At 52.3% G+C, this 136746-nt stretch overlaps 9 protein-coding genes across 14 annotated transcripts; 4 read left to right on the top strand and 5 right to left on the bottom strand.

Annotated features, from left to right (window-relative positions):
* Positions 1–3687: 3687 nt before the first annotated feature.
* Positions 3688–4528, bottom strand: MIF (macrophage migration inhibitory factor). The gene is made up of 3 exons (XM_039242901.1): positions 4311–4528; positions 3973–4145; positions 3688–3869 (listed from the first exon to the last, which is right to left on the bottom strand). The coding sequence occupies exons 1-3, from the start codon at positions 4416–4418 to the stop codon at positions 3803–3805; spliced, it is 348 nt and encodes a 115-aa protein (XP_039098832.1). The 5' UTR covers positions 4419–4528; the 3' UTR covers positions 3688–3802.
* Positions 4529–20967: 16439 nt separating this feature from the next.
* SLC2A11 (solute carrier family 2 member 11) lies at positions 20968–44390 on the bottom strand. The gene is made up of 14 exons (XM_039242857.1): positions 44336–44390; positions 43878–44066; positions 43596–43699; positions 35188–35286; positions 32591–32751; positions 27952–28076; positions 27020–27149; positions 26332–26480; positions 23134–23321; positions 22922–23032; positions 22278–22379; positions 22115–22190; positions 21772–21899; positions 20968–21556 (listed from the first exon to the last, which is right to left on the bottom strand). The coding sequence occupies exons 1-14, from the start codon at positions 44388–44390 to the stop codon at positions 21356–21358; spliced, it is 1818 nt and encodes a 605-aa protein (XP_039098788.1). The 3' UTR covers positions 20968–21355.
* Positions 44391–52462: 8072 nt separating this feature from the next.
* Positions 52463–58953, top strand: DERL3 (derlin 3). 4 transcript variants are annotated; one of them, XM_039242839.1, is made up of 7 exons: positions 52463–52597; positions 52712–52777; positions 52861–52934; positions 53084–53177; positions 53632–53827; positions 54391–54481; positions 58765–58953. In XM_039242839.1, exons 1-7 carry the CDS (start codon positions 52505–52507, stop codon positions 58916–58918), a joined length of 768 nt encoding a protein of 255 aa, XP_039098770.1. In that variant the 5' UTR covers positions 52463–52504; the 3' UTR covers positions 58919–58953. The 4 variants fall into 4 exon arrangements, with proteins under 4 accessions (XP_039098770.1, XP_039098767.1, XP_039098766.1 ...); XM_039242836.1 differs by lacking the exon at positions 58765–58953 and adding an exon at positions 54581–54815; XM_039242835.1 differs by lacking the exon at positions 58765–58953 and adding an exon at positions 54557–54815.
* On the bottom strand, positions 57038–92910 carry SMARCB1 (SWI/SNF related, matrix associated, actin dependent regulator of chromatin, subfamily b, member 1). Of its 2 annotated transcripts, none has more exons than XM_039242833.1 (9): positions 92432–92910; positions 88982–89120; positions 87128–87257; positions 83114–83251; positions 80943–81070; positions 73570–73736; positions 65358–65548; positions 57767–57898; positions 57038–57375 (listed from the first exon to the last, which is right to left on the bottom strand). In XM_039242833.1, the coding sequence occupies exons 1-9, from the start codon at positions 92522–92524 to the stop codon at positions 57336–57338; spliced, it is 1158 nt and encodes a 385-aa protein (XP_039098764.1). In that variant the 5' UTR covers positions 92525–92910; the 3' UTR covers positions 57038–57335. The 2 variants fall into 2 exon arrangements, with proteins under 2 accessions (XP_039098764.1, XP_039098765.1); XM_039242834.1 differs by having other exon boundaries at positions 89009–89120; positions 92432–92909.
* Positions 92911–93903: 993 nt separating this feature from the next.
* On the bottom strand, positions 93904–104362 carry MMP11 (matrix metallopeptidase 11). The gene is made up of 8 exons (XM_039242926.1): positions 104252–104362; positions 98687–98916; positions 97629–97772; positions 97417–97550; positions 97040–97281; positions 96737–96953; positions 95714–95971; positions 93904–94738 (listed from the first exon to the last, which is right to left on the bottom strand). The coding sequence occupies exons 1-8, from the start codon at positions 104360–104362 to the stop codon at positions 94605–94607; spliced, it is 1470 nt and encodes a 489-aa protein (XP_039098857.1). The 3' UTR covers positions 93904–94604.
* A 2134-nt stretch (positions 104363–106496) lies between these two features.
* On the top strand, positions 106497–108450 carry CHCHD10 (coiled-coil-helix-coiled-coil-helix domain containing 10). The gene is made up of 4 exons (XM_039242927.1): positions 106497–106637; positions 106905–107124; positions 107990–108137; positions 108242–108450. Exons 1-4 carry the CDS (start codon positions 106597–106599, stop codon positions 108259–108261), a joined length of 429 nt encoding a protein of 142 aa, XP_039098858.1. The 5' UTR covers positions 106497–106596; the 3' UTR covers positions 108262–108450.
* Positions 108451–108860: 410 nt separating this feature from the next.
* On the bottom strand, positions 108861–111016 carry CUNH22orf15 (chromosome unknown C22orf15 homolog). Of its 2 annotated transcripts, none has more exons than XM_039242928.1 (5): positions 110779–111016; positions 110055–110141; positions 109827–109961; positions 109527–109607; positions 108861–108874 (listed from the first exon to the last, which is right to left on the bottom strand). In XM_039242928.1, the coding sequence occupies exons 1-5, from the start codon at positions 110801–110803 to the stop codon at positions 108861–108863; spliced, it is 342 nt and encodes a 113-aa protein (XP_039098859.1). In that variant the 5' UTR covers positions 110804–111016. The 2 variants fall into 2 exon arrangements, with proteins under 2 accessions (XP_039098859.1, XP_039098860.1); XM_039242929.1 differs by lacking the exon at positions 108861–108874 and adding an exon at positions 109307–109446 and having other exon boundaries at positions 109527–109601; positions 109836–109961.
* A 3618-nt stretch (positions 111017–114634) lies between these two features.
* VPREB3 (V-set pre-B cell surrogate light chain 3) lies at positions 114635–115766 on the top strand. Its single transcript, XM_039242815.1, has 2 exons — positions 114635–114683; positions 115462–115766. Exons 1-2 carry the CDS (start codon positions 114635–114637, stop codon positions 115764–115766), a joined length of 354 nt encoding a protein of 117 aa, XP_039098746.1.
* A 1856-nt stretch (positions 115767–117622) lies between these two features.
* ZNF70 (zinc finger protein 70) lies at positions 117623–123308 on the top strand. Its single transcript, XM_039242786.1, has 2 exons — positions 117623–117675; positions 120289–123308. The coding sequence occupies exon 2, from the start codon at positions 120368–120370 to the stop codon at positions 121712–121714; it is 1347 nt and encodes a 448-aa protein (XP_039098717.1). The 5' UTR covers positions 117623–117675; positions 120289–120367; the 3' UTR covers positions 121715–123308.
* The last annotated feature ends 13438 nt before the right edge of the window (positions 123309–136746 follow it).

The raw sequence follows: 136746 nt of genomic DNA, 5'->3' as shown, positions 1-136746 counted from the left end.
GAAAGAGCTCCATAATTTTTATCAAGACCAAAGTACAGGCATAGGCTACCTGCTCAGCTCTTCCCCTCCGTTGACAATGTGATCCACATTAATCATGCCCGAGGCTGTGCACAGAGACGCTCCAAGGCTTGAGGAAAAACCTGCACCACTGGGCTCTCCAGAATAGACCAGCTGAGAGGCTCCTGAAGCCATGGGCCTAAAGGTCACAGAGCTGGGTGCAGCCATCTCTCGATGCCCACAGGTTGCTGGGGGATACAGGAAGAGAAACCCTAGCTCACAAGGCCCGGGCCAAAGCAGAGAAGCCTTGGCATAGTCTTGCACTGAGCGGTTTTGCGGAGGGTTTCCCAGAAGGGCATAGCATGGGGCCGGCAGATGGGAGATAAGCATTCCATGCAGAAGGAACAGCACCCGCAAGCTGTGAGGACACTCGGGTCTTTATTCGCAGATGACCTGGTAGCACTGGAGTGACTATGGAGAGCAGGTGCCAGTCTGTGTCCCCTCCCCCATCTGTTCCATACCCCACCTGGAGGCATTATTTGGAAATGAGTTTCTGCAGGTTTTTCCAAGGCTGCCCTGGGGCAAGCCACCAGGGTTTGAGGAAGGGACAGGCTGCTCCATGGGCAGTGGAGCCTATGCTTTGAGCTAAAGGAGGCTGGCCACGGCACCACTGGGGTGGGGGACAGGATGTGGCTTGAGTGAAATCCAGCAGCAGTCCTCCTTGGCGTACGGGGCCAAGGGGACTTGGAAGTGGATCTCTGACTCACAGACACTCCCCCTTTTCCGAGGAGTCACCACCTTGATGCCCTGGCTTGCCTCAGAGCCTGACACTCCCAGGCTTCTTGTGGGGAGCAGGCCATGCTGACTGTGGGGCTCTCCAGCCTCCCCAAACACAGCAGGAGCCCAGCCTGTCTTGTCTGCCTCTTTGGCCTTGGGAGACCCCCCTTGTCCAGTGGGGCCACAAGGTGAGACCTAACTGGGCGTGAATGAGGGGCTGACTCCTGGGAGGTGGCCGGCCCAGCCCTGGCACACCCAAGGAAGCTGGCATCAGTGTCCTCATCTGTGAAATGAAGGAGTTGGGCTAGATGCTCGTGCAAACCTGTGCCCTGCCCTCTCCTGACCATGTATGGCATGGGATCTGAGAGCCAGACTCCTAAGAGCAGATCTGCGCACACCCAGCAGAGAGAGATATTCTGGTGTTGGGAACACAGGGATGGGGGCCACATGGGAGCTGAGGCATTATGACAAAGGCCAGGACTGGGGTGGGAGCAGCAGGTGCTCAGATCCCTGAGGGAGGCCCCAACTCATAAGCGATGTGGATGAGACCTTCTGGCTTTAGCTGGAGCCCTGGCACCATGACACAGATGTGGGGGTCCACGCCCTTCCACCGAGGGAGCTGGAGCAAGACCCTCGAGAGATTTTTGTGGAAGAGGATCATCTCACTCCCCCAAAGATGGCCAACACCCTTTGAGCTTTTTACCTCCACTTTCAAAATGAGACCCCAACTATCACTCCTGTTCTTCTAGAAGTAAATCCTTGCTGCCTAGGCCTGAAGGGGACAGTACCCCCTCTACCCCAGGACCTAGACTGAAATGAAAAGCAGTCCTCAGCTATCTTGATTATCAAGTTGGCAAGCAACGGTGGGCTGCCCCAGAGGACAAACAGCCAAAAATGCTGTGATGGCAGAGGAAGGGAGGGTGCGGATCCAGGTGGAAAGTGTCAGCTGACTGGGCTCCCATAGCTTTGGGGCCTGGGTTGTTCTGGATTTGCCACAATACAAGGATACATGAGACTTATCCTCGGCTTCAAGCCTGGGCTGGGCACCCGGAGCTTCTTGCCCCCGCCTGCCAGATGTTCACAGTGACAGGACAGAGGTGACTCATGCAAGAGCAGTGGGCACTGCATGCACTGGACCACTGGCAGCCATCTCAGGGAAAGAGCTCATGGCCACCGCAGGCCTCCCTTCTGTATACACACAAGGCAGCCTTTGTCACTGCCTGCGGCTCAAAGGCAGGACTGTTCTTCACTCACTCCAAAGGCTTGGTCCAGGCAGCAATGCTTTTCCTTACAGCCCTTCAGCTTTCAAAAGCAAATTCACTTAAATTCCACGTTAAAAAAAAATCTTTTTTTTTTTTTAAGATGATCTTGCCAAGAAAGAGGCTGAGCCAGAGCAAGGACCAGCAGGCATCCAGAGGAGCCCCCTCCCTGTGCAAGCAGGTAAAATGAACTTGACTCCTCCCACAGGTCAGGCACTAAGGGAAGGGCTTTAGTCAACACACAGGTGCTGGCTCTGGCTGACTAGGGCCAGCTCCAAGCACAGGAATTCTGAGTGCTAGTGGCTGGGTCTCACTTAGGTGGGGATGCCGCAGGGGTGCATGGAGCCTCTCTCACACTGTGGGCTAGAAAGGCATTCTAGCCCAAAGGCACCTGTTCTGGGCAAGCAACATGGCAGCTGAGGCCCCTGTGGCCCAAATGTGGGCACATAAATTGCCCAGTCCTATCATCACCCCCACAAGGGAGCCCCTGCACTTGACCAGAGGGGCCTTGGACCAGTCAGACTCCAGCCACACTGGGCCTTAATACTGATTTTGTTGTTGACAGTGCCCTGAGGGCCAGGACCTTCTATGTCCCTGCAGGGTGGACTTAAACACCTGAAGGCTTTCCAGAGCCACTGTCCCATAAAATATGAACGGCTTCAAAACTACAGGGCACCTGGGTGGTTCCATTGGTTAAGTGTCCGACTTCAGCTCAGGTCATGATCTCCCAGCTTGTGAGTTTGAGCCCCGTGTTGGGCTCTGTGCTGACAGCTCAGAGCCTGGAGCCTGCTTCGGATTCTGTGTCTCCCTTGCTCTCTGCCCCTGCCATGCGCATGTTCCCTCTCTCCCTCTCAAAAATAAACATTAAAACAAACAAACAAACAAAAAAAAACCCCTACAGGCCCAGCGTCTCCGGGAACTGTTGTGGTGGAGACCTGGGTGCCTGAGGAGAGCAGAGGCCAGGCACAGATTTGAGGGCCGTCAGGACAGTATAACCAAAAACTATGCCTCTAGTGCACCTCCCCACTCCCACCTGAAAACTGTCCAAAAGTTCCAGAACGGGATTTTCCAGGTCAAGAAACTAGGGCACCAGCCTAGCAGGGTTTGACCCTGGGGTACAGGGAGGGGAAGGCTTCCTTTTCCCAGGGTACCCTTTGCCCATCAGGAAGATGGAGGAAGGTGGGGCTGCGAGAAAAGCTCAGACCCAGCTGACTCTCCAACCTCTAAGGCAAGTAAGATTTTGATTCCAACCTCCCCTTCCTTCTCCCGCTGGCCCTGGCCCAGCCCCAGCCCAGCCCCAGCCTGAGCTGAGCCCAGCCAGCCCCAGCCCACGTGGTGGCCCTGCCCCTGCGAATGGAATGGATTCAACTCTGGGTTCTCGCCAAGGGCACAATCATGAACCTGCCCTGGGAGGGCCAAGCCGCAAATGCAGAGTGGGAGGCTCCGACTGGAGTCTCATTCCTGGATCTGTGGCCCCGGGCAGGATGCCAATCAAGGCTGAGGCTTCTGCTAGGGGCACAGGAAGGAAGAGCTAGGCAAAAGGACCTCAACAGTAGGTTCCGGGAGGGCACCCCTCCCGCCACCGGTTTCCCAGTCACTGTCCCGGCCCTGCACCCACTCCTCCGCAAGCCAAGGAAGCCCGAAACAGCAGCAATAGCCTCCAAACCGTTTATTTCTCCCGACCTGGAAGTGGGGGTCGCTGGGGGCGAAGCGGGCACAATACTGCGGGCGGCAGGGCCTGGTGCAGGCAGGATGGGCCAGCGCGGCCCTCAAGCGAAGGTGGAGCTGTTCCAGCCCACGTTGGCCGCGTTCATGTCGTAGTAGTTGATGTAGACCCTGCGGGGCGTGGAAGCCAGGCTCAGAGGGCTGCGCCGTCGCGGGCCTTGGCGGGCACCCCCCACCCCCACTGCCCCTCGGCGCCCCCCACCGCCCCACGCACCTATCTGGGCTGATGCGCAGGCGCTCAGACAGCAGGCCACACAGCAGCTTGCTGTAAGAGCGGTTCTGCGCGCCGCCGATCTTGCCGATGCTGTGCAGGCTGCAGAGCGCGCACGGCTCGCTGGAGCCGCCGAAGGCCATGAGCTGGTCAGGGACCACGTGCACCGCGATGTACTGTGGGGAGACGGGGTGCGGTCAGCTGGCCCGAAAGACCTCGCCGGGGCCCGGGCGGCCACCCATTCCATCCCTTCCCCGCCCCAGGCTTCGGGGAGTCGCCTCCCCCGTCCCGCAGCCCGGGGCCACTTCGGCACCCCCTCTCCCCGTTCCCTCCCGGCGAACCTGGGCCGGCTTGCCGGTGGCCTGCGCCAACTGCTGAGTGAGCTCGGAAAGGAGCCCGTCCGGCACGGAAGCGCGGGGGACGTTGGTGTTCACCACGAACATCGGCATGCTGGCGGAAGAACGGCGGGCACCTGTGCACAGGAACCGACAGACACGCGCACCGCTGCAGCCCGGGAACCTGAGCTACGTGACCGCCGCCCGGTGCCGCCCCATAGGGCGGCTGCGGCCCCGCCTCCTGTGACGCCACCGCCGGCGGACGCCCCGCCTCCGTGCGGCCGTGGGGCCCTCCCAACTGGTGACGTCATCGGAGGCAGAGGCCCCGCCCCTGTGCGGCCACTGCTTCCTCCTGACTGGTGAAGTCCTGGGTGGCTGAGATCCGGCCTTCTTGCCTGAACTTTGAACGTTGGCTTCCTGGCCCCACGCACACTCGCAAAGCAGTTCTTCACGTGGCGGCCAAAAATCTGCCAATCCTTCGTTTCTTCGTTAGTCCTTTAACTTAGTCACTGATGTTTATTTAGCGACGTGTGTGTGCCAGAAGTTGGGGATGCAGAGGTTAACTGAGCACATGGCCCCTTGCCACCCCCCAGGAGCTCCTAGCCCGCAAAGTAGATGAAGTCACACCTCATCCACAACATGCACCGAACCTTTGTGTGCCCTGAGTCCCCAGAGCCACATATTCCCCAAGGCTATGATCCTGGGGGTGTGTGTGTGTGATGGGGAGAGGCAGGCATTGCTGCAGGTAGAAAGGGGTAGCCAGAGTAGAGTTAGTCACCATCCAGGTGCCTTCCCTGCACTCTTGCTCTTTACCGTGAGTGAGGACGTGGGAGATGCCAAGGGGAGGGGCAGGGAATAAGAGATGAGGCTCAGGCAGGGCTCCATAGGCCAAAGGCAGTCAACAGCTCTCAGAACCCACTCCCAAGCCCCTGCTCCCCTGGGCAACTTCTCTGCAGGTCTGGGAACTTTAGCTCCTCAGGGAAGTCCCCCCATAGTTAGGTCCTCTAGGGATGCCCTCCCTGAGACTCTTGGTGAATTCTTTCCATCCCGTCCACTAACGGTAAGCTCGGGACATCTCGTGGGGAGCAAGCATATAAGAGACACAAACTGAATACTGGCTGAATGCATGAATGGGTGAATGAAGACGGCCATAACACAGCAGGAAGAGGACAAGGCAGTGGCTCGACTGGGGCCCCGGCCAGGCCTGCAGGCCTTGCCATCCCTGGGAAGAAGGGCTTATGGCTAAGTGGCCACCCCACTTCCACTCTGAGGAGCCCGCCTGGTGCTGTCCTGGCAAACGGATCTCTCAGGTGCTCTAAGGGGCACACTGTGTTTGACCAAGTCCTCAGAGCTCTCCAGGAAGGTCTTGTCCTTGGCATCGGGCAGGTGCTAGCCAGTTAAGGTGGCACAGTACGCATTGGCCTTAATGATGTCCATGTGCTACAGCAAGGACACTTGTGGCTGTGGGACCAGCCAGTATCCACTCAAATAGGTCCTATGGCCCAGTTGTGCAAATAGCCTGCAAGTGTTTGTCCTTCCACCTAGGCCCCCGGCTGCTTCCTAAGTCTCACACCCTGTGCCCAGGCCTCCTTACCACTGATGACCTGATGCACTCCACACCAAGTCAAAAGCACCCCCTCCCCCCACCCCCCCCCGCCTTCAGAGCTCAGCAGCCAATTCAGCACTTTCTGCTTCCTGTGTCCGAATCCAAGTGCATGACTATTCCTCCCACACCTGTTGGCCTGCCAGTGAAATGTACTTCCCTCCACTCTCGCCCTTATCCTCCCCTCTCTCCGTCCAACCCATCACCACCACCACCTTAGTTTAAGTTAGCCAGCTTCACCTTTGGCCCACCATGGACCCTGTGATAACGCCATGGTGGATTGCTCTTCTTGGGGGAGGAGTCTATTCCCCTGCCCCCTGGCAGCAGATCTGGCCATATGACTTGCCTTGCCCAGTGAAATGCGAACAGAAGACATAAGTGACTCCAGGCAGAAGATTCAAGAGCCTGCAGCTGCACCTGGTTCTCTGAGATGGTGGAAGCATGTGACAAGATAGACCCACGCCAGCAAACACCGGCAATGCCCCTGTAGGTGAGCCACTGCGATTTTTAGGTTTATTGTAGCATAGGGCACTCCTTCCTCATCAGGACAGCCTACTGGCCAATTACTCTTACCCCTCCAGTAGCAGTCAGTGCCATCTTTCTAGAAGGGCATTTGGGGAGGTGGTATCTTTCACAGGCCCACCCCTTACTAGCTTGGACACTTGACTAACTACCTCTCTAAGATTCAGCTTTTCCCCCACCTGTAATTTGAGGATACTAGTGTCCACCTTACAGAGGAGCATTCTGAGGACCAAGTAGCCTAAATACTGGTGATGGTCCCTACTCCTTACTGATACTAGAGGTAGTACTGTCATAATGCCCTGGTGACCTGGTCCCCACCCCACGTTTTGCACCCCGCTCCCTTGTTCCCTGAGTCTGTGCACTGTGCTTAGGTACCATGCTCCTGGCTCTTGGCTCTGGCATTGGCCCTGAAATGTGGTTTGCATGCACTTTCTCTCAACTACCTCAGTTCCTTGGGAAAGCCCCAGAACCCCAGGCCTTAATGTGGTTCTGTGATGTACCCAGTACCTTTTCTTCCTTTGAGGCCATAACTGTTTCTATTTGTAAGTTAATGTTTCCTTGCTAAGTGGTAAGCTCCATGAAAGAGGGGACTGGACTGTCTCTTCCTGACCATCACTGTATGCCCACCTCCTTGACCCGTTATTACCTAGAGGTAGGCAGAGGGCCTCCAAAGATGTCCATGCTCTAATCCCTGGGATCTGTGAATATATCATGTTACACAGCAAAAGGCACCATGCAGATGTAATTAGAATTGCAGACATGAAAATAGGGGAGTCATCATGAGTTATCTGGGTGAGCCCCATGTAATCACATGAGCCCTTAGAAGCAGAGAACTTTCTCCAGCTAAACGTGGTGAGATGCAGCAGAAGGGGAAGCCAGACTCAAAAGCAGGAGAAGGATTTGATGTGCCATTACTGGCTCTGAAGATGAAGGGGGCCAGGAGCCTGAGGCTTACAACCACAAGGAACTGAATTCTACTAACAACCTGAATGGACTTGGAGAAGTGGGTTCTTCCCTAGTTGACCCAGGGACACATTGATTTTTGTTGTAGAAGACCCTAAGCAGAAGACCCAGTCACTTGGTACTGGACTTCTGAGCCACAGAAACTGTAAGATAATAAATCTATGTCGTTTTAAGCTGCCAAATTTGTTCTAGGAGCAATAGAAAGGTAATACACTTGGCATCAATAGGGGCTTGATAATTATCTGCTGAACAGCCGGGACACATGCACCGGGAGGTGTTGGCAGGCATGGCGCTCACCTGCCTGGGATCATCTCCCCTTTCCTCCTCACTGACAGAATCCCAGTTCTGTTTGATTAGCACGCTCGCTGCCCCAGAGCCCCTGGCCACCAGGTATGGCCACGTGAAGTTCATGCCATGTGTGGGGTTTATGGGGAAGCAGGTGATTTGCTGATGGAGGCGCCCCTGCCCTCTTCCTCCTGCCCACCCCCCAAACTTGGACAAGACCTCTAGATGTGCAGCAACTGTCAGGCAACCCTGAGCTGGAAAGTACAGGCAAAAGATCCAGGAGTGGCAGCCCAGAGGAGCCCGGGGCTCTGAAAACTAAACCCCTCTCTGCTCAAAGCACTGCTTCTCAGAGTTTGTGTCATTGGCGGCCCCATGCAGGTCCTGCCCCTACAGAGAACTTCCCGAGTGCCGTGTCCAATGGCATGTCGGGCATTCTTACCGCAAGTGTTTTTGCTGCAGGCATTTACGTGGCAAGCATTTTTGCCACATCACTGACTGGTCACAAGGCAGTGTTGCCATAAAAGATAAACTCCAGAAAAATAAAACAGGGACATTCAGTAAAAAGGACATAATGAGGGATGCCTGGGTGGCTCAGTCGGTTAAGTGTCTGACTTCAGTTCAGGTCATGATCTCTCGGTTCGTGGGTTTGAGCCCTGAGTCGGGCTCTGTGCTGACAGCTCAGAGCCTGGAGCCCGTCTTCAGATTCTGTGTCTCCCTCTCTCTCTGACCCTCCTCTGCTCACACTGTCTCTCTCAAAAAAAAAAATAAATAAAATAAAATAAAACATTTTAAAAAATGTTAAAAAAGGACATAATGAAACATGAAAAACAATAAAATTACTTGGCTGAGAAATGCAAAATATTTAGATACATTTTTTTTTAATGCTTACTCATTTTTGAGAGAGAAAGAGAGCATGCACTTGCAAGAGGGGCAGAGATGGTGACAGAGGATCTGAAGCGGGCTCTGAGCTGACAGCAGAAAGCCCAATGCGGGGCTTGAACTCACAAACCATGAGATCATGACCTGAGCTGAAATCGGATGCTCAAACCAACTGAGCCACCTAGGTGCTCCTGATATATCTGAATACATTTAAAACATGTGTAGATTCTATGCAAATTATTCTATTTTGTGGATTGTGTCTATGTAGGCTTTCAAAATCTTTCATAGTATTACACATTTTTTGTTTTTTTTATTCATCTCGTTAGGCATCACAATTTTTCTTTTTTTGCTAAATTTTCTTCCTTCATTAGAAGAAGAAAAAAAAAAAAAGGGAGGAGAGCACCTCTCAGGCAGGGATGGGCGTGGCGTGATCCAATGCCTCAGGCGGGAGCTCTGCCTCGGCGGTTGTGGGGAGGAGAGTGACGGTGCTCCAGTCCCTTCTTGAAGCAAGAGCTGCTCCTCGCTGTTTTGGGGGTGTAAACTCCCCGTGCCGGGGGCGCAGCCGAAGTTGGTTGCACTCTTCAACCCAGGCCAGTCCCAATCTCCAAATCCCCGTCCGTGCGCCCCGCTGAAGTTGCCTTAGACACAGCTTCCCAGGCAACCCCCTTGGGCAATTCCAGGCCCCCTGCGGAGCTCTGGGGGTGGAGTCAGAATCGCTGCTTCCTTCTCTGGGTCGGGCTGGCGCGCCTGGGCGGGGGCTTGCCCGCAGGGTGTTCTGAGCCCGAGCCCGCTGGAGTGAGGAAAACCGGGTCCCTCTATGGCTCGTCACCCGAAACACGAATTCACAGGCTAATTTCCCAGTTTTTAGTTCCTTGCCTTCCCTCTCGAGTTCCAGCCAGCCAGGAGCGCGGACGCCCGGTGTCCACGCGGCTCTTTCAGGGGCCCCAGCCGCCCGGGAGCTACAATGGCGGCAGGCGCGCCACCACTCTGAAGTCTAGCCTCCAGGAGGCAGCACAAAGAAGCAGTTTGTGTGCTCAGCCCCCCCCAGGACCAGTTGGCGCAAGGGGACCTGGTGTGCAGGTATTTGGCAAGTACGGTCTTTCCAACGGAGGTTTTTCTCCCCCGTGTGGAGGTTTTTCTGTTTCGGACTCTCTCCTTTTCCCCTCTCACTCCCCGTAGAGGGTAGAGGGGGATCGCCTCCCACCCTGGAGTCTCCGATCCCGGCCCGATTTTCTCTTCCCCAGTTCGCACTCACGTTAGAAGGCTCTCTCAGTGGATTCTGCGTCTTTTTTCTCCCAATCTCTCAGGTTTTGTAAGGTTTCCAATGTCTTCAGATCTTTTCTGTGTGATGTATGGGCGCGAGTGCAAGTACGGAGCTCCTTACTTCTCCGCCATCTTGCCCTCTCCCCCTTCCTTCATTAGAAGAGATATGGTTCCAAACACAAGGATGCATTTTATTGGTTTTTATTTTGTTTTTCTTTAAAAAAATTAATGTTTACTTATTTTTGAGAGAGAAGGAGACAGAGCATGAGTTGGGGAGAAGCAGAAGAAAGAGAGACACAGAATCTGAAGCAGGCTCCACGCTCTAAGCCATTAGCACAGACCTGGATGTGGGGCTCGAACCCACGAAGCGCAAGATCATGACCTGAACCAAAGCCCGACACGCAACTGACTGAGCCACCCAGGTACCCCTGTTTGTTTGTTTTTAAATGTTTGTCTATTTTTAAGAGACCAGGAGAGAGCATGAGCAGGAAGGGGTAGAGAGAGGAAGACAGCATCAGTGGCAGGCTCTGTGCTGACACCAGAGAGCCCTATGCAGGGCTTGAAGAACCGTGAGATTATGACCAGAGCCGAAGTTGGACACTTAACCAACCGAGCTACCCAGGTGCCCCAGGATGCATATTTGCAACTGAGCTTTGTACTGCTGTTGTGAGTTTCTTTTTTAACTTTTATTTCAATTCCAGTATAGTTAACATACAGTGTTATATTAGTTGCAGGTGTACAATATGGTGATTCAGCATTTCCATATATCACCTGGTGCTCATCATAAGTGTGCCCTTAATCCCCATCACCTATTTCCCAGTTCCCCCACCCACCTCCCCTCTGATAACCATCAGAATGCTCCCTATAGTTAGTCTGTTTCTTGGTTTCCCTCTCTCTCTCTCTCTCTCTCTCTCTCTCACTTATTGTTCCCCTTACTTGTTTGTTCTGTTTATTAAATTCCACATATAAGTGAAATCATAGTATTTGTCTCTCTCTAACTTATTTCACTTAGCATTATACTCTCTAGCTCCATTCAAGTCATTGCAAATAACAAATTTCATCTATATCTATATCTATATATCACATCTTTATCCATTATCCATTAATCAATCGGTAGACACTTGGGCTGCTTCCATAATTTGGTATTGTAGATTATGCTCCTATAAACACATGGGTGTATGTGTCCCTTTGAATGAATATTTTTGTATTGGGGGTAAGTATCCAATAGTGCGACTACTGGATAGTTGTATTTTTATTTTAGTTTAAGTCTTTTTTTTTTTCTTTGTGAAAACTACACTGTTATGTTCGTGATATTGTCACATGTCCATTCATAGACCCTCCATAGTCCTATGGGAAATGCAGTCAATCTGCATTTGGGGGCTAAAAGTTGTATAATATACAGATGGGAGCACTGTGTCGATGGAGAAACAAAACCAGTCAACCAGATGATGAAACCGAAGAGCTCAACCAGTTATTTTTTTGTATCTTTTACAGCAAAATTGTTTCATAGCCAGTTAGTTATGTAGTGAATTGCTTGAGGCCAAGATGCTTACAGGAAAACGACCTAGAACTGTCCAGTGGGTAAGGACTGCCAGGCACAGAAGCAGGAGGGAAGGAAACCTCCCGATGTAGGGACATGCCAGCTGGGTAAGAGGGAATACGGCCCACGCAAGCACCCAGCAGGCCCTGAAAGCAGGGAACATCTCTGTGGGCAGGATCTGAGTTACCTGATCTGGAAGGAGGGCATGGGGAGGACAGGCACCTGCTGGCACCCCACTGCAGGGCTACCTGCTCTTCCCCTCTCCTCTGCCAGGAGCCCATGTCCCTGGGCAGTCTACCCCCCCACAGCCTCCCATGAGCCTCACATCTCTTGGCATCTCTCTCCTGGTCACGCAAGGCTCAGCGCCCCTACAGTAAGAGCCCAGCCAGTCCTGAGCCCTCGACGGTCCCTGAACTCATCAGTCCCTGTGTCCTTGTTCGCTGATGTGGTGAACTCGCGGCAAAGAAGGGAAGACGATTCCTCCCCACCTGATTCCTGCTTTCAGTCCCAGTGGGAAGAGTGGGGGGGGTCATCACCCTCCTCCCCGTGGTCAGCTGTGCCTGAAGGTGCAGGATTGCGGGGGGTGGGGTGTCTGCCAAGAGACCACCACATGGCAAAGGAAGGGCCTAGGTGTGGTGGGAGCCAGCAGTCACAACCAGTTCTCCCCCACGGTACCCTGAGACACGGCCCAGAGAAGGTGCTCTGGGTGGAGTTGCTTAAACTCTCCGAACCTCAGTTTCAGAATGGGGGGGGGTGGTGTTTCCTTTCCCATAGGCTTGTGTGAAGATTAAAGGGGCTAAAAGGACAAAATGCAAAGTCCCTGACTTATAGTAGGTGTTCAGTGAATGCTGCCTGAACTTACCATATTGTAACCAAGTGTCCTGGAGCCAGAAATGAGCTAATAGGCCTGAACCCCAATGGTGGGCGTGCAGGACAATAGGGTGACTGTGCTTTCTTTCCCTGGTGTCCAAGTCCTGTCCCCACCCCACCCCCCACAGGATCCCATCAAAGCCAAGGCCAGGCGGCTCAGGGGTCCCCAGGGCACTGGTCCACTCCTGCTGCCACATAGCAGCTCAGTTCAGACTCACATCCATGAGACCTCACAGCAGCGTGTCCCAAAGGTAGTGTCTTGGAGATCCTTATATCCCAGAGCACTCATAAGCATGCGCTTTGGTGGCAGGGCACCTTAGAGAGTATGGGGCCACTGTTCATTGGAGTGTCATGGGAAGAGACCATGGGAGGGTCTGGCTCCTTAAGATTACCAGATAAGTTCCCCACCTGGCCTTCGGGGCCCCCCACCTCACCTTAGAGCTCTTCTCCCCCATAGACGCTGGACTTCCCCTCCAGCACCTCTGCTCTGTCCCAAGGCTTTCCCATCTCCATTTAGTCACACCTTTGGCCCCCATGAAGCCTTCCTGACACCTCCAGCTGGAAACCTACCGATCCCTAAGCCTCATCACCTTGGGATGCTGTGGACACATTTTCACCATCTGCCTCCAAAGAAAACCGAGTATGTGTGTGCTCACGCACACACGCACAAAATGTTGGCATCTACCCCTAGAATGTCGCTGCACTGCTAGAGCCACAGGGATGAGACCTGCCCCCCACCCCCAGCATCCTTGTCCTTCTTTGAGTGTCTGGTTCCCCCTAACCTTTGATTTCCCAGCAGCACAGGGAGTCTGACCTCCTGCAGGGTCTGTGGGAAGGGCCGGCCACACTGGGGGCTCTCTTCCCTCCTGCCTCTGCAGAGCCCGAGCTGTGGCCCTGTGGCCTCTGTGGCCTCCATGCCGTGCCACCAGTCCTGGCTCCACCCTCAGCACTAGGTCAAGCCCCAGCTCCACCACTAACGCATAGTGTCACTGTGGACCCTTCAGGTGGCCTTTGGACCTCCCCCCCAGAATGGGGTCAGATAGCAGAACAGCCAGGGCCTGGAGGCAGTGTGGTGCAGTGGTCACGACCCCCCAGAAGCAGTCTGGCCCGCCACCTGGTGTGACCTTGTACCTTGGATAAGCCACTGTCTTCATGTGCCTCTCCTGCTCCTGTGTAAAACAGGAATAATACAAGTACTTATTTCTCGGGGCCTTTGCTTGGGTTAGAGGTGCAACACTTGTGAAGCACTCAGAATAGTCTCAATAAACAGAAAAGCCTCCAGGGGTGCCTGGGTGGCTCAGTCAGTTAAGTGTCCGACTTTGGCTCAGGTCATGATCTTGCGGTTCATGAGTTCAAGCCCCACGTCGGGCTCTGTGCTGACAGCTCAGAGCCTGGAGCCTGCTTCAGATTCTGTGTCTCCCTCTTTCTCTGCCCCTCCCCTGCTCACACTGTCTCTCTTTCTCTCTCTGTCAACAATAATAAAATCATTTTTAAAAATTAAAAACAAAACAGAAAAGCGTCCACAGATGTTGACTCTGAGTGGGGGTGTTGATGCTGTGGTTGTGAGACTGACTTTCTTCAAGGTGAAGGTCACTGCTTCCTCCCAACCCTGGCGCAGCCCGAGGACAGGGACAGTGTGAGCACCTCGAGATGCAACAGAGAATATGGATAAACTGAAGGAATCAATGAAATCAATGAATGATTCAGCTGAGGTGTGGAGAGGACCACCTATGTCCCAGTAAGAGGGAACCAAAGAGGGTCCAGAGAGGAGTGGATGAGGGCGACAGCAGAGGAATCGACTGTAGCCCTTTGGAAGCCCGTGCTGCCCTGAGCCTTGAGAGCAGGGCATGGGGCCTGGTAGCTGGGTTTGCTGGCCCAGCAGGGAGAGGCTGGGCCCCTGGTTTCCAGCCCTGGGAAGCTGAGACTCAAAGTCCGGGTAACTAGCAAGCCAGGGAGGGAGCCAACCTGGTGGAGGATGGGAGAAGCCACACCGTCTGGGGTCTGGGCAGGTGAGTCAGAGCTGGGGAGGCTTTGGCTCTGGAGGAGAGCATTTTGGGGGGATTTGGGGACTGACAGATATCAGTAGACGGGGATGTGAACGGGCTGGCTGGTGGGACCCCTCCATCAAGAGTGGTCTGAGGGCCCAAGCTCAGGGACTCACCCACCAGGCAAGCCTCCCTGTCTCTGCAGTCTGGGAGGAGGTAGCACGGGCTCTCAGGGAGTGGGGGCAGGGAGACAAGCTGGAGCACCCCAGGCACAGGCAGCTGGCCCCCAGGAGCTCCTTGGGGAGGCAGAGGAGAGTCCGGGCCAGATGCATCCTTGCTGGAACCCTTCCCTTACTCTTTGTTCGCTTGCCCGTAGGCCTAGAGAGGGTCTGCATTGCCCTGGGCTTCTTCCCAACCAGCTCTGGATCCAGACGTCAGCCCCAAAGAGGGCCAGTGGAGCAGGGAGTTTCTCCTGTCTCCTAGTGGCCTTACTGTTTCCCCAGGGGCCAAGGCCCAGCCTCTCCCTGTCTCAAGAAAAACAAGACTCTGAGACTGACACCCTCCCCCAACCCCTCCATCACCGTCACCCCCTACTGTGTGCAGCCTTCGCTCTGCTCCCTGCCCTGTGGAGTCTCACAGGCAGTTCACACTCAAATGGGAAGGCTAATAATAGCCTTAGCCCAAACGGTCAGATTGCAGGCCATGGGACTTGAAAAATCATTTGAGGACAGAAAGATTTACTGGTGTCCCCAACCCCTCCGTGCAGGTGGTATTGGGTGCCCAAGTCTGACCTGTCCCATCAGGATCCCCAGGGCTGGGAAGATGGCTGAGGTCACGGCCACAGGTTCAACCTTTATCTCATACCATAAACAGAAATTAACTCAAAATTGATCCTCAGTGGGGCGCCTGGGTGGCTCAGTTGCTTGAGCGTCCAACTTCGGCTCAGGTCGTGATCTCATGCTTCAGTTTGTGGGTTCCAACCCCGCTTTGGGCTTTGCACTGAGAGCATGGAGCCTGCTTTGGGATTTCCTGTTTCCCCTCTCTCTCTGCACCTCCCCACCCCCTCAAAAATAAACATTAAAAAAGAATTTTAACTGTTAACAAAATTGATCATCGACATAAATATAAAATTAAAAGTTAAAACTACCAAACATTTAGAGGAAAATCTCTGCAATGTTAAGACAGACAAAGACAACTTAGGACACAAAAAGCATTAATCATATGAGATAAAACTGATAAATTGGACTTTATCAAAAGAAAAATTTCTGCTCTTAGGCACTATTAAGAACATAAAAAAGGTGGGGTGCCTGGGTGGCTCAGCTGGTTGGGCGTCTGACTTGTGGTTTCAGCTTGGGTCCTGATCTGGAGGTTTGTGAGTTCAAGCCCCACATCAGGCTCTGTACTGATAGCGCTATCAGTGCAGAGCCTGCTTGGGATTTCTCCCTCTCTCTGCTTCTCCCTGGCTTGCTCTCTCTCTCTCTCTCACTCTCTCAAAAAAAAAATAAAATAAAATAATTTATAAAAAAGATCATAAAAAAGACAAGTTACAGACTGCAAAAAAATATTGGCAATACATATAACTGATAAAGTAATAGCATCTAGAATGTATGAAGAATGTCCTCAACTCAAAAAGAATAAGACAAACAACCCAATAAAAAATGGTGAACACTAGGAGAAAATGTAGATGATGAACCATGGGCTTGGTGATGCCTCTTATGAGAATGAGAAAACAAGCCACAGACTGGGAGGAAATATTTGCAAAAGACATATTTGATGAAGGGCTGTTAACCGAAGTATACACAGAACTCTTAAAACTCAGCAATAAGAAAACGAGTAACTTGATTTTCAAAATGGACCTGGGGCGCCTGGGTGGCTCAGTCGGCTGAGTGTCCAACTTCGGCTCAGGTCACGATCTCACGGTTTGTGGGCTCCAGCCCTGCATCAGGCTCTGTGCTGACAGTTCAGCGCCTGGAGCCTGCTTCAGACTCTGTGTCTCCCTCTCTCTCTCTGGCCCTCCCCCACTCACAGTCGCTCTCTGTCTTTCAAAAATAAACATTAAAAAATAAAACAACAATGAGATATCACTAGCGGTTGTTAAATGGCCAAAATCCAAAAGACTGACAACCCCAAATGCTGGAGAGGATGTGGAGCAATAGAAACTCGCATTCATTGCTACTGGGAATGCAAAATGCTGCAGGTATTTTGGCAGTTTGGGAGGTTCTTACAAAACAAAGTATACTCTTACCCTGTCATTGAGCAATTGTGCTCCTTGGTATTTACCCAAAGGAGTTGAAAATGTATTTTGACACAAAAACCTGCACACGGATGTGTATACCAGCTTTATTCATAATTGCCAAACCTTGGAAGCCACCAAGATGTCCTTCGCGAGGCAAATGGACAAATAGACAGTGGTTCATCCAGACAATGGAATATTATTCAATGCTAAAAAGAAATGGGCTATTAAGCCACGCAAAGACTTGGAGGAAACTTAAGTGCATATTACTAACTGAAAGAAGCCAATCTGAAAAGGCTACGTACTATGTAATTCCGACTATAGGACGTTCTGGAAAAAGTAAAATTATGAAGACAGTAAACACTCATTCAGTGATGCTAAGATCAGCGGAAAGGGAGGGATGACTAGGTACAGCAGAGAGCATTTTTAGGGTGGTGAAGATAATCTGTGTATACTGCAGTGATGGGTACTTGTCACTATACCTTTGTCCAAACCCATAGAATGTAAAACATGACCACTAGGCGCTAATGATATGTCCATGTAGGTTCGTGGATTATAGCATATGCGCCACTCTGGTGGGGAATGTTGATAATAAAGGAGGCTATGCATATGTGGGGGTAGGGAGGTATATGGGAAGTCTCTGTATTTTTCTCTCAATCTCTCTGTGAAATGAAAACTGTGCTAAGAAAAAATCTTTTTAAAGATTTTTTAAAGTTTATTTTTGAGAGAAAGATGCCTCTAGTATTTTTTAATATTTAAAAAAAATCTTTAAATAATTTCCACATCCACCATGGGGCTCGAACTCACAATCCCCAGATCAACAGGTACATGCTCTACTGACTGCGCCAGCCAGACACCCCCTAAAAACAGTAAAATCTTAGGGGCACCTGGGTGACTCAGTCCATTAAGCATCTGACTTGGGCTTGGGTCATGATCTTATGGTTGGTGAGTTCGAGCCCCCCATCAAGCCTCGCATGGGGCCCTGAATGGAGCTCCAGTGCAGGGTTCTCTCTCTCTCTCTGCCCCTCCCCCACTTGCTCTCTCTCTCTCTCTCTCTCTCAAAATAAGTAAAATAAACTTTAAAAAATAATAAAATCTTTGAAAAAAAAATAGTGGACAGACTTTCCCTCTGCTCTGGGAACATGGTGGCAGCCTCGGGGAGAGCTCTGCTGCGAGGGGCAGAGGGGCACCGCCGGGCAGGAGTGTGACTTCAGCCTCTGTCACAGAACACCGTCATCATGGAGTGCTGGTGGAAGGTGCCCAAAGCTGTGCCTGCACCTTGGACACCATGTCTACCAGCTGGTAGAGGACACCCTGGAGTTCATCCTCACGCAGTCGCTGGAAGGACTTGGAGTCCGGTGACCTGGACTCAGTGAAGAAATCTTTGGGCAGGAATTGACTACCGCCCCAAAGTCTGGTGATACATGCATCCCCTGAGACCAAGAAGTTGGTTAAGGAGGAGAAATTGCTGAGCAAGAAGGAAAATTAGAGATCTCAACCAGGGCAGGTGAGATGACATTTCTAAGAAGCTGCCACCTGGAGGCAGGAATGAAGAACAACATCAAGTGGGAACTAAACCCTAAAATAGTTGCCCACTATTCCTTTCTATTTATATATATATATATATATATATATTTTTTTTAATGTTTATTTTTGAGCGAGGGTGTGAGCAGGGGAGCAGTGGAAAGAGGGGGACAGAGGATCTGACACAGCCTCTGTGCTGACAGCAGAGAGGCTGATGTGCAGTCGGAACTCACGAACCACGAGATCATGACTGGAGCCAAAGTCGGATGCTTAACCCACTGAGCCACCCAACTGCCCCTGCCCACCATAACTTAAAGAATCCTGGTGTTGTGGTCAGCCTGCATGCATTAAAGTTACCAGAGGTCCATCATTCAGTGGATACTGGTGTGAGGGATGGTAAATGGGCTTCCTACTGTGCAGCTACCTATGATTGTGGTGAACTCTGAGAGGCCCAAGACCAAAAGGTACAAGTACTGGATGATCCAAACCTACTCTCTCTCAAAAGCAAGAGAGTGAAATCAGAGGAGCAGTGGAGAAAAGATGGGCAGCACCCTGATACCACTCCCAGCTCTAACCAAGTAATGGAATTATATTTATTTTATTTTTATTTTGTTTTGTTTTTAATTTTGAGAGAGAGAAAGAGAGCACAAGCAGCAAAGGGGCAGAGAGGGAAAGAGAGAATCCCAAGCTGGCTCTGCACTATCACTGCACTATCAGTGCAAAGCCAGACATGGGGCTCGAACTCACAAATTGTGAGATCATGACCTGAACCAAAACCAAGAGTTAAATGCTTAACCAACTGAGCCATCAGGTGCCCCCCAAAAATGGAATTTTAAAGAGTGTATGGGGACCCTGGCCTAAACTGCATGTACATGTTGAATCCTCCATATTTCCCACCTCCGTCTTTGTTATGCATCCAGCCTTATGGAGGCCGTACTGCTCAAGGAGGACTAGGCTGTAGATTTGATACGCTGACTACTAACAGATGGAAACAGTCTAGATTCTATTTAGCCTCTTCCTCCCTGGAATTTGGTGGAACAAATAGAAGAGCTAACCACCGTCTCCAGTACTGGGCTCATCTTCATACACACTGGACATTTGTATCTCAAGAAGAGATAAAGAAGTTGTGCTCTTTTTGTTTTTTAGGTTTTTGTTATAGTGATATAGTTAATTTTATGCGGTTATTATTTAGTACTGCACCTTAATGTTTATTTACATATCTGTCTACTGCAAATGACACCATGTATGGTCTTCAAGTGTTTGTGTGCATAGGTTTTGATATTTTAACTTTTTTTAAGAAAGAGCACAAGTGGGTGAGGGGGAGAGAGGGAGAGGGAGAGAGAGAATCCTAAATAGACTCCATGTACAGCAAAGAGCCCGACTCCAGGCTCTATCCCAACACCCTGGGATGACCTGAGCCAAAATCGAGTTGGACGCTCAACCAACTGAGCTATCCAGATGCCCCAAACTTCCTTTTTGTTTGTTTGTTTGTTTGTTAATAGTGGACAAAAGATTTGAACAGATTCTTCACGAGGGAAGATATACAAATGGCTATATTGAGCACGAGAAGGTACTCAGCATTATTATGATGAGCATTATAATCACTGGTCATCAGGGAAATGCCACCATTTAACCCCAAGGAGACACCATGGCACACCCAGCAGCATGACTAAATTAAGAAGACAGACAATATCAAGTGTTGGCGAGGGTCTGGAGCATCCACAACTTTTCTACATCACTAGTGAGGATGTAAACAATAGAATCACTTCGGACAATTTCTTCTATAGTTTTTTGTTTTGATTGTTTTCCTCCTATAGTTAAACATACATTTACTAAAGGATTTTTTGAATCATCTCTACATCCAACGTGGGGCTCAAACTCACAACCCTGAGATCACGCCATACCGACTAAGCCAGCCCGGGGTCCCTAAACATACATTTGCTGCTAAACTCAGCAATTCACTTACCCAAAAGAAATGAAAAACATGTGTCTACACAACAACTTGTTCAGGAATGTTTATAGAAGTGTTATTCATGAATGGCCAAGAATCAGAAACAGCCCAAAAAGTCCATCAATAGGTAAATAGTAAATAAATTATGATACATCCATACAGTGGAATACTGCTCAGCAACCCAAAGGAATGTATATTATAATATATGAGACAACATGTGTGAATCCCCAAAACTTTTTTGGAGCAAAACCAGACACAAATGTATACCTATGGTGTGGAATCATATCAAGCTCTAAAAAAGGCAAATGTGACCTATGGTGGCCTGGGCCTGCAGGTGTGGTGGCTTACTGGTTGTAAAGGGGCCCAAGGGAGCCTTTGGGGTGAGCTTAATGTTCTACTCGGATTGTGGTGGTGGTTTCTTGGGCACATATACCTGCCAAAATTCATCAAGTGTATACTAAATACGGATTCATTTTATTGTATGTAAATTATATCTCAATGTTGATTTTTTTTTAACATGTATTCATTTTTGAGAGATAGACAGAACATGACTGGGGAAGGGGAAGAGAGAGAGGGAGACACAGAATCTGAAGCAGGCTCCAGGCTCTGAGCTGTCAGCACAGAACCCAACAGGGGGCTCAAACCCACAAACCGTGAGATCATGACCTGAGCTGAAGTCGGACGCTTAGCCAACTAAGCCACGCAGATGCCCCATCATGGTTGGTTTTTTGTTTTTTTTTTAAATCAGTTCCTCAGAAAATTCCTTTTTTAAAAAATTTTATTAAAAAATTTTTTTTTAACATTTATTATTGAGAAACAGAGAGAAAGAGAACATGAGCAGGGGAGGGGCAGAGAGAAGGGGAGACACAGGATCTGAAACAGGCTCCAGGCTCTGAACTGTCAGCACAGAGCCCAAGGTGGGGCTCGAACCCACAAACTGCGAGATCATGACCTGAGCCAAAGCTAGACACTTAACTGACTGAGCCACCCAGGCGCCCCTTTTTAATTTTATTTTTAACTAATCTCTATACTCAACATAGGGCTCAAACTTCCAACCTCAAGATCAAGAGTTGCATGCTCTACCAACCAACCCAGCTGGTGCTCCCAGAAAATTCTTTTGTGACCACCCTCCTCAGATACGGCAGGCTCCCTTTTATGCACTCACGTCATAATCTGTATTTTCTCCTACCACGTTTCCCCGAGTTTGCAATACTGTTTTTATTGGTTGCCTGTTAGTTAACTGCCTCTAGACCGAGAGCACCAGTGGGTCCTGATCCCATCTCTCTGGCTCACCAAGCCACATGCAGTAGGTGCTACAGAGGCACTCATTAAACACGTGAAGGCAGGAAGGAGGGAACGCAGAGGGCCAGGACCCTGGGCATGAAGCAAAGAGAGAGCTGCAGCTAGATCTGGGCCCCACCGCACCTAATGAACTATAGCTCTGTGGCCAGGATGACTTCCGGGCCCAGCCACTCGGGGCCCTGGTTCTGCCTAGGGAAGTTGAGTCTGTGCAGTTCCTCAGAGATTTCCAGAAAGGTCTTGCCTTTGGTCTCGGGGAGCAGGAAGCCAGTACAGACGGCCGCACAGACACAGACACAGAGGAAAGGCACATAGAGAAAGTGGGACAAGCCCTCCTGTGGAAGAAAAGAGACTCTGAGGCCTGGTGTCGCCCTGTTCAGGGCCAGACAGAAGGCCTCACGACAGGCCGTGATGAGGGATTTGTCCCTCTTTGTTCAGATGAGACCCATCCCCTCCAGCCTCAGCCTCCCAGGATGGAGACCTCCCGCTGGGGCTCTGCTGCAGACTCGGGGAACACCCAAGGCAAGAGCGGGGTGGGGAGGGTGCCTACCACGATGAAGGGAAACCCCAGCCCGACCAGGAAGAGCATGGCCCACATGAGCACCCCGCAGACCATGTAGGCAGCAGGCCGGGCCTTCTGGTCAAACAGCTCCGTGGCCAGGATCCCTGTTACTCCGGCTAGAAGGAAGGGCAGGGACAGGGGCTGCCAGCCAGGGCCGCCACCTTGTCCCTGACATGGGAGTGGGGGCCACTCCTTCCCAGAAGCCCCAGTACAGGGGGGCTGGGTGGCGGGGCGTGCAGGTGACATCGCATTTATATCCACTCATCATTCACCAAGACATCCGCGTTCCTTTGGCAAAGCCCAGAGCGCAGAGTTCCTTAGGCCCACTCACCAGGGCCAATGCCAAAGCTGAGGATGAAGGCAAAGACGCAGGATGTGGCCAGGTAGGGCATCCAGGGGAAGGAGCTCTGTAGCAAAGGGGCAGAGGGGGTAGAGTGAGGTGGGGATCAGGTCACAGGGGATCAAGCCACAACCCTCATGTCCAGCCCAGCTACCTGCAGGCACAGGGCCACCGTAAAGACACTTCCGCAGCAGGCCATCAGAGAGTACCCCCCTATCAGCAGCTTCCGGCGGCCCACCCTCTCGATCACTGCACACTGTAAAGGAAAGGAGCCCTCAGTAACTGACCTCTGCGCTGGAAGCATGCTTCCCTTGGTTTAAAGATGAGCAGTGGGCAGCTGGAGGTGTTTGTGAGGAGGCAGTTAGGAGCAGTTGACTGCTTCAGAGGATTAAGACATTATTGGGGGGCCTTAGCGGGTTAAACACCCTACTCTTGGTTTTGGCTCAAGTCATGATCTCAAGGTTCGTGGGTTCAAACCCCACATTGAGCTCTGTGATGACAGCTCTGTGCTGCTTGGAATTCTCTCACCCTCTCTGTCTCTACTTCTCTCTCTCTCTCTCTGCCCCTCCCTGTTCGTGCTCTCTCTAAATAAATAAATAAATAAATAAATAAATAAATAAATAAATAAACTTAAAATGCTGGCTGACTCCCCCCATTTGAGCATAGTGACCTAGAGTGAAAAAGGGCCCAAGGTAGAAGACTTAAATTCTCCAGGTGTCAGCGAAGACGCGTTCCCCACCCCCACAGGGCTGGTGGAGGCTCAGCCCCCAGGCCCACTATAAACTCAGACAAACTCACACTGAGGCAAACCGCAAGCAGCTCGCAGCTCCCAGTCCCCACGATGGCGTACTGGACCTTCCCCTCAGGGATCCCGGCCTCCCGGAACACCGAGGAGACGTAGGCGTACATCTGGACAAGGCGGCAGAGGGGAGGGCTGCCAGGCGCCTTCAGTCTGCAGCCCTCCCACCCCCGCCCAGGCGGGGGGAGGGGGGACGCGGAGGGGGCCTCACCGAGTCGGATCCGCAGAGCTCCATGGCGCTGCCCAGCAGCGTGAGGTTCATCACCTGTCTCCGCAGCCCGCGATCCTGGAACAGCTCCCACGGGCGCAGGGCGCGCCGGCCCTGGCAGGCGGTACGCTCCTCCTCCAGATAGGCCAGCTCACCCGCCACGTCCACTGTGCCCCGCAGCCGCTGCAGCGCTGGGGCAGGATACAAGGACGCAGGGTGCTGAGCCTCCCTTCCCCCAGCCTGTCCTTGGTGCCCTGCAATGAGCTCCCATCCCCAAGTCCGTTCACGTTCTCTCCGCCATCCTCCCCACCCCCCCATCAGATGGGGATGATCTTCTTGTCCCTTGTCATTTCAGGGCATCAAGAACCAGAAAAGGCTTTAGGAGCCAGGGGTTCTGTGGATACATCAGAGGGGACACAATTGTGGCAGATGGCCATTATCCAACGTCGCTGGTTCTCCACCCTTCCCTGTATCCAGGCTCTCTGCTAGGTGATCTTTGCAGCTGCCCCCACAAAGGGGCAAGAATGCATCCTGCCCCTAGGCACTAGGCTGTGCCATGTAATTCACTCTGACCAACAGAATGAGGTAGTAAGAGGGTATGCAAATTCCCACCCAAGCCTTAAGAGACCTTGCTGTTTCTACTTGCTTTTCTCCCCTTACCATAAAGACGTTTGGTGGCACTAGCCCACTGGTCCCAGGAGGAGCAGAGATGGCCCAGCTGGGACCATCCTAACTTTGCTAAAGCCCAGCTGACTTGCATGAGCGACCAAGACCAGCAGAGCCACCAGCCAGGTACAGCCTATATCAGTCAACCCCGGAGAATTCAGACACTTGAGCTAAGTAATTGTTTCTTTGGTTTGCCACAGGGATGTGATTATTAGGCAGCAATAGAAAACTGATAAATTAACTGATACCAGGGGTAGGTGCTACCATACTAGACCTGTAATCTATGGTACTGATTCCAAGACCAGGCAGAAGATGGTGAGGAGGCTGGAAAAATGGAAGCCTGGGTGTGCAGGGCAGTAGTGTGGAAACAAACAAACAAACAGACCTAATGAACTTCTGGACTGGAGTGAAGAGATCTCTATATGCTAAAAGCATGGGCTGGTTGCTGTTAGCCGAGTAGTCTAAGCTTACCATATTAAAACATGAGCTCAAAAGACCTTTGGAGGGAAAATTTTTTAAATTTTAAATTAAATTTTAATTAAAATTTAACTTCTTTAATTTTAAATTTAATTAAATTTAACTTGTTTTGTAACTCACTAGGTTAGCTTAATAAAAAACAAACATTGGGGTGCCTGGGTGGTTCAGTCAGTTAAGCAACTGACTTCGGCTCAGGTCATGAGCTCACAATTCGTGAGTTCGAGCCCCGCGTCAGGCTCTGGGCGGACAGCTCAGAGCCTGGAGCCTGCTTCGGATTCTGTGTCTTCCTCTCTCTTTGTCCCTCCCCTGCTCACACTCTGTCTTTCTTAAAAATAAATAAACATTTAAAATATTTTTAATAAAAACAAACAAAATAAACCTGTTTCTCATTTCTAGCCTCTCCGATTGGCAAAAACAGGCCCACATTAAGTTATAGCCGGAAAGCAAAGATAAATCCACACCTCTGCCCAGGAGCCATGGACGCAGGGTAACAATCAAATTAAGGGTGTGGCTTAATGCAGTGACTCACTGCAGCCGGCAAAGGGGCATTTGGAAGGCTTAAGGGTGTTGGTCTCCAGCAGCCCAACTTGCCCCAAATTCCAGTAGTCGGTCTCAAGAGAGAAGCATGCCTCAGAAAGACTAGTGGGTGTGGCTTTTTGGCACGTCGATCAAATACACAGGAAAATCCCATCGTTTTTGAGAAAATTATATTGACAGAAGCTCTGCCAGCCTGGAGAAAAAGGGACCAAGACAATTGGAATGTACCCAACTTTCTCTGGGTACATTTGCAGTGCCCTCTTCAGAAGGTGTCCAGGAAGGAGATCTCAGAGGGAAGAAGCAAGAACCTGGGGAAACCATGGCCTAGGGAGCCCCTACCAGGGGCCAGAGCCAGGACTTGATCAAGGAACATTCCCTACCCCCAAGGCAGGGAGATCTGGCAGTGTTTTCCCAAGAGCGCTTCTTGGGGACTCTGTTCCTGCTTCCTTGACTCTTTGTCTTGGAAATGAGGGTTAGTTCTGGTTGCTCTGTCCTACTTTCACCATTGTGTGCAGAGTTCAGAGGGGCAGACTTGTGTTTTTAGCGCCTAGGTCTCGGGATCAAGAGAAGGCATGTATAGACTTGATGTGATCCTAAGATCCTAGACTTCAAGACTGATGCCATGATTGGATGAGACTGTGGGGTCCTGGATCACACTGAGCACGTTTTGGACAGGGGAGGGATATCAGTAATAGCTGTGGCCACAATGGCAAGCTGAGAGGGTGCATGAGCGGGCCCTGGTCTTCACCCTTCTCCAAATCTAAACCCTTTGCCATGTGAGAGGATATGCCATTGGTTTTTCCGTCTCTTGACTTCGGGTTCAGGGACAGGACTCTCTTGGGCCAATGGAATGGTAATGGGCACGGTGGGGAGGAACATGGGTTTGAAAAGTGTTTCTGCAATTGCATCTGCTTTCTTGTGCCTCTGCCGTCGCTGTAATAAGAACATTCCTGGGCTAGCCCGTTGGTACTAAGAGTGAGAGGAAAGGCATGTGCAGCAGAGATGAACTACTCCAGCCCAGACCAGCATGGACTGGCTAACCTCTGGCTGGTTCCCAGATGCCATGAGCCGACCCAGCTGAAATCAGCAGTCATGCAGCCAGCCCAGCAAGTACGTGAGTGGAGGAGGCAGTAAATGATTATTGTTTCAAGCCAGAGATTTGGTGTTGTTCCTTGGACACCATTATCATGGCCATAGCTAATGAACAAGCCCATTAGCACCCCGTTGGCCTTGGGCCTGCGAGGTCTTACACCGTGTTTCATCTTGCATATATGGTTGGGGTAGGGGGCTCCTTATTGCTACCATCCTGCAGTTCCTGAATGGCAGGGGCCGGGTCTGCTCTATCCCACTGCCTTGGCACTTAGGACAGCCTCCTGGTAAAGAGTTTTGAAGAGATGGATGGATGTCACAAAAAGGAGGGACAGCTTTTTCCTGATAAATGAAACCCAAGAAATGGGGACTCACATACTCTGGATAGATGTGCCCATTGGTCAAGGGTGGTCTGGGGACCCAAGGACTCACCTGCCAGACAGGCCTCCATGTCTCCACGGTCAATGAGGAGGTAGCGTGGGCTCTCAGGGAGCAGAGGGAGGGAGGCAAGCTGGAGCACCCCAGGCACCAGGCAGCTGGCCAGCAGCAGGGGCCAGACCTGTGGGTCCCCCAGGAGCTCCCTGGGGAGGCAAAAGAGAGGCCAGGCCAGGTACTTCCTTGCCAGAGCCCTGCCCACTTGCCCCCTACTCCCTAACCCACCCACCTGGCCTCTGCCTGCCCTGCTGAAGGCAGAGGATCTGCAATCCTCTCTGTTTCCTCAAACCAGTTCTGGATTGGACACCAAGATCCCTCCCTCCAGGGACTGCCCCAACCTTATCCAAAGCAACTCCTCTTCCCAGGGCTCTGGGCTCTGCCCGCTCCTCTCTTTTCTGGGATGACCAGGACATGCTCCCCTTTAAAAGCCCAAATCTTTACCCTCTCCCTTGTTAAGACCTGTTCTTTGCTCCTTGAACTGGAGAGTATGCAAAATGGTGATTCACATTGACTAACACCTGTTTTATGTATTGGTCAGATGGGTGTAGACAGGATTTCAAAACAAAGATTCCTTAATACAAAGAAGCAATGCCTTAATACTTAATGGATGGAGGAGAAATTTAGGCAAAGGGCTTTTACTGGCACCCTTCAAACCACTCAGTGCACATGGAGACAGGTTGCTTACCTGAATCCAACCACCTGGCCTATCACGATCCCCAGTGCAGTGAAGACAGCTGAACTCATGGCCACAGATCCTCGGAGCTCCTTGGGGGCACTTTCCCCTAGGTACATGGGCTGGACATTGATGCTCACACCTAGATGTGTACACAGCCTGTAAGTTTCAGAGTACTTTCTTTTGCAGGCATAGATAACTAATATAGACATAGAGATCTGGCCATATAAACAGTACTGAGTCAAGAGGGGATTTGTTGATGGGTGGCCCTAAACGCCCAGGTGGGCATGCTCAAAACTCTACTTCCTCACATGACAAGCCCCAGAAACTGAGGAGTCTCAAACAGCCTACTCTGCCTCTGTAGTGAAAACCCAAGAATGCATCCTTTGTATCTTGGCCGCCAGGAAGCTCATGGCTTAGAGTGTGGCTCAAATATGGCACCTCCGCTAGCACAGGTTTGGGGATGTTTGTACTCACACTCTGTGTGAATTTTAGAAACGTTTTCTTGTTTCTGTATCCACTTTAAGTGTCTAGTTATAGAAGCCTTTTTTAGATAAACCATATTTAATCATTTTGCAAAAGAAGAGGTGGGCATGAATGAAAAATGTGAATGGGGCGCCTGGGTGGCTCAGTCAGTTAAGCGTCTGACTTCTGCTCAGGTCATAATCTCATAGTTCATGAGTTTGAGCCCCACGTTGGGCTCTGTGCTGACAGCTCAGAGTCGGGAGCCTGCTTTGGATTCTGTGTCACCCTCTCTCTCTACCCCTTCCCTGCTCGTGCTCTTTCTCTCCTCCCTCTCTCAAAAATAAATAAACATTTTTAAAAATGTGAAGAAAGAGAATACATGAATGGATGAAAGAAATAAAGAGAAGAGATGAATGAATAAATGGAATACATGAATGAGCAGGAAGAGAGAGGCAGGATGGGCTGCCCTCCCACCATACCTGCGCTGACTCCCATGAGCAGCCTGCCCAGCATGACCATCTCAAAGGAGCCTGCTCTGCGACTGAAGCCAAACAGGGTCGCCGCGGCCACCACAAAGATATTGTTCACCAGGAGGGACTTCTTCCTGTGGGAGGGAGTAGAATACAGGCAAGAGAGGCTCATGTCCAGTCTGGGGGAACTCCCCCTGGTGGTGCCTCTTTGCAGCTCCAGCCAACCCCAGTCAGACCTGTGTGCGCACATGTGTGAGCTGTGTCAGGAGTCTAAGCTACACGAAGGGACACGACCATTAGCCACTGTACCTAGGGGCATATTGCCACACCCCTCTGCCAAGAGACCCGAAGTGCTTCTCCTTTCTGCCTGCACCACAGTGTGCAAAATTTGAGTCTTATAGCTTTATCTCTTCACACTAAGCGCTGCTTTCTTCCTATTCCTTTGTAAAATGAGGGGCCTATCATCTGATTTCTCAGACACAATAAAACCGTAGAGAAGAAGAGCAGGGACTTTGAGAGTAAAGGAAGGGATGCATGGAAAACCAAGTACTGTTCCCTCACGTTTTCTTCCATGTATAATAGAATCACTTCTCAGAACTTTCAGGATGGCTGGGTGGCCCAGGCCTAGCTCAGTGGGACATACTGCGAACCAGGGAGCAGGCACTGGAAATGCCAGCTGCTCCACCATGATGAGGCATCGGCTCTGGGATTCCTGATACTGAGCACGAAGTGCTGTCACACAGTTACTTGAGAGAGCTCACTGCAGATCACACAGCTCCCTGCACCGACAGAGAAACTGGACCTAGTAGAGGCCAGTATTCTGCCCAAAGTCAACAGCACACCGGTGACAGAATGTGAACTAAAGCATAGATCTCCTGGGCAGAGAGAATGGAGAATGACGAACATTATAACGAACCTGATCCAGCAGTAACTCCAATTGAAAACCATATGTAAAAAAGAAAAGAAAAGAAAAGAAAACGATATGGCTTCCTCCATGGTGTAAATTAATAAAGTACTTCAACTGTGGGGTATTTATTTGGTAAATGCATTTTGCTTCATTTCAATATACATCACTTTCACCTAGTAGGGGCAGTAACACACCTTTACCAACCTGCCTGAGGCTAGGGCCTCAGAGCTCTCCAGCTCTGGGCCACAATGCCTTCCATAGGGAGTTACTCGTCCCACAGGGCATCCTGCTGGCCCACGTCTTTGATGACTTTATACTGAAAGGACATGGAGAACGGCACTAGAGGTCTTGTAAGGTACAAGCATGACAAAGAGTAGAAACTGAAAAATGAAGGGGCCGCTGCCCAATGGAGCTCCTGAGGTTCAACAGGCTAAGATATGTCATTACATTTCCTCCAAAATGCACGAGAACTCTCGGCCTGCCCTCTAATGATGGGCAAATCTCAGAGGATTTCTTCCCATTTTGGAGGGAGCCTGCACCACACAGGCTGATCTGGCACATCCAACAGTTGATTTGAAAACCTGGCAGCTTCAGGCAGAGCTCAGCAAGAAGGGTATTCTCTAGGGAGTCCAAACTAAGTGCAAAGAGCTCTGCCACTCACCCCTTTAGACCTAGGAGACCCTGTAATGTTCCAAGTGACTGTGGCGGTTGTCTAAAAGAAGAATCACAATCCAAGACCTAGAGTTTTGGAGTACAACCACTCTACTTCAGGGAATTACCAGCCTCTTAATTATGAATAACTCTGGCCTTGTCAGTAGGCTTTTGTGGGGGAATAAACACCAAGCTGTAGGACCCCCAGCGGCCATGTACCCATCATGCACTGGGTGCCATATGACACTCCTATGCTAAGGTTGAGTGCACCCAGTAGCATTCAATTGCTATTTAAGTGATGCCCCATGTGGCCCCAAAGGTTCTTATGAGCAGCTTACTCATGTCAGCATGCCTACTTGACCACATAACCACCCTTCTCCCAAAGCACACCAGAGTCTCTTTCTTGTCTTCAGTTTTTTTGTTTTAAAGTTTATTTTTAAGAGAGAGCATGGGGGAGGGGCAGAGAGAGGGAGATAGAGAATCCCAAGCAGGTTCCAAGTTCAGTGTGGAGCCCAACATGGGGCTCAATTCCCCTACCATGAGATCATGACCTGAGTTGATATCAAGAGTCAAACGCTCCACTGACTGAGCCACCCAGGTGCCCCTCTTGTCATCGGTTTGAAACAAAACAAAACAAAGCTTGACCCTGGTTTGCAGATGACTCTGCCCATTACTTCTTGCCAGAAATGTAGGGCTATGACCTTAAAGGACTCTCAGATGTGGCCCTAAAAGATACTGGAAGAGTGAAACCCTTCCGTAGACAGAATCGTGAGCATGGAATTTGGTCCCCTTTTCCAAAGAGTTTGTTCAGATAATCAAAGTCTTGGATGAAGCAGGATTCGAAGACTTGTTTCAAGAAGGTGTAGGGAAAGTTAAACAGATGGATCTCTCAGAATTAGCCCAAAACTTGAACCTATATACATCCCTGTTTCCACTCACCAGAATCCCCCTGCCACTGCAGAAAAGGCTCTTAAAAACCAAGCAGACAGAACGACCCTCTCTGGGATAGCATGCAGCAGCCTTCCTCAGCCCACCCAGTGATCACTCCGTTGCCTCATAAAGCAGACAGAATCACAAGGATAGAAAATGCACATGGTGGACACCTGAGTGGCTGAGTCGGTTAAGTGTCCAATTCTCGATTTCGGTTCAGGTCACGATCGCATGTTTCATGGATTCAAGCCCCATGTCAGGCTCTGCACAGAGAGCGTGGAGCCTGCTTGAGATTATCTCTACCCCTTTCTCTCTCTCTGCCCCTTCCCTTCTTGTGAGCTGTCTCTCTCTCTCTCTCCAAATAAATAAGTAAAGTTTTAAAAAAAGAAAATGCATACGGAATCAATGATAGGGGCCTCCCGTCTCCAGGCTAACCACCTTGCCACCCTACACACCAACCCTGACTCCTAGAAAGGGCAACACAGGTCAGGACTTCAGTCTGCCACTGGGTGGAAGATGAACTCCACTGAGTCCCCGCCGTGGGGATGGGACAGCAAGTTTTTATAACTGAAACAGGCATGTGTGCTGAATTTGAATTTTCAATTCCTTCCCTTCAGCCTTCTCCCAGTGCTATCACGTAAGGACACTGTACCGGGTCTTATTAGGTATTTGGGCAACAATGATCAGATAATGGTTAATTTCATCTATTTTTCAGGAAGAGCCTAAATTTGTTTGGAATGTACCCCTACCCCTTAAGGTTCAGGTGTGAACCCAACAATCTAACCTAGTCTTGGTGATCTTGTTCTCTATGCTAGTGGCCCAGTGCTGGGCAATGAGACATGGCACCTTTTTTGAAAAGTTTTTTTCTGGGGCATCTGGGTGGCTCAGTCAGTTAAGCATCCGACTTTGGCTCAGGTCATGATCTCACAGCTTGTGGATTCAAGCCCCACATCAGGCTCTGTGCTGCCAGCTCAGAACCTGAAGCTTGCTTCGGATTCTGTGTCTCCCTCTCTCTCTGACCCTCCCCTGCTCACGCTGCCTCTCTCTCTCTCAGAAATAAAGAACAAATTAAAAAAATTTTTTAAAAAGACTTCTAAAAATTTTCATTTTTTAAAAAATGTTATTTAAAGTCAAGGTTTCAGGAGTAAAATTTAGTGATTCATCACTTACATATAACACCCAGCGCTCATCCCAAAAGGTGTCTTCCTTAATGCCCATCACCCATTTAGCCCATGCCCCCCTCCCCTCCAGCAATGCTCAGTTTGTTCTTTGCATTTAAGAGTCTCTTATGGTTTGCCTCCCTCTAAAAAATTTTTTTATTTAAGGGGCACCTGGCTGGCCCAGTCGGAAGAGCGTGTGACTCTTGATCTCAGGGTCGTGAGTTCAAGCCCCACACTGGATGTAGAGATTGCTTAAATAAATAAAAACTTAAAAATTATTTATTAATATTTATTTATTTTTGAGGGAGAGGGAAAGAGGGAGAGAGAGGGCACGAGCAGGGCAGGGGCAGAGAGAGGGAGACAGAGGATCCAAAGTGGGTTCTGTGCTGATGGCAGAGAAGCCTGATGTAGGGCTGTAACTCATGAACTGTGAGATCATGACCTGAGCTGAAGTCAGAGTCTTAATTGACTGAGCCACCCAAGGAGACCTAAAAAATTTTTTAAGTAGACTCCACACCCACCGTGGGGCTCAAACTCACGACCCTGAGATCAAGAGTCACGTGCTTTACCAACTGGGCCAGCCAGGTACCCCTTTCATTAACTAATTGATTGATTAACCAGTTAATGAGTTAATCAATCAATTAATTAATGAAATCAATGAGCATGTCTGTCCTGTTTGTACCCCAAGAACTGTATCAGTTGGATACAGAGAAGGGAATGAGGCCTGAAGAGGAAATACTTGCTTATGGTCCAATATCACTTGCTCAAGATGTGGAACTGGAAACCAGGAATCTTCCCTCCCTCAGGACACAGGGCTCTTCCCTCTACCAAATCCACTTGAAAATTTAACTCTCATGGTGAAAGTACAGGTGGAGCAAGAGGCTGGAGAGTGACCTAGGCCTGGGCCTACAGGGCATCTTCCTTCTCCCACATTCCTCAGCCTAGAGACTGGGGCGCCTCTCACCAAAGGGCATTCAGGGTGTCCCCAGAAAGCACTTACCTTCCCAGCATGATGGCCAGGGGCCCGGCAAGCAGCGCTCCAAAGAGGCCCCCCAGGGGGTACAGAGACACAATGAGGGACCACAGAAGCAGAACTAGGTGGTTGGGCAATGGCTGGCCAGTTCGCACCCACCATGTCTCATTGATGAATTCCTGGATGTGCTGTGGACAGAGATATCGGTCAGCTTCCCGGGGACAGGCTGGACACGACAGGCCTTCTCCCCTACAGGGCTCTGCCTCTGCAGAGCAGGCACCAAGTCTCCTGAGCAATACTGCTCCCCAGCCTTGGGGCAGGAACAGTCTCTGTTTGCCCTTCAGAGTCCACTTCACCCGTCCCCCTGCGTTTGGTCCAAGAATCCGCCTGTATCAGTGGGCTCCTTGCTGACTGGCTTTCTATCAGACTTGGACTTGCCCAATGGTGAGCACCAGCAGGGCATCAGAGAGAAGCAGAAGGGATGTCTGTTCCCAGGTCACCTCAGGCTGGTTGTGACACTCAACCAAAGGTCACTGCTCCTCTCAAGGGGCCCTCCTTCACATGGCTCTTTCCTTCCAGTTTCGGTAATGGCTCCTTGCACGAGTCCCTTTGGGGGTAGAGGTAGGAATGACTCTGGCATTACTGGGCTCTCCCCGGTCTTGTGTGTTCTCTCTGCCCCACTCAACCTTTGTAAATCATCCCTTGTGGTGTCTAAATCTGCTCGGTTTATCTGGAGCGTGCCACTTGTTTCCCTGGGATCCCGACTTTGACAGCCCTTAGAAGTATTCGGTTAGAGGGGCACCTGGGTGGCTCAGTCGGTTACGTGTCTGACTTTGGCTCAGGTAATGATCTCACGGTTCGTGGGTTCAGGCCCCACGTCGGGCTCTGTGCTGACAGCTAGCTCAGAGCCTGGAGCCTGTTTCAGATTCTGTGTCTCCCTCTCTCTCTGACCCTTCCCTGCTCACGCTGTGTGTCTCTCTCTCAGAAAAAAAAAAAAAAAAGAAGTATTCTGTTAGATACTCATTACTCTTGTTCACTGTTTAGACTGGGACTAGGCCTGGGGAGGTGAAAGGACTTGCCCACAGCCTCAGCCACAGGTCAGGCCTGGAGCCAGGTAGTTGGGACACCCCAGGGCCCCATTCCCAGAGCTGCAGTTCCGGGGAAGTGAATGGCATCTACATGGTTAGGAATGATTGCACTTGGGGAAGACCTGGGCACACTTCACTTGCAGGCATCCTAACAGGATGTGAGGGAGAATGTGAGGAGGGCAGCGAGTTTAAGGGTTGGACTAGCTCTCCACTACTCAGGCCAGCTCAGGGTAATGGCTGTCAGGCCTGATACCCATCAGCTCCCTCTGGGGGAAAGTCCAGGGGAGCTAGGACCAGGGCCAGCCTCCCTGCCCTTGGCGGGAACTCCTCAAGAATGACCATCCAGGGGATTAGGAGGAGACTCTGAGGCCAAGAAAGTTCTATTTTGGGGGGCTGGAGATGGCCCATGGGAGACAAGGCGCAAGAGAGCCTGCTGCAGGTGGGTCCTTCTCCAGCCTGTATGTTAGCTGGGAAGTGGGCACTGGCATGTGCGTTGAATGAACAAACAAACAAGCAAACACAGCTAGCTCGGACCTCCCTTTGTAAACCCTGCATTCCATCCTTTCTTTAAGGAGTTGGGCTGCTGTCACTGTTTCTGGCCAGAATGTGGTCCCACCCTGGCTTCTGCTAGGCTACCATCCCTTCCTCTGGGGATTTCTGCCCATCCCCAGTTACAGCCTCTCCTGTCCCCATAAAGATGGTCACCTGACTCAGACTGGCCAATGGAAGTGCTCCACCTCTTGATCACATGATTGGCCTGGATGTGATCCAAATCAGCCAATCAGAGTCTTCCCAGACCTTTCAGCTGGAACTACTAGGGAGGACTTTCTTTGGGGGTTTCCAGCTGGCAGAAAGTCAGTCTGGTGACAGCTGGGTGGAGAGGGCAGGGGGAAGAGGACAGGTAGGGAGAAGACAGCGGCACTTCTGTCCTAGGACCTCGTTCCTGCGGCTCTTTCCCCTGCACCCCCAGTGTGCAGCCCCAGGGCCTTCCCAGCTATGTAACGGGACACTCGCCCTTCTGATTTAAGTTACAGGCCAGCTTTTACCAATGGGCTGGAAGAGTCACCCTCTCCATGGTCACCACTGAACATCAACATGGGCCAGGTCAGCGTCAGGCATCAGGGGGCACAGAGATGATTGATTCAGACACTGAGAGCAGACCAGCAGGAGGTTGCAAACAACCAACATGTCACCTGAATGGTGACAGCCAGCATGGAGGGCTGGGGATGGAGGGGTGACTTCCAGCCAGAGACTGTTGAAGGAAGGCAATGGTGTTTGAGTGGTTCTCGAAGGGCTTCTGCAGATGCAGTGCAGAGGGCTTTCCAAACCGAAGAGGCTTAGAGAGAGGGCTCTGTGCATTTGAGGAATTGCATTTAACCTGCTTTGCTAGGGGAGTTCAGGGAATAAAGGTGGAAGATAGGTGGACAGGTTCTGATCTAAGGAGGCCTTGAACTTCAGGTGGATGAGTCTGTCCTTATTCGTGGCCCTCACCCAGCATCCATTGGGATGGTGACAGTGGGCACAGAGAATACATACCAACGTCGGGGCACTGATGATGGAGAGGTTGTAGCCAAATTGAAAAGTCCCACCAATGCCAGCCGCACAGATGGCCAGGAGCAGGACCCTGCCCTGAATCTGAGGAGAGAAGGGAGGACACAGAGTGACCTTTAGCAGCCTCCAGCTCCCTCCCAGGGCTGGAACCTACCACTCACAGCACTGCAATCTATTTGAACCAGGCGGTGATGCTCCCACGTTGCAGATGAGGCAACTGAGGCACAGAGGAGGAGAGGAATTACCTAGGTCACATGGCTGGCAAGGAGCACAGGAAGCCCAGCCTTCTGTTCTGAGTCCAGGTCCCCGCTGGCGCCTCACCCTCCACCCTCTCCCCCATGAGCATTTTCCTGAAATGAACAATAGTGCTCCGGTCCTCCCTGCAAGGCTGTCCCTGGGCAGCCCTGCTGTGGTTCCAGAGCACAGCGCTTGGAGCTGGGGCCCCAGGACCGTGAAACTCTGTCCCATGCAGGACTGAACCCTAGCAAAACATTCTCCAACAGAGTGGCTGCGCCTTCTTCTCTTACCTGCCAGCCAGTTCCGCAATAAGACTAACAGAAGGGGCCACACGGACCTACACATGTGGGGACTTGCGAGGCACAGGAAGCAGCAGAGAGTGGCCACAGCTGGTGGCAGTGCTTTAGTCCCAATGCCAGTTCTGCCCTTACTCCCTTGTCCTGAGTCACTGTCTTACTAGACCTGGAGATGGTAATGCCTACCCCTGGCCTGGGGGACAGCCAGGGTACATGTGCGCCAGACATCCTTGGTACAATAAAGAACAGTTTTCGTCCCTGTGCCACACCCTTAGAGATGAAGGGAGAACTCTCCAAAGTACCCAGCCACAAGAACTCAGAGCCCTTAGGTCCCATCCCATTAGGTTGGTTTATGTTTTAGGGACTCACAATCTTATTAATATTTTCCCTTTTATAATTTTTTAATTACAAAATAACACGCTTGTTAAAATTTTTGAAAATTCAGTATATGCTGAAGGTTCTCCACTGATCCAAAGGCACAGCACTGAACTGCTCAAATACTTTCCTAGGTGTTCGCAAAGTAGTTGACCATAAAGATCAAAGCGCTGAGGGGGCGCCTGGGTGGTTCAGTCGTTTAAGCGTCCGACTTCGGCTCAGGTCATGATCTCACAGTGTGTGGGTTTGAGACTCGCATCGGGCTCTGTGCTGACAGCTCGGAGCCTGGAGCCTGCTTCAGATTCTGTGTCTCCCTCTCTCTCTGCCCCTCCCCTGCTTGCTCTCTGTTTCTCAAAATAAAATAAAGACATAAAAAAAAATTTTTTTTAAATCAAAGCGTTGGTCTTCTCCCGGTAAATATCATACTGCCTTTCTCGTTCTAGCAAATCATCCTGCAAACCTGACATCCTACAAGTCAAATTTATGGTTTTTAAAATACTACATGCAAAAAAAATTAAAAAAAAATAAATAAAATACTTACATGCAAGTTCATAGCAGAAGGATGTTTAGCTAAAGATTAACCTGAAGGCTATTCATTCATTTTGTCAAACACCAAGTGCCTATCCCAGCTAGAAACTATGCTGGGGGGCAGATACATCTGGGGAAAAGACTGATGTGCATTCTCCATTTGGTGAGGTATTGTGCTGGCAGAGGGGAGGCTGAGAAGGAGACTCTTGGGGGACAGGATCCTATCTTGCCACAGTTCTGGAGAAGGTCCATCACAGGACTTGCCCAAAGTTCCTACGATAAGTCCTAAGTAGCTTCCTTCCAAGCTGAAAGCCACAGGAGGAAACCAGGTGAGGACCCAGGACTCTGGTCTCACTGGAATCATGTTAAAGCTCCATGTGGGCTGCATAGAGGTGAGCATTTCACTAACACAGATCTTCAGGAAGCACAAGAGACCCAGAGCCTGGCTGGCTCAGTCAGAAGAGCATGTGGCTCTTGATCTTGGGGTCATGGGTTTGAGCCCCACGTTGAGTACAGAGATTACTAAAAAAAAAAAAAAAAAAAAGAGGTGGGGGGGGCACCTGGCTCAGTCAGTTAAGCATGCAACTCTTGATTTCAGCTCAGTTTGTGATCCCAGGTTGTGATCAAGCCCTGTGCTGGGCGTGGAGTCTGCTTGGGATTCTCTCCCTCTCCCCCTCTGCCCCTCTCCCCAGCTCACGCTCTCTCTCTCAACTTAAATAAATAAATAAGAGAGACACAGAGCCTGATCTCTCTCTAAACTTAAATAAATAAAAAGAGAGACACAGAGCCTGATGACAATTGAGTTCATGCGGCAGGCAGGAGATGCTGGCAGGTCTCCAAGATAGCAGGGAAGCACTTAATTCACTGAAATCATGCACGGAGAGTGCCGAGCCCTGTGCCTGATCATGAACAACATCCGACATTAGCTATGATGGTGATTATCAATTCGGTGAACAAACATTTCTTGTCTCCCTACTGAGGGCAGTACATCAAAGGTCCTAGGTGCTATGGATATAACCAGAACAGTAGACAAAAATCTCCACACAGCCCTTTCCCTCCAGCTGGGGAAGACGGGCAATAACCAAATGAATAAGGAAAATACAAAGTCAGCTGGTGTGATGGAGACATGAAGCAGGGAAGGGTGAGGGGAAGCGTTTGGAGAGGGTGGTCAGGGAATAGAGATGAGACCCGAGAAGGTGACATCTGCACAAAGACTTGAAGGAGGCAGGGGAATGTGCCGTGCAGATGTCTGAAGGAAATCAGCGCAGGTTGGCGGAGGAGTGGGGAGACTGGGGGGAGGGGGAAAGGCACTCAGAGATGGGAGGTGAGTGGTGTGGTCGTTCTCTTCTGGCCGCTCCCATTTCCCTGTGAAGGACACCAAGACAGGGCTTAGAGGGAGCATGTAGGATCTGAAGGTTGGGGAGTGAGGCGAGGGTGGGAAACAGTCCCAGGAGCGGGCAAAGAGGCGGAGACCGTCAGTGCCCAAGGGCTGCTGCTTCTCTGGGCGTGTCTGACCCGCAACACGCCCAAGGACTCCAGAACACCGCAGGCGTAGGGAGGGATGCTAGCGTGGGATCCTGCAGACACGTGACCCCATGCAACCTTGCACTGGCTCCCAGACCATCCCAGCGTGCAACCTCCTGTTCGTCTGAGCCCAGCACCTAACTCCACTGTACAAGCACCAGCTACTTTTGTACAGACACCTCCGTTAAGCCTTCCAGAGTGGCTGCGCCTGTGCATTCACGCCGGTCTGCAATCCCTCGTCTGAAACACCTGGGCCGGGCGTGTCTCGGAATTCAGATCTTTCCCAATCTCAGGCGGGCATCAAGCACGTACACATTTCTCCAGCATTTGCGGCAACAGGGGCCTGAACCGACCAGCGTTTTGGTTTAGGACCGCCGCGGCCGCAGGCGCGCGAGTGGAAGCGCATGCGCGCCGAGAGGAGGGCGGTGCAGTTATTTGAATAGGGTCTCAAGAGAGCGCAACAGCAGGACGGCGCGTGCGCAGTAGGCGTCGAAGAAGTGTGTGTCATCTTAGAGCCAGAAGCGGATGCGCCGGCGCAGTGGGCGTTGAGGGCGCCCTGGTAGGCGGAAGGCTCGCGCACGGCGTACCTCGGTGCGGGGCGCGCGCCCGAGACACATGCGCAGGCGCACAGGGAGGTTAAGAAGTGTGAGGTGCTGCCGCAGGCCACCTGGGTCCTAGGACGTAAAGCTCGCTCCGGTTCATATTCCATCTCTCCCCTTCCGTAGCTTTGAGGCTGAAAAGCCACACACTCCTTGGTCGGCCAAGCCTGGGGCCCATGTCCGCAAACCGGAAGGGAGCTCTGGTCCGAGGTCACCACAGCCAACCCCTTGCAGCCGCCCCCGGAGGTCCCAGGAGCGCTCCAGATTCGCCCGCAATCCTCGTTCCCTCTCCCGCAGCCGCCCCCGGAGTGAATCTCTGCCGGTCCCTCCCTAGTTCCCCTTCGGACCTCCGCCGCTGCCCCGCTTCCCTTTACCCCTTTCAGGCCTCCCTGCCCACCACCCGGGGCCCGGGAGCCCCCGGTCCCGGGGAGGTCCAGGTCCCCAGGCACGACCTTCGATTCTACACCGACGTCCCTACCCTTTCCCTAGAGGAGGGGTAGAAATTAGGAGGGACCGAAGGGCAGACCCACCAGTCTCTGGAGCGTTCTCATCTGTCAATCTTGGCAGAACCAGTGATTTGGGGTGCGGAGAGAACCGGTTTCGGGTTGATCGCCTGAGAGGCTGGCCTTAAAGGTGGAGAACCACAGGGTCCGCTGGGCCTGATTAATCTTTTATTTCCCAGGGCTTCTCAGGCCCTGCATGGAATCCAGGAGTTGGATAAAGACCAAACCGAGACCCGACTTGCCAAAGATGCTATTTGTGGTCATAGAAACATACCTGAAAGTGGCCTTAGGAAGCCATCAGAGCAAAGGCTGTGATAGGACATACATGGGCATGGAGACTGCAGTATCTCTCTTGCTCATGCCTGGTTTTTGTTTGGTTTTGGAGGCTCTGAACTTGTAAAAAAAAAAAAATTCTAAAAACACCATGCGTCTTTTAAGGAATAACACAATAAATAAAATACTAGCAGTTGCGTGCTTTTTCTGTGTCTGTCGAGATGATCATACCCGTTTTCTCTTTGTTAATAAGCTCAGCTACATCAATAAAGTTTCTAACGGTAATTGATCCTTTAATTCTTGGGATAAACACCGCTTGCTCCCAGTGTTGTAACTGTTATTAACACATTGTTGGTTTCAGTTGCTGATATTTTATTTAGATTTTTTTTAAAAACTATTCTTCCCCTCAATCAGTGGGGAAACAATGGGCTAAAGTCCTGGAACAGTTGATTATATGGGGAAAAATGAAATTGGATCTCTAACTAACTCCATACGTACAAACCATTCTGGGTGCTTACAAACTTAATTTGAAAAGCAATCTTTAACCATTTTATTTTTATTTTATTTATTTATTTATTTATTTATTTATTTATTTCTAAGAGAGAGAGCGAGCGAGCATGAGCAGGGGATGGTCAGAGAGAGAGGGAGACACAGAATCTGGAACAGGCTCCAGGCTCTGAGCTGGCTGTCAGCACAGAGCCCGACACGGGGCTGGAACCCATGAACCCTGAGATCATGACCTGAGCTGAAGCCGGACGCTTAACTGACTGAGCCACCCAGGCACCCCAAACTTTAACCATTTTAGAAGAAAGTGAATATTTTTGTAATTGTGGGGTGGCCCAGTCGGGGGGAGGCCAGGGGCCTAGGGGGTGAAAGAAATCACCCAAGGCAGAACAAAGGAGATAGGAATTTACTGAATATGCTGCAAGGGAGCAGCAGGCCTTTGGCAAAGGAGAGACTGTCAGCCCAGAGGTGGAGGGCGCAGGGTGGGGCTGTAGTTAAGGGTGGGGGGAGGTATGGAAACTATGGACTTTTTTATTTTTGGTACCTGTGCCTGGGTTTAAGTAACCCATTGGTCAGCTAGGGCTTATGGATATTTTGATGTGGGTCACCTAATGGGCCTGTTTGTATCCAGCTAGCGGGTAGAGGGGGGTCACTGTAGAATCTTCTACCTTACTCAGGTTTCCATTGCTCAAGTTGGCTGCCTAAAAGGCGGCCTCTACAATAACCTTACGATAAATAAAACATACAGGTTTCTTTTTTTTTTTAATGTTTTATTTATTTCTGAGAGAGAGCGAGAGAGAGAGCGAGAGAGAGAGAGAGAGAGAGAGAGAGCAGGGGAGGGTCAGAGAGAGAGGGAGATACAGAATCTGAAGCAGGCTCCAGGCTCTGAGCTGTCAGCACAGAGCCTGACGCTGGGCACAAACTAACAAACCGTGTGATCATGACCTGAGCCAAAGTAGGATGCTTAACCAACTGAGCCACCCAGGCGCCCCTAAAACATACAGGTTTCTTAGGAGGATTTAACATCATTAAAAATAAAAATCTAGTGGCGCCTGGCTGGCTCAGTGTCAGAACATGAGACTTTTGATCATGCGTTCAAGCCCCCAAGCAGGGCATGGAGCCTACTTTAAAAAAGAAAATAAATAATGAAATTCTAAAATTAAAAATCTATGTTAAAAGATACCATAAAAAGGTGAGGCTAAAAGCTACCAAGTTGGAGAAGGGATCCACAAGTATATGACCAAAAAAGTAATAGTATTCTCAAACTATCTAAAGAAGTCCTACATATCAATAAAAACAAGAAAATGGCAAAGTCTATGAACAGGGAATTTACAGAATAAGAAACAGAAGTGGCCAAAAAACAAACAAACAAAAAAAACAACCATGAAAAGATGCTGGCCTGTATCAGCAATCAGGAAATGCAAGCTGGATCCACAATAGAGTACTGTTTCAGACAGCAGACTAGCAGCTAATTTCTGACAATTCCAAAGTAGCATGAATCTGTTGGACCACTTACTGCTGATGGAAATGTAAATGAGGAGAGCAATTTGGGCATACCCAAATAGGAGTTGCAAATACCCAGCAACACAGCAATCCCTGCAGTTCCACTCCTGAGTTTGGTTTAGAGAAACCCTTAATCCCATGCTCAAGAACTTCTGGGGGTGGCAGGGTGGATCAATCGATTAAACGTCCAACTTCAGCTCAGGTCATGATCACACAGTACATGAGTTCGAGCCCTCCATCAGGCTCTGCTCTGACAGCTCAGAGCCTGGAGCTGCTTTGGTTTCTGTGTCTCCCTCTCTCTCTGCCCCTTCCCACCCCCCCCACCCCCCAGCCCACTCATGCTCTGTCCTTCTCTCAAAAATGCATAAACATTAAAAAAAAAAAAAAAAGAAAAAGAACATCTGTTCACAAATATGGCATTGTTTGTAATGCTGGAAAACTTAATCCCAATGTCAATCATCAGGAAAACAGAGAAATAAATGTGGTTTACACCAAAATGGCTTCATCAGTGGAAAGTGACAAACTAGACGAACAGCAGTAACATAAAATTTGGTGAATCATTAACACTGCCTGAATAAAGTTGCAGAAAACTGCATAGACTATAAAGCCTTCCTTCCTTCCTTTCTTTCTTATATTTTTACTTGAGAGAAAGAGAGAGTCCATCAGCAAGGGAGAAGAGTGTGTATGTGTGGGGAGAGAGAGAGAGAGAGAGAGAGAGAGAGAGAGAGAGAGAGAGAGACTCCCAAGCAGGCTCCACACTCAGCACTGAGCCTGTCATGGGGCTCCATTCCACTACCCTGTGATCATGACCTGAGCCAAACTCAATAGTCAGACACTCAACCAACTGAGCTATAGCCACCCAGACTATAAAGCCTTTATTTTAAACTTGGGAATAAACAAAACCATACCTTATGTCTTAGGTAGGGATATGGTGCTTATGTGGTAAAAGTTCAAGGGTGTGCAGGAGCTAAGTACCAAATTCAGAACTGGGTTTATCATTCTGTGTCCAGGACCACTGCCATGATCATACTCGGTTGCCCCTCCCTTCTCCCTGAAATGTCACCTGGACATCTCACTGCAGTCAGCCCCCAGGTGCCTGAGTTCCCCAGGCATTAATTATTGTCCTTAATCCAAGAAGCTTGAGGTTTCTCCTCAGCAAACATTAACTGGGAGTTTAACCTTGAGTATCAAGGTGAAGTTTTGAGTAGTTAGGGGCCCCGTGCTAATTACTAATCCTCTCAACAACCCATTCGTGAGTGGCTTCAGCCTTCTTTACAGAGGAGGAGTCCCTGAGACTCCACAAGGTCAAGCATGGACCCGCAACAACCGTGCAGGAAGTGGAAGTCAGAGCGGTCTTCCTCAGATCTCTTGCTAGAAACCCCACCCTCCCCCACTCCCCACCCCCCACCTCCGCCCCGCACCTGCCCAAACTCAGTAGCACCGACAAACTACAGATAAGTTGAGGGGAGTGTCCAAAGACCATCCCTCAACTCTTCCAGCCCTTGGCTTTCTGCATTTGTTCTCACCTAGTCGGTTTCCTGAGAAGGTAGAAGTGAGGGGCAGGGAAGGAGGGGTGACCTGCCCACAGCGACCAGCTGCTCAGGAACACAGCACCCGGTGACTAGTAGTGAGCGGCTATCGCCCTCCCCCGTGATGCGAGTCCATACCCCCACGCCCCCTCCTGCAAGCTAGGGCCTTTCACTCTGCAGATAGGGAAACTGAGGCTCAGAGTGGGCGGGGATCTGCCCCTGGTACTCAGCAGGAAGCATGCAGGAGTGCTGCTCACACTAAAAGTAATACAGAAAAGCTAGTTGGCGACAACTCCAATGGGGGTCCGCGCCCCAATCCAAGCCAGCTGGCTCCGCTATTCTTTACCCCTGCAGGAGAGGCAGAGCCGCCACTCCGACCCGTGCTGTCCCAGAAAACGCCTCTGCTTGTTACCCGAGCCTGGGGTCCCAGCACTGGAGCAAGGGGCGTCCCAGGGATTTGGCCTCCACACCCTCCAGAGACCCATTCAGCCTACCCGGTCCCTCTGGGTTTCCGAGATTTACGCGACGCCGCCGAGACCCGCTCCGGCCACTAGGGGGCGACAAAGCCCAGGCTGTGCAGGAGCCTGCACTATGGAGCTGGGCCACCGCTGAGGACTCCATTGTGGCTGGGAAACAAAGAGGCCTGTGTCAGTGCTCTCCCTGGTGCGGTGGCACTTCAGGGGATGGAGCTACCCCCCACCCCGCCAAACCCTGGGCGCCTGAGCCCTGGCCAGTGTCCCGGAGCCCAGGCGCCTCCCTCCTCCACCCACCCTAAGGTGATTTCACCGCCTCTGTCCTGCGTACCCAGCCTGTGGCGTACCAAGTGCGCTAGGCGGAAATTCTTCCCTGGTGGTGAGCCGCCCCTCTCTGCTCCATGAGGGGCGGGGCAGTGGTAGGGGCTAGGGCCTTTCCCCTGGGACCAGGGCTCTGGCTGGACCCCGGACTCCCGGGCCTCTTCTCTAGGGCTCAGGCCGGAAGAAGACCAGTCCATCACTGAGGGGGGGAGCGGGGGAGGTACTTAGCACCTGACTTATGGCTGGCCCTCTCTGGGCCTGCCTCTTGGCCTCTCTGAGCCCCCATTCCCTCCTCTGTCAGGTTTCCAGGAAGTGCTGCAGAGGGGGAACAGCCTGCTGCTCCCTGCCACTCAAGGCCGCTCAAAGGCCCCTCCTCCTTACAGTCTTTCCTCCTGTTCTTCCCACTTGGACTGACATCTCTGCCCCACACCAGGAGCCTCCCAAGCCAGCAGAGGTCAGGAGGCCTACTCACCTTGGACACCAGGCTGCTAGGGTGACAGTGAGCCACCACCAAGCACTCCATGCCTCTAGAGGCCTGGCTGCAGCCAACACAAATGGGGTTCCTGCAGTTCTAACAGGTACCTCCTCCTCTCTCTGAGCCTCTGTTTGCTTACCTGTAAAATGGGGACATCATAACAACTGACCTGCCCACTGCGAAGGCATCGTGTCCTCAGGCCCTTATGTGTATATGTTGACCCTCCCTGCACTGGGCATCCTGAAGGCCCTCTCCTGATCTCTACACTTGTCCCAGACAAGCCCTACACTTGGGTGTGTGAACACAGGGGGCTGAGCCCAGTGGGGCATCCCCAGCAGGGGCAGGGATGCAGAGGGCCAGGTTCTGGGGTAGCTCCTGCAGGCCCTACCCCAAATCCTGCTTCACCTTCCTCCTCAGAGCAGGCATTCACTCCAGTTCTGGGTCTTATTTCTCATTTAATGGTTCAAAACAGGAAGGAAGGAAGGAAGGAAGGAAGGGAGGAAGGGAGGGAAGGAGGGGAGAGAGAAAAAAATAAAGAGAGGAAAGAAGAAGGGAAAAGTAGAAAGAAAGAAAGAGAAGGAGGAGAGAGAGGAAAAAAAGAAAGAATGAAAGAAAGGAAGAAATAAATGGAAGAAGGAAAGAAAGAAAAAAAGAAAGGGAAGAAGGAAAGAGAAAAAGAAAGAGAAAGCAAAGAAAGAATGAAATGAAGGAAGAAAGAAGGAAAGAGAGAGAGAAAGGAAGGAAGGAAGAAAGAAAAAGAAAGGAAGGAAGGAAGGAAGGAAGAAAAGAAAGAAAGAAAGAAAGAAAGAAAGAAAGAAAGAAAGAAAGAAAGAAAGAAAGAAAGAAAGAAAGAAAGAAAGAGAAAGAAAGGAAATAAATTTGGAAGGCAAGGCTACAACCAGCTGTCCGTTATGGTCACCCTTTGATATTTGAGGACTGAACAATGAGACTGATTGCGGCTAGGAAATCTGAAGCCATCTTAATTAGAAGGAAAGAATGTCCTTGTGGCTGGCTGTTATAAAAATACAGCTGTGCCCACATCTGGAGGGGAAGGGCAGAAGTGGGGGGTGGGGGGTGGTCAGGCCAGAGTCTGAAGCACCGATGCCTGAATTTCTTGGTGAGGAGAGGACCTCTCCCAACAGAGCCCATGGAAGAGGGAGAGGGGAGGGCACCAAAGTGGCCAGTCCCCTGTGGCCGGGCCATCTATCACCATGTGGGGATGTGGGAGCTTAACAGGCAGCCCATCCCTTCCCGGGTCCACCTTACCCCTTTGCTTGAGCCCTCCCCACCTCCTCAGGTGTGCAGAGGGGACATTAGGGGCCTGGCTAATGCATGCTGCCTCTTTACCAACCCCTGCCCACCCTGGGCACGGCACACCACCTAGCCACAGTTTTCTGACCCAAGAGGGATTATCTGCCTGGATTTTATGATGTTGGGTGGTATTTATAAGCTTTTATGAATATATTGTTTTGTTTGAGTTCTCTAAGTAAATGTGCCCTTCTGTATATAATCTTGCAACTTTAACTTTGCATTTCTTTTGTTAAAGTGACCCTGGTAGCTCTTGTGAGTGAAGGGCAGGGTGAGGGAGTGGGAGTTCTGATGGTGTGGCCAGCGGGGAGGTGGGGGGCGGGGGGTCAGACATGTGGTTCTTGCCCCACCCCCCAACCCACCCCCAGCCCCAGCTGGTATATGAGTGTTCCCTCCCTGTGGTTTGGCCAACACCTGGCATGGGGAGCACCTGGCCTGGATGTTGTGAGCAGGGATGCTTGGCAGGGATGTCGGTGGGTGCAAGCCGGGTGGGACATTCCCGAACTGCAGCCCTTCGAGCCTCTCCTTCCGCCTGCCCAGAGCTCTGAGTCACTGGTCCTGGGCAGGAGCTCCCACAGTGGCTGTAGAGTCTTTTTTTTTTTTTTTACCATGTCTTGAGGTTGTCCTGTCTCCGTGACCTGGCATCCCTGGCCCTGCATTTGGCTGACTCTGCCAAGCAGATAATCTGCTTCTCCCAAACACCGCCCACAGCGCTGAGCCTGAAAATAGCTGAGGCCAGGAAGGGGGAGGCCCCGCCAGACGCACTCTGGGGACTCTGAATGGCTGGCGGGATGTAGCTTTGACATTCCCGCGGTGGCCACAGAAGGAAGTGGGAATTAAGGGCAATTGCTGAGGATCAGGACAGCTGGGCACAAGCTCAGGCTGGCCCGGCAGCTGAGGCTGGGAAGGGCCCAGCTCATCCAACCATTGAGGGTCAGAGCCAGGCAAAGAGCCAGGGGCCCAAGCTGCTCATCAGGGGGGCATCACTAAGGGAGGAGAGACTCATTATGGAGACACTTCCAGAAGTCCAGAGGCAGCAAAGAGCTTTTGCCTCCAAATTATGGCTGGAGAAGGGTCTGAGGCTGCATGACAGTGGCTGGTTGGTGGCACCTTTCACAGGCACCTGCAGATGATGCCCCTCACTCCTTGTGGTGAACCCCCCTGGGCCCCAACAGTAGAGTGGGGACAGCTCACTGCCTCCCCCAGCAGCCCCTTGCATCACCGCTCCTGGTGGCCAAGCCAGCACTGGTGCCTTGGTGTCTTGTTACCTCTCTAGCTGAGTGTCCTCAGGTAGGTTACTCAATTTCTCTGAGCCGGTTTCCTCACTCTGTAATAGTAACCTAGTTTGCAAGGTGGCAGTGTGATATTGTGATTTTTTAAAAAATCTAATCTCCTTTGAATTTTTAAAAAAGTTTATTTATCTATTTTGAGAGAGAGAGAGAGAGAGAGAGAATAAGCAGGGGAGGAGCAGAGAGAGTGGGGGACAGGAGGTCCAAAGCAGGCTCTTTCCTGACAGCAGAGAGCCCCATGCAGGGCTCCAACTCATGACCTGAGCCAAAGTCAGACACTTAACTGACTGAGCCACCCAAGTGCCCCAATATTGTGATTATTTTTAATGTTTATTTATTTATTGAGAGAGACAGAGACAGAGATAGCATGAGCAGGGGAGAGGTGGAGAGAGATAGAGAGAGGGAGAGTAAGAATCCCAAGCAGGCTTTGTGCAGAGCGTGAGATCATGACCTAAGATGAAATCAAGAGTCAGACGCTTAACCAGCTGAGCCACCCAGGCCCCCATGATACTATGATTTATAAGAAATAGATATATCTGGTCATTCAGATGACCAAAATATATTTCTCATATATGGGAGACCAGCCTACTTCATGGACAGGGATGGGGGCCGGGCAAGGTCAGGTCTCGGTGGCAGGTCCAAGGCTGCGGATCCAGCCCTGGAGAGAAGGTCTCCACCTTCTTGAGGCTCCAAGATCACCAAGGACTTCTGGTGGCTGGTGCCACAGCAGACATCGGGGACAGAGAGCATGGTGCAGCATGTCTGTGGGCATGAGGAGCACTGTAGGTGGCAGGCTGCTGGGAGGACCAAGCTGGGTGGCCAGGGCAGGGCTTCCTGGGGGCGGTCATGGCCCAGAGCTCCCCAAATTCGACCTGTCCCAAACCAATGGGTGATCTCCCTCAGAAACGTGGCCCTCCCCCGCATCTCACCCCTCTGCCAATCACTTGCTAAGGCTGTGGCTTCCCCCTCCTTGACCCATTCACTCCATCACATCCCCGCCACTGCCATCCTCCTCCACACAGATGACTGCTTCTATTCTTGTCTCCTTCTTCCTCCAGGGAGCTGCCACCTGATCATAACTTCAGCACCATGCTGAAAACTCTGAGGGCTCCTCATTCCCCTTGGGATGGAGACCACAGCCTACACAGCCTTGCTCAGCCTCAAACTGCACACAGCTCCTCCTCCTTGCCATGCTTTCTGCTTCTCTCTGGACCCCCACCACGGCACCTCAGGACCTTTGCACAGGCTGTTTCCCCTTTGGGCATGGCTAATGCTACTCATCCTCTGTCCCAGACTAGCTCGTCCTTCCCTATCCCCCACCTCCCATGCCGGAGACCTGCTAATTTCTAGAGAGCCTAGAATCTGCTACCAAGCTCAGAAGACCAGGCCCAAGCCTGACACAGCCCACCTGGACAGTTTGTCATTCTTGCACTCTGGCCTTGAGCAGCTGCTGTGAGTAGGTTCCGGATTCGGTGCTAAAAATACTCCATGACCCAGACAGGAAGGGCCAACGGGGACACAGCTGTTCCTGGGAGGGGCTGGCTGGGGCTGTGGTGAGGGCCTTCCCACTGCAGTTCAGGGTCCATGTGCTGGAAGGGGGTGGGAACGGAGCTCACAGACCCTGAGCAAAAGCCTCCAACAGAGGAGGTTCAGGGTCACGAGGGGGTGGCCTTGTATTGTCAAAGGAAAACACAGCTGCCTCCAACATGTACACAAACACCTTGTTTCTCATTCTTTGGGTTTGTTACCACAGGCAAGTGTTGCCTTTGGAATAAAATACATTTAAAAATTAAGTGTATGGGGCCCTAGGTGAGCCTAGGTGAAGATAGGTGAGCTCTGATCCCTTCAGGGAGGGCTTCCTGGAGTAGGGAGCATTTCCACCAGCCTCTTTTCCTCTCTTAACAGAATATCTAGGCTGGTAGGGAGGAAAATGAATGAATGGATGAACCAGAGATCTGGGGCCAGTCCCTGGAAGAGAGAAGCTGAAGCCCGAATAGGAGGTGACCAGCAGCAGTGGTGGTGAGGTGTGTTGCAGAGATGAAAAGGGACTGGATGGGGACCCTGGGTGGCTCAGTCAGTTGAGCGTCCAACTTTGGCTCAGGTCATGATCTCATGGTTTGTCAGCTCAAGCCCCACATCATGCTTGCTGCTGTCAGCGCGGAGCCTGCTTCAGATCCTCTGTCCCCTTCTCTCTCTGCCCCTCTCCAAAAATAAATATATATATATATAAAAAGAATTCCATGGGAGCATCAAGTTCCAAGTGGGCTGGGGAAGTGTGGCACGGATGACCCCAGGTTTCTGTATTGTCACTGGGGCTGATGAGGGGGCCTCCTAGCATGTGAGGCCTGTGAGGAGGAAGCAGGCTTGGTGGGCATGCAGGGGGTACTGTCCTGTTTGTGGGCACTGAGGCCTGGACAGGAGATTCTGGGGTCCTCTGGGTGCCCCCAGTCCTGGGGATCCTGGAGCTCCTTGCTCTGCAGCAGGCAGAGCTGCACGGCCAGAGAGGCAGCTTGAGGAGCAGGGCTCACTGTCGCCTTGCCCAGGGACCACAGGCCCTCCTTCGGCTACATCTTTGGCCCAGAAGAGAGGGTGGGCCCAGCTGGCCCTGCTCCTTGGCACAGGAAGCTATACAGACATTGGTGTCTAGCACACAGCCTGCCTGCATCTTTAGGCCCCTGGGACCATCTGGCGCCCAGGGCTTCTCTCCATAAATAACTGTCTGCAGGTACCCAAGTCAGAGAAGTGGACCTTCCCTGGATCTGAGACTGGACAGGAAAAGCCTGCACTGGTGATGGAGGTCTGTCCTAGACCCTGCTGTGCCTCCTATGGGGCCTCAGTTTCCCCAGGGTTCCGAGGAGGGAGCATCTGCTGTAAAGTCCAGCCACTGTTTCTGTGGATGTCCCTCCAGGTGGCAACCCCCACCTACCCTAGTCTCCCAGCCTCCCGGGAATGTTCTTCTGGTCCCCAAACCAGGCGCCTGCCTTATCAGCCCCAATCAAAGGGGAGACAGACACTCTCCCACAATTGATAGCCCCTCCTATTGGCCCTGGCCTGACCCTGAGTGGAGGGCCCCAGCTCTGCTAAGTGCCTGGAGGCAGGAACACCTCCCCTTCCCCATGCTGACATGAAACCTGACCTCCCTGGATGGCTCTTTTGTGTCTGGCAGGCGCCAGCCCTGGCGTCTGAGGCCCTGCATTCCCACCCTGCTGCCACGCCCACCCTAACCCTCCACCAGGATGCTGGACCCACCACAAATGTGAACTTGGCCTGTTTTACTGGCAAATGGAGGCTGTCCAAGGGGGGCTGTTCCCACCACCAAACCTCTCAGCACCTTGGTCCAATTCCAATTCCTGCTGTATCAGGCCAGACCTGTTCTCACCCTGGAGCCAGACGCACATCCCTCTTCTGAGCTCCCAGCCTCTGCCTCCCCTCCCAGCAGCTCCAGGAGCCACTCCCTTGGGAACCCCTCTTAGCGTTCTCACGTTCTTGGGATACACCTGAGATCACTTTGTCAGCTGGTCCTCCCCCTTTCCAGTCTCCTCTGGGGACCTCAGGGCCCTGTCCAGGGCATTCCTTATCATCCACACTTATGTCCACACCTAGCTCCCCATATTGGTAAGGGCATGTCTGTCTGGGGCACCATCCTCTCCCTCCTACCTTCCTTTATCCTGGTTATAGGGACCTTGGCATGACTGCAACCCACTGTCTGTTCCCAGGCCGTGTCTCTGTGAGCGTCTCACTGTCTTGCTCCTGAAGCTCTTTCCTGGCTCAACTCATGGAAGTCCCTCCCAGCCTCCCTGGCTAGGCCTGCCTTCTCTGACTGTTGGAAGGCTGAGCTGCACAGGCCTGGCCTCTTCTCTTCTCCATTTAGTCTTGTCCCTTGGATGCTTCGCGCAGGCCCAAGGCTACAAATGCCACAGGTCTACTGTTGACTGACATCCACAGTTGGACTGCCAGCCCAACCTCTCCCCCAACACCATACTTGGATTTCTCCAGGCGGATATCACAGATGCCCTAAACTCAACAAGGCCAGAATGGTACTACAACTGCCCACCTTTCCCCCCAGCGTTCTTCATATCTGTAAAGGCCACCACCATCCATCTGCCCTGTGGCAAAGACCTCTAGGTCACCCTTGATTCCTCTCTCACAGCTCTGTCCAATCCATGGACAAACCCACCTCTCATCCCAGCCCCACACTCCAGGATCCATGCTGCCCAAGCCACCGCTGTCCCTTGCAGCCTCCCCCTGCTTATGGATTCCTCTGACAAGCTACTGTGCTTGCAGCGGCCACAGGGACCTTTCTAAAGTGACAATCAAGTGGGGCGCCTGGGTGGCTTAGTTGGTTAAGCGCCCGACTTCGGCTCAGGTCATGATCTCACGGTTCGTGGGTTCGAGCCTCAGGTCAGGCTCTAGGCTGACAGCTCGGAGCCTGGAGCCTGCTTCAGATTGTGTCTCCCTCCCTCTCTCTCTCTCTCTCTCTGACCCTCCCCTGCTCACGCTGTCTGTCTCTGAGAAATAAATAAAACATTAAAAAAATAAAAAATAATAAAGTGACAATCAAGTGTCACTTCCTCACAGAGGCTTCTCAGATCACCCCATCCAGCATGACGGCTCACTACCCTACCCTCCACTCTTGGCATTATTTGCGCCATTTCCCGGTCCTGGGAACACTAGCTCTCATATTAGTACAGGCCTATGACTGCCTGTCTCCTCGGCTGCACCATAAGGGATAGCATCTCTTATCGGCTTCTGTATCTTCTATAACCAGAAGAGCACCTGGCACATAGTCGGTGTTCAGTAAAAGATTGACTTAATGAGGGAATAAATGGAGTTTCTCTTTTCCATCAAAATATTGAGGCCCTCTCCAGCCCGTCCACTTTGTTCCGGCCCGCGTCGGCACCCAGGCGTCCCTGGGGGAGACCTCCTACAGGAGTTGGCGTTGGGTCCAGTGGGACTGAGGGGAGGGCGGGGGGTTGGCGCGGTGCTGAGCGCCTTCTTTGTTGTGGGTTAGGTGGCACTGTCTCTGGCTCTCAGTGGGGGAAATACACAGGACCGAGTCGCTGCCAGTCCTAGGTGTACTCACAGAGCTCCGGGACCAGACACGCATTAGTTCCGCCTTGCCCACGCTCCAGCGTGACCCCGCCCCTTCCGGTCTCGCCGTTCCTCGGTCCTGTCTTTTTTCCCCCTCGCGGTGTAATTTTAGTCCTGCCCCCAAGGTCTTGTAGGTCCTTGCTATTGGTTCTTCCTATCTTGCCGCCAAGCGGCCAGTTCCTCATTGGCCACACGTTTCTCGCGCGCCTCCACCACAGCCACCACAACAACCGCCACGTGCTCAACCGTGGGGCCTGCTCATTGGTCCCACGTTCCGACCTGCCCACCCTCCTGTCCCGCCCTGGTCCTCCAGTTTCCTCCTCCTATTGGTTACTAGGCCCAGGGCCCCGCCCCCTACCCTGGGCGCGCTGCGCCCCCCGACGTGGATTGGCCGACGTCGGGGAGTGAGGCGGGATTTGGAGGCGAGTTAAAGAGCGCGCAGCAGGTAGGGCCACGCGTGTCAAAGAAGGTTCAATGGCGTGGCAGGGGCTGACGGCCGAGTTCCTGCAGGTCCCTGCGGTGACGCGGGCCTACACCGCGGCCTGCGTCCTTACCACCGCTGCTGTGGTAAGCTGGCCGGGAGGGTGGGGTCGGTTCCTTGGCTGCAGCCCGCGAAGGGTGTCGCCATGGTTACCGCTGGATTTCCCCGGGGTAGCACCTGACGAGCCCCTGGTTCCGCAGCAACTGGAGCTCCTCAGCCCCTTCCAGCTCTATTTCAACCCGCACCTCGTGTTCCGGAAGTTTCAGGTGAGGCCACCCCGCCCCTTGCACCTGACACCTGGGTCCTGCCTGACCCGCGCCTGACCGCCCACCTCCCCCAATCCCCGTAGGTCTGGAGGCTCGTCACCAACTTCCTCTTCTTTGGGCCCCTGGGATTCAGCTTCTTCTTCAACATGCTCTTCGTGTATCCTGCGCCGTGCGGACGTAGGCGTAGGGTGGTGGGCGGCCCGCCAGGCTGGGGAGAGGCCCTCCCGGGCTGTGGGTGGCCCGGAGTGGTCAGGAGCAGGGAAACTGAGGCTCCTCCTGGTGGCATTTCCTTTACGGACGCCGCAGGTTTCGCTACTGCCGCATGCTGGAGGAGGGTTCCTTCCGTGGCCGCACGGCGGACTTCGTCTTCATGTTTCTCTTCGGGGGCGTCCTCATGACCGTATCCTTCCCAGGCTCTGAAACCTCAGGCGCTGCGCCTCTGGGTCCAGCCTTTGTACGCTGTGGGGCCCGACATGAGCGCCTGGGCCCGAGGCAGACAAGTTAGGACGAATCTAGCGCACATCATGTGCTCAGCTCCGGGGTAGTAGCTCTTCCTGTACGCACAGTATCACAGGGTGACATGGAGAGACAGGTAGGGTGCTTGGGGGCTGAGCCAGGAGAAAGTGAGGCAATGAAGGGCAGTACTTGGCCACTGGGCCCAGATGGACCAGCAGGGTATTCACATGGGCCTGAAGGCCACAGTGTGGCTTTGATTGAAAGGCCCATCACTAGAAGTGAGGAGGGAAGGAAAACTGGGGAGGATTCCTGGGGTTTAGGAAGTCAGAGGGGTCCTGGGCAGGGGCTCTGCGGCCTGCACCAGGAGAAGGCCTCCCAGCACCTTGACTCTGGCTCAGCTGCTGGGGCTCCTGGGCAGCCTGTTCTTCTTGGGCCAGGCCCTCACAGTCATGCTGGTCTATGTCTGGAGCCGCCGCAACCCCCGGGTGAGGGTCAACTTCTTTGGCCTCCTCACCTTCCAGGCGCCATTCCTGCCCTGGGCCCTCATGGGTTTCTCGCTGCTGCTGGGCAACTCGATCCTCGTCGACCTGCTGGGTGAGCCTGCCTGTGGATCCCTCCCTCCCCACCCCCAAACAGGCTGTCTGGTACCTGATGGTCTTTGGGAGGGCCACCCAGGCTGGTTCCTGTGCCAGAGCCCTCCCCGCCCACCGGGACAGGACCGCTCACCTATCCTCCCACCCCTACTTCCTGCCCTGCCAGCTTCTGTTTTTCTGGCCCCCTGAACAAGCCAGCCAGATACATGCTTCACGTCTTCAGGCCTGACGTACTGACGCTTGTGGGGGTCCTGACCAGGGTGGGGATGGCTATGTCAGGGCTCCAGCCTTCGTTCCTGTTCCTCCCATGTTCTCAGCCCATCACCTCCCCGAGTCCTGCCCACCTCTGGGCCAGGTAAGCCCGTTCTTCAGGGTCAAGCCCGGCCCCACCCTGGGCTGGCAGTCTGCAAGATGTCTCGTACTCATGCCAGAGCGTGAGTTTACTTACAGGGCCTGAGGTTACTTGGCCTGGCTGGGCCCCCAGAGCCACGCGCGGGGCAGGTGCTGCTGGTCCCAGGCTCTGGACTGCGGAGGTGGCCTCAGCAGTCCTTGGCTCTCCTACAGGGATTGCTGTGGGCCACATCTACTACTTCCTAGAGGATGTCTTCCCCAACCAGCCTGGAGGCAAGAGGCTGCTGCTGACCCCCAGCTTCCTGTGAGTGCTCGAGATGAAAGTTATCCCCCGAACACTCCCTCACCTGACCCCACTGGGGAGCCCTGCTGGCCTCAGCTCAGTGTGGGCCCCTCCCCACAGGAAGCTGCTACTGGATGCTCGAGAGGAGGACCCCAATTACCTGCCCCTCCCAGAGGAGCAGCCAGGAGCCCTGCAGCAATGACCCTACCCAAGGCCAGGACCAGCCCAAGAGGCCTGTTTTCCTGGTCTCTGGCAGGCCTCCATCCCACCCCTCACACCTGCTTTCAGGAGAGCAACCTATCCTGCAGCCTGGGCCTGTGCCCAGCACCCACCCAAATAAACAGAATGACCTGCACCTCTTCATCCACAGCACTGGCTCCCTGCCTCAGCTGGCCACACCCTTCCATGCTGCTGGCCCTGACACTTCAGCAAGCACCAAGCCTGGCCTGCGCTCTCAGACCAACGGTCGGTAGTAGGGAGACCCAGAGTGGGTCAAAAGCCTGCCCATAGTTGTCCAGCAGCAGTGAGCTAGCAGATGGCACATTCAGGGTTTTCACTCTAGCTATGCCAGTGCCTTGCTGGAGCCCTGGGCAAATCCCACCTGCACAGGATCTCTGCTCCCTGCCAGACAGCCAGGGCTGGCCAGATCTCCCTGGCTGGGGCCAGGACTGGGATGTCCCTGTTGTGCCAAGCCCAGTCTGCAGGGGGTCCTGCCCATGGTGCCCTCAGGCTGACGCCTCACTGTCCCTCATCAGCAACCAAGTGGACCTTTGCCCACTTTCCAGCTGAGCAGTTAATGGACTTGGCCAAGGTTCCATGAGGTCAGGTGCAGAGGAGGGCCAGGACCGGGTCCTCTGCCCTTTCTGCAACCCCAAAGCTTTGAGAAATTTTCACCGTAGCAGAGCCCTGCCAAGTTCTCTCCCTGATGTTTTTAGCTGAGGACCAGGGGAACCTTATCTGATCCCACAGCTCACTTTCCTCTTTGGTAAAGCAGGCATCAGACAACATGGCCAACTCTCCTCACTGCCCTAGACCAGCCCTAGACCAGTCCAAATTACACTTTATCCCTGGATGGTCAGCAAGAGAGGGGCTCCTCCAGCCACAGGCTGTCACGTTTGTGCGTGACACAGTATGCACCATGGAGTGTGACCGTACTTTGGTAGTGAAACCTTGTGCAGCAGCAGCTGGCTGGGCAGCAGCATGAGCTGGCAGTGTTTGGAGCAAGGGCTCGGCCCCTGGGCCCGCCGCACCAGCCTGCCCAGAGGGACTGAGGGGCACAGCATGCTTCCATTCCCAGTTGTAGGGCCTCGGGGACTAAGCGAACGCTTCAGCAATGGAGCCCACTTATTTCCAAGGCCAGTGGAGCCTGGGCCTGGAATCTTCCTCTGTTCAAGGCCTTCCAGTGAAGCCCAGCTGTCCCCTTGCTGTGGGGCTCCAGCAGGTTCCACTCCTGATGACGGGCAGGGGGCTTGAGTACAAACTCCCTGGGAGCCAGGAGCCGTCACACCCCAGGACATGATCACAGGACCCCCAGCCCAGAGGGCTGGGCGCATCTACCCCTATATCCTGGCAGTCAAGACCTCAATTCCTCCTCAGAGCTCTGCCTTTGCCCAGTGTGGGGCTCAGGTTGGGAGCCAGGTGCCATCACGCTCTTGCCATGCTCCTGGAGGGCAGAGTAGCCCTGACCTGGCAGGAAAGGCCTGCCACCAGCTGAAGGCACCAGCCCACTGCCTGGATCTGGGCCCATTATCTTCATAAGAACGTAGCTGTGCGCCCAAGCAGCACTCGGCTCAGTGAGCCGACCCACACAGGCCACCCATGTCCCTAGTGTAGAGTGGAACACTTCCACATTAGACAGGATGCAAGAGGGGACACACGGCTCACTGGAGGCGGAACTGAAAAGTGGCCCAGGGCTATGCCTCCTCCTCAACACACATCACCCATGGCCAGCACTGGGCAGGCAGGCTGCTCCATGCGTCTTATTCCTCACAACCGACCTAGGAGAGAGGAGCGGACCCGGGCCGTGTCGCCAGCCGGGGGTAGAGGTGGGCCCCACCCACCAGCTGCACGTGCACCACTGCAAGGTGTGGCAAGAGTGGTGTGCACCTGCTGGCGCCTCAACAGCCAGGCACGGGCCCTCGGGCACTCAGGCTGGTAATGCCCCTGCGGCAGCCACAAAGGACGAGGCTGCCGAAAGGAACTCCAGAGAAGCTATGCTCCTGGCCAGGGGTGGCACAATAGGCCGGGCGCTGCAGAGCCCAAGGACAGCAGGAAAGCCTGTAGCTCCTTCACAAGGCCAAGCAAGGCGGCTGGGGTGGGGCCATCACTGAAAGGTAAGTGGGCCCTCCTCCCCTGAGCCTCATGACCTCACTTGTCATGTCCATCAGCTGGAGGGCCCAAGGGAAGGCAAGACTGTGCTATGGTTGGTCTTGGATAGAAACTTCGCCCCCACCTGCCCACCTGGGACTCTGAGGCAGAGAAGGCTGAGAGGCCTGGCATGGCAGCCGTGGTCCCACACCACCCCAGCTGGGTCCTGCTCCTTGTCCCCTTTCTTGTTTTTATGCTCCCACTTCGAAGAAACAGAATATGACCTGTTGTCTTTTATTTAAAAAGTGTTGCTAGCCCTGCCTGGGGCTCCTATACAAAAACAAAACATAACCCAAAACAACGCCTCTTTCTGACCAGAGACTTGGGTGGGGACTGGGGCTCAACACATGGAATGTGCCCAGGGGAGGGAGACCAGAAGCCCTCCCCACACCCCATGTTCCTCAGGATGGCCCCGGCCTGCCCCTCTGCCACCCTCCTTGCCAGAAGATGAAGGAGAGGCAGTCCAATCTTCTCAGCGCTCCGTGGGAGCCAGGCGCCGACGGGCTGGTTACCAGGCTGGGGCAGTGTTGGCAAGACGCCTCATACGCCTGCAGGAGGAGAGCAGGTGGTGACCCGGAGCCAGCGTCCAGCCCTGGGTGGCTGCCCTTCCCCAGGGCTCTCTAGTGCGGCCAAGGGAGTGGGGACGGAAACAGGATGCGACAGGTGGGATCCCCAGCCCCTCCCTCGGCCAGAGCCTGTCGGCTGCTGGAGGCCCCGACGCTGCCCTCGCTCCTGCCTGCTCAGTCCTGCCTGCGTCCCCAGGGCTCTGGACACACGGGTCTGGGCTGTGGTCAGATCCCACCTGAGGGCTTAACCTTTGTTCCCTGAAGGAAAATGCACGCGGGGTCTAGATTGGGACTCATCACCCAGGGTCTGCCTCTGGCCTGACAGTGGCTGTGTGCAGAGTGAGCTGCAGGGGGCCTGAAGGGGGAGGGGTACCTTGTGTTCCTGTCCTGGTCGCGGATCTTCTTTTCCATCTCAGCGTCTGTCAGAGTCTCCAGCAGTGGGCACCACTGGTCAGCATCGCCTGTGTTCCGGATGGCAATCTCCACCGTGGGTAGGGGGTTCTCACTGTGGGCCGGGGGGTGAGGGACGGGGGTTGTGACTGCTAGTTCACAGAGTAGCAGCCAGAAAGGGCCCCAGAGATCAGTGTCCACCCCCTTGCCAGAACACTGGGGCCAGGGCACGGCAAGGAAGGCCCAGGCCTTCCCTGCTTCCTCTTTTGCCTCCTCCCCGCTGGGCCACTTCCACGCCCAGCTCCTCAGAACAGGAGTGGCGTGGTCATCAGCCACCACCCCAACCTCCAGGCAGAGTCACTGGGGATGCCAGGTCCCCTACAACAATAGCTTCTCTCCAAAGCGCACTCAAACAGGCCTTTTGCTGCTGCCTAGGTGTGTCTGGTCTGTAAGGGAGCGGGGGTTCCCTGCAGAGGTGGTTCCTCATGACGGTGTTGCTGGGAAGGCAGGGGAGGGCAGTCTGCCCCACGCAGTGCCCGGGGCTAGGACCCACCAGCCTTGATGCCTCATCAGTGAAGGCCACTGGGCTAGCCTGCTCCTGAATATCCTACACACCTGCCCCTCAGTGCACTTCGCTGACCCGGCTGAACACCAGATAGCTGGGCTATTGTGGTTACGGCAGACAGCTGGGCCTGGAACCCTTGTCCCCTGGCCACTATGCTCCATGGCCCCTCAGTGACCACCCCAAAGGCCACCTGTGCACCCTCTTGCCAAGCAGACGCAGCAGGAGCACCAGAGGAGGGAGGACACAGCTGAGCTGCTGCTGCCTCTCTGGGCCTTGATTTCCAAGTGTGTGTGACAGGAGGCTGAAGAGGCAAGGATGCTTAGAGCTGACCCTTCAAACTCCTGGCCCAGGAGATAAGCCTCAGACGGTGGCCATAACAGTGCATCTCTCCCACGCCCTTCCCCCTTCCTCACCAGGCCCTTTTGTCTCTCCTCCGGCCGGGTGGCCTGCACCTGTCTCCTGAGGCCCAGGACCCCCAGAAGGCTGGCTCTGCTCCACTGCAGCCCCATCAAGTGTCTGCCCGTCTCAGTCTGGAGCCCTGCATGGCACGGTGCCCTCTGGGAAGAGTGAAGGCAGGCAGGGCCCAGGGGAGGCACTGGAGGAGACTGACAATTAAAGAGGATGGACCCCTGATGTGGTGGCCTTGGTTCTGGTACCTCATCTGGAAAATAAGAACAATCTCATGGCTGTGAGGGCTCTTCAGAGGATTACTATTATTTAAAACAGCCAACATACGTCCACAGAGGGAGCTCCCTAGGGGCCACGAGCCTTGTCATGCAGTCTTCCTGGAACTCGTGCCCAAGGGTATGTGAGTGGCCAGCTGGAGTGAGGCGTCCACGCAGGCCCGACTAGAGGCCGTGCCCCTCACATGGTCAGCTGACACACAGCAGCCGAGGGCCTGTGCCGGCCTCCCTTGTGCTAGTCTCCTCATGCTGAGTCTCAAGGGCAGTGAGCGCATGTGCTGAGGCTGTCGCCACAACCCAGAACTGCCCCAGGCTCCCCTGCAGACAAGGCCTCACCTCTTCCTGACGGGCTAGGCCCCCAGAGCCCAAGCTTGTGCTGGTGACTCAGAGGCTAGTGACAGGGGCAGCATCAGCCCCCACCCGTGCTACCCTGTGGCCAACCCTCCTGAACAGCTCCTGACAGCTCTTCTCCAGCCAGTGCGGTGATTTGGCAATCCTGAACCACCCCACCACAGACCCAAACATCATTCCTCACCTCAAGGGCTCCCAGCCGCCTTCCTCAGGAGGGGAGACATGAAAGGCGCCAAGCCCATGCTGAGGGGAGCAAAACATGTTTTCCTCATAATTTAAACAAGGGCTTGTGAGTAGGTCCTGGAGGCCCCTTTGTTTACCTCCCCTTGGCTATGGAAAGATTCCACTCCAGTGGGTTTGTTCTAAAATAAGAACTGCTTGATCCAACCCTGTTAAGAATGGGCCCAGAGCCAGCAGGGCTGCCTTGGGTTTGAGACAAACACACAGGCAGGGGGCCACCTCACCTCCCCCTCCGAGGCGATTCTGCATCACAGGCTTCAAGGCAACCCGCCATCCCAGATGTTCCCACCACCCTGCAGACTCCAGGTGGGGACACAGGCCAGGCCACCCTGTAGCTGAGGTGTCAGAGGGCTGGGGGCCATAGCTTGTAGGGTACTCAGTATGACCTTTTATGCCCTCACATGATACAAAATGCCAGCCAAGAAGCACTACTCTACTCACTTTACAAATGAGAAGGACAGAGCCTTTGAGAGAAATGACCTGCTCATGGCCACTCCAGTGAGAGGAGGGGGAGACAAAACTCAACATCACCCCCCTCTTTATGGCCAACTGGCTTTTGACAAGGGTGCCGACGTCCACACAATGGGGAAAGACCAGTCTTTCCAACAAATGACACTGGGACAAGATGACCCTGGATGAGGACTTGCAGATATCACATTAAAAAGCACAGATGGGAGGCAAGGGGAGAGCATCTTACTGGCTCAGTCAGAAGAGCGTATGACTTGATCTCAGGGTTGTGAGTTGGAGCCCCACATTGGAGGTAGAGATGACTTAAAAATAATCTTAAGAAAAAAAAAAAGGCACAGGCAACAAAAGAGAAAATAGACTACCTCAAAATTTAAAACTTGTGCTTCAAGAGACACCATCCTGAAAATGAAAAGACAAGCTACAAGGTGGTAGAAAGTTTTTGTAAACCGTACCTCTGATAAGGAACTTGTATGTAGAATATGTAAAGAATGCTTACAACTCAATAATAAAAATACAAATAAGCCAATGAAAAACCAAGGGACCCGAGCAGCGGTTTTTCTAAAGATGATACACAAATGTCCAACGGCACCTGAGACGATGCCCCATCATCATTTGTCAGCAGGGAAATGCAAATCACAACCACAACTCCTTCCCCCTCCCCCACTAGGATGGCTAGAATCAAAAAGTCAGGGAACAGGGGTGCCTGGGTGGTTAAGCGTTCAACTTCAGCTCAGGTCATGATCTCATGCTTCATGGGTTCGAGACCCGCACACCGGGCTCTATGCTGACAGAGCTCAGAGCCTGGAGCCTGCTTCAGATTCTGTCTCTCCCTCTCTCTCTGCCCCTCCCTCTCTCAAAAATAAACATTAAGGGGGCACCCGGGTGGCTCAGTCGGTTGGGCGTCTGACTTCAGCTCAGGGCATGACCTCACGGTTCATGGGTTCGAGCCCCTCATCAGGCTCTGTGCTGACGGCTAGCTCAGAGCCTGGAGTCGGCTTCGGATTCTGTATCTCCCTCTCTCTGTCTGACCCTCCCCTGTTCACACTGCCTCTCTCTCTCAGAAATAAATAAAACATTAAAAAAAAAAAGTAACAAATGTTGGCAAGGATGTGAAGAAACCAGAAAGAAGCCTGGCTCTGCTGGTGCAAAAGTAAAATGGTAAGCTGCTTTGGAAAGCAGTCTGGCAGGAACTCAAAATGCTACACACAGCTAACCACATGACCCAGCAATTCCACTCATACAATCTACCCAAGAGAACTGAAAACAGGTGTTTAAAGAAACTCTGGGACATGAATGCTCACAGCAGCACTACTCTCCACAGCCCAGTACTGACAACCACCCAACTGTCCGTCAACCAATGACTTGGTAAATACGATGTGGCGAATCTGTAAGACGGCGCAGTACACAGGAACGAAGCTCCCATACAGGCCACCACACAGATATAATGATACTAAGAAACCAGCCACAAAAGAGCACGTATTATATGATTCAATTTATATGGAATATCCACAACAGGCAACTTGATAGGTAGATTAGTAGTTGCCCTGGGCTGGGAGACTTGAGGGGGGACAGCAGCAGCTGCTAAAGGGTGTGAGGCTTCCTTTGGGGTGATGGAAATGGTCTAAAATTGTGATGGCGCGAATGGCAAGCTCTAGGTGGATGAACTGTACGGTATTCACATTACAGCTCGATGCAGCTGTTATAAAAACAGACAAGCAGTCGGTTAAGTGGCCGACTTCGGCTCAGGTGATGATCTTGCGGCTTGTGAATTCGAGCCCCGCGTCGGGCTCTGTGCTGACAGTTCAGAGCCTGCAGCCTGCTTCAGATTCTGTGTCTCCCTCTCTCTCTGCCCCTCCCCTGCTCGTGTTCTCTCTCTCTCTCTCTAAATTAAATAAGCGTTAAAAAAAAAAAGTTAAAAAAAGAGAAACAAAAAACAAGACAAGCAAACAAGCGAACCCTGCTGCTGTCAGAAGGGCAGAGTTCCAGGAGTAACCTCTGTGGCTAGGGTCAACCAGTCCAAAATGACCCTGGTGTCTCCCGACTCTCATCTGTGCCAGTGACATTGCCTCTCTGTCCCCCTATCAATCCCAGCCACCAGGTTCTCTGACCCTCTGCCCATCCTCAGCTTCCGCCTGGTCAGCACCCTGTCTGGCCACCTCACCCCAGGTTCTATGCCCCCTACCCGTGGGTCCCCTCCTTGCATCTGCGGCCTCCAGTGCCCTCTACTAGACAAGATACCATTTCTTCTCTGTGTCCCCCGCCTCGGGCACAGGGCTGGCCTGCAGGAGGTGCCAGTAAGTCTGCTGATGCAACTTTCCTGACAGGTAGCAGCTCGCAGGTTTGGGTGAATGTCTGACACTCTCCTGGTTTGCTCAGCCCAGGCCCTTCCCCTGCTGGAGCTCTGTCGCCCTCCTGCCACTCACTGTCTTTGTCCCACTCCGCTGACCCCAGAACATCTCTGTCACTCTGGGTCAGCTCTGTCCTCTAGAAGCTTGGGGCCCCCAACCTGTTTGCCACAGGCATGTCCCCCAGGCTCACCCATGTCAGGCCCACCCGTCCCACTGCTGAAAGGAAGCAGCCTGCCTTCGCTCCCCTGACTTTGTGGGCATTCTGCCCCCTGCTCACACACGACCTGTGACCAGCTGCACGCCCTGCTGCACTGTGGACACAACGCCACCATCACCGAGGAGGGCACTGCAGCCAGACACTGGGTTAGGCCTGGGTGGGGGAGGGAGACAGACAGGACTGGCTTGCGGGGATTCAGAGCATCTATGACATGGGATGATGGAGGCCCAGAATTTAAAGTCCCTCTTAAGGAGTCATGTGACTTGGCAGTTGCCAAGTCTTGTGTGTAGTAGGGATCAGGTGGGGGCTCCTGGTCCGGCTCTCTGTGGACCACGTGACCCCTGGCCCTGGGGACGTGGCAGCCTACTCGGCGTCCCCCAGGCAGTGGCCCAGAGAGAAGAGTGGATATTGGTTGGGGAGAGTTAAGAGAGCTCCCAAGGGACAGTATGGTGCTGCGGCAAGAATGTGGGTCAGGGTCAGGAGATGTGAGTTCCAATCCCCTTCCCTGCTTGCCTCAGAAGGCTGCAGTTCTGTCCCCTAGATGGTGGAGTCCCCAGTAAGCCAGCCTCTGACCCTAAGCTCCCCTTCCGGTCTTGCAAGCTCCATCCATAGCATCCGGCTGCCCAGACCACACACAGCACACACAACGGGCCAGGCCTAGCCTGAGGAGCTCAAGAGGCCTGGTCAGCTGGGAAAGCACAAGCAGCCGTCCCGATGCGAAGGAGGCGCTGGACTGCCTCCCAGATCCCAGGCAGGCTGTGCCCCTCCCGCCTGGCTGGCCTGGGCTGTTGGGGACGGGGGGTGTGCTCACCCTGGTCCCCAGTAAGCCACCCTGCCTTCAATCCCAAGGACGTGCGACCCGCACGCTCAGCACTACAGACTGCAGGGGGACGGAGGTCTGTGATGTTCCCCGTCCACCAAAGGGAATTCATTAACTGGCTCCTGAGACCTGGCAGGGGAACGGGCTGTGGGTCCTGACCTGCAACCACCGGAGTCACGAGGGGGGTCTGCTCTGGAGCTCTCTGGCACACTGCTGACAGCCTGAAGCTTGACAAGGGTTTTAGGAGGACGCTCAGGTCACCCAGGGGTGAGAGCAGGAGGGACGCTGTCACAGGGGCTGACGCCCTCAGGGTCCTACAGCAAGACCAGCCCCCACTCCACGCACACCATCTGCCGGTTAGAACGCGGATTCTGACTCAAACGACACCTGAGGGTTGAGGTACCTGGGGTACTCACTCTCATGACCTGTATAACATCACCATCTCCCACTGCCGGGGGCATTCCGGGGAGCGGGGCCACCCCGGGCAGGTCTTCAGGCCCGTCGGCCTTGGCTCAAGTACGACATGAACAGACGTGCGTGGCCACACCTCTAGCAGGGCTCTCAAGGAGCCAGACACCACATCAGGGCAATGACGCCTCCTCCCAGGGCCTGCGTTCTGTCTGCGAAGCGGGACCACCTGGTCGGTAGGGCCGCTGGGAGGTTCTGGGAGGTGACATATGTGCCGTCTCGGACCAGATGCCTGGAGCACGGGCGGTGCCTGGACCCCCACGGAACCCAGTGGTTTCCCAGGGCCGGGACCTCAAGCCCTGAGGCTGTACGGTCATTCCTGCTCTCTTGCTCAGATTTACAGGAAGCGGCAAGCAAGCAGTCTCCTGGGATTTCTGGGAAAACCAGCTGAGACACAAACATACTCACGAGCTCCATTAACTGTCCTATCTTTGCAAAAAGACCTTGGTCCTCACTCCTCATGTGCCATTTTAAGCTGCGGTCCTTGAGTAATGATCGCCAAATGTAGACAGTGACAGTTGGATGAGCAGAATAAACCCTAACATCCTGTTTTGATGCAGGGATACTCAGCGCCACCCCCAGACTGTACTTTCCCAAGTGGAAAAGGAGTGCAGGGAACAGGGCCATTTATGGTGGAAGAGTCCTGAGGCGGGCAAGCTCTACTATCAGTTCATGCCTGCCGCCCCCCACCTCCTGCCAGGCCCACACTGTGCACTGTGGGGCCACCACCAATAGGAAGGCTACGTCTGCCTCTCCAGGAGACCCCGGCCCCTGGTCCACCCCCAGCACAGAGGACACCAGTCTGGAATGTTCTGTGTATACCCCCACCTTCACAGGCAGCCTGGATGTGGCTCTTTATCTTCCATGGCACCCTGTATGGCGGTCCAGTCAAAATGGGTGCTCACCAATGAGTCTCTGACTGGCAAGGCAGTAAAAAAAGAAACTGCTGGAAGTCCCCTGACTCTTACGAGCTGAGGAGGGCTGTTTGGGGCAGCTCTTGTTTGAGACAGAAGGTAAGTTCATCAGATGACAAACCCTGGAGTGGGGGACCCAACCCTGACAGAGAGAAGAGTCTGGGCAAAAGTACAGAGGTGGCGGCGTGGGGTGGGTGCAGAGGGGCTTCTGGCAGCAGAGATGGCCCCGGGCAGGGGGTACAGGGGCTGGAGGATGGAGGGGGCAGAGAGACCACCCCCTCAGAGTCACCCCCACTGTGATGAGGGTGGGGGGCCCTGCCACCGAGACAGAGGAAGCAGAAGGAGCGAGCCAACAAAGGGCCATGGAGCTGGCTGAGGCCGCCCACGGCCAGACCGCCCTTCAAGGCTCCAGACAGACCCAAGGGCATGACCGCACACAGGGAGAGGTCTTTTCCCCAAAACGGGTTCGCAGAGGAGGGAGGAGCTCATCCAGATCCTACCTGAAGGCGTAGGTCTTCTGATGCCAGCTCAGTTGTCCCCGAATGCTGTATGCGATGGTGGTGACAAACTCCCCGCCCAGCCCCAGCTCTGAGCACAGCTTCAGGGCAAATTTCTCTGGTGAGTTCTCCTTCTCTGACATGTCCCACTCAAACTGGTCCACCAGTGAAATGTTTCCCACGTGGATATTCAGCTGGGGCAAGAATCAAAGGACACAAGTTAAGGGAGTTCAGAACTGTGCCCAACCAGGGGAAGCCTCATGGAGATGAGACAGCCTGCCAGGGAGCCGCCAGGCCAGGATGGACCCCGCCCACAACTTACTGGCTGAGAAATGGGGCTGGCCCTTGTCCTTCTGGGCACAGGTCCTCATCCAGAAAACGAAGATGACACGAGGCACCTGCCGGGGCTGCCGCAAAGGGCTCTGGCTCAGGGCCTGGCAAAGCTACCCGTCCACATTAGACGCACACCCCAGAGGCGCAGGCAAAGCCTGGGTGGGCAGCAGAGGCCCACAGCCAACTCGGCCCACCACGCCCCCAGCAGGCACCCTGCTGACATGTAACCTGCAGCCAGAAGAGGGTCCAGGCCCCCAGACCAAGACAGAACCCAGCCTGTGCCCCAGGGCCGCCCCCCCCCAACCTACACCTGCACTCAGGATCACCATCTCTACTCCTCACCCCACAGAGGAGCAGTCCTGCTCTGAAACTGGCCATCACTGAGACACACAGGAAGGCCTCTTCAGGGTCTGGCTGGGTCCCTGGGTACTGTATCCACGAGACTCCTCCTACTGGGACCACAGAGAAGCATGGGACCCCACCTCCTGTCCCCGATCACGAAGTCCTGCACCTCTGGACCTTGCATACTGGCTTCCCCTCACTACCAACGAGCCCCCGTCCTTTCTGCATTCTGCTCACGCTGGGCGACGAGTGATGGTTTGCAGAATGGAGCTCGAAGAGCTGTCCCTTCCCCTCACGGGAAACAAATGCCCAGTTAGTCCCAAGGGCAGGCAAGGACCAGAAAGACATGAACCATCAGGCAGCCCACGGAAAACCATCAAACAGGACCAACGGGTGTAGCCGTCCACACCCAGCCCCGGCAAGTCCTGCCCTGGGTGGCACACCAGTAGTCCTCCTGGCCACTAGGCGGCACTGTGTGGACTGGATTGCCTGTCCCCTGCCAACTGGTCATTAACGCTTATGTCTATTAAAAAATACAGATTGTGCGCCTATCACGGAGAGGCACAGGGAATGCAAAGGTGGATACGACACACAAAACCATCTTCGTGGGAGGACGTTCCAGCTGGGGAGAGACACCTAAGTAAGTTAAATATGTGAATGTATGGTATACGTCATGTGTCACCAAGTCCTAAAGAGAGAATGAGGGGAGGAACGGAAAGTACAGAGGTGGCTACGTTGGCCAAAAGGCCCAAGAAGGCTGCCTCGGGGGGTGAGGGGGCGGGGCAGCATTTTAGGAAGAACTGAATAGGCAGAGAGAGCAGGCCATGTGGCTCCTTGGAGAGAAGGGTCCTGGGCAGAGTTGGGCCTGACGCTGTCCTAAGGTCTCCAGCTTCCAGAGAGGGATCTAGAAGGCCCATATGGAGCACAGAAGAGACACTGGCTGTCACTGAGACCCCTACTGGAGGGAGCCATCTAGCAGTAGGGATGGTGGGGTGGTGAGGAGAGGAGCGGCTAGGCCCTGAGGGGGTGCGGAGCCGAGACGGGGCCAGGAGCCCCGAGGAGGCATGCAGCACATGGGCCAGGCTCCCCAGACACAGCCCCTGTCACCACACATGCCCTCACTGAAGTCTGCAGCCCTGTAGGGCTTGACAGCTAGACTCATGAGAAGCACTGAGGCCCCCAAACCACTGAAGGTGAGGAGAGCCACCCTGGGCCAGGTGCCCCCGGCAGGGTCTGGGCTGTAGTCCCAAAGACCTCCAAGAACAATAGATATCTATTAAGTGGCCGCTCCACGCTAAGGCACAGCTTTGTGAAGAGAAACCCTCCTCCGGTGCCATCATGGCAAAGATTCCTGTCCTTTGCCGTGTCCCAGGAGCGGGACAAGGAAGAGTATCCTCATAAGAAGTACCTGGCTCTCCCTAAGTCCTCTTAACCAAAACCTTAGGTGTGACCTTCAGGTTCCTCACCTACAAGATGGGTGCTGTCCCCTAGGTCACAATGCTTGTGAGGGCTCCGAGCTGATGAACACAGCACTGTCCCACAGCAGCCAAGCCTCCCTGGGCCAGCCGGGTCGGACCCTGGTGCTGGTGAGACCTCCCGCCAGAACCAGGCAAGAAACCCAATGTGGGGATGGTCTCCCAACAGCCTACCGGCTGACACCATCAGGTTGGGGGGGTTACAGACAGGATGGAGGGCCTAAAGGGACACAACTGAGACCTGTCCAGTCACCAAGAACACCTCTAGTCAGGAGGGATGGTGGCAACCCCAGGCAGATTTTCAACTGCCTGACCACTTTCTGTATGGCTGCCTGCAGGCCCCATCAGAGAAAGAAGGAAGGAAGGAAAGAAGGAAGGGAGAGAGGGAGAGATAGAGAGAGAAAGAAGGAAGGAAGGAAGGAAGGAAGGAAGGAAGGAAGGAAGGAAGGAAGGAAGGAAGGAAGGAAGGAAAATTCTAAGAAAAATGTCAGGGAAGCCATGTCAAGTCAGTCTCAAGAGGGTCCTGCCTATGGCCAGCCTCATCCATTTGGAAGCTTGGTGGTGGGTGTGGCTAACCCGATAAGGCCACATCCCCACCACAGTTACAGGACAAAGATACAGCACAGAGCAGAGTTCTTAGGGTCATCCTTCAGTGAGGAGAGGCTATGCATGAGAAAGTGGGTAAGGCTCCCACTGCCCCCATTTCTCTCCTGTGAAGTTCCCCTTCTTTCTCAATTATGCCTTTTTTCTTTCTTTTTTTTAATGTTTATTTTTGAGAGAGAGCATGGGCATGCGAGCAGGGAAGGGGTCGGGGTGGGGGTGGGCAGAGGATCTGAAATGGGCTCCAAGATGACAGCAAGCAAGCACTATGCAGGGCTCAAACTCACAGTGAGATCGTGACCTGAGCTGAAGTCAGACGTTCAACTGACTGAGCCATCTAGACACCCCATGCCCTTTTTCTGTTAGTTGGCCACAATACAAAACTAAAATGGGTTAAGCAAAACAGATTTGTATTTCTCTCCAAAGAAATTAACTAGTGGGACACATGGCTGGCTTAGTCAGTAAAGCATGAGACTCTTGATCTTCAGGTCACAAGTTCAAGCTCCAGGGAACAAAGGAAGGAAGGAAGGGAGGGATGGGATGGAAGGAAGGAATGGAGGGAAGAATGGAGGGAGGGGAAAGGAAGGAAGGGGAGAGGGAGGGAGGAAGGAAGGGAGGAAAAAAGAGAGAGAGAGAAAGAGAGAAAGAGAGAAAGAGAGAAAGAGAGAAAGAGAGAGAGAGAGAGAAAGAAAGAAAGAAAGAAAGAAAGAAAGAAAGAAAGAAAGAAAGAAAGGAAGAAATTAACTAGTAAGGAGACTGAATGAATAAATAAAACTTTCCCCACAAAGAAAAGCTCTTGACCCGATGGCTTCACTGGTGAATTCTACCAAGCACTGAGAGAACTAACACCAGTCCTTTTCAAACTCTGTCAAAAAACTGAAGAGGGAATACTTCATAACTCACTGCCCTGGTATCAAAGGCAAATACTACAAGAAAAGAAAGCTATGACCAATATTCCTTATGAACACTGATGCAAAAATCTTCAACAAAATACTAGCAAACTGAATTCAGTGGCATATTAAAAGAACTGGGGCGCCTGGGTGGCTTAGTTGGTTAAGCGTCCGACTTTCGCTTAGGTCATGATCTCATGGTTCATGAGTTCGAGCCCCGCGTCGGGCTCTGTGCTGACTGCCAGCTCAGAGCCTGGAGCCTGCTTCGGAGTCTGTGACTCCCTCTCTCTCTGACCCTCCCCTAATCATGCTGTCTCTCTCCTAGAAATAAATAAAACATTTAAAAAAAAATTTTTAAAAAAGAATTATATACCATGACCAAGTGAGATTTATTTTAGCAATGCAATGATGGTTCAATTAAAAAAAAATTAACAGATTGAAAAACAAAATCCCATCATCGTCGCAATGTAGAAAAAGCATTTGGCAAAATTCAATACCTTTTGTGATAAAAGCACTCAGCAAATGACAAAAAAAAAAAAAAAAACTACTTCAACCTAATAAATATATATAAAAAAACCTACAGTGAACATTATACTCAATGATGAGAGCTGAAACCTTTTCCTCTAAAATCAGGAATTAGCCAAGGATGCCTGCACTTGCCACTTCTATTCAACACAGCATTCGAATTTCTAGCTAGAGAAATTAGGTAAGAAAAAGAAATAAAAGGTATCCAAATTGGAAAGGAAGAAGTAAAGTTACCTCTACTCACAGATGATATAATCTAATACATAGAAAACCCTGAAGATTACACAAAAAAACTGTTAGAATGAATAAATTCAGCAAAGCAGCAAGATAGAAGTCGACACACGAGAATCAGCTGCATTTCTATACACTAACAATAAAACATGTGAAAAAAATTAAGAAAACAATTTCATTTGGGGAGCCTGGGCAGTGCAGTCGGTTAAGCGTCCGACTCTTGATCTTGGCTCAGATCATGATCAGGTTCCTGAGTTTAAGCCCTGAATGGGGCTCTGCGCTGACGGTGTGGAGCCTGCTTGGGATTCTGTCTCTCCCCACTTGCGCAGGTGTGCACCCACGCTCTCTCTCTCTCTCTCTCTCTCAAAATAAACATTAAAAAATTTTTTTAATTTAATTTATAATAGCATAAAAAGAACAAAATACTTTTAAATTAACTTACCAAAGAGGTGAGAAACTTGTACAATGAAAACTATGAAACACTGCTCAAAGAAATTAAAGAAAGGATAAATAAATAGAAACACATCCCACGTTCATGGATTGAATGTATTATTATTATATTATTATTATGTATTATTATTTTTTTAAGTGTATTTATTTTGAGAAGAGAGCAAATGAAAGAAAACATGGGGGAAGGGCAGAGAGAGAGGGAGAGAGAAAGAGAATCCCAAGCAAGCTCTGTACTGTTAGCATGGAGTCCAATATGGGGCTCAAACTCACCAACTGTGAGATCATGACTGAGCCAAAATCAAGCGCCAGACACTTAACTGACTGAGCTACCCAGGTACCCTAAGACTGAGTATCATTTCATTTTTCTTTAACATTTATTCATTTTTGAGAGAGAAAGAGAGAGAGTGTGAATGGAGGAGGGCCAGAGAGAGAGGGAGACACATTTTCCAAAGACAGGCAGTGAGATCATGACCTGAGCTGAAATCGGACACTTAACTGACTGAGCCCCCCCCCTTTTTTTTTTAACATTTATTCATTTTTGAGAGAGAAAGAGAGAGAGTGTGAATGGAGGAGGGCCAGAGAGAGAGGGAGACACATTTTCCAAAGACAGGCAGTGAGATCATGACCTGAGCTGAAATCGGACACTTAACTGACTGAGCCCCCCCCCTTTTTTTTTTAACATTTATTCATTTTTGAGAGAGAGAGAGAGAATGTGAGTGGGGGAGGAGCAGAAAGAGAGGGAGAAGAAGGAGTATTATTTAGATGTTAAGACTATGGAGCGCCTGGGTGGCTCAGTCAGTTAAGCATCTGACTTTGGCTCAGGTCATGGTCTCACGGTCCATGGGTTAGAGCCCCAGATGGGGCTCTGTGCTGACAGCTAGCTCAGAGCCCGGAGGCTGCTTCAGATTCTTTGTCTCCCTCTCTCTCTGACCTTCCCCTGCTCACGCGGTCTTTCTCTCTCTCTTAGAAATAAATAAAACATTTAAAAAAAAAAAAAAGACTCTCCAAAGCAACTTACAAATTCATTGTAATCTTTCTCAAAATCTCAACAATGCTTCTTGCAGAAATAGAATAAAAATATATCCTAAACTTAAATAGAATCTAAATAGTCAAAACAATCTTGAAAGGGGTGCTTGGGTGGCTCAGTCAGTTAAGTGTCTAACTTTGACTCAGGTCATGATCTCATGGTTTGCGGGTTGGGGTCCCACATTGGGCTCTCTGCTGTCAGCACAGAGCCCGCTTCAGATCCTCTGTCTCCCTCTCTCTGACTCTCCCCCACTCAGTTGCGTGCTCTCTCTCTCTCAAAAATAAACATTAAAAAAAATCTTGAAGGGGCACCTGGGGGACTCAGTCAGTGAAGCCTCCAACTTTGACTCAGGTCATCTCATGTTCGTGGGCTCGAGCCCCACATCGGGCTCTGTGCTGACAGCTCAGAGCCTGGAGCCTGCTTTGGATTCTGTGTCTCCCTGTCTCTCTGGCCCTGCCCCTCTCATGCTGTCTCTCTCCGTCTCAAAAATAAATAAAAACATTAAAAAAAAATCTTGAAGTCTCTTAAATACAGAAAACAAACTAAGGGTGGATGGGGGGTGGGGGAGAGGGAAAATGGGTGATGGGCATTGCAGGGGAAACTTGTTGGGATGAGCACTGGGTGTTGTATGTAAGCCAATTTGACAATAAATTAATATTCATTAAAAAATAAATAAAAATACTTCCTCCAAAAAAAAATCTTGAAAAAGAAGACCAAAGTTAGAAGACTCACACAACCTCATTTCAGAACTTTTTGCAAAGCTACAGTAATCAACAGTGTGGTACTGACATAAAAAGACATATACACTAATAGAACAGAAAGCCCAGAAATAAACTCTCAAAAATACAGGCAAGTAATTTTCAACGAGGGTGCTAAGACCATTCAATGTGGAAAGGATAGTCATTTCCACAGATGGTGCTGGGAAAACAGGCTAGCCACATAAAAAAAAAAAAAAAAAAAAAAAAAAAGAAGTTGGACCCTTACCTGATACAATACACAAAAAACGTATAATAAGGGAAGAAAGAACCAAATATAAGATCTAACACTGTAAAACTATTAAAACAGGAAAAAAGCTTCATGCCATTGGATTTGGCAACGATTTCTTAATATAAGACGAAAGGCACAAATGAAAAGACAAAGTGGNACTCACACAACCTCATTTCAGAACTTTTTGCAAAGCTACAGTAATCAACAGTGTGGTACTGACATAAAAAGACATATACACTAATAGAACAGAAAGGTCATGGCCATATATCTGGGCTCATGCTAACAGACCCGGCTGCCTGGAATGTAAGACCATTCAATGTGGAAAGGATAGTCATTTCCACAGATGGTGCTGGGAAAACAAAATAGCCACATAAAAAAAAAAAAAAAAAAAAAAAGAATGAAGTTGGACCCTTACCTGATACCGTACACAAAAAGTGACTCAAAAGGGATGAAAGACCCAAATATAAGAGCTAAAACTATAAAACTATTAAAACAGGAAAAAAGCTTCATGCCATTGGATTTGGCAACGATTTCTTAATATAAGACGAAAGGCACAAATGAAAAGACAAAGTGGACTTCATCAAATGAAAATGAAGACTTTTAGGAAGCAAAGGACACTATCAAACGAGTAAAAAGGCAACCTGAAGAAAAGGGGAAAGTATTTGCAAATCACCTATCTGATAAGGGACTGATAACTAGAAAATATAAAGAACTCACTCAACAACAAAAGAACAAAAAATCTGATTGAAAAAAGGCAAAGAACTTAAACACACATTTCTCCAACAGGCACCTGACTCAACATCACTGATCGACAGAGAAATGCAAACCAAACCCACAATGAGCTACCACTTCACACCAAGCAGGCTCTGAAGCAGGCAGGCCTGGGCACAAATCTCAGCACTATCACTTCTCAGCTGGACAGTCTGGGGCAGGTGACCTCACTTCTCCATGTGGCAACCTCCTCACCTGTAACACAACAGGTAAGGGAGCATCTCCCCCCAGACCGGAGGCAGGTTACTAGATGGCGTGAGGTGTGCTTAGCCCAGCGGGTCCACAGGAAGAGTGTGGCACCACTGTTCATCTCACTGTGGGTCCCTGCTCCGCCTGGCAGCTGGCTTCATCTCCCCTGTACCACCTGGGCTCTGCTCAATGCCTGGTGGTGCCCTGAATACATCGAGAAGGCGAGACCTTACTCAGAGAAATAGGCCCATAACGTTCCTGGGGTAAACAGCCACGAGCTACCCGAAGGGCGGTTTTCCAGAAGTCCAATTCCACAGCATGGACCCCAAAAACAGGCTCTGACTAAGGCCTCAGTGTACCCTCAGCACCCTCTGGCCAACCCAGGAGCTGCCCACCTTGATGATGACACGCTGGTCTGATTGGTCCTCCAAGATGCTGTCTGTGGGGTAGGACTCTATCTGCTGTCTGATGGCGGAGGCGATGGCTGGCACAAACGTCAGAGGGTTCAAATCCAGGTCGTCACAGAGGATTTCTGAAAACATCTCAGGAGTCATCAGCTTCTCTGAAATCAGGAGAAAAGACAGGAATTGCTAACTGATTGCAGGCCCCTATCTCCCCATGTTTGGCCCCAAACTCCCCATCCCCTTCCTCCTCTGCTAGACCTCCCTGACAAAGCTGAGGATGAGGAGAATGACAACTGAGGGAGCCCTCCCAGAGATGGGGGAGGAGCAGAGGATAAGCACGACCCCCTCCCGGCCCTCATTCCACACACACATCCTCTGACACCTTGATCTGGGACTTCTAGACTCCAGAGCTGAGAGGAAATGAATTTCTGTTGTTTCAGCCACCCAGTCTAGTACTTTGTTATGGAAGCCCGAGCAAGATGACACAGTTTCCTTCCAGATAAATCACTTTAAGGTCAGTGTCCCACTGGCACACAACCATCTGGCACTTCCTCGCCAATAAAGAAATCCCTCAGAGATACTAGGCTGCTTTGTGGCTTTTTACAGACCCTTCCTTAGTTTCTGAGTCTCTGGGAGGCACACTCACATAACAAGGTAACAGACACGCAGGTGGGTATGGACCCTGGCTCTTGGAAATGTAGCCAGAGTACGTGTGAACTTGCAGGGACCATCTGCAACTGGCCAGATCACAGCAAGGTCCCATGTGGTCGAATGTTTTCTCTCTGTTCTGCCTGTTCTTGCAACCCAACCTCTGATGACCACATGCTGCTTCTGGGATGAGCCAGACAAAGCGGTGGCCAAGGAGGAATCCCCATGATTTTCTCATCAAGAACCAGGGCGATGCAACAACAGACCCCACTATTTCCTCACTGGCACAGAAGGGCTAAGAGACATCCTAACAGTACCATCAAATGCTCAGCCAGCCTGTGATCAAGAACTCCTACAGCAAGCCAAGTATAATTTTGGAGAATGCAGCATGAAACTGAAGTGTCCTATGAAGCACCTTGTGAGTACACTGTACAAAGCATTTTCTTTTATTAAATTTTTTGAGAGAACTGTAGATTAATATGCAGTCTTGATATTAAGACTTGGGATGGGGGAGAGTGATTACTCCTTGGTTCTTCTTTTTCAAAATTACTCTAGTTATTCTAGCTCCCCTGCCTTTCCATATAAATGTTATTTTTAAAAATATTTTTTAAAGTTTATTTATTTTGAAAGAGTGCAAGAGAGCATAAGTGGGGGAGGGGCAGAGAGGGAGAGAGAGAATCTCAAGCAGGCTCCCCACTGTCAGTGCAGAGCTTGATGAGGGGCTCGAACTCACCAACCGTAAGACTATGACCTGAGCCAAAATCAAGAGTCTGAGCCTTGGGGTGCCTGGGTGGCTCAGTCGGTTAAGTGTCCAACTTCGGCTCATGTCATGATCTCACGGTTCGTGGGTTCAAGCCCCGCATCGGGCTCTGTGCTGACAGCTAGCTCAGAGCCTGGAGCCTGTTTCAGATTCTGTATCTCCCTCTCGCTCTGACCCTCCCCTGCTCACACTGCCTCTCTCTTTCTCCAGAAATAAAAAGAAAACATTAAAAAAAAAAAAAAAGACTCTGAGGCTTAACTGACTAAGCCACTCAGGTGCCCCTCCATATAAATTTTAGTTAATTTTGTCTATATGTACGAAAAGCCTTGCGGAAATTCTCACAGGAATTGCATTATCTTGCATAATGCAACTTGAATATCACTGACATCTTGAGTATTCTAATCCATGAACATGGTATTGAGATCTTTTTAAATTTCTTTTACTGAGGGTGCGTGGGTGGCTCAGTCAGTTAAGCCCCCGACTTCGGCTCAGGTCATGATCTTGCAGTTCATGGGTTCGAGCTCCGCATCAGGTTCTGTGCTGGCAGCTCAGAGCCTGGAGCCTGTTTTAGATTTGGTGACTCCCTCTCTCTCTGCCCCTCCCCCGTTCATGTTCTGTCTCTGTGTCTCAAAAATAAACTATTAAAAATAAATAAAATTTCTTTTGCTGGTGTTTTGTAGTTTTGGACATGTAAGTCCAGAACATGTTTGTCAGATTTACACCAAAGTATTCCTTTTCTTACTGAGTGACTGTAAATGGTAATGTATTTTTGAATGTCCATGTATTGGCCAACAGTACACAGAAATACAATTGATTTTTGCATGTTTATCTTGTATCCAGTAACTCTGCTGAACTCCATCATTAGTGCTAGCAGGGTTTTTGTAGATTTCTTGAGATTTCCTTTTTTTTTTTTTAATGTTTTTATTTATTTTTGAGACAGAGCATGAGAGGGGGAGGGGCAGAGAAAGAGGGAGACACAGAATCTGAAGCAGGCTCCAGGAGGGAGACACAGAATCTGAAGCAGGCTCCAGGCTCTGAGCTGTCAGCACAGAGCCCGATGCGGGACTCAAACCCACAAACGTGAGATCATGACCTGAGCCGAAGTCAGAGGCTTAACCGACTGAGCCACCCAGGTGCCCCTAGATTTTCTATTGTAGACAGTCATGTCATCTACAAATAGCAACAGTTTAATTTCTTTCTGACCTGTATGTTTTTTATTTTTCTTTCCCTACTGCTCTGGTTTTCAACACTATGCTGAACAAGGGTGATAAGAGCAGATATCTTTCCCTTATCCCTGATTATAGGCAAGAAACATTCCAGTCTCTCACCATTAAAAATGTTAGACATAGAATATTTTGCAAATATTCTTTATTAAGTTGAAGCAGTTTCCCTCTATTCCCATTTTTCTTAAGAGTTTTTAATCAAGAATGAATGTTTTGTTAAGTGCTTTTTTTTTAATTAAGCAATCTCCACATCCAATATGGCACTTGAACTCACAACCTTGACACTGACCTGTATGCTCTAATGACTAAGCCAGCCAGATGCCCCTGTTAAATGATTTTCCTGAATCAACTGATATCATCCGATTTTTCTTCTATAGTCTGCTAATACAGCGGATTACGTTGATCAATCTTCAAATATTGAACAAGATATCCATCCCTGGAATAACAAGCCCCACTTGAGTTGTGGTGTATCATTCTTTTAATATCTAAATCTGTTTGCTAATGTTTGGTTAAGGACTTGTATATCTATAATCATTAGGAATATTGGTCTATAGTTTACTTTTTCTGTACTGTCTTTAGTTTTGATATCAAGGTAATGCTAGCTTTGTAAAATGTTATTGGGAAGGGTTACCTTTTTTATTTTCTGGAGAAGACTGCAAAAGAATTTATATTAATTCTTCTTTAAATGTTTGGTAAAATTCTCCAGAGACACCATCTGTGCCTGGGGACTTCCTTTTGGGGAGGTTTTAAACTATGAATTGTATTTCTTAATTGTGAAAGGGCAACTCAAATTATCTATTTGATATTGAGTGAATTGTGGTAGCTTGTGCTTTACAGGGAATTGGTCCATTTTGTCTAAATTCTCAAATGTATGTGTGTAGAGCTTTTGTAGTACTCTCTTTTGATATCTGCAGGGTCTGGAGTGAGAGCCCATTCCATTGCTCAATTTGATAATTTTTGTTTCTGCCTTTTGTTGTCATTCTTTTGCTAGGTTTATCAATTTTACTTATGTTTTTACTTTTTTAAAAATTTCTTTTTAATGTTTTATTTATTATTCAGAGAGAGAGAGAGAGAGAGAGAGAGGGAGAATGAGTGGGGGAGGGGCACAGAGACAGACACAGAACTAGAAGCAGGCTCCTGGCTCTGAGCTAACATCAAAGGGCACGACACAGGGCTCGAACCCACGAACTGTGAGACCCTGACCTGAGCCAAAGTTGGATGCCTTACTGATGAGCCACCCAGGAGCCCCTCTTTTTTACTTTTAAGTAATCTCTACACCTAATGTGGAGCTCGTAACCACAACCTTGAGATCAAGAGTCACATGTTCTGCCAACTGAGCCAGCCAGGCACTCCCTTACTGATCTTTTCAAAGTATCAGCTGTGTTTTCATTCATTTTTCCCAACATTTTCTATTTTTTTTTAATGTTTTATTTATTTCTGAGAGAGAGAGAGCATGAGCAGGGGAGGGTCAGAGAGAGAGAGAGATACAGAATCTGAAACAGGCTCCAGACTCTGAACTGAGCTGTCAGCACAGAGCCCGCCGCGGGCTCGAACCCATGAACTGTGAGATCATGACCTGAGCCGAAGTTGGATGCGTAACTGACTGAGCCACCCAGGCGCCTCTCATTTTCTATTTTCAATGTCACTGATTTTTGCACTATTATGTCCTGCCTTCTGCTTGATTTCATTTTGCTTTTTTTCCTCAATTCTTGAGGTAGGAGCTTAGATTATGGACTTGAGACTTTTCTACTTTTTTAATGTAAACACTGATGCTACCAAATAACCCTGCTTTACAAATTGATGCTGCTAACTGCACTACTTTAACTATATTAAAAACTTAGATATGGGACATTTTCATTTAGGTCTATGTATATATTTTCACCAATTCAAATGAAGTATAGAAACCTTACTTCTCATCATGTCCCTTTACAATGCCTCATTTGTAATACAAACATCTTAAAATATTTCCTCTACATACATTTATTTACTTTTTTAAAAATATTTTTAATGTTTTATTTTTGTCTAGGAGAGAGAGACAGCGTGAGCAGGGGAGGGTCAGAGACAGAGGGAGTCACAGACTGAAACAGGCTCCAGGCTCTGAGCTGGCAGTCAGCACAGAGCCCGACGCGGGGCTCAAACCCACGAACCGCGAGATCATGACCTAAGCGAAAGTCGGACGCTTAACCGACTAAACCACCCAGGCGCCCCCCTCTACATATATTTAAAACCACATCAGACAGCATTATCATGTTTGCTGCACTGCTGAACATAATTTAGAAAACTTAAGAAAGTTATTTACCCATAGTATTTACCCATAGTTTTTCATATTCTTCTTTGCTGATATTCCAAAGTTTCTTCTTTTATCATCCCCCTTCTTTTATGTCTACAGGTTATAGTATTCCGTCACCTGAGGATTTCCCCTTCATTCCTGAAGGATATTTTTAGTGGGTGTAAGATTCAAGATCGGGAGTCCTTTTTTTGCAGTGCTTGCAAAACTGGGCCATTTCCTCCAGCCTCCATGGTTTTGGGTGAGAAATCAGCTGTCATTCCAGGTCGTTCTCTGTAAGTCAGGTGTTATTTTTCTCAGCTCTCAAGATCTTTTCTTTGTGTTCAGTTTTCAGAAGTTTAGGTAGGGTGCATCTTGGCATGGATTTCTTTGAGTTTATACTGCTATCCACTCAGCTTCCTGAATCTGTCATTTGGCACTCATGACAGATGTAGGGCTTCAACACATGAACCTGTGAGATCATGACCTGAGCCGAAATCAAGAGCTGGATGCTTAACAGACTGAGCCACCCAGGCACTCCAAGAATCACAGCTCTTAGACATGCCAAATACCACTGTGGGCTGAGGAAGAGTTTGCAGAACAAAACTATTTTGGTTTGGGGCGCCTGGGCAGCTCAGTTGGTTATGCACCCGACTTCTGCTCAGGTCATGATCTTACAGTTTGTGGGTTTGAGCCCTGCGTCAGGCTCTGTGCTGACAGCTCAGAGTCTGGATCCTGTTTCAGAGTCTGTGTCTCCATCTCTCTCTGCCCCTCCCCTACTCATACTCTGTCTCTCTCTGTCTCAAAAATAAAGAAATAATAATAAATTTAAAAAATTAAAAAAAGAAACTATTTTGGTTCTCCAAGTGTTTACCAAATTACACTTACTGGGATGTGGTATATTATGTGAAGACTCCTTTGAGGAACAGCTTGGAGAAACTCATGGCAGAGTTCCTGGACAGATGCAGGTCTTCATTACATAATACTGTGTCCACTTCCTGAGGGCCAGGGGGAAAGGTTCTCTCTGTTTCAAGTGCTATGTGTGATTCTGCTGCTTCTGAGAACTGCAGAGCTGATCATCTCATCTCTGCCTGGTTCTAAAGAGCCGAGCATCATGCCCTCTCTTAGCAACGTGCGCCTACCGAACTATGAGTATGAATGAGAGCACTGGCTTCATTGGGTGTCTTCTTGTTCCATTTTCCCCTTCACCCAATTCTTCCTAACCATGCCTTTTGCATGTGCTTTATTCCTTTGTATCAGAAAGTTCCCATGTAAGATGTTTTATCCCTTCTGGAAGATGGTGGAAGTATAAATAAATAGCTGGGGCTTTATATGTGTTCTTAAAGGAAAAGTAACAAGGTAATACATGTACCGAGTTGATCTAGATGAACGACTAAATTCCTATGCTATGGTCTATGGCCAGGATCTGTGCCAAAAGTCATAAGAAAAGTAGCAATAAAAACAAGATCCCTGACCTGCGGGGAGAGACGATTTAAGTACAGCCAAGGCCCACTGAGACTAAGCACGGAATGGTTTAACAGGGGATGTGCCGCACTGGCTACAGCCTGGAACTCATGACCCGTGCCCAAGTTGTCACCACCACACCTGCCCTATCTGGAACCCCTCACATCGCCCTTTGGCCACATCCTCTCGCCAGCTAACCTGTGAGCCCTGGAGGACGGGCACTCGGCTCTCAGGCCTTGTTCCCAAGGCTCGGCAGAGGCCCTTGGACTCAGGCCTGGCACAACCAAATGCCAGGAGATGACCAAAGGAAGTAGTCTAATCCCCCCAGACAGCTCAAGGCAACCACATATCAACAACCACACACGTTCCTCCCTGAGGAAATCCCCGGTGGGAGAAACCAGACGTAAGCAGTTATGTTTTCTGCCATGGAAACGTCTAATAGCAGACGGAGTTCTAGTAAACCAAGGCACTACAACTCAACAGAAAACCGGACATCGATTATGAAGACCAAGGAAATCAGGAAGACACTCATAAGTGAAGAAAGATTATACCTGCACTATGATTACAACTCTGTTAAATAGGTCTGTGTGTGGAAGCGACTGGCAAAGAAACTACTGTTAGGAGCAGTGAGGTTCTGGGAATTCTAAACTTCACTTCATTTAAAAATGATACTCTTTGGGGTGTTGTTATTTGGTTTTGGTCTGAGTATAAATAATGTGTCTGTTGGAAAAAGCCTGACGGATTCAGGGAAAAAATAAAGAAACAATAAACACACATACAGTCCTCCACTGGGGGAGGGAGGAAGCTGAGGCCCATGTGCCCGGCCCACGGAAAACGGTGGCAGAAGCAGGATGTGAACCCAGAGTCCACACCCTCCCAATCTATTCCATGGAGCTCTGACTGTCGGGTTCAGAGTCCAGGACCCAGCAGGCAGCAGGCAAGAAAAAGGTCTGTTCACACAGCAGCCACGACTGGGCCGTGCAGAGCCCAGCCGCCCACATACCATTCATGTTCCAAGTGAAGGCATCTCGCAACTTCTGCCCATCGATCTCCATGTCCAGCCGGATGGGGACCAGCACCTCAGGCTGGGATGCATTCTCATGGATCACAGCTGGGTCATGGTCGTCGAAGCTGGGAGTGAAGAGGCAGCACAGTCAGCAAAGAGTGCCGTGGGTCTCCACGCACAGGACCTCCCTCCCTGCACCGCCTGTCACCGCGAACCTGGCTGGAGGGGAAAAGCCCACTTGTTATGGGGACTTGTCAACTAAGGGCTGAGCCAGCAGAGACCAGGCAAGCAGGGGTCCTGGGGCCACAGGAAGAGCGCCCCACACTTCATGGACACACAGGGAAGGGAGAGGGAGTTTTAGCCTTGGGCGGTGGGATATGACCTAGACATATCCGAGAGGGAGATTCCAGCCCCAAAGCAGGCAGAACTTTCACTGGTAACTGGGAAAGGAAGGGTATCTCCAGAAGAGGAAATAGTTGAGCCAAAGCCAAGGGGCAGGCGAGGTGAGGAACTGTTGAGGAAGCAAGGGCCAGAGCACAGAAGACGGGTGTCCCAGCGCCCACGCTTCTCCACCTCAGGCTACGGGGTCCAGCCTCTCCCATGAGGGAGCCCCAGGAGAGCCCAGAGCAAGGCAGTCCCGTGGTCCTATCTGTATTTTAGGAAGACACAGAGGGAAGAGGCTGGGGCGGAGATGGCGGGAACACTGGAGGGCAAGGGGACCCTAAGGGTGTCTGTGGAATAGAGCGGGCTGAGAACTAATCTCGGGCGGGGCACAGATGACAAACAAGGAAAGCCAACTGCATGCGGGACACCAATGCTCTAGGAAACGTGGACAGGGAAAGGGACAGGAGTGTCAGAGACAGGAGCGGCCATTCTACAGAAGGGGAGGCAGCCCTGAGAAGGGACGTTCAGCCAGTGATGGGAAAGAAGGGGAAAAAAGGAGGAAGCGTGGAAAGGAGTCAGCCACGCAGATACTGGGACGGAGTAAGCTCTCGGCAGAGGGAACTCTAAGGGCAGAAGCTTCTGGGTGGCTCTGAAAGCAGTGAGGAGGTTCATATGACTGATGCAGAATGACAGTGGCGGGGAAGAGGCCAGAGAGGAGTGGCCACTACGAGGACTCCAGGCCTGGTGGGCATGTGACGGGGGATCTAGAAGACGTGCGTCCAGGAGAGGTGCCGTCTGTCCTGGATGAGGGGCCCACCCCTGTGGGGGACTCGGCCAAGGGTGGTCCGACTCTGGACACTTGGAAGGCAGAGAAGGCAGGAGTTTGCTGAAACCAGCTCTGTGGCTTGAGGAAGAGTCCCAGGGTTTTGGCCCGAGCACAGGAGGGATGGGATTACCATGTCCCGGGGTTGAGGAGTCTGCAAGCAGTGTGTGATACCGGAGGACAGCGTGTAGGGGTGAGGCCAGGCTGCAGAGATGAAAGTGGGATAGGAACTTGAAAAATGCCCCCCAAAAGATATCTAGTCCTAATCCCTAGAGCCTGTGACCGTTATATGGCAAAAGGGAGGGAGGGGGCTTTGCAGATTATAATCAGGGATCTTAAGAGGGGATTATGCAAGTGGCTCTAAACCACAAAACAAGCGTCCTTTTGAGAAGGGCAGTTTCACACACACACACAGAGGAGGCTGCCTTGTGGCCACTGAGGCACAGGCTGCTGATGCAGCCACAAGCCTCGGAATGCCGGCAGCCACCAGAAGCTGAAGAGGTAGGATCAGCTTGTCGCCCCTGCCCCCACCACGAGAGCCTCCAGAGGGAGTGGGGTCCGGCCAACACCTGGATTTTGCTGCACGGAAATTCCTGGTCCCAGAACCGTGAGAAATAGATTTGTGTTGTTTTAAGCCCCCCTGGTTTGTGGTGATCTGCTCCAGCAGCCACCGGGAACTAACAGTGGGGTCTCAATGGGATGGCGTTTGAAACCACAAGATAAGGTCCAAGGGCTGCACGTCCAGGAGCACCCTGGAAACGCTGGGGAACAGGAGAGCAGGGGACACTAAAGCAGGCAGGGCCCGGAGCTGAAGCTAGCTGGAGACCAGCTGTCCTAGAAGCCGGGGGCAACGGTTTCAAGGCAGCGTGGTGTTTCAGACAAGGTCAAGGCAGAGGAGAGGAAGAGGCTAAGACATGTTTGAGGACTGAGGCGGAATCAGTGGAGGGTGAGGCGTGCTCACCACAGAGGGAAGGTTCTCTTCTTGTCCCGGCCCATGCGGTTCCTGTTGATGGTCGTGGAGCAGGGCACGGCATCCAGATGGTGGGAGCTGTTGGGCAGGGTGGGCACCCACTGGCTGTTCCTCTTGGCTTTCTGTTCCCTGGGGAGATGTGAGAAATGCCCCTGCTCAGTCCAGGAGCCCAATACTGGGTGATGAGGCTCCAAGTCATGGTCAATGGACGCCCACTGCACCCTCACCGGTGGCGCACCCTACGCACCCAAGGCTCTGTACGGGTCTACTCCTCAAGCACCCACTGGCACCCATTCAAAAGCACCCGGGCTAGGGGAAGGGTAGAGAGAGGCCCCCAACACAGCAGAGCAGCCCCCAGCCGAGTCACGGTGTAACATGCTATGTGCCAGGCATGACTCCACGAGAGAACTCTTCCCTTGGCGAGGAAAGTGCACAAGGAGGCGGCCTCCCAGAGGAGCAGACCCTAGAGCGGAGCCTTAAGCATGGAGTTGGGGCTCACCAGGGATGGGGGTAGGGGAACAACTGAAATGGGGAGGGGATGTCAGCAAGTGCACGGGTGGCAGGAGAGAGGAGGCATGGATAGACTGTGGCCTCAGCTAGGGCTGGAGAGGCAGACGTGGAGAGGGTCCCGATTAAGGGCCAGCTGCTCCGTGAGAAATGGGAGTCCCCAGGGAGGAATTTAAAGAAGGGCGAGGTAAGATCAGACTGTTCTTTTAGATACACAGGCCAGCCTGAGTTTAACACCTCAATAACGCTTCGGCCTTGCAGGTTTCCAGACCAGTGGCGTATGAGAAGCTGTGTTAGTAAAAACTTTCTAGAAACTTGAGGCTCAAAGTAATTTACATAACCCACGCACCATCAAGGGTTCACTCTTCTTGCCAACTTACAGGTTGCTTTTACTACTAGGATAATACCAAAGCTACTTTATTTTATTTTATTTTATTTTAGAGGTTTCTATTTTTAAGGAATCTCTATACCCAACATGGGGCTCCAATTTATAAGCCCGAGACCAAGAGTCGCATGCTCTACCAACCGAGCCACCGAGGCACCCCCCAAAAGGCTCCAGGGCTGGCTTTGAAAGGCAAGGGCTCGAGTTCCCACTAAGCTCTCTACATCACCTTATCATCCTTGGGGGTTGTCTTCCCTAAGGAGTCTGAGCAACGTGAGGGCAAGTGGCTGTGTTTCATTCACTTTGATGGCAACCACTCGATTTCCCTCCCCTCAGTGTCTTCAAGTGAGGGGTGGGGAGGCATGACTGGCAGCCGTTCTTTCCATGGAGCAGTGGAGAGCAGAAGCGGTGGCTGTGACCTGCCTGAGCCCCAAGCCCTTTGACTCTTCTCTCTTCTAAAGCTGGAACCACTTGCACCTCAGATGCTGTGGTCCCAGAGTGCCCCTTGACTGAGGGTGGAGGCAGGGAGAGATTTACAGTACTAGACTCCGTTGGGACTCGATCGAGTCTCCTGTACTCAAATCTTGTTTGGATCTTACCAAATACCAGAGGCTTGGGAAAAGGAGGAACATGGAACTAATCTGTGCAGGGCTTAGAGCTGGTGCAGCAAGACTGGGCCAGTGGTTTTGAATCCTTGGCTGCACAGACTCCCTCAGAGTGCAAAATTTCAAGTAGGAAATCTCTGAGCCTCACCCAGAACCAAGGGACTCCCGTCTCTGGAGAGGGCCCAGGAATATGGGTTCTTTATAACTTCTATGTGTGACACCGGTATCCTGGGCCCGTGTTTGGGAACCTCAGGTCTAGACCGCCACCTCTCTTCTGAGCCTCCTAAGAGCTGGCACTGAGGCCCCCCAATCCACCCGCAGTCCTGACCTACCTCTGTAGTGATCTCGTTCATTTTCAGGCCTGGGCTGCTCTGCCAAGCCCTCTGTCAGGTAACTATCTCGAGTTCAAGTTCTGTCACAGACACAGTGAGGAAGTGAGACACCAACTCCGAGAATCTGGGTGAATCTGGGTCACGTAATTCGACCTTTCTTCCTCTACAAGCAGGTCTGCCCAAGGGGGTGGGGGGGGGGGGACATCCAGCCTCTGCCCAGCCTGTCAGTGATGAGGAGGGGAGGTGCTGGTCCTCCCGTGGGGCTGACTGGGAAGGGGGAAGGCTCTTCTGAGTACAGAGCCCATGAAAACAGCTTCTCGCAAACCTCAACCCCCCCAACCGTCTCTAGTTTTGACCTCTGGGCTAACAGTACTCTACTCTGTCAGCTGTTCCTCATATGACACAATCATCAAGAAGTATTTACTGCCCTATAAAAGGTTCCCGGCTGACATGTGCAGACTTGAAAGCCCCAGCCATATGTATATCATTTCCTTCTGCCACTTCCCTAGGAAAGTCTAGCCATCCTTATGTTCTTACCGCATCCCTCGGGGAAAGAGGAATCTGCAAAGCACACATCTCTAACACTGGCCAAGTTGGACATGGGCCACCTTTACGTGGGGGTTGGGGGAGGATTATAAAAACAATCCAATAGTGAAGTTGAAAGAAAATCTGGAAAGAAATGATTTTTCCATAACCACATCACTCGAAACAATAACCCTCCTCCTCAGTGTCCCCGGGGTCTTGTGCACGTAAATGCATGCGTTCTAGACATTCTGCACGTCATTCACGCGAACGACATTTCTGGCTGCCGCAGAGTCTACTTAGTGATGGCATCAACAGTTACCTATATCCCAGTCTATCTGCTTCCAAGATCCAGTCTATCCTGTTCTATATCCTAGTCTGTAATACCTTGGTCTATTTAGCTGGCTGTATCTTCACTCAGTCAGCCTCTCCCTAAGGCTGAATGCTGTCCATTATTACTCACAATGCCACCTCTGTGCATATAATGGTTTCCACTGGTGGTGCTGTTCTTTGAAATGATTTGTCTGGGACAGACTCTTAGGGGTGAAATTAATGAGTCTGAGAATGAAAACAGGTTTGATGTCATGGCCATGCTCGTGTACAAAGCCCGCGCAGAGTGCCTGAGTGTGTCAGCTCTACCGCACCCTCCCCAACCCTTTATGTCGATAGTTGCTTATCTGTTTTACTTTGAATTCTTAATGTTACGTGAGGACACACCTCATCTCCTTATTTGTTTATTCTTTATGCTTTCAGGGTGGCCTGCCCTTTATCTATTTAGCTATTGGGGTATTGAGGATTTTCTTATAAATCTGAATGAATAAAAACCATGGGGCGCCTAAGTGGCTCAGTCGAGTGAGCGTCCGACTTCAACTCAGGTCATCAGCTCACCACTCATGGGCTCGAGCCCCACATCAGGCTCTGTGCTGACAGCTCAGAGCCTGTAGTCTGCTTCAGATTCTGTGTCTCCCTTTCTCTCAAAATAAATAAACAAAAAAAAATTTTTTTTTAAAGAAAACTACCTATGAAAATGAAGAAACAGGGTGCCTGGGTGACTCAGTTGAGTGTCTGACTCTTGGTTTTGGCTCAGGTCATGATCTCACAGTTCATGGGTTCGAGCCCCACACCAGGCTCCGGGCTGACACTGCAGCGCCTTGCTTGAGATTCTCTCATCCTCTCTCAGGCCTTCCCCTGCTCATATGTGCACGCACTCTCTCAGAATAAATAAACTTTCAAAAAATGAAAAAAGTTTTAAATTAAAAAATAAATCTGAATGAACAGACTCTGTAACATATTCACCTCCCAATTACTTGTCCAATTAGTACTGTAAATACTCTTTCAAAGGTTCTAAGCTCAAACACTAAGATCTATTGTTCGTTTCTTTTGAGAGGTTATCTGGGCCACTCATTTTTCTGACAGATCAGCCCCACTTTCAAAGCATTCCTAGCGACTTTCCAGAACCCAAGACTTGGCTTCCGTGTCTTAGAAATTCCGCAGACACGCAAGAAACTTGGCAATCTGGCTAAGACGATTGGTAAGCACAGTGGGTGAAGTGTTTAAAGGTATTTCGGTTCAATTTAACCCCAACCAGTTCTAGGGTATGAGAAAACTATCTGTTGGGTGGCATTCTGAGAGCACGCCCTGGCTGGGGGTGCATTACCTGAGGTAGGTGGGGGGCTCCGTGCTGATGGAGACGGCCTTGTACTTCTCGTCATTGCCGTCCAGGATCTCTTCCACCTCTGAAGCTTTTAACAGCGTCACGCTGGTGGCCAGTGTTGTGTATCCATGATCTGTAACCAGAGACGCCGCTGCGGTCACACTGCTGGCAGGGCGGCAAGAAGCAGCAGCCAGCAAATGCAGCACATCGAGGTCCTCGCATGCGGGAGGAGGGAAAAGCGAGTGTCAACCTTACTACTGCCGAACGCTGGCCTCTTCCAAAAGGGCAATCTGGACCGAGTTCTTGAGAGGTCCTACTGAGAAAACACTCCCATAGGACTGACTTGCACTAATTTGTCCCAGGAGCACTGGCTCCGGGCACAGGGCGGCAGCAGCTACAGCGCAGCGGCCAACGGGGAGAAGGGGGGTGGGGGGCTCCAGAGTGATACCACCAGTGGGAAGAGGTCTGACACACCAACTGCGGTTCACGACACGAAGCAAAGTGGAGAGATGGAATGAGAGATGAAAAGTACTCTTCTTTTAAAACAAGAGCCCAGAGAGTTACAAGGTGCTGCCTCACACCCAGTGTGAATTCCCGGCCCCACGCCAGTCAACACGTGCTGTCTGGGAAGCAGGACAGATTCTAGGCAACTCGACCCATTGCTCTTCTACGGAACCTCAGGCAAGAGCTGCCACCTGTCTGCGGGTCCAGACTGGCTTCTCCTGGAGAAACAAATCGGTTACGGGGAAGGGTATCTCCAAAGCACAAGGGAGAAGAGTCACTGAGACTTCACCTAAGGCTTGCGGAGGGGAAAGCAAAGCTAGGAACTCACTGCGTTAGTGACTGGTGCTCCCCTGGGGGGCAGAGGGAGGATAAAAAGGAGACTTTGTCAAGCGAGTGAGTGGCAATGTCACAGCAGCAGATAAAAAAAAAAAAAGAAGCCCCGGCTCCTGCATTAAAAGAACCACTACTTTGCTGACAGCGGACGACACCACAGCAGTACCTATGGACACAACCAAACAGGACAGACTGTGAAGCAAGCGCGCGCGCGCGCACGCGCGTGCGCACACACACACACACACACACACACACACACACACACACAGCTTCAGGCAGAGTCTTCACCCAGGGCCAGGGCAGCTCTCTGTAAGGGGCCACAGCCGAGTCGAAGCAATTTCGCCACCTGCCAAATGTTGCGAGGCCTCCAAACCGAAACGGGCGGTGAGATTCCCCCGATGGGGCCGTCGGAGCATCTGGAGAAAACATCTTCTGGCCCCGCGCACGGCTGCCACCGCCAAAGCACATGCGGCTCTCCAGTGTCAGGGCTCAGCGGGCAAGCCCCAGGCACACACCTCAGGCACACCACGCGGGGACATGCACAGGAGCTCTAGCACACTGGCTGCCAGAACGAAGGGCTACGGGATGGAGGTGCTCCGGGAAGCAAAGCGGTGAAAGCCCCAGAGGGGAGTGGGAGCTGGGGCCACCACCCGCCACTTGGGCTGCATGGAGGGTGACTATGGCGACACGCCCACGGCACAGCATCACAGCATTCCTAAAACGTTTTGAGACCAACATGTCTTCACAGCACCCACTACTGTCCCAGCCCTGCTCCCTTCCGGCCCCAACCCCCCTGCCCTGCTGGCCCTGCTGCAGATACCTGACGAGGGACCCCTGGCTACCCAGAGCTGCTTTGTCGCCTGAGCTGCATGGCGTGCTCCACGGCGACCCTGCCCCTCACGTGCTCCCCGCCACGCTAAGGTCAGGGCTGCAGTGAAGACACTGGAGTGAAAACGTTTTATCTTCATGACATAAGCGAGTGGTTTTGAAACAGGTTTACAAACCCTCGTGAAGACGCACCCTTAGTGTTAGGTTTTGTTTTTTTACCATGTGACGATGCAACTATTTTCTTCCTCTCTTCCACAGTGGCTAGTCGCCTCCAGAGCGAGGGGTATCTCTTGTACAGAGAACCTCGGAACATACGGAGGTAGTTTCCCACCTATGAGCAAAGCAAGAAGGCTCATTATGAGGGTCACATCTCGATGCAGAAAGGGAGGGTCCTGGTGCAGAGGCTCTGCCTGACTGAGTGACGGAGCACAAGCTGGCCTCCAGGCACCAGGCTTTCTGCAGCCATAAAAACACATTCTGCTGACATCAAGGGTTCAACACCAGTGCACATCTGGCCCGCATCTGCCCCTCTAGGCGGGGGCAATACCATCTGCATCCCAGCGACACGGCTAAGTTCTGAAAGGCCTGACCAGACGCTTCTGGGGCAGGCCCCCAGAGCTCACCGAGACGCTCAAAGTGATTCTGACTTTAGACTAAGGATCCTGGGCACTTTCCAGAAATGTAAGGCTCCTCTGACTTTCTTTTATCTTAAGAACAAGACTTTGATATTTTTATGATGCAATAAACACCAAAAAGGTCTTTTAATTTTAGACAGATGCAGGATAGTTTCCCCCGTGGTCCCTGTTGCTTTGTTTAGTAACAAACTCAAACCAGGAACACCAAAGGAATTTTCCGAGAGTTTAAAAAACACTTACTGGCAATCAGAAGATTGCTTTATAAATCATTACTGCCTCAAACAATAACTTCGGTTTGTCCGTAACAGATACTCAAAATATGATTTCTTTAATGAACAGAAATCTTGTCTCAAAGTTTTATATAAAGAAACTCGGTTATTTCACTGACATTGCAAAAAAGACCACTCGCGTCACATGGCAAGGGACAGCTGGGGACTGAGTGCCATGTGCTGGCTCCACTGTGACCGGAAATCACCTTGCTTTTCTGGGTCTCCTTACTCATCTGCCAAATGCTCAGCAATCCTGAACTTTGCCCCACAAATGACCATTTCTATTATTTTCCCCATTTACCTACCTAGCACAGTAGGGTAAATGTGTGTTAAATGTGTTTCCTCATTTTTCACGAATCAAAGATTTTTATGATCGACAACCAGAACAGCCTAACGGAAGAGTCAGGGGTGCCTGGGGTTAGGGGTGCCTGAGTGGCTCATTGTTAACCCAAAGTGTCTGACTCTTGATTTTGACTCAGGTCATGATCTCGGGCTTTGTTGAGTTCAAGCCCTCAACGGGCTTGGGATTCTCTCTCTCTTTCTTTCTGTTCCTCCCCTGCTCACACTTTCTCTGTCTCTCAAATAAATAAACTTACTGCAGGTCCTATAGTGCTCCAGGACACCTACATCTTCCCAAGACCCCTGAACTTAAGAAACCGGGGGCTTGCCTTCCTGGGTTTCCCCTGAACCAGCCTGTGCCCTCTCTCGACCTATCTCCCCCAAATGTAAAATGAAGGTGTGAACCTAGGGATTTCTTAGGGTCCTCTCAGCCCTGCGACTCTGGCTTGGTGAACACAGCTGCCTGTAGATGGGGAGAGAAGAGTGACATACACACTTGCTGCGATCACACAAGCCTTCCCAAAGCTGCTGCACAGATGTGGCATGGGGGGACATGGGTGTGTTTCTACAGCCGACCCACCTCTCTGAATATGGTGCCTGTTTTCCAAGGGGAAGAGACCTGCAGGCCATCCACCACCCAACGCTGTCACAGGAGCTTCTGGTTATCAATAGTCAGCCTCCTGATCTTGAACCCTTCCCAGACCTCCAGAGGTTCAGGCCTGGCCCAAGAGAGCAGACGTCTCTCCCCTCTCCAATCTGGGACTCTATAGACTGGGTCTCAGAACAATTATTCTCACTCAACAGAGCTGAAAGAGCAGACTGCACTTAGCCTTCTAGAAACGAAGGCATGTTACGGGGAAGATCTTGAGGCCATCAAGTCTGAGCATCTCCCACATATGAGAAGAGTTACCTGGAAACAGAGAGGCTTCCTTCTTCCCATCTGGCCACATGCTCCCTCTCAATATACTCCACCTAATGAGGGAAAGCTTCCTTTTGAAAAGTAGCATCCACTGAGAGTCAAGGCCAAAAGGACTGCTTTTCCTGTCCATTAGACCCTTTCTAAGAAGTAAGCATTCTTTAAACATAATGCCCAGGATCATTTGGGAATTCCTCAAGTGCCTTCCATCCTATATTTAGGCAGCTTTCTACTGGTCAACAAGGACCATTCTGAGGGACATGGACAGGCACTGACTCCATTTTCCCAGTTATGTCCAAAGAGCAGCATTTATGTCAGAACATGAAAAACGTATCGCATCCTGTCCTTTTTGTTCCATAAAAATTGGTGGAAAATGGAAACACTGAAGTCCTGATACTACTGACAACACTGGTCTCCCAACCTGATACAACCGAAACAAGCCAGGAATCAGAGGGGGTCGGTCATTCATTCATGCTATGCTCAACTGTGATGGGGGAAGAAAAAAACTAATTAAAAAAAAAAAAAAAAAAGAATGGAATGTTGGCATAGGATACTGAACACCACTACAGGGAGAGACAACCCTGGGCATTGTGAAACTGCTTTAGCTCTCCAGGATTGGCACTTACCTCATTACACAGGAAAAGACTCTACAGCTTGGTATTGGCACATCTGAACTGCATATCCACAATTAAAAAAAAAAAAGGGAATATACACTAGCTGGGGATTGCTTTGGATCAAAAAGGTGTAGTTTGAAGCAACCTGGAAAAACAGTATACTTAGTACAAACTCCCACTGAAGGACCAATAGTAGGGTTTTCCTAAAGTCAGCTGTCCAGCTGCTTCAACAAAGTGCTGTCACTTCTGGTCAAGAATCGAAGATATTCAGAATCGTTGCCTCATAATTCTGAGTTAAGTTCAAGATAGAGAGTCAATTGCTTCTGAACTGCTGAGAGATCTAGCTCAGGGACTGGGGCCTTATCCACCCAAAGCAGGATATCCATCCTCCTCCCAATTTCCTCATTGGTAAATAAAAGCAAACAACACTTTGCGGGGATGAAACATCAGAAAGCCCCATGTTTCCAGTCTGCGATTTCATGATCCCAAATGCAGCAGTGGAGGAAGGATTACAGGTGAAGCCTCCAAAATCTCTCCCCCAGGCGCCCCAGGGACTAAACGAAACATCCCGTTTCTTTGCGGCTGGCTGGAGCTGTACCAACTCAGGGTGGAACCAGTGGCTCCTGAGGGTGCCCTAAGCCCTGGCTGCGGTAGGTGACCCCCCAGCAAGGCGAAACGAGTAAGTAACCCCAGATCTCGGAGGTGCGCGGGGCGGAGTCAAACAGGCCCCGCCCCGCCCCTTCCGAACGCACCGCGCGCGCGCGCCCGCCCTCCGCGATGAATGGAGACGCGCGTTCCCGGCGCGCAGACCCGCCCCGAGGCTCCCGCGGGGCCGGGGCCGGGGAGGGCGGGGACGCGCCGCGGGCTACCTCAGAGCCGATCATGTAGAACTCTCCGTCGTCCTCCAGCTGGAACTTGACGGGCTTCTGCCCGAAGGTCTTGCTCAGCGCCATCATCATCATTTTGGCGGTGGAGAGGGGCGGCTGGGGCCGGGCTTCGAGAAATCGGGAGGACTGAGGAGGAGCCGGGGCTCGCCGAGCCGAGAACAGCCAAGACCGGGAGGCGAAGGGCAGACAGATCAGGTGTTCGAGCCACCGCCGGGCTCCTCAGCCTCCGCCGCAAACGACGACCAGGCCGCCCTCAGTGCGCAAGCGCGGGCGTTGACGCTGACGCGCGCGCCGCCGCCTCCCTAACAAAAGGCCGGGGAGCGCCCCTTCGGGCCCCTTAAAGGAACCACGACCCGTTTCTCTATTCCAGGCTGCTTCCCAAGTGGAGGTACTCAGAACTTCTCACGGACAGAAATAGCAACGGAGGCCCAGACTCAAGCGGCGTTTTTTTCCACCTCACGGCTGGGACTAGAACTCAGCCCAATGGAGGAGGAGCAAAACGAGGCCGGAGGCCAGAGCTACCCGTGCCTCAGTTTCCCCACCCGAAAAACACAGTGTAATTGAGTAGATAAGAGGGATCCTAGGAACAGATGCCCCAGTTCCAGACCCACAGCTGTTCCTGCGGCTGTGGAAGTGGGCAGAAGGACAGCACCGGTTGAGGGGTTGGCATGGGCAAAGGCTCCCCAGGCGTGGCAGGATTCCAAGGCCCAGGTGGTATTTGGTTTGGCTGCGGCGTGGGTGAGCTGGAGAAGAGGGAAACTTCTCCATTCCTCAACTCTGCTCTCTGTGCCTACAGCAGGTGCAGCTGTGGGGTGCGGAGCGAAAGGATATAGGCCTGCCCTGCAGAGCTTACAGCCTCCGGGAGTGGGGCTAACAGTAATGAAAGCATCAAAGCATCCGTGTGTTTGGTTGCATGATGCAGCAGATCAAAAACGGCCTGCTGCTGACAGTTTCATATGGTTCAGTCTAATAAAATTGCAGCTGTGATAGGTGCTTCTATGAAGAAGATACGCGTGGGGCAGGAGGCAGGGCAAAGAGACGCTTGAGAGGTGGGGTCGGCTGTGGTGACCCTGAGTTTTGTTCCTGTCCGGACAGCAGTGAGAAACAAAGTATTTTAGGATCAAGGCTGCATGTGGCATGATCAGATGAAGTGGCCACCACTTAGTGGAGGATGTCGAGGGGCCAGAGGGGAAGCAGGGAATCTATTACAAAGCCACTCCGGTCCCCCCCAGGCTAGATGGAGATGTGGAGCAAGAGGAGCCGGGGCACTGCATCCAGCCCAAGGACCAGAAGCTTGGGTGGGTGGGAGTAGGCTGTGATGAGAACACAGCAGGTCCTGAGTTGGCTCCCAAGTCCCCAGCTCTTCCCCCGTCCTGGCCTCATAGTTAAAGAAAGAACCCAGGCAGGCAAGTAGAAAATAACCATATTTAATGACAGTACTCAGTAGGAAAAAAAAAAAAAAAAAAGGCTTTGTACACACTGTACACACATTTACATGACTTTGGAGGGTCCCAGTGCTGGGATGAGGGCTGGGAAGGATCTAGCCCAAGACAGGATTGAGGTATGTTGGGGCTTCCAGGGCCCGGGGTCTCCAGCAGGAAGCCCTCCCCTCCCCAGCTGACTCTGGACCTTTTGGCCTGGATGCTGGAGAACATATCCCTAGGATCACCAACTAGAAAACAGGCAGTTCCAAGCACCTGTCCAGAGCTGACCTCTCAGGAAAGGGCGGAAGGCAGTGAGGCCCCTGGCCCCCCGGTGCCAGTACCCTGCAGGAACCTCACAGCAGGGAGAGAATGGGGGCTTCAGCTCCCCCAGCCCCACTGAGGTGCTACCCTGAGGGACAAATATAGAAACTGAGGACAGGAGGGTTTGACTATGACCTGCACAGGTTGGGTGGGGCTGGCCTGAGTCCAGCCTCACCCTCAAGTAATGCCAGAGTCTCCCTGCCTAGTCTGAGACAGTCGCTGGCAGGTGACCACGACCTGCGTGGCCCTTCCTGCAGTTGTCAAGGTGACAGCACCCCCTCCCCACCCCCCTGAGGAAACACAGCCTCCAACCTGTGCCTGGCACCCACAGACACAAGGATGGCCACTGGTCATCTATCCAATATCAGTGGGCTGGCAGCGGTCAGGAGCGCTGAGGGTGTCCAAGTCGGTTAGCGGAAAGTGTTGGCAGGCTCGGTACAGCCGAAGAAGTCAGGGCCCACGAGGCGGGGAAAGCCCTCCAGGGCCTTCACCTTCACAGGGTCGAACTTCCAATAGAGGCGACCTCGAAGAAAGTAAGCATAGCCTGAGGAGAGAGAGGAGGGTCGGGCCTGGATGAGTGGACACTGGGCCCTGCACCTGCCAGTCAGGATGTGCTCACGGACAGGCACAGGGGGAGGTCCCATTGTCAGGGTTTGACTGCTATTGTGTTTCCTGAAACCTGCAGGCCCCAAGGTGGCCCTTCTGGAACCTTCCATCCCTTGGAGTACTACCTGCCCCAAGGTCTGAGCTGGGCTATCATCCAGCTTGACAGATGCCTGGAGTCTCAGAAACTCAACCCCTGCCTCTCAGGAAAGCAAGTGTCCCTCACCCTACCCCACCCCAACCCCATGTCAGTTCTACTCCTGTGTCTGCCAGCCAGACTATGGACAGGCATCCTGAGCCAAGCTGGGCCCTGCGGGTGACCCAGAGCCCCAGAGCTACCACAGGACTGCTCTCCCAGCAGGTCCTGATGGGGGACAGCACAGAAGCAAGCTTGAGGGTACAGGGGAGAAAGTACTGGCCTGAAAGTCCCACTCTAGTCCTTCAAGATGGTGGGAGGCCAGTTCAGTGGTTAGGAGCAGGGACTGCCTGGGTGGGAGGCCTGGCCCCCCCACTGTCCATCTGAGTGGCCCAGTTAGGGACCTCATCACCTGAACCTGTTTGTCCCTCTGGAAACTGGGTTCATAACAAGTGTTATGTCAGAGGGCTGTTCTGAGAACTGCAGGAGACACATAAGGAGCTTAGTGCTCTGCCTAGAACATCATCGGTCCTCAGTGTGCCGCAGTTACTATTTTACCATCTATGACTGAGGGACTTGGGCAAGTCCTGGCACCTCTCTGGCCCTCAGTCTTCCCATCTGCAGCATGGGAGCATGGCACTGCCCTGGCACGAGGAGGGTGGACAAAGGACCCGTGGTGAGGAGCTAATGCCCAGCTACCACCAGGTGGGCGATACGGCTCTTACACTTGTACCAGCCACTCCCCTACCGCCCCCCCCCCCCCCCCCCCCAACAACACACCATCAGCATCCTGGAAAGCGGCGTCAATCTCTGAGGGCACCCCTCGCCAGTCAGTGGCCCGGCGGGGAACGGGGCTTTCCACACGGCGGGTGCTAAGGTGGAAGCGCCAGTAGTCTCCGTCTCGGAAGAAGTAGATCTTGTTCTTCTCGGGGCCCCAGGCCAAAGCAGCCTGGATGGGGGGCCCAAGCAGCCCCAGCTCAGAGAGGGGTGCAGGGCCTAGGACTGGCTTCTCGCCGTTGTATACCCAGTACTGAGTACCTGCCAGAGAGGGGAGGCTGCAGTGGAGCTGCCCAACCACGGCACCAGGCCACCGTGGACCCACCTGGCCACCACCACTGCCACAGTCTTTCCCGGCCTCAGTTTCCTTTTCCATAAAACACTCAGGCCAGAAATCCCGCTCGGCACCCTTAAGTTGGCATCAATGGGGACAAGCTTGGGTGATACATGTTCTGGGAGCTACTACCTGGCAAAGGTTATTCTAAACAGGAAGGAGGCCTTCTGAGCTTCTGCTCCTTCCCCTGGCATTTGGTTCCTTGTGACAAGTGCTTCAAACCGTTCCCTGGGCTCCACCCTTGCCTCAGCAGGCTCCTTGCCACCTAGAATGCTCCAGACTCTTGTCTCTCCCAGTTGAAAGTTAACAGCACAGGCTCTGGGGTTGCCCGAATGAGATCAAATCCCTGCTCTGCCTTTTCCAAACTGTGCCCTTAGGTAAGTCACTGCACCACCTCTCCTCCCCAGAGACCTCATTTCTAGAACAGGCATACTGATCACACATACCTCCCAGGATGGCTTTGAGGGCTGCACGCACGGATGCACGGCCCACTGTCCTCTCCCATTTTGAAAGCCATCTCCTCTGGGAGCCTCTCAGCTGTACCCAGAGAAGTGAGCCACACTCTCCCTTGGCCCTGAGGCTTCGGGGCACCTTCCCGCTTGCCCATCATGTCTGCCTGGCTGTCCCTACCCTGGGCCATGACATACCTGGCTCTTGGAAGTCTCCTGAGCATGAACCCCAGTCCCCCTCACCTTGGAAGAACCAGATGTGGCCCTGGGCATCTTCAAAGGCTGCATCCACAGGGCTGGGCAGTCCCCGCCAGTGACGAGAAGCCAGTGCAGGGTAGCCAGGCTGCAGCCGGCCCCCACGCAGCCGCCACACAAAGCCCGCCTTGAAGAAGAAGAGCTCGCCACGGATGGTGGAGACTGCATCAAAGGTGACCTCGCAGGCATCTAGTGGGGCTTCCGGCTGGTGTGGGAGAGAAGGGCTGAACAAGAGCCCACGTTGGAGCCACAGAGGCCAGAGGGTGAAGGGAGCTGGGAGCAGGGCCTCACCTCCAGCGGGGCAATCTCGTTGTTGTCCACCCCAGCCTGGGGGCCCACGGCTGGGGGCCCAGAGGTGGGGGCTGGCCGGGGCTGGCCGTAGAGGTGCTGGATGCCCCTGCGGTCATCCGGGCTAAGGCTCAAGGGGTAGCGGAATGTGTAGAAAGGGGACATAAGTGCCTTAGCAGCCGTCGTGTGCTGCAGCCCCAGCACGTGGCCAAATTCATGGGCTGCCACCTGCAGGAGGTCTGTGCCTGAAAAAGGGAGAGAGCCCAGCAATCCCCAAACCGCCCACCACACGACGCTCAAGCTCCAGAGCCCAGGTCAAGGGCCTATCCCCATTCTCTATGACCCGTAGTTGCCCCGTCTGGAAAATGGGTCCCCCATACCCTGGTTGTTCCCGATAGTCCAGGTCTCATCATAGTCAAAGTGGACATCTCCTTCCCGGTGAGTCTTGGGGAAAAAGGCGTGGGCCAGGATGCCCCCAGGTCCATCAAATGGCAGGTTGTCCCCATGCCAGTACCTGTGGGTGGGTGGGCAGAGTCAGAGGCTACTGACAGGTGGGGCTGGTTCCCGGAGGGGTCTTAGGTAACCGGTTCACCTGGTGAAGTCGATCATGATGTCAGCATGGCCCTCATGCACTTCGGTGAAGGTGAGTGGCGTCACCTCGCTCCACACCTGTAGGGCCTCTGCCACCGTCTGCCGCACCTGCTCCCGTACCAGCTGCCAGGGGAACCGGAGGATCCTGGGGGGAGGAGGAGGGGCCTGGGCCTCGCTTGGGACAGCCCCCTGATGGCTGCTGGGCCAGGAGTTGCCCCTGGATGCTCAGTGGGGATGCATGCACCTGGGACACGCGCCGGGTGTGCTCTGGGCCTCAGCTGCGGTCCCTCTTCCGCATGGGAACATCTCTGCGTGGGTTTGTGTGGCCTTTGGTGCACACAGTGTCTGCATTTGGTGCAAAGAATGCAGGACCAGGAGCCCCAAGACCCACCTTCTAGACCTGACGGTGCTACTCACTGTGGGGAGACCTTGCCCCTTGACCCCTGTCTTGGTTTTAAGTTTCCCACCCGGGAACATTTCTGAGCTCCAGTCTGCGACACCACACCATCCTTCACAGGCCATCTGTCCCAGGCCAGCCCTCCACCTGCAGGACAGGTCTGACCTTCCTCATCACTCCCAGTATTACCTGCGCGCTCACCTCTGTTCCCACCGGCACAGACCCCAAGCTATGATAGTAGGTCTGTACAAAGATGTGGTTAATGCCGAGAGGATGGGCCATGTTTCCCTCATTTACCACAGAGTCCCAGGGCCTGGTGCTGTGTCCCCATTAGGCGTTGCCCCGGTGACAGAAGGCCACGCCTGCATGTCAGTGGAGCCACCAGATGTGTGCTGAGACTTTTTGCATGTTGACAGAGCTACTGCCCCTCTGCTGGGGGGAGGGGATGGGTGTGGTGGGGTGTTGTCTGCATGTGCATCTCAGTTGGGGTTTAGTGAGTTCAGCAGATGGCTGGGGGGGGGGGAACGGTGAACACACAGGTCTACTAATCACAGAGATTTGGCTCCAGTACATGTCTCAAGAAGCAGGTGTGAGGGTGGCAGTTCACACACAGACACACAGGTAGAGGTCTAGAGCCTGCTCCCACAGCCACTGGCCCCTACCTGTAGGTGAGGTCTGTTTTCTCCCAGCGCCCGCCCGACAGCACAAACCGCTTTTGTCGGTTGCGGGCACTCAGCCCTTCGGGTGGGTCAGGCACACCGCAGCGGGGAGGTCTGGGGCTGCTGGCCGGCTGGGGAGTCTCCTGGGCGGTAGCGGCAGGTGCCCGGCTGCTGGGAGCAGCTGCATGCCAGGGCTGGGGCCCCCTCCTCACAGGGGGGCGGCGGTGTGCATCCTGGGCAGGAGAGAGGTTGTGAAGGCCCGATCAGGCCTCAGGACCTCATGGCCTGTCAGCATACCCATGCTCAACCCCGGCCTGCCTCAAGGATGGGCAAAGTGAGGGCGAAGGGGCATGCCAGCCATCACACAACGGGGCCCTTTGTCATGGCTGGCTCAGATATCCTCCCTCTTCCTAGAGAGCCTGGGCTGCCTGTCCAGTCACTTGGGCCAGGAAGGTCTCAGTGGGGGGCACAGCCCCTGACTGTACTCTCCACACACCCAGGAATGGATCCCACAGAGCTTTCTCGAAGAAAAGGCCAGGCAGGCTCCTCCTCCTTCCCCTACTGATCCCCTCCCCTCCTATCCCAGCAAAGCTTTTTCACCTCCCTTTCTTCCTGCCTCCCACCCCCACCCCCACCTCTGCCCTCTCCAATGACCTGAGCCAGCTCCTGCCCAGGGCCCCCACTATTGCCACTCACCAGCGCCAGGCTGCAGCCCAGCTGCACAGCCTTGGTTTGCTCACCTGACAGATGGGGATAATACCTGTGCTGATCCATGCTTGGGCAGGGGAAACAGACAAGCCCTGATGCCCGCCCCACCCAGCCCTGCCGGACTGGAGCCCCAGCACCACAGATGGGAATTCTAACCCAGAGCTCCCACCCTCTGCAACATCCAGGACGGAGGTCATAGTTTTCACACTTGAAAAAAAAAGTACAAGCCCAGGGAGGTTGGGAGACCCTTTAAGGTCATGCAGCAAGGGCACGGCGGGGCCAGGTGAGGACTCTCGTGTCCAAGCAGGAGGCAGAGATACTAGGGATACTATGCAAAGCGGGAGAAGCATGGAGCCCTGCCACTCACGGGCTAGAGACTACATGCCTGCCTGGTCTGGGCAGCTGGGGCCTCCCCACAGCCATATTTGGGGTGGGAGCCAGGCCACCCAGGCCCCACCCTCGCCCTTAGCCTCTGGCAGTTCTCCCAGGCCCTAGGCATCCCAGGGCTCTGATTATTGTCCCAGTGCCCCTAGTCTCTCAATTCCAGAGTCCCCAATAACTCAACTTCCCAGAGTCACCCAGACTCAACCCTGAGAACACCCCCCTAGAAAGGGGTCTTCTGAATACCCAGGGGTGCAGCTACCTGAGATGTGAGAAAAATCCTTGGACCAGCTCTCTGATTTCAGAGCTTGCTTATTGAATTGTCAGTTACCTGGCAGAGCCCGGCCTCCCTGGCTTGTGGGTTCCCGTTGACACTGGATTTAGTGCTAGTTAAGTACTTCTCACTCTTGCAGTTCACCTGTACCCAGGACCGTACCACCGGTTCCACAGACATGCTCTTAGCCCCTGATGGGACCTCTCACTAACACTAGTGTTATTATCCCCCATTTCTCAGATGAGAAAAGAGAGCCCAGAGAAGTTAAACAACTTGCCCAGGTAACAGCTGGCAGGTGGTAACAGCTGTCTAGGGTCACAACCCACTCCCTACCTGCTACCTCTGCTGTGCTCTTCAGGCTGGAGCCACCCTTCCCCTGGAGGAGGGATCCAGGCTGCCCTCACCTTGGTGACAGAAGAGAAGGAATGGGAAATTTTCTTTTAAACTTTTTAATGTTTTTTATTTATTTCTGAGAGAGAGAGATAGCATGAACAGGGGAGGGTCAGAGAGAGAGGGAGACAAAATCTGAAGACAGGCTCCAGGCTCTGAGCTGTCTGCACAGAGCCCGACATGGGGCTCAAAACCATGAACTGTGACATCATGACCTGAGCCGAAGTCAGATGCTTAACTGACTGAGCCACCCAGGAGCCCCAGGAATGGGAAAATTTTAAGCACCTGCTATTTCCCAGGCACCCTGCCAGTTCATTGAATCTCTACCCCTACACCCCCAATAAGATGGGGATGATACATATGTGAGGTCTCCTACTGAGGATATGGACCCCAGGTCTGTGTGCCAAGCCATGAGAGCCTGCCCCTTCTCCCCACACTACCCCCTTGACTTCCTGGTTAAACAGATTCCTTCCCCCAATCCTGGAAAGGGTAAGACTGGGTTGTCCCCTGAGAGTCCCAAATAGTCCAGAGCCCAGCCTACCAGCTCTATTTATGCCTGTGAGCAGAAATCTCTCATCTCCTCTGTCCTCCAGTGAGGCCTGGGCTAGCCAGCCATGGAGGGAGGGTGGGCCATGGACACACACACCATGCCTTCCTCTCTTGCCCCCATGAGGCACTATAGGTCCATGTCCAGGACCCTGGATCATGGGACTCTCAGTCCAACAGAAAGAGCCACAGTCTGAGATTCAGAAGGCCCAGTTCTAGGCCATGCTCACCCTGGACAGAGTGACCCTGGGCAAGTCCCTGCCCTCTTTTAGCCTTGACTTCTCTGTCAGATGGGGAAGGTACTACAGCAGAGGGCTGAATAACCTCCCTCTCTGGAGCCCACTGCAGCATCTGGCACAGAGAAAAGCCCCTTCCCTGGCTCGGCTCCTTGGTCCTGTGGGCCCTCCTCTCCCACAAATGGAAATCTGCTCTCACCACACGTGCTACAGCTCCCACCTCCCACCTGGTGTCCTGCTGCCCCAAAGTTCCCAGACTACACCATAAACAGGAATTGCAGCTAGCAGAAGGGGGCTTGCGGGCCCAGAGAAGAGTGACTTGTGCAGAGCCTCCCAGGAAGCCAGAGGCTCATGCTCACTGTCCGCGTCACATTCGTTGGTCTTGGAGAGTGAGTGAGCAGAAGTCACTAGAATCGAGGTCTCTGGCCAGCAGGATTTTCCAACATTTGTTTTCTGGAGCCCATCATTTAATGGCTCTTGGTCTCGCTTTCCCCATTACTAGGGGAAACCTGACATCCTACACTTCATCTTTATGAGTCTTTTCTGGCCTGGGGCCAGACACCCTAATTGCAAGTCCTGGCCCAGAGCACTTTTCAGATCCCTAAGATTGGCGTGCTCGGTCCTCCAAGGCTGCTGGGATTCTGTGAGGTGGGGTGGTGGGCACAGACCATGCCTGGTCCCATCTACAGTGCAAGGAGGGTTGGGTAGCAGGGACCACCACATTTCACAGAGGAAGAAAGGGAGCCCAGAGAGGTCAAGGAATTTGCCCTGGGTGGGTCACACAGCTGGGCCTAGACTGGGGACCCATGCTTCTCCCACCCACAATGCCCCCCTCCCCCCACCTCCTTAACTCTTGGCCGGTCTCCAAAACCCACATTCCTGAGAAGTATTTCTTCTTCTGATGCCTTCCCCCCTCCTCCTCCTAGGCCAGGAGCCTCCCTTGGCCTGCCTGTGGTGGGCACTGAACTCACTCACCCCACCTTCCTCTCGCAGGGCACCAAATACAGCCTCAAACATACTTGAGGAACTTCTCAGCTGACTTAGTCTCCTGGCTTGGGGTCAGTGCCTGGGTCAACCTCCAATCCAGAAAACAGGAGGCACTTCGTAGAGGGGAGATAAGGGACCCCAAGCCAGGAAGCTGCTGGGTAAGGCCAGGCTAGTTTTGCCCCTCTCTGAGCCTCCATTTGCTATTGGTCCAACGGAGATAATTAATAACGACGGCTCTGCCTTCTGCTGTCAGAAGGAGGCGACCCTGATGGAAGGGCACTTTGTTAGGCTGTGAGAAAGAATGGGGAGCATCACTACACGATTCTATGCAGCACCATGCTCCTCTGAGGCTCAGAGAGGTCAAGCAACCTGCCCAAGTTGTGTAGCCGTGCAACACGCAGATCCACCAACTGCCCCACACTACACCTAATCTTCTCCCCACCCCTCACCCCCATCCCTACTGGCTCCAAGAGCCAAGGCAGCCTCTGTCCCACTGGGCTGCAGGGCTTTCATCAACCCTGAAAGCTGTGAACTGGGATGGATAAATATTTACAGAGCTTTCCTGGCCCTGCCGAAGGCAGCCTGGGGATAAACTCGTTGAAGGCGACCCTAAATGCTCCCTGCATATCTGCAGAGTGACAGACAACAGCCCAGCTCAGACCTGGCTCCAAGCGTCAAAGTGGCAGCCACAGGTGACATTGTGCCTCCAGAGTGACTGGTTGTGCCCTCTCCTTCCATTACCTCATTTAATCCTCAGTCCCGTGTTATCTCCCACCCACCGGCCAAGACTGAGGGGTGGCATCCTAAGACACAAGAGGGCTCACCTAGGGCACCTGGTTCAGAGCCAGATCTCTCTAATTCCTGAACCAGTGGGGTCAACTGGCTACCCTGGGCGATTCCTAACTCTCCCAAGTTCAAAGGGACTGAGAGGAGTTGATGAAGAGGCAGAGCCTTGGGACTGAGGTACCCCCTTTCCCTAACCCACCCATCCTGTCTTCTTCTGCTCCCACAGCCAGGATGGGGCAAGGTTGGCCAGGGTAGAGCTGGTGTGACTGGACAGAGGGGCCCAGGCTGGGCAGATATCCCTCCTCCGGACGGTCCCACGACTCCTGCCTGGCACGCCTCCTAAAGCACCCATCCCTGTCTGGGTGGTCTGGATGCTATAGCTGTGGTCCAAGGGGCTGTGGGCCTGCAGCTGCCTTTGTGAGTGGTCCCTCGAGGTCGCAGCTGGAGGGGAGGGTGCTGGGCACACACAGGCTCTCACACAACACCCCATGACTGTTCTTCCTCTACTCACTCTGCTGCCTTCTCACATGGACCATCTTCTCTCCTGATCACCCATTCTTTTCTCTTCCCTTTCTCCCCCCAGCCCCTTCCTTTTGGAGGGTCTCAGCTGCCCTCTCTGGGCTCTTCTTTCTTACTGACTCTGTCATAAACACACACACACACGCAAGCACACACGCACACACACCACAGGTCTCACACTCACGCTGTCCTGTCTTCACACCTCCCAAACTTGCCACTTGTAGATGCCCAGGTGGTGCCACCTCTTCTGGGCTCAGACCCCTTTTGCCCCAGGGCAGTGCTGCTCTCCCAGCTTTTCCTTAATCTTCCGGCTCACTGCACCCCTGGAGGTGTGCTCAACGAGGCCACACACCAGGAGACTGACACCAGCCTGCGGCTTTGTCCGCGCGCGACGAATAGGAGGCCCTGTAACCACTCCCTCTGCTACCTGGCCCAGCACACAATCCAGCTTCTGCAGCTGGAGGGCCGAGGAGCAGGTCCCCACGTTGGGAGGGGGCGTGCGTCCAGCACAGAGTCCCGCCTCACCAGCCTGAACGACCCCGGCGCAGGCTCCACTTGCACACCTCCACGGACGGGAAGCTCACTATCTTTCACGTCCCTAGGGACCCAGAAAGCGGTTCGGGTAACGGGCCGCTCCAGGCCACCCCAGGCGCCCCGGTGGGTCCAGCTCCGCCACTGGGCCCAGCCCGAGTGCCCGGCACCCCCTCGGCGAGGAGCGGCTGACCGGCTCTGGGCACTCACCGGGGGCCACGGGGCCCGAGCCAGCAGCGGCGGCGGCGGCAGCAGCAACAGCAGCAACGGGAGCAGGAGGGCGCGCGGGTCCGCGCCGCAGAGCCGGGCGGCCCGAGCCATCCGCCCCGGGGCTGCTGGGCCTGCTGGGCCGCACCGGGCCACCGCCCCTTATAGCCTCCGCCCCGCCCCCGGCCCGCCCCGGCCCCGCCCCACACGCCTTTTGTTCTAAACTCTCCCCGAGGAGGCCGCGGCCAGGGTGGGGGAGGTGGAGGGGAGGGGCTGGTCGGGCAAGGGCCGGGGGCTCCGAGACCCGGTCCTTCCTAGGGGCGGGCCACGCCTGACGTCTCAGAGGCCCCGTGCTGGGTGCCCAGGCCAGCCGGTGCTACTCCCGGCCTCACTTTCCCCGCTGTGCTGCGGGTAGTCTGACAGGGGCCGAGTTTCACTCCCCCTAGTCCCTACAGCCACCTTTGGAAGGGGCTTCCCTAGCTGGTCTCCCTGATGGCCTGACCTCTGACCTACTGCTGGCCTATGACAGGTGGTTGTCCCCAGGGCAAGTTCTCCCACCCCTTAGAGCCTTAGCTGACCCATCTGGAAGATGGCACAATAGCCTGTGTGAGACAAGGGATGAATGTCAGGGGAAACTGAGGCATAAGGAGGCAGCTAGCCAGTCCCCCAGCCTAGAATATATAGACAAGTTATAAATGGGAAAACGGAGGGCCCCAGAGCAGGCTTTCTCATACTGGCTTTCTCATCGAGGCAGGCAAGTGGGGGGGGGGGGCGTCAGGAAGGAGGGTGCTATCAGTAGACTGACGCAGGTAGGAGTCAGTGTCTGAGTGGGGGCACTGGTGGCCCAGAGACTAACACGCTCTACAAGGGTCCTAGCGGCCAGGCTCCTGAGACCTGAGAGAGGAGGTGAGCATCAAAGCAGAAGGTGATGTCCATATGCCGGAAGGGACCCTCCACTCGTGACCAGGCGCCTCACCATTTCACTAAGACAATCTGCTTGGTCGTGGGCAACCCCGCAGAGCCAAAACCCAGGCGGTGGCTCCCATCCTGGCAGGCACGGTCCTGAGAGGCTGCAAGGTGAGGCTGTGGGCACCCAGCCAGGGCCTAAGAAGGGAAGGAGGCCAAGAGGGAGAAGAGGCCATCAGGTTGGCTCAATCCCTCCCTCCAGGTCCCAGTCCAGGGAGCCCTCTAGACCTCCACAGAGACTCCTAGAGCGCTGGGGGGGTGGGGTTGGGGGGGGGAGACAAGGCAGCTGCTATCTTTGCTACCTGGAGTGGGAGCAATCTGTTTCTTTAAAGTGACTCACTTTTCCTTGGGGCAATTTCTTCCTCCCTGCAATCTCGGTGCCACAGCCCCCCCCCCCCCCCCAGTGGCACACTGGACAATGATAAGATAGGGTAAAGAAATTAAAGCTCTTCCCCGCCCAAGGGTCATAATATGAGTACTGCAAAATCACTCGGAAAAAAACATATAAACTTCAAGTTCCTGCAGGGCTGGGAAGCGTCCTAAATCCGCGCCTTGGCCCTTCCCTTGGCCTGGAACCAAAGTGATAAAATCTCAAGGCCACAGGATTCAAACCTGTGCCAACGCCTCTGGGCACCCAGCTCAGGGCCTTCGGAATAGGCATGCTGCTAGTATGTCGCTAAACACTGTCAGTGTCCGGCGCTGCATTCGTGATGCGGCACAGGGTGTCAAGCGGGGTGTTGGGCCGCATGGCGGGGAAACCACCCCGGGAAGGTGCCCAAGACTGGCCAGGGTTGCCGCGCATTTAGGCCCGGATGGAGTCTAAGAGGGGTTCCGGACGCCCCCTGGCGGAGGTTCTGGGGATGGGTCGCGCTGGGCTTTCCTTTGGGTATTTCTTCACTCTGCCCGCGACCCTGACAGCAAGTCGTAGTCAGTAAACCCAGTCCGTAGGAGGGGGACCAGAGCCTAGCCTTGCTGGATTCAAGCGGTCGCCACCCTGTCAAGTTCTCCCCTGGCGCTCAGACCCCAACCAACTCCACTCCCTGCGCTCCGCGGTAGTTTCTGAAAGGACTTGGTCCGTCGCCCCGCCGTAAGCCCTCGGCACCTTGCAGCATTGGTCCGTGTCCCCAGTGCCCACACAGCTCGGGCCAGACGCAGGGAGGAAGCAGGGTAACATTTCCAGCTAAGAAGGAGGTGATGCTAGGAGGGACAGGTCTCGGAGACCCGCGCGAAGGTGAGATGCCTGGCTACTCCCTCTGGGGGCGTGTCCCCTAAGCCCCGCCCCCTGGCACCCGCGGAGTTTATTGGTGCCGCATTCGTCCCCGAGACAGAACCGCTGCCACCTTGTCTCTGACTGCGTTTGACCGAGTCCCGCCGCCACCATCATGCCCCGGGGAAGCCGCAGCGCGGCCGCCCGGCCAGCCAGGTGTGAGCAGGACACGGGCCGGGTAGGGAGGGGGCTAGGGAAGGGCGGACACTCCCCCACAAGGACGTGATAGTGTGACCTTGGCGACTGCTGCGCCATCTTGGTGGGGGGAGGGGCGGGGTGCTGCAACCACATGTCTAAGACTGTGGTCGCCAACTCTCCAGGAGGAGGAAGAGGGGTTCGTGCCCGGGAGCCGAAGGCCCCTGGGGTCCCAGTTCCGGGGTCCGGCTGGGATTGACGCGACTCTCCCTCCCATCCCCCCCGCAGCCGCACCGCAGCTCCCTCCGTTCACCCGCCCGCGCACCCGCCGCCCTCTGCTGCTGCACCGGCCCCCACCCCGTCAGGCCAGCCAGGCCTGATGGCGCAGATGGCGTCCACGGCCGCTGGGGTGGCTGTGGGCTCGGCTGTGGGACACGTCGTGGGTAGCGCCCTGACCGGAGCCTTCAGCGGGGGTAGCTCAGAGCCTGCCCAGCCTGCCACTCAGCAGGTGAGCTGCGGGCTCAGGAGAAACTGAGGCCCACTTCTCTCAAGGCCACATAGTAAGGAACTGCTGGAATGTCCATAAAGGAGTGCCCTGGTGTGTTCCGAGCTGCCTCGGGCCCAGGACTTTTCCCAAGAAGGGTCTCATTCCTCACTCTGTTGTTGGCCTCCTGCCACTCACAGGCAGGCTCTCCTAGTCCCTTCCGCGCGAAGCCAAGGTCCCTCGACTCCAAGGGATCTACCAGCCCTTTAAAGATGGAAAAGCTAAAGTTCTTAGCGGTTCAGAGACTGGCCCAAGGTAACCCAACCCTAGGGGAGGGGAGGGATGTTGAAGTTCTGCGTCCCTGCTCTCCCTGTTCCCAGGTTCTGCCCTGTAGACCCTGCAGCCCAAGGGCAAAGGGTAGCCAGCGACTGTTTCCTGGTGACTTATCCCCTACTGGGTGCCCCACCAGTCCTGAGCCAAATGCAGCTTAGTGGCAGGGTCAGGGGTCATGAAGATCAGTGTGGCTGAGCCTGGCAGCTACTGGTACTTGTGGGGGTGGGGCTTATACTCCAACAGTACAAGCACCACACCATGCTTTTCCAGAGCCTTCTCTCACCTCTCAGGCCCTACTTGCCCAGGGAGCCCATATGAGGCAATTGGGAAATGCTATTGCCACCAGCACTAGCATCGGCTGAGTGGGTTTGACAGAGCTGTGGGTTCCTTCTCTTTCACAAATGGAATAGCTGAGTATAGACAGGGCAGGCTGCCAGGGATCCCAGGGGCACCTGCGCAGGGGGTGTGGGGAGGGGCAGGCAGCCCCCAGCTTTGGATCCCATTCTGGGTGCCAACCTGGAGCTGTGACATTGCTGCCTCCTGTGCCACACCCTAGGCCCCCACACGCACTGGCCCCCAGCCCCTGCCGTTGGGGCCCTGTGCCTACGAGATCAAGCAGTTCCTGGACTGCTCCACCACTCAGAGTGACCTGTCCTTATGTGAGGGTTTCAGTGAGGCCCTGAAGCAGTGCAAGTACAACCACGGTGAGTGAACAGCCCCTGATTCAGGCAGGAGTGGGAGAGAGGGGCGGTCCCTCTCCCTGCACCTGCAGGCTGACCTCGAGCCTGTGCCACCCCTCCCTCCGCAGGTCTGAGCTCACTGCCCTGAAGACACCGGTGTGGACGGGTGCAGATCCATGAGCCAACCCTACACTCACCTTCATCCCTTCACCGACAGCCATACCACTACATCAGGTGGTACCCATGTAGCTGGGGTTGGGAGTAAGGAGGGGGTTTCTCACCCCGCAGATGACCCGAGACGCAAATGTGCAATTAAAAGAGTTTATTTTAGACCACAGCCTGCTGTGTGCCCTCTCACTAACCTATCTGCTGGGGTGGGGTGGGGGGGGATGGATGGATGTCCAACTGTGGGGTGGAATGTTTCACTTTATGCTGACATCCTGGGTGCAGGAGGGGGAGGGGCCCTGTTGTAATTTGACGACCTTAAATAGTCCAAATAGTGGTGAGGCATTACCAGGGACCTCAAGGGCATCTGACTCTAGGTACTAGAATCCCTGGATAAGCCTGTTGTCTCCCCCTGTCAGGGTTGCTTGCCACCTTCACCCTCTGGATCCCCATCTCTGCACACACATCTTAACACCACCCCACCCCCCTTGGTGGCCTTATGTCCGGTCTGTGATCTTGCCCCTCTTGCTGATGCAACTTCGCAGTAATTCCAGGTTCTGCAAGAAGAATGCCACTGGGCTGCTATCTGTTTGGGCCTGATCGCACATGGCAGAGGTCATGCCAACCCCCTTGGATCTGAGTCCAGATCAGCCACTTGGCTGTGATATGCCAGGTCACAGGGTCTGCTGGAAGAGAAGCAGGCCCTTCAATCCCGGGGCAGACCTCGCTCTGTGCTGCCACCTTTCTTGAGTTCACCAGCTCTGCGTTGAGCACCTATTGTGTGCCGGGCCCTATTCGATATCTCTGGGGCACTGAGGATGTTCCTGCCCTTGGGCGTTTATATTCCAGTGGAGTGGTGCGGACCTCTCTTGGTGTGGTGTGTTCCAGCTTGTACGTACTTCTGCGTGCGTGTTTTGGTGGGGGTTGGGGTCTACCTCTCTGCACATATAAGTCTGTCCCTGGGACTTCTGAGTGTGAGCATCCCCCCAGGTGTCTATTACTCCTCCTTACCTGGCTCCTGGCCCCAGCTAGCGGGTCCTGGATGGCAGGGAGCCCTTCCTTCGTGGCCTTGAAAGAGGGCCCTGCTCCTGGTGATCACGCCGAGTGCTCGTGCGCCTCCTCTGGCCATCGCTTGTGGGTTGTAGGCCTGACAGGCAGCGAAGCTCCTCTGGAAGGCCCAGGAAGCCCTACCTATGGGGGCTGGGGAGAAGGTGCACCCTCCCCCTGGGGCTCTACCGTGAGACTCACCTGCAAGCTCTGGATACTGGTCATCCAGGTTCTCCAATAGGGACTCATAGCGGGTGGGGGCCCCATCCTCTCCCTCTGTGGAGGGAGGAAGACCAATTCCTGACTGGCCTGGTGGTTCCCACCTCCGCCTCTCACTCTAGACTTATTTGCTGGCCCTGTCTGGGCATCCCAACAAGGCATTCGATGCGAAGGGTCAAGGCTAGGTCCTGGCCAATGTTGGGGGCTGGCCTGGACCTTGGGTGGTCTCTGGACTGCTGCCCCCCTCACATCCCAACATAACTCCAAGGGGAAATCTTGGGCCCCACTTACTGATGATCTGCACAAGGACATAGGTCCCGCGCTCCTGCAGCAGGGAGCTGCCCATGGAAGGGGCCTCGGAAGCCCCCTCATCCAGGCTCACCAGGTGCCCATCCTCAGCCAGGAGGGCAATGGTCGCTGGGAGGGCAGGGAGGAAGGCAAGGCAGGGCTGGTACCTCTGCCTGGGCACCCTTGGTCCCTCCTCCCCAGCACCCCTCCATGCCCCCTCACCGTCTGGGGGCACCTGCCCCTTCTGCCTCAAGTGGGCAGTGAGGGTCACCAGGTTGCACCAAGTGTTCACCAGCTCCCAGCAGCCAGCTGTAGGGACAGGGCAGAGGTGAGTGAATGGGACCCTCTGTTTCTCCCAGTCTGGGACCATCTGTCTCCCTTCCATCTTTTCTCTAACCAGAGCAGGGAACAAGGCTCCAGGATTAAGACCATAACCTCTTTCATCCATTTCTTGAGATGTCAGTGACCAGGGCACACAGCTCATGCCTCCTGCACTGGGTGCCCCCCTCCCGCTCCAGCGCCTTCTCTACACAGGACTTCTCTCCAGCACCAGACCCCCCAGTCTCCTATCCCAGCCGCCCCCTGCCACCAGGAGTCTGGAAATCTGCAACCGTGGCTAGAGCTTTAGGTGCCTAATGTACCCTGAAGCTTGAAGACCACTGACCGATTTGGAGACGGTGTAATTTAACACCATACCCGTGGTGTTGTGGTGGGTGTTTTAGAGGAGCCCACCGGAATTTCCCATGACCTAGCCACCGGGGGTTCCCCTCAAGGGACTCCAAGCATTTGCTCTGCCTTCTCATAGAACTGTTTCCCTAACCCCCCCAGCCCCTTACCCAAGTTCACTCCCCTTCCTCACACTGCCTCCCCACTCTCCCCCGAGAAGAAAGCAAGCCTCTGAAAGTACTTTCCCTCTACCCGTCTTGGGACAGGGGACCTCACTTACCTCCAAACATCACTGTGATAAACATGGCTGCAGGGGAGAGGAGACAGATGTGGGGGTTTCGATCCCCTAACCTCCGACTTCCAGACTAAGGAAGTGTCTGGGGCTGAGATCTATTCTGGGTGGGGCCCTGCCAGGAAATGTGCATCTGTGTTTGGGGATGGGTGGGTCCAGGCTTAAGTTCTTGCTTGGCCACCCTTAGAGCAGGGCTCCACCAGCCTCGAGGGGTCCCTGCAGCTAGTTCAGGACGCTCGGCCTCCTCTTCCTCCCGCTTGCTGGGTCAGAGCAGCCAGAGAGTAGACTGAGGCCCTCCCAGCTTCCAATCTGGTCTCCATGGCAGTGGGAGTTACCAGATTGTCTAGGCAGGAAATGCCTTCCCTGCAGTATCCTGGTAACAGGATCTGGGGCTAGAGTATGGGCACTCCCTAAAGCTTGGCTAGAGTGGGGGCTTGAGCCTTGTGGTCTGCGGATGGCCCCAGACCACATCTCCCCACCAGTACAGACAGAGCTCCCAGGCTGCATGTGGGAGAGGTTCCTGGATCCGGGGCCCTGTCCTGGGGAAAACCCCCAACTATGAGCTGGTGGGGCTGCAGCCATGGCCAAAACCTGGCAGCCTCACCAAACCTTGCTTTTCCCTACCTTCTCAAGGCCCTCTTCCCTGTGCTCGCTGTCTTTCTTCTCCCTCTCTGCCTTCCTCTGCACCTCCAGCCTCCCCTCTCTCTCCTTCTATCCTTGTTTCTCTCCTTGTTCCATCAAGTTTATTGAGATATGGTTTACATACAGTAAAATTCACCCTAAGTGATAAAAATCTGACAAATCTCATAGGTCCGTCACCACAGTGGGGAGGCCGATCATTTCCCTCACCCCTCAAAATTCCTTCATGCCCCTTTGTAGTCCCAATGCTGGCGCCTGGCAGCCACTGCCCTGTGTTCTGCCCCTGCCTTTTCCAGAATTGTGTAAAACAAATCACACAGCACGGGGCCTTTTGAGTCTGGCTTCTTTCACTTAGCATGAGATTCACTCAGGGCATATCAATGGCTCATTCCTTCTTACCGCTGAGGAGGGTCCCATTGTCTGGATGTGCCACTGTTTGTTGTTGATCCATTCACCTCTGTGTGGATTGTTTCCAGTTTTGTGCCATTATGAATTAAGCCAGTATAGACATTGGCAGACATGTTTTTGTGTGTCTGTCTCTCCCTCCGTGCCCATCCTTTCTTTAACTTTTTCTCTCCCTTTCTCTGTCTTCTTTCCTTCTTCCCCCCAGCGCCTTTCCCTCTGTCTCTGTTTCTGTCTCCTGCCCCCTCTCCATGAGCCTCTATCAGACAGACCCCTTCAGCCAGGGTGCCAGGTGGGTGCCTAGAGCAGGCTCCCCCCCTTGGCCAGTTCCCTTTTCCCCAAGGTTTTAGAAATGCCTTCCCTGCCAACCTCCCATAGTGATTAGGCTGTTTGTCCTGCCCTCTGGACCACTGAGGCAAGAGGGAGACGGGATCCCCCATGCAGCTCGCCCAGCACCACACTCAGCTCCGTGCTTCCACCTGTAGAAAGCGGGTTAAGAACATGACTCAGCAGAGTCCTTGGGAGGATTAAATGTGGTAACACTTTATTTATTTGTTTGTTTATTTAGTAGTCTCCACGCCCAATGCAGGGTTTGAACTCACAACCCTGAGGTCAAGAGTCTCATGATCTACCAACTGAGCCAGCCAGGCAACCCTTAAACATACTACCTTGGTCTCAGCATGTAGAAAGCACTCATTCAGTACTGTAGAAACAGCTCGTGTTTCCCCCCCAGTTATTTAAACACAGGACACTTTCTTCTCGGGACACCACTGTCTCTGAGGACCTGTGTCCTGCAGAACACAGCTCAGGAGTGGCTGCAACCAGATTCCAGAATGGCCACTCTGAGCCCGGGAGCCTCAGTTCCAACAATAATCATCATGGTTTTCCCAAGGGCTCGTCTTCAGTGCTGCCAAGGAGGGATCTTTGATCTTGAGTGTTTCGGGGATGCCCCAAGGAGGTGTTAGGAATGGGATGGGACCCATTGGAAGTAGGCTTTATAACCTCCCCCAAGGGAGCTCTCTAGGCTTTGAGTTAATGAGGGCGTACTGTTCTGATTACTTTTATTATTTAAGTATGGTAAGGCCAGCAGACCAGGAGTTTGCCATTGAGAAGACAGTTTGTTCCCTGTAGATCTCTAAAGGAGGGGGCGTGTTGCACCACAGGGGGACACATGGAGAAACACTCAGTAAGTCAGCAGGCAGAGGGAGAGGGGGAGCCTTTACTGGTGGTTTCTGAGGGTAAGAACAACGAGGAAGGGTAAGCAGGCTCCAGATTGGCTGGTTTGAATAATTTCAGGGCTCTGGGGCATAGAGACTTTCCCTGGATGTCAGGTACCTGGCCCTGGATGACTAAGCCAATATGATAATGGCCCACAGAGCTCTCAATTGGTTTGCATCTGATATGTGCCTGCACTATTTCTAGGAACTGGCTAGCCCTGGGAGGGTCAGTCAGTCCCTCCAAGGTCAGCAAGGCCCCAAATATCAAAGCACCAGAACACAGAAAATGCAAAGGCATGATCAATACACGCACTGTCCCTGGCACTGAGCAAATAAATCCCATCTGCTTCTTCACAACCCTTTAGGCTTGCACTATGTTCACCTTCATTTTCCAAATAAGGAAACGGAGCCACGGAGAGGGCAAGGAACTTGGCTGAAGTCATGAAGTTCAGAAGAAGAGGTTCTGAGATTCAAGTTTGAATCCCAGCTTGGGAAGTCAGCTCCTCTCTGTCTGGCAAATTAAAGGAACTGACCATGTCAAGCTCTGGTGAGGGTGTCCCTGGAAATCTCCTACCTGTTGGTGGCAGTGCAGATCGATACAACCATGTTGGGAACACTTGTGGTATCTACTGAAGCAAGTTCCCTATTGCCCGGCAACTCCAGCCCCAGGTGTCTACCAGAAGAAATGAGAACACGGGTGCACCAAAGACAATAAGGATGTTCACAGCAGTTTTAGTTGCAATAAAGACTGGAAAGCATCCAAATGAATAAACTGTGAAAACATTAGGTGGTTTACCTGCCTTATGGATTACATCCAACTATGAGAATGAATTAAACATTGCTGCACATATATGGATGACTCTCATAGTGCTGAACAGAAGAGGTAGGAGCAAAAGGAACTCACTATTGTTCCACTTATAGTTGGCATTCTAGAGCAAGCAAAATTGATCTAAGTGATTGAAGTCAGAATGATGGTTATTCTTGGGGTTAGAGGTTATTATTGATGGGAAGGCACATGAGGGAGTCTTCTGGGGAGATAGAAATGTTCTAAATCTTCATCTGGGTAGAGGTTGCAGGGGTAGGTGTGTGTGTGTGTTTATGTGTGTGTGTATATATATGTATATGCACATACATGTGTATATACACATACATGTATGTATATGTGTATATATGTATGTGTATATATACACATACACACATGTATACAATGCATATATGTGTATATACATACGCACATACATGTATATAGATAGATAGATAGATAGTCATCAAGCCATACACTTAAAATGTGTGAACTTTACCCTCGTGAGTTACACCTCAATAAAAAAGCATCTACCTGCTATAACTGCGTGTGTGGATTTCCAGGTTCCTCTTCTCAAAAGTCCCTGTGGGTCAGGACCCCAAAGACGTCTGGGAAGATAGGGTCGGCTGTTGGGCCCCAGCTACTATACCCCTACATCCCCACCCCCAGTCAATGGGCTGATTTGCATGCCTTGTCATGGTCCAGAGGCTTCCCCTGCCCGTGCTCTGAAGCACTTGGAGCACTCCCAACAGAACGACGCCTGTCTACCTCCCTGTCTCTGGCCATGGCTTGCTGGCATCTGGCCCTTCTTCTGACTGGGGCCCTCCTGTCAGGTGAGCTCCTCCTAAGCCTGGCTCACCTGGGGTAGGGTGGGGTGGAACTGGCTCCAGAAGGCCCCTGCAGGGAAGCAAATCAATGTGGGCAGTGGGAGGGTTCTAGAAGAGGCATTAAGATGGAGGGGAGAACTGGCTATAGATGGCTCTGCCCTAGACCTGGGGCAAGTCATATGTCCATGTGGGCCTCAGTTTCCCCATTTGTGAATGACGAGATTGTTAGGATTCCTTTGGATTCAGATTCTTTAGAGTCTCAGAAGAGATTGGAAGTGGCCAGTCACCTTTTTGTTTTTCACATGGAAAGCTACCCCACAGGGCCTCAGGGACAACCTATCCTTGAGACCTTTTCCAGCAGCCAGTTGTCTGAGGCTGAGTTGATGGGTGAGATAGCCCAGGAGGCTTCTTAGTGGTGGTTAATCTGTAGCCAGGGTTTGGAAGAGCCGGTGTGACTGAGGGGTAGAGGTCTGCAGGGCAAGGAATGGGGGTGGGGAGCAGAAGGACCCAGAGGCCACCAGTCCCACCTCTGAACTCTAGGCACTCAACTGAACACATATCCTTGGGAACATAGCACCAATGAGGACTTAAGGGTCACCAACTCTATGCCCCATCCAACCTCGATTCCATGGCACTGGGCTACGAGCCTTTTGGGAGTCAGAGTCTCCTTGGAGTGTGACCAAGCCTTTACAGGGCCGGGACAGGAAAAAAGGAGCCCATGTCAGAACTGGGCCCATAGGTCTCTCTCTCTTTCTCTCTCACTCTCTCTCAGTCTTCCAACCAGGCTTGGCCCAGCCAGAAGCACTGCTGGTCTTCCCAGGCCAAGTGGCCCAATTCTCCTGCATACTCAGCCCCCGCCATGCCATCATCGGGGAGTATGGCGTGTCATGGTATCAGCAACGGGCAGGCAGTGCCCCCCGACACCTCCTCTACTACCGCTCAGAGAAGGACTACCACCGGCACCCCGAGATCCCTGACCGCTTCTCAGCAACTGCGGACGCCGCCCACAATGCCTGCATCCTGACCATCAGCCCTGTACAGCCTGAGGATGAGGCAGATTATTACTGCTCTGTGGCTTACATATCCTAGGGGTGGAGCGCGGGATGAGTGCCTCTTGTCTGCCTCTCACTTCTGCACCCTGACCTTGGGCCCCTCTCTTTCTCTGAAACTTGGTTTTCCTTCTCTGTAAGATGGGTTGGTAATATTAAATGTGAACAATAACTATTCTAGGGCCATGAGATCCCTGCTGAAAAAGTGACTGGGAGTGTGGGGGTAGGGATTCAGGGGATTGTTACAAAAGAGGAAGCACCTGAGACCCTTGAGGCAGTCCCAGCCTCTCCCCTGGCCCCCAGGGGGCTCAGACTGGTGGCCTGGGCTTCCTGTGACCTGAGGAACTGGAGACAGAGAAAAAGGAACCAGTTCTTGCTGCTCCCAGTTCCACATGGCTGGTTGTGGGCCAATGCGCAAGCGGTGGCTGGACTGGGTTCTCATGGAGCCCAGGCTGCTAGCTTGGAGGGCAGAGGGGAGCTCCTGCCTACTCCCTGACCGATGTGGGGGTGCGGGGGGACTCAGAGGCACCCATGCACCAGGGCGGACGGTACTGAACACAGGTGGGCAGCATCTCTTCTGTCAGGAACTTGTGTTCTACTGGTCTCCAGTGATACGGCTCTGCCCGGCTCCCCACCTCCAGGCTCTCCCACAGGCAGGGACGGCCTTACCTGAGCAATTGGGCCCAACGGGGAGCACTGGGTAGAGGGACAATCCTTATCAGGAGCAGCTGGGTGTGGGTTGGTGGGGTGGGGTTCAGGCACATACTCCTCTGCTATCCTGGGTCCCCTAACAGGCGCCTTACATCCCCTAACAGGTCATTCATCCCTCAGATGCACTGGAGTTGGCGGTCTCCAGGGAACAAAGAGGGTCCCGCCTACACTCCCAGCCGTCTCATGGGCCCTTACTGGGCCACTTCTCCATATCTCAGTCTCTGTTGGTACCGTCTGAGCAATCAATACCAAGGTTACCCAGGGAGGGTGAATCAAACAGGACCCCTGGGCCTGTGCGAGGTGACAAGCTCCATAGCTCGGGAAACACCTTCCCTTCTGCGGAAGACCCCAGCCGCCCCAGTGTCCTCCGGCTTGCCCCCACCCCCAGGGCAAGTGCAGTGGGAACTCGGCCGCCAGCCTGTGGCTCTTGGCCGGCTCGCCCCTCCCGGTCTCAGTTTCTTCTTCTGCACTCCCACCAACGCCTGTCCAGCTGTTTTCCCCACGACGAGGATGAGCTTTGGGAACGGTCCCGGGACCAGTCCCAGACCTTGTGTCCGGAGCCAGAGCCTCTACCCGCGAACTACTGGCGCGGTGGGACCACCGAGACGCGGGGACCTCCGCGCGGCCTAGAGCGGTCCCGGAAGTGCCCGCGGGCGGGGGGCGGGGCTCCGGGCGCTCGGGACGCCGCGGGCTCCGCGTCAGCAGCAGCCGCGGAGCAAGGCTGGGTCGGCCGCGGGTTGGAGCAGCTCAGGTGCGGCCCCGCCCCGCCTGCCCGCGGCCCCGCCCCGGCCCAGGTGAGCGGCCCCGCCCCGGCCCAGGTGAGTGGCTCCGCGTCAGCCAGTGTGACCACCTGTCCCTCTGGTGGCCCCGGGTGTGGGCGTCCCCCATCGGCGGGAAGCATGTAGGGGCTCCAGAATCGTGCGTGTCCGCGGCCGCTCGCGGGCCTCAAACCAGAGAACCCTGACCCGTCCGAGTGTCTCCCGGGTGCCCAGGCCCTGGGGCCTCCTCGAAGCATAGGATGATCGATGCAGGAGGAGCCGAGGAAGGTCCCGAGAGAGGTGGGAAGATGGGGTCCCAGACCTTTGGATCTTTGGCCCAAAAATATTTAAAACATTGTTGAGGAGAGTTAAAGGATTGCCAACTTTCTAAACAGAGTGGAGACTTCAGCGTGTAGGTGGTCCGTAATGGGAATGGAAAACCCCTCAGGAGGGAACTTTGGAAACACCAGGATTTAACAGGTGGGTGGAGGAAGAGTTGCAATCACAGATACCCAAGAAAAAAGAATCAGAAAGCAAGAAAACTGGGGGGTGGGGGTGGGGGGAAACTTTCAGAAATGAAGGGAATAAAGCCGGGGGTGGGATTGGGGCGGGGGGGTTCAAAACCTTGAGGTGTTCAGAGAGACAGTGGGTTTAATGAAGGGGCGGGCCCGTATTGTCACATCTCCCAAGTTTTCAAGAGAAAGCCTGAAACTCATGGACTTTTCAGTATTGGCAGCGAAGTCAAACAAAAAGGGAAAGTTCAACTCTCTGCAGGCCAAACAAAACGTGTCTGTGGCAGGATCCCCAGGCTGCCAATTTGCAACTTCTGAAATGAAGGGTTTTGAGAAGGGAGCTATTGGTGAGCACTGCCAAAAGGGGTGGGGAAGTGAAGTCTGGGAAGAGAGAGATTGGCAATAAAGAGGTCATTGGATGCGAGAGCTGAGGACGCTGAAGACCCAGCCGAAACTGGAAACTTGAAATTTGTCTCTGTGCAGTACACAGTACACATCCGTATGATTTTCTTTGGCAACATTTAACATCTTAGGAGGACTTGAGGGAGGAAGTTGGTAGTTGGCAGCTGGTTACAGCCAGGCAAGGAAGTGAGGAACGTGATGCTGGTCAGAGTCCATAGTTAGATCCATGATAGACAGAGTCTGAGCTCGGCAGGGAAGGGTGGGCTAGAAGAGAGAACCAGAGAGAAATCGGTGGATTGTTAGACCTGATGAGATCGACTCAGAGAGCCTGAAGGACTGGAGATTACGGTTCCTAAAGAGGGGTGGGGGGAGGGGAGTTAAATGGTCAAAGAATCTTTGAGAAGCCTTCAGTTCTGTGCGTCATTTCACACCTGGCCTTTTTACCGCCTGGAAAATTCATTAAAAAAAAAAACAACCCAAAAAACATTTCCAAATAGAAACAAGTTCCATCGTGACTATGTTGATTAATTTAGTGTGTCTTTTGAGCAGCTCACTCTCCATGCTTCAGTGCACTGTTAATAGTACCTGGGTATAGAGTTGTGAGGGTTAAGTGCAAATGTGCCTGTAGAAGTTCTAGTAGTGCCTAGCACATAGTAGATGCTCAGTAAACAAGAGCTGTTGTGGCACCTGGGGAGTTTCCCTTCAGCTTGCACAGCTATTTCAGAGTGGGAGCCTGAGGCCACCATAGTTGGATGAGGGGCCGGATGGAAACAACTCCTGTCAACTGGAGCAGTTGTTTTTGTCTTTTCTTTATTTGTATCTCCCAATTTATTTGAATAAAGAATTTTTTGCTCCCTTCCCCCCACCAAAGTGTGGCCATCAGTCCTAGCACAAAAACAGATGGCTTTTCCTCCATTCAGTCATGTATTTATTCAACAAATGTGTGTGGAGCTTATCCTGTTGTGCTGGGGGGCTGGGGACTCCAAAACGCAAGAGCACAGTACCTTGCCCCCAGGGAGCTCTCAGGCAGTGGTGGCGAAGAGTCCTGATGGCAGATGTTTGCTGTCCAGGGCCGTGGGCACTGTGACGGTCGTGTGCACCGAGCTCCCCGGGTCACTCGGGGGGTGTGCTGAGATTGTGAGAGTTGTAGGATGCAGAAGAGGCGACATTTGAACTGAGTCTGGGAAGATGAGCTAGTGGCAATCTGAGAAGGGAACAGGATCTGTTAGGAGGAGGAAGCAGCAATTAAGGGTGTGTGGAAGGGGAGGCTGGGGATGGGGCTGGAAGCGCCGGGCCGGGTATGAGGGCTTTGTGAAGGATCTGAGCTGCTGCAAGATCCCGAGACAGACGATCAGGCTTCTTTTGGGGTATTTGACACTGGTGTCAATGTAGAGAACTACAAGAGAGAGGAGTAGAAGCTGGAAGTAGGTGGTCAGTATTGAAATACTCCTGGGGAATTGCACTGAGGCCTGAGCTGCGGCCTGACAGGCAGAGACCTCTTAATAAAGCCCCAGGAAATGGACAGACTAGACATATGGAGTGAGAGAGGGAGCAGGTCTAGGCTAACTCCTAGGGTTGTGGCTTAGGCTCCTGGCTGGAGGGAGTGCAGCCAACTTAGTGTAGGAGGGAAGTTTGTGCTCTTTCTCAAAACCCCCCACCCCAACATCCTCCAGTAGCCAGAATCTTGCCCCTTTTCCACAGGGGCTTCACTTCCTACTCTAGTTCACCTTTCAGAACAACCTCAGTCTTTAGATTCTAGACACTACTGCGTGGCACTTGATTCTGTCTGTCTTTTTTGTAGGTTTTTTTCCTTAATGTTTTATTTATTTATTTATTTTTTGAGAGAGAGTGTGAGTGGGGGAGGGGCAGAGAGAGATGGGGACAGAGGATCCAAAGCAGGCTCTGTGCTGACAGCAGAGAACCCGATGTGGGCCTCTAACTCACAAAACTGTGAGATCATGATCTGAGCCGAAGTTGGATGCTCAACGACTGAGCCACTCAAGCGCTCCTTTGGTTGTTTCCGATCACCCTGTTCTCTAATTCCGTGGGGCTCATCTCAAGGGCAGGATCCTATCTTCTGCTTATTTGGTTATGTCCACCGTAGAGTACGACACAGGAAGGAGGCACTTACTAGGTGCTTGCTTTGCAGTCTTGACAATGTCCCTTGGATTCTTTTCAGGTCGCGAGAACAGTAAGCATGTCCTTAAGAAGACCATCTTTCAAGAAATACAGTCACTGGGGGTGATACTCAATTCACAATGGAGGTTTCCCCAGCAGCGAAGCTTGGTGAGACCTTTGTGTTTGAGGACAGGTTAGAGATGCAGCAAGAGCTCTTCCCAGAGGAGGACCTGGGGGACCCTTTTCTTCAGGAAAGAGGCTTAGAGCAAATGGCTGTCATTTATAAGGAGATCCCTCTCGGCGAGCAAGACGAGGACCATGACGATTATGAGGGCAACTTCAGCCTGTGCTCAAGCCCCGTTCAGCATCAGAGTACCCCGCTGGCACACAGACCCCAGGACGATGACCTCTTTGGCCAAACCTTCCTCCAGAAATCAGACCTTAGCATGTGTCAGATAATCCACGGCGGAGAAGAACCCGGTAGACACGATTGTGAGAAGACGAGCAGGGCGCACGCAGGACCCAACGAACCTCACAAAGCCGCGGCGCCGGCAAAACCCTACGCGTGTCGGGAATGCGGGAAGGCCTTCAGCCAGAGCTCGCACCTTCTCCGGCACCTGGTGATTCACACCGGGGAGAAGCCCTACGAGTGCTGCGAGTGCGGGAAGGCCTTCAGCCAGAGCTCGCACCTTCTCAGACATCAGATAATCCACACCGGGGAGAAGCCCTACGAATGCCGGGAATGCGGAAAAGCCTTTCGCCAGAGTTCGGCCCTCACGCAACACCAGAAAACCCACACCGGGAAGAGACCGTACGAGTGCAGGGAATGTGGGAAGGATTTCAGCCGGAGCTCAAGCCTCCGAAAACACGAGCGCATTCACACGGGCGAGAAACCCTATCAGTGTAAGGAATGCGGGAAATCCTTCAACCAGAGTTCCGGCCTGAGCCAGCACCGCAAAATCCACACCCTGAAGAAGCCTCACGAGTGCGAGCTCTGCGGGAAAGCCTTCTGTCACAGGTCCCACCTCATTCGGCACCAGCGGATCCACACGGGGAAGAAACCTTACAAATGCGAAGAGTGTGGGAAGGCCTTCAGCCAGAGCTCCAACCTCATCGAGCATCGGAAGACGCACACTGGCGAGAAACCCTACAAATGCCATAAGTGTGGGAAGGCCTTCAGCCAGAGCTCGTCGCTCATCGAGCACCAGCGCATCCACACCGGGGAGAAGCCCTATGAGTGCGGCCAGTGCGGGAAGGCCTTCTGCCACAGCTCGGCACTCATTCAACACCAGAGAATCCACACAGGGAAGAAACCCTACGCGTGCAACGAGTGCGGCAAAGCCTTCCGGCACAGGTCAGCCCTGATCGAGCACTATAAAACCCACACCAGGGAGAAGCCCTATGAGTGTAACAAATGTGGCAAGTCCTTCAGGGGAAGCTCGCACCTTATTCGGCATCAGAAAATCCACGCTGGGGAGAAGCTCTAGAAAGAGGAGCTCATACCAAAGCTTGAAACCCTTTCCTGGATGGAGCCCACACCCCATCGCTTTGTCTGTGAGACCCCACCCCCCTCCCTGATCCCAGGGCCAAAAAGAAACGTGTCAACCTAGGTGCTCCTGGCCACCCACGCTAGCAGCAAGGGCCCCTCTCGCAGGGGCCAGACACCCCACGCCCGGCAGATTTGCTGAGCGGAAGGGAGGGTGGACTCACAGGACGGCCGCTGACATGGAGGCGTGCCAAAAAAGAGAGCTGGCCTTGGGCTGTTCATATTTGACTCCCAAGCCCAGAAGACCGAGTTTTTCCATCTCTTCCCCTTTGCCAAAATCTCGAAGAATAAACGCCAGAGGGAGAAAGTTGAGTTAAACACACAAGAATGTCAGGTGAACTCTTTTAACATCAGGCTGCAGTCTGGCACTTTTAGAAGACAGAACTCTGCTCATAGTCCAAATCAGCTGAAGAAAGATGAATCCCAAAGTAGATACATTAGCAGCAAAATGGAATCTTGCATCTGGCTTGGGCATTGGTGGGGACAACCGAAACAGGCTACAGAAAAGGGAGGCTCTGGAAGGATTCGTTCTGGGGTTGAGGGAGAGGGTGGCAAGCCCCTGGCGTGGTCTTTTAATCTATATTCTGGGTTAGAGTGAGGTTGGTCTCTGGCAGGTGGCTCTTTCACAAGAGGGTCGAGGTTTCCTCCCATGGGCCACAGGACGTTTGACACTGCCTCAGACTCCGCCTCGCACAAGGCATTAATGCCCTCCGGTGATAATGCCCCCACAAGACCCAGGGCTCCCAAGACCATGGTGTGCCTTGGTTGTCAGCAGCGCCCGTTTCTGGTCTGGTGGCTCTGTGGCCACCTCTCTGCCCTCCAGTGCTGGGGGTCTTAGGAAGTGGGGTAATTCATTCAGAGGTCCCAGTTCTGTCCTTCCCACTCCAGTGGCCTTGAGGAGGCTCCAAAGCTCAGTTTTTCTCTCTGTGAGATGGAGATGGTGGCACAAAGCCATGTACCTCTGAGGGTATAAAGCTCCTGTTCAGAACGAAACCACCCGTGAAAGTGCTTTGGCAACTGGCAGTGGAAGGTAGAGACCCAGAGCGACCCTTGTCCCACACAGAGATTGGAAAGGCAAGCCTGTCTATTTCCCAGGTGTCCAGGCTCACAGCAGGCCCTCTCATTAAACCAGGGTTTAGGCTTTCCTTTACTCCCTCCAGCCCCGCACCCTGGGCTGCGGATGCCACGTTCCAGACGGGGACCCTTCCCATCCTGAACCTACCCCTAGCAGCAGTGTGGTCCGTGTGGCCTGCGCCCCCATGCAGGTCCTCTCCCTGGTGATTGCTCCAAAAGTACCATCGCCTCTGTCCTGCCAAGACCAATTCAGTTGGCATACCCAGAGGAGGGGCTCAGACAGTGGTGTGCTTTTAAAGCTCCCCAGGCGATTAGAACATTACAGCCCGGGTGTGAGCCCTGTGCTGGGCATCCGTGCAACCCCAGCATCTCCCAAATGTCAGGCCTGCTTGCCGTGAGCAGAGCTTGAAAATGGCTGTTCTGTCTCAGTCCCCATGCCTCCCCGCCCCCCCCCCCCCGCCCCAAACGAGCTCAGGCAGTGCCATGTCTGGCTAGTTGGTAAGTGTTTGTCCCAGGTCCTCAGGCCTTCAAGTGGCCACTGACATCTCTTTGGTACTGCCTTCCCCCTTCCCTTTAGAGACAGTCTGAGCTATTTTGAAGTTTTCCGAAAGTTGATGGCTGGAATCCCATAACCCCGTCATGGTAACGCTGCCTATTTCAGCTAATTGAGGGATCAGCTTGGCAGTAATGTATAGTTTTGACGAATAAAAATAGGCAAGTCCTAATTGTTACTTAGTAAGTGGGGCTTGGCAGGCTAGAAATGTTCAAAGGATTGGTCACCAGCTGGGGGATCACAGTGGGGGCCCCAGCCTGGAGAACAGCCGTTGCTCCTGTCCAGCTCCTCTCCTTTCGGGAGCCTGTGAAACATGCTCCCCCCCCCCCCCCCCCCGTTGGTCAGGGCCCTAAAACCTGCTGTACCACAGGCTAGACTGGCCTGACTGGGTGGCCCCTGGGTGTCATTAGCAGGCGGCCTGTGCTGAAGGTCTTCAGTCATTTACCATGAGTACAGAGAGAATTGAGACCCCTCTTCTGTGTGGGTGGGACAGCAGGCCCCTCCCCCAGATCTACCTCCTTGACATCCCTCTCCTTATCAGGCAGCCATCTGGGTCCTCCCTTTGCTGTCTCTCTCCAGGTGCCTCTGCACACCCCAGCCAAACTGATTTAAAGCATCTCTTTGCACACGTCACCACTCTCCTTAAAACCAACCTGCAGGGGCTTTTCTGCGCATAAGCCCCCATTTCAGCCAACCTGGTTTGCCCACTTCTGAACAAAACACAGGGAGTTCATGCCACCGGCCCAGACGCTCTCTCCACTCCCAGCTTCTCTCCACTCATTTTATGCGATTCTCGCATTTTGGAATATGCACTTTCTCCTCCTCCTCCCCCCACCCTCTCCTCCTTCCTTTCTACAATTTACGGAACACGGGGAATGAGACCCCCTTTCTGAATAGTCGACAGGTTCTCACAGAACCACGGTGAAGACCAGGTACTTGTTTTCAAAGCATGAGCAGAACCTAGTCCCTTCTGTTCACATTTCTTCACTGTTTTACGTGTTTTCAAATCCTTCATCTTATTTAGGTTCTTGAACAATGTAATATGAGAACATCCTGGTAACATTTTAATTGCCCTTGGATTTAGTTGTCATTTTTGTTTGGTTGTTTTTCTTTTTTCCTTCTTATGACAGACGTTGAGTGTCGTAAAGCTCCAACTCTTGGTTTTGTTTACTAATCGAATCGTTTTGTCAAAGTGTATGTATTCTGTCTGCTCTTTTTTTTTACTTAATACTTCATATTTCTAAGATTAATTATTTAGATATAACTAATTGTATTTTTAATATTTCTAGTAAATGTAGTTACTTTGGTCTACGCCTTTTTCCTTCGAGCTTTTCCGTACTCTGTCAGTTTGACATGTGCTATTTTTTGTTATTAGGAATCTTTTTTTGGCCCAAGTGTTATTTTTTATTTTTCCAAGTAATGAATGCATAGGTCACTGCTGTCATCCAACTGTACTGTGGTGTCAACATTTCTAAGTGTCCATAGAACTTCTCTGGGCTTGCATATATGATCCATTTTTATAAAACATTTGTGTACTCTCAAGAAATGTGTTTTTACTCTATCAGTTCTATTTGTGAACTCAGTTTTTAAATTACTGTATTCAAATTCACACCCTCTTTGTTGTTTACTTTACAGTTCTTAACCTGGGGTCCGCAGATTGCCTAGGAGTCCGTGAGCATCCAGGTCTATTTTAGAGGTTGCATAGAAGGATTGAATGAAGCTTTGTGGCTATGTCCATGAATGACTTGTTTGGGGCTGGGGGTGGTGGTGGGCAATCCGTAGCAGTCACAACATTGTGGAAAGGCTCTGTGACCCCCAAATAGTTAAGAACGCTCATTGACCTCGTCAAATCGGGGTCTGGTTTTGTGTTTCTTACTCTGTGTATTTCTGTTTCACTTTGTTTCTATTTTATGTATGTCGTTGCAATGTTAGATGTGCAGTTCTCTCAAATCCTTTTTGAGAAATAGGCAGGGTATCACTTAAGTAAGTACCATGATATTTGGAACATTTATACTGAACAGTAATATACTGAAAAATTGTGCCTTTTAGTGCCCTCTTTTCCTCTCTTAAAGCTTCTAGCTGAAATTTCTCTTTTCCAGACATCATAATTGAAATCCCTGGCTTTTTTCACTTTGCATTTGCATGAGTTTAGCTCAGCATTTTATTTTTAGAATTTGTGTATATATTTTGCTGTATCACTTATAAACAGCAAAGTGTTGGATTTTATTTTCTAATTCTATAATTCTTTTTCCTTTTATGTAAGAAGTTCTCATCTCATTATCATTTACAGTAAGGTATAACTTATCTTCATATTTATATTTTAACATATATTAACTCATTTAACCCAGAAAGGTCATGCTCCTTTAACCCCCTATCTCTAGGAGTTATTAACCATGTGTGGAGTATTATCTCTGGGTAGGCTAGAGGGTCTGCCATTGGGCACACCTGCTCCTCCCTGTGTTAGTCAATGCCAGGCTCCGTCCTGAGCCCACTCTTACTAAAGTCACCTCTGGCTTCAGTGTTCTTGGCTGTAACACGGAGGAAAGAGGCTGCCTCATAGCCTTGTGGAGCTCAGAGGAGTAGAAATACAAACCTTCATGGCAAACTGGGGGTGTAGAAGATTCTTACACTATTAGCGTTTTGAAAGATTTCTTTAATCTTCTGCTCTAACTCCCAGAGCTCTTTCAACATAACCTGGGACATTACATGGTGCTTTAAATTTTACAAAATATTGCCAGATACAGCAAAGAATTAAGCATCACAGATCCATCCCATGCCAAGTAAACCCGTATGGTAATTTGGTCTCAAAACCTCCATCCCCATCACCTGTCTGTCCCAGGTGGGTCCCCCTGTCAGCCTTCCCTTTCCCCCTCTCCATGGTGTGTGTGGGGGAATTAGCACTGTCATAATTGGAAAGGGTCAAGAATATGGTCACTCTGGCCGCTCCTCTTGGCAGGTAGGGAAATTGAGGCCAACGACTTACCAAAAGTGTGGCAAGTTACTGTTAGATCTACCTGGCAGCCATAGGGGAAGAACAATTCTGGATGTTATACTGGAGCCTTGGTCACTTGTTGCCAGGACTTCTCCGAGGTAACAAGTGGCTTAGTTACCACTGGCCGAAGTGAAAACCACACACTCTCAGTGGGCTGAGTTGCTCAGCCTTTGAGGGTCAAGTTGACATTTGCCAACATTACAGAAGGTGTGTCTATATTTGCCAGAACGCCGATGCACAGATTTCCTGGGGGTGGGGAAAGACGAAGCCCTTTTCGGATGGGAGAACCACATCTTCAGTATCTTAATTACCCAGGAAGCTGCATCAGAAGGTTGCCTAGTGAGTGTGGAATTGTGGTGTCAGGACATGGACCATCCCTCCTGTATACAGGCCATATACTTGTACAGCTCTCCGAATGCTGGTGGGGGCACATGCTGAAGACCTCCAGCGTCTGTGGCCTCCTCCCTGGGGGAGTCCTCCCTCTGAGGTGCAGAGCACTGTCTGGTGGCAACCCGCAAACCTGTGAAAGGCTCTTACGAGAGCTCCCAAAGTGAAGTGTGTTCTTTTTGCCACCACCCTTAGCCAGGCTAACTCTTTTCTTCCCCAGAGATAACTGGATGCACTGTTCTTTCTGTTCCCTGCACCTCACTTAGGTCTTCCAGGTCCACACCGGAAGGAAGCGAGAGAGGGAGTCACAAGCAGCCAAGTAACAATGTGCTCCTTATGTAACCCTCATGTTGCCTCATCTTCAGGAAAAGGAACTGGCACCTTGTGTGGTTCTGGTTAGGTCTTCTCCCAGGACCACAGGCATCCCTAAAAGTGAAGAGCTGTCCTGGGCTCATGGTGGGAGTGAAAAGCGGGTACAGTTACTTTCTTGGAGGCTGTTGGGGATTTATCTGGGTCTTATAAATAAAGCCCAAGACCTCTCCCTTCTGACAGCCCATTCTGGAGGTCTCTAATAGGGCCCTCTCTGCCCATCTTCCTTTCTGACAGCCCTGGAGGGGAGGAACCTGCCACCAGGTCCCACACCGAGCTGTGGAGCATGTGCTGTACGCACAAAAGACTTACTTCTGCCTGTTCTGCATGTTAAGAATGCTTTTCAGCCCTCTATCACCGATTCTTTTCTCCAGAGTTGCTGACTTCAAGCCAAGAACTAGAACTCACCTCCTGCTTTGCCTTCTCATTCACTGATACCCCCCACCCCAACTCTCGCCCTTAATATCTCTTGATGCCACTTCCTCCTGTTTTTTTTTTGCTCACACCTTGGGCTGCTGTCATCCACTGCTGGCCTGCTGCACAGCCCCCTCCCTGCCCTCCTACCACTGGCCAGACTTCCCCTCTGGGCTTTCTCCCCTTGGCAGCCAGAGTAAGCATTCTACTCTGTCTGATGGGGTCACTCCCTTCCTCAAACACCCCTGTTGGTTTCTGTCAACCTAAGTGTCGAGGCCAGCCTGTAGTCCTTTCTGATGTGACAACCTCCTCCTCACCCAGGCCCTCCATGCTCCAGCCACACTGAACCCCTATGTTCTGGAATATGCCTTCCTCAGGAACATGTACCTCAGGGGACATCCATCTCCCACCCACAGAAAGAGATGGGGAATCCTTCCCCAGGATTAGCTATTCTGAGAAGGCCAGGTTCCCCCCACCACCACACCCTTCCCCAGCCCTGTGCTCTATTCTAGGTGTCAGGTGCCCCTGGACCAGGGAGGAGGGGCAAGTTTAGGGTGAGGGCCAGCACTCTGGTTAGTGGAGAATAAGAAGAGAGAGTGGGTCCAAGATAGGGTGACTTTCCTCCTTTATGTTGCACTGTGATGCTTTCACCTGGCATATTTACAGACCTCCTAAAAATGACTTTGCAAGCACCCCAACTATGGTTTTCCTGAGACCTCACCCTCCACCGCCTAGCTCCTAACTAGGAGCCAGACCCTCACAGTGACTGAATCTCACCCGGTCCTTGGTTCCTTCCTACTGTGATGGAGCGAGGGCCCAGCAGGAATTTCAAGGGAAGGCTGGCTCATCGAAGAGTGAAGTGGGGAGAGCTTGGAGTCAGTTTCAAGATGACAACAGGATACCTTGACATTTTGTGTTCTCAGGCACTGAAGGAGAAAATGCTGGCAGGAGCCTGTTTCCCCATAGTGGCTGCAGCAGGAGAGTGACAGGGAGGGAGACGAAGAGACCAGCCAGTCCATGGGGACAGAGGAGAACTGGCTGGGGCAGCAGCGGGTTCTTCTCGTCTGAGACCTCAGTGCATTCGAGGGGCTAAGTATTTGACATGAAGCATGAGGTCACCAGGGGGTGCTGGGAGTCTGCCTGGCAGAGATCAGGGGGACAGGACCCCACCCACCTGCGGGGTGCGCACCAGCCTATGGGATGCCCAGTAGCTGCCTCCCCTCTGGCCTCTCCACAAGAACAGATCCAGCATCTCCTTCTCACCATTGCTTCAGCCATTCTGCAGGTCTGAAGGCAGACCTGCCTGGGGGAAGCTCACTTCCAGCTGTGGCGTCCCAGGAAGCCAAGCTTGGGGACTCCTAGCAGGTGCATGGGTGCTACCAGATTTTTTGCACATCTCTGCCAGTAACTAACAGAACAAGAGGGCTGTGAATGGGAGAGGCTAGAGAAGACTTGAACAAGACAGGGGACCTAGCCATTCATGGAGCAGGGCATGCTGAGTACAGAACACATTCTTTCCAAGGGCACAGGGAACAAAGCGCACACATGCTGGACTGTAAAGAAAAGACTTGGCAGATGTCAAAGGGCCGAAGTACAAATTATGTTCTGGGAATACAACACAATGATGCTAGAAACCATAAAAATGTAACCAGAAAACCAGTTCGAGGTGCCACTTCTCCCCCTCATACAGGTGCACCGGCCTGGGACACCACCAGCAAGAATGTCCTCTCAACTTTGAGCTCTGCTAGTTTAGAAGTTTTCTTTCCCAAGAGAAGCAGGCTTCTTCCAGGGACACAATTAGGATTGGCCACTGTGGACATCTCATGCCAGTGAACAGTTGGGCATGGGTGATTGGCCTATCGGATATTGAGGGGGTGGGAAGAATGTGTCTGAAACTCTTAGGGCCTCAGGGTACCTTCATCCCATGATGACAGCTAAGGCCAACTACTGCCTCCTTCAAGCAGAAGTGCTCATGTCCTAGACACTCAAGAATGGAGATTTGGGTTACTCCACCGAACAAGTAAGCCTAACCAGCTGAGGTTCTTGCTGAGGGCAAGGGGAATACAGAAGGGGCAGTGAGAACAATAAACACCAGCTCCAACCAGGCGAACAGGCACAGAAAATAGTACTTACTGGAATGTCTTTCTTGTTTCTACATGAATATTTATTTTAAGATTTTTAAAAAATTTTAATATTTAATTTGAGATTAAGAGAGCACGAGAAAGGGAGGGGCAGAGAGAGAGGGAGTGAGAGAATCCCCAAGCAGGCTCGCGCTGTTAGCCCAGAACCGACACAGGCACAAGTGGGGAAGATGCAGAAGGAGAGGGAGAGAGATAATCTTAAGAGATGCAGGGCTCAATCTCCCAACTGTGAGATCATGATCTGAGCCAAAATCAAGACACTTAACCAATTGAGCCACCCACCCCTAAGATTTTATTTTTAAGTTCTCTCTACACTCAATATGAGGCTTAAACTCACAACCCCGAGATCAGGAGTTGCATGCTCCACCAACTGAACCAGTCAGGCACCCCTACATCTACATGCATTTATAATAACACCCCCTCATTTCCGTGCAGTCTAACACTAGATGTATTAATAGCTGGTAGCCTTCTATTCAGTATCTGAGTTACAGGATACCAAACGGGTGTGTGAATCTTGACAAAGATTCTTTGTTTGATGGAACTATAGTCAGGTTCCTGAACCTTCTCCTAGGCTCATCCGTGCACTTCCTTCTATTATCTGGTTTTAACAAGAACTCTCTGAAGTCCATCTAATCGGAGTCCCCCACCCTCGATACCGATGGGTTCCTCTTCCTCTGCCATCCCCTAGGTAAGATCTGATCACCCTGGCCTGTCTTCAGCAAAGAATCCTGTTAGGTCGGGTTAGCCGGAATGCCCCTTAGCATGGTGTCCCCTCTTAGTAATCTTCTATCCACTGCCCCTCACCCTTTGCCTTGGCAATAAATCCCCCCTTGCCCATGATGTATTTGAAATGAGTCTGGTTCTATACTGAGGTCTCTTTCTTCCTATTCCAATAGTTCCTGGATAAAACCTGTTTTTACTACTTTAATTTGTCGACCTTAAAATAAGGCAGCTGTAGTTATTTTACCAGCAAAAGATGGGATTACTCATAGCAGGGAACTGCAATTTGGGACAAGTAAGCTACAGCAAAAATCTTTGTCTCGTCCAGCAAACAAAGCAGGGGAACATTATCTTATGGAAAAGAGTTAGTTGGGAGGGACTATTTTAAATGAAAGTCCATTGGAGGGACACCTGGATGGCTCTGTCAGTTGAGTGTCTGACACTTGACTTTGGCTCAGGTCATGATCTCACATTCATGGGTTCGAGCCCGTGTTGGGGTCTGTGCTGACAGTGGAGAGCCTGCTTGGGATTCTCTCTCCTTATCTCTCTGACTCTCCACCAGTCTCTCTCTTTCACTCTCTCTCTCTCTCTCTCAAAATAAACTAATAAATAAATAAATAAATAAAAATAAAGAAAATTCAATAAAAAAAAGAAAGCCCATTGGAGAAAGGCAAGAGTTCAGGGTGATGGCCGTTTCTCACCGCCTGAGTTGCTAGGGTAGTCAATTTTTTTGTAGGAGATGCAAGGTTCCTCTTTTCCTGTGAGCCTGTAATTGATCCTTTCCTATCGAGGATTCTTCTTTGAGGGCTCTGTAATTGGTAACTTTTGAGCCCTGTGGTATGGCACGAAAGCTTCCCTCTTCTGGCTTCCTGACTCCAACTCAGTGAGGTTTGTCCTTTATTAATTTCCATATTCCCTCTTTTTGATAAAGATCTTTCTCTGAAAGCATTGCTGATCAACAGCCAGTTCTTTTTGTAATTTTTGAAATTTTTTAAATGTTTTATTTATTTCTGAGAGAGAGACAGGGTGAGCAGGGGAGGGTCAGAGAGAGAGGGAGACACAGAATCTGAAGCAGGCTCCAGGCTCTGAGCTGTCAGCACAGGGCCTGACATGGGGCTCGAACCCACGAACTGTGAGATCATGATCTGAGCTGAAATCGGCCACCTAACCGACTGAGCCACCCAGGAGCCCCTGTAATTTAAAAAGAAAAAAAGTTTACTTTTGAGAGAGAAAGAGAGCGTGAGTGGGGAAGGGGCAGAGAGAGATGGAGAATATGAGGCAGGCTCCGTGACATCAGAGCAAAGCCCGACACAGGGCTCAAACCCAAGAACCCTGAGATCATTACCGGAGCCAAAGTCAGAGGCTCAATGGACTGAGCCCCCCATGTGCCCTAAGAGTCAGGTTTATCCCCATTAGAGGTAAGGAACCCTTTCATAACATTGCTGTTCCCATACCATTCCAAAATCATGAGCGACCCAAAAGGCATAGAAATATCAGTGTAAACATTTGCAGTTCATCATTAGTAAGATACAGCCTGAGTAAGGGGGTAAATTTCAGCCTGTTGGGGAAGTACCTAGAGGTAAAGGTGTGGTCTCAAGTTCAAAAGGAGTTGCAATAGCATACCCAGCACAATCTTTACTATTTTCGTGCTTTATTTTATTTAGTTATTTATATTAACTAATTAATACTATTTTCATTCTTTAAGTAAGACCCATCAGCAAACCCTGAAAAATATGCAGTGGTTAAAGGAATTGCCAACAAACTGTCATGGGGAGTCAAAAGGTGGTCTGTCAGTGTTAAGCTGTTACGAGGGGTCCCGTCCATGAAGGAGGAAGAATAGCCAGGTTAAGGTACTGCAGCGAGAAGGAGTTTTGGGGGGAGCAGACTGCAAGAGAATCTCCTAGGAAGCGAGGCAGTTGGCTAAAGAGTATTGACCGATGAGAATTTAGGAGGGCTTCTACTGCATGGGGCACAGGGATGATTAAAGGGGACCCCACAGTTATCTCTTCAGTGGTCTCAGCCCAAAGGGCAATGGCAAGAATGATTCTGGGGCAATAGGGGATATCCCTCCCCCCAGGGTCCAGACGTTGGCTAGGATACCTTATAGGTTGATGATGGTCTCCATATATTTAGGCAAGTACTCCAAAGGTATTCCCTTCTCTCTCACATAAGAGAGAAAAAAGGGAAGGCGATACTTAGGAAGTAAGGGTGGGAATCTTATTAGGCTTTTCTTCAAAGTCTCCCAAACTATGTTGTCCCAATTTTTCTAAGTAAGAGGGTCAGGTTTGTCATTTCTTAGTAAAGCATTTACAGGTTGAGCCCGGGTAGCTCATTAGGTTAAACGTCTGGCTTCGGCTCAGATCATGATCTTACGGTTCGTGAGTTCAAGCCCCATGTTGGGCTCTGTGCTGACAGCTCAGAGCCTGGAGCCTGCTTCAGATTCTGTGTATGTCTCTCTCTCTACCCCTCTCCCACTTGCACTTGGTCTCTCTCTTTCTCTCTCTCAAAAGTAAATATAACATTAAAAAAAATAAAGGGGCAGGTTCTGATAGGTGCAAAGTAGGAGGGAGCAAGAAGAGATTCAGGAAATTTGGGCTGGATAACTGGATGGGGAAACTGAGGAAATAGAGGAGAGGGAGGTGGTGCGGGGGGAAGGAGGAGATGGCACCCGAAGTGGGGCCTGGGCACGAAGTGGCTGCTGTGTGAGGGGTTAAGAGGCCTCAGATGGCTTTTCGTCTTTGCCTCAGCCTAGAAACTGTATTTTGCAGAGACAATTTTAGATTCCTGATAATATTTGAAAGCTTCAAAATACCAAGCCAAATAGAACTGAATACCATCCCATTCAGTTTTGACAATTTTAGATGCACGGCTGCCTGATTCAGTTTTGAGAAAAGGAAGTATGGGGAGGCTGAAAATTACCCATGATGGCCTGAGTGGCCTCAAATTCTCCATAATGGCCGTGGGTGTTCTTTAATTACTTTGGGTCAAGTCAGTCCTTTTAGTTAGAAATGTGCATGAGGAGGAACCATGGTTTTTAAAGATAAAACTGGCCTGGGTCCCAGAAGGGGAGGGCCTTCTTAAAGCATTTTGAGGGCTGGGACCCCACTTCTTAGAGGTTTTTATCTAGAGCATAAAAAGTCATAAACAACACAGTTATAATAGGCACAGCCTGGTTCCAAAAGGAATCAGACCAAGGGCTAGTGCCGGGAGCCGCACCGGCCTCTCTGGATGGCAATCACAGCAAGGAAGTGACAATGTTTGCAGCTCCTCCCATGAGAAATGAAAACTGTTATCTCCTTCTGCTACTATTGGCTCATGTTGGATATTAGCCTGCTGGTATTGATCAGACCTCACAATATTCCATATCAGACCCATACTCTGAATACAGATACCTCATAAGGAAAAGCATATTCCTGCCTTTACAGAGATTTTAGATGAAAGCTCTGTGGGGAAGATTGTCAAAAGTCTCTTCCTATGGGCCTTGCAGATCCGAGATTTAGGGGGTTAAGAACACAAGAATTACAATGGAGCCTGGCCCTGAAACCAAGGGCCTATTTTGGGGTTAAGAGAAAAACATAGTTACCACATGTATCTTTGCTAATTGGTGAAACATAACAGTCCCTTCCTCAAGGCCTACTTTCCACAAACACCCTCTCTTACACTGGCAGCTGGGATGAGGATAGATAAGAGTAGCTAAAACATAACCCAAGGGCAAAAGACTGACCCATTCAGGGCCCCCATGTTAGTCTCCACAAACAAACCAATTCAGAAACATTCATCCTCTTGAGAGCCAGACAAAAGACTCCTAGCTTATCTTTATACTATTTGACCTATATGTTATCCTATTTTTCACTAAGAACATTCTGTTATTTCCTTGTTCGGAATAATTCTACTATTGTTATCACAAAAGGCCTCCCATTGTAAGAAATTCCTTTCTCTGACTTCATCTTGTTGCTGAACCTTTAAATAAAGACACAAAAACCGACAGGACAGAGATGCCTGCCTGGTGCTCAGAAAGAATCTCGGGGCTCTCTCACTCTCTCTCTCGCCGACACCGTCCATCCTTCAGGGACCCCTGGACTTGTCGGAGCTGGCCTCCGACAGGCTAGGACAGTTTCAATAGAAACAGTATGGTTCTAGAAAGGAGTTGGACAGGGGTGCCTTGCTGGGCCAGTCGGCTGAGCCTACAACTCTTGATTTCGGCTCTGGTCATGATCCCAGGGTCTTGGAATTCAGTTGCACTGAGGGCGGAGCCTGCTTAAGACTCTCTCTCTCCCTCTCTCTCTTTCTCTCTCCACCCCCAACTCCCCTCTTGGGGTGTCCAGGTGACTTAGTCATTTAAGCGTCCAACTCTTGATGTCGGCTCAGGTCATTATCTTACAGTTCATGAGCTCAAGCCCCAGAGTCCGCTTGGGATGTTCTTTCTCTTCTTTCTCTGCCCTACCCATGCTTGTGCACACATGTTCACTCTCTCTCCCAAAATAAATAAACTTAAAATAAAAACAAAAGGATTCTCTCTGTCTCCCTCTGCCCTTCTCACTTACTTGTCCCCTCTCTCTCTCTAAATAATAATAATAATAAAAAGGAAATTGGACCAAAGGCTAAATGAGTATTCTCAGAAAGGACAAAGCTCTAAAACAGATCCCAAATAAAACCTGGAAAGCTCAAAATCCAGAAAGTGGGGCTCCAAATCCAGGAGAGCCTTACCCTCAAGCTCAGCAAGAAAGCAGCGAGCTCTGTGGGTACCAGCACCTGTTTGCTCACCTGCCTTGAAATTGTTGGGGGTCTTCTCTGAATCCTACTTCTGATCTCCAAGTAATGTTGACTTTAAAAAAGTATTTCATGTTACCAGCAAAAACGGGTTTATTAGGGGACAGCAGAGAACTGCAGTTCAAGCTAGGGCAACAACCATGGGCTAGGGGTGGTGAGTTTCTTGTAGAAGCTACAATGCACAGCTTTCTCTGTTGGGGCCTCTAATTGAAGATTCTTTCCAGTTGGTCAGTGGGTGCTTCTCTTCCAGGTCTGTAATTGACAACCTTTGAGTCCAGTGGTAAGTCTTCAAAGCTGCTGCACTAGACTTCAGCGAGGTTAACCTTTATTCATTTCCACAAACTTCTCTGCAGCTCCGGTTTTTCTTTGAAAGGAAGAGAAAGAGGCGTGTGTGCGTGTGAATCAGCTTGGGGAGGAATGAACATCACCGACATATGTTCAAACTTGCTCACACACGGACACCTACAGACACTCACACCCCACATACACTCCCTCAGACAAGCACTTCCTCCTCTCCTCACCCTCCTGTCCAAGCCTCACACCGTTTCACTCTCATTTATTGGTCCTCTGGAGCCAAGGGAGGACCCTACCTATATACGGAAGGACCTCGGGCTAAGAGATTGGACCCCAGACAGGGTGGGAACCTGGTGGGAGAGTGGGCCGGACCGGCGATGATCCGCAGCTTGAGGGGAGGAGGGGTTCCTTGGGCTCCAGGACACTCTGGCCTTCAACCCCAGAAGCCAGGCTGCCCTGCCCACACTGAGGGGCGGTATGGAGGAGGCCCGCCTGCCGGCACGCCGCTAGCCCAGCTTCTGCCCAAAGTGCGGGTCCCAGGGCAGTGGTCCCGGGTTCCCTGTGCCCTCCGGAGGTCGCCCCACTCCATCTGGCCTTAGCCCCCGGCAGTCCCACTCGGGCTCCCGGACCCGCCTCACCCTCCTCGGCCGCCAGGGGTCTCTGTCCCCTCACTAGGAGCGGCAGGGAGGGGCTCCAACGCGCGGACGCGAACCCGCGGAGACCAGGGAGGAGCTCCGAGGGAGACCACGGGAAATTGAGGGTAGACCGGGGACAAGGACGGCGGGGCTTAGTGACCGCCAGTTGACGCCAGTGGGCTTCACCCGGGCTCCCAGTGCTGCGGCTGGGGGTGGGGGTGGCGGGTGATGCACACCGCTGGGGCAGCAACCTGGGAACGTCAAAAATCCAGGAAAGCGCGGAACGTGAAAAGTGGGGCCGTTACCTGTCACCGGTAAATTAGTCCCGCTGCTCCGGAAAGCCCGCTGCAGCTCATAGTAAAAGTGAACACTGTGATGCCGAGAGACACAGAGACCAACAGAGACCACTGAAGCCGAATTAAGGGAGTCTTTATTACCCGCCGGGACCGCACACAAACACAGAACTCTAAATGTGCGGCCTGAGTCCAAGGACTTAGGGCTTTTTATAATGAGCCAGCAGGCAAGTGGGCAGTACAGAAGCAGAACTGACTAGTTATTGAAGAAAAAAAAAAAAAGGCTACGAAGTGATAAAGGGAGCTGTCCTTATCCTGGTATGTAGGACAT

This window comes from Hyaena hyaena, unplaced genomic scaffold (genome assembly GCF_003009895.1).
Source record: "Hyaena hyaena isolate Hyena2069 unplaced genomic scaffold, ASM300989v1 scaffold_219, whole genome shotgun sequence".
In the NCBI taxonomy this organism is placed as follows: Eukaryota; Metazoa; Chordata; class Mammalia; order Carnivora; family Hyaenidae; genus Hyaena; species Hyaena hyaena.
Note: the sequence above shows the minus strand (reverse complement) of the source record. Positions and strands in the feature narration are given on the sequence as shown.

What these genes read in the sequence shown, in the direction of transcription:
- MIF (XM_039242901.1), bottom strand. Translation starts at nt 4,418, where the DNA reads ATGCCGATGTTCGTGGTGAACACCAACGTCCCCCGCGCTTCCGTGCCG. An exon ending in CCACCGGCAAGCCGGCCCAG is followed by an intron (nt 4,146 to 4,310) that starts GTTCGCCGGGAG and finishes GTCTCCCCACAG; the next exon opens with TACATCGCGGTGCACGTGGT. An exon ending in CTGCGCATCAGCCCAGATAG is followed by an intron (nt 3,870 to 3,972) that starts GTGCGTGGGGCG and finishes CACGCCCCGCAG; the next exon opens with GGTCTACATCAACTACTACG.
- SLC2A11 (XM_039242857.1), bottom strand. Translation starts at nt 44,390, where the DNA reads ATGGAGTGCTTGGTGGTGGCTCACTGTCACCCTAGCAGCCTGGTGTCC. An exon ending in GCTCATGGGAGTCAGCGCAG is followed by an intron (nt 27,150 to 27,951) that starts GTATGGTGGGAG and finishes GTACACATCTAG; the next exon opens with GTGTGAGCATCAATGTCCAG. An exon ending in TGCTTGCGGTTTGCCTCAGT is followed by an intron (nt 22,380 to 22,921) that starts GTGAGTTTGTCT and finishes TTTCCTTTACAG; the next exon opens with TGTGCAGTGATCGAGAGGGT.
- DERL3 (XM_039242839.1), top strand. Translation starts at nt 52,505, where the DNA reads ATGGCGTGGCAGGGGCTGACGGCCGAGTTCCTGCAGGTCCCTGCGGTG. An exon ending in TCCTTACCACCGCTGCTGTG is followed by an intron (nt 52,598 to 52,711) that starts GTAAGCTGGCCG and finishes CTGGTTCCGCAG; the next exon opens with CAACTGGAGCTCCTCAGCCC. An exon ending in GATCCTCGTCGACCTGCTGG is followed by an intron (nt 53,828 to 54,390) that starts GTGAGCCTGCCT and finishes GCTCTCCTACAG; the next exon opens with GGATTGCTGTGGGCCACATC.
- SMARCB1 (XM_039242833.1), bottom strand. Translation starts at nt 92,524, where the DNA reads ATGATGATGATGGCGCTGAGCAAGACCTTCGGGCAGAAGCCCGTCAAG. An exon ending in AACAAAACCTAACACTAAGG is followed by an intron (nt 87,258 to 88,981) that starts GTGCGTCTTCAC and finishes CTCTGGTTACAG; the next exon opens with ATCATGGATACACAACACTG. An exon ending in GAGCCCCCCACCTACCTCAG is followed by an intron (nt 83,252 to 87,127) that starts GTAATGCACCCC and finishes ACATCTCCCCAG; the next exon opens with GGAACAGAAAGCCAAGAGGA.
- MMP11 (XM_039242926.1), bottom strand. Translation starts at nt 104,362, where the DNA reads ATGGCTCGGGCCGCCCGGCTCTGCGGCGCGGACCCGCGCGCCCTCCTG. An exon ending in CCACATCTGGTTCTTCCAAG is followed by an intron (nt 95,972 to 96,736) that starts GTGAGGGGGACT and finishes CCTCTCTGGCAG; the next exon opens with GTACTCAGTACTGGGTATAC. An exon ending in CGCTTTCCAGGATGCTGATG is followed by an intron (nt 94,739 to 95,713) that starts GTGTGTTGTTGG and finishes CTCTCTCCTCAG; the next exon opens with GCTATGCTTACTTTCTTCGA.
- CHCHD10 (XM_039242927.1), top strand. Translation starts at nt 106,597, where the DNA reads ATGCCCCGGGGAAGCCGCAGCGCGGCCGCCCGGCCAGCCAG. An exon ending in CCCAGCCTGCCACTCAGCAG is followed by an intron (nt 107,125 to 107,989) that starts GTGAGCTGCGGG and finishes GCCACACCCTAG; the next exon opens with GCCCCCACACGCACTGGCCC. An exon ending in GCAGTGCAAGTACAACCACG is followed by an intron (nt 108,138 to 108,241) that starts GTGAGTGAACAG and finishes CTCCCTCCGCAG; the next exon opens with GTCTGAGCTCACTGCCCTGA.
- CUNH22orf15 (XM_039242929.1), bottom strand. Translation starts at nt 110,803, where the DNA reads ATGTTTATCACAGTGATGTTTGGAG. An exon ending in TGTCCTTGTGCAGATCATCA is followed by an intron (nt 109,602 to 109,835) that starts GTAAGTGGGGCC and finishes CTCCCTCCACAG; the next exon opens with AGGGAGAGGATGGGGCCCCC. An exon ending in CCAGTATCCAGAGCTTGCAG is followed by an intron (nt 109,447 to 109,526) that starts GTGAGTCTCACG and finishes TGGGCCTTCCAG; the next exon opens with AGGAGCTTCGCTGCCTGTCA.
- VPREB3 (XM_039242815.1), top strand. Translation starts at nt 114,635, where the DNA reads ATGGCTTGCTGGCATCTGGCCCTTCTTCTGACTGGGGCCCTCCTGTCA. An exon ending in GACTGGGGCCCTCCTGTCAG is followed by an intron (nt 114,684 to 115,461) that starts GTGAGCTCCTCC and finishes TCTTCCAACCAG; the next exon opens with GCTTGGCCCAGCCAGAAGCA.
- ZNF70 (XM_039242786.1), top strand. Translation starts at nt 120,368, where the DNA reads ATGGAGGTTTCCCCAGCAGCGAAGCTTGGTGAGACCTTTGTGTTTGAG.